The sequence below is a fragment of the Camponotus vicinus genome, unplaced genomic scaffold (genome assembly GCF_025532165.1).
Source record: "Camponotus vicinus isolate PSW18456_S1 unplaced genomic scaffold, iyCamVici1.0 SCAF_5, whole genome shotgun sequence".
In the NCBI taxonomy this organism is placed as follows: domain Eukaryota; kingdom Metazoa; phylum Arthropoda; class Insecta; order Hymenoptera; family Formicidae; genus Camponotus; species Camponotus vicinus.
The window spans coordinates 9,298,247-9,432,435 of NW_028141977.1; the positions used below are offsets into that span (position 1 = coordinate 9,298,247).

A 134,189-nucleotide genomic window follows, 5' to 3' on the forward strand; every position below is an offset into this window, starting at 1 on the left:
TAATATTATAAGACGCGTGGCATTTATCACATTTATACACTCTTTCCTGATGGCTCCCTGCAATATGTCTTCTCAAACTTTTCTCATGAGGGTAATGCTTTAAGCACAACGGACATATATTCTGCTCTTCTAATACTCGATCCACATTTTCTTCCTTCTTTTCGTTCTTTATAGTGTCTTCAGAGGATATTTCCGTTACAGACTTTATTTTTCCTTTATCTGATAAATTTTGATTTATTTCTATCAGTGTACCAAACTCTCTCCTTTTATTTTCTTCTTCCGTGCTTTGTCGCCATTTATTTTCTATGTACCTTTCTGTTGATCCATCGCGCTTTTTCACATTCTTTGCAGAAGTTGCCTCTGCTACGACGTTATTATACAGTACAATCACTTTTCGATACTTTTCACCATCCCACACTGTGGTCCATCGTCCCCTGAAACATCCATTAATGTCAATCAGTACAAATGCAGCACTTATCGCAATGTAAAAATTTAGAATCTTCAGTCACGAAGAATATTAATGAAATCAGTAATTGAGATTTGTTAAAATTCATAAAATTTTACAATTTTCGAAAAATTAACACAGATCAAATATCTATATAATTAAAAACATATTTCAAACTACAAATAAGATTATGGTAAGTTTCACTTTCACTTAATTTTTTCAATAATTTCCATATTATGTTTTATATAAACCTAACTGAGTAGTATATGAATATTCAATATGAATAAACTTTTTTATCTCTTCACTAATCTTCTAATTTGAATTCGTACCCATCTAATTTGACTTTTGGGTATTAAACTCAAGTCGACTGAGTAGCAACGGTGGCGGTGGTGGGTGACTGCCGGGATGTTTGCGACGATGCACCATCATGCTACTGCGTTGCGTGAAACTCTGGCCACAGAGATCGCATACATACGGTCTCTCGCCTGTATGCGTGAGCTTGTGCACCCTAAGAGCCGCAGATCTCGCGAAGGCTTTCGCACACAGCTTGCACTGATAGGGTCGCTCACCAGTGTGCATGCGAGTATGAAGATTCAGCGCGTGATTCGTCGCGAACTCTTTGCCGCACTGGGCGCAGAGGAACCTCTGAGAGTGTAAACTCGCGTGATTACGAAGACTGTACTCCGAGGCGAAGCTCTTGTTACAACGCTCGCACCGGTGCTGCTTCGGCGCGGTCTTCTGTATCCGGTGAATCACGCGCTTGTGCGCAACCAGGTACGATTTTTGCGAATAAGTGTTCCCACAGTACTCGCATACAAAGGTTTTGGCGTTCAAGTGGCTCGCCTTGTGATCCTGAAGATCGTAATTCGACATAAACCCCTTGCCGCATTGCTCGCAATGGTATCTAAAGTCGCGCCGATGCACTCGTCGAATGTGAGTCTTCAGAGAAACTTTATTCATCGTCGTGAAATCGCACGTTTCGCAGGCATACTTGACGCCGCTGTGGATTTGCATGTGGCTCATCACTTCTGATGAACGTTTAAAGGCTCGCTCGCAAACGGTACATTTGTACGGACGTACGTCACTGTGCTTCACCATGTGACGTTTGAACTCTCCTTGCCGAGTAAAGTACACTCTACACATAGAACATTCGTACGTCGTCCGTTCCTCTTTTCTTCTGAATTTTTTTCCCGTTGCGTTAATCGAAGTGTCCCTGATGTCGCTCTCGCGACATGTTCCTCCTTTTCGACGCATCACTTCAGAAGGTTTCTTTGACGTTGCTTCCTCTTCTTCATTTTTTCTGGTTACGTTCGGTATATCTTGTATCATTGAACTGGAATCTATTTCTAATCGCGCGTGGTTGTGCTTCTCGGATTCTTCTTCATCAACCTTGGTATCACGTCCTATCAACATTTGGACCTCGAGGATTCTGTAAGAAACAACAGTAAGTTTTCAGCATGTTATACGCAGTCACGTCACCATGTCGTTCGTTGATATCTTCTCTTGACCATCTGGAGTATCTTACGAAAGTAAATGATACAAGGATTAATTTCGCAATCTATATAATAGTGTTGGGAAGAAAATAATGCTCGTTCGCTTCAAGATTAAGGAACTAATTTAATCGATAAAACAGTTTCGTAGTCATACACCTTTGATGTACGAGATATTTTATTAAACGTATAATAACGAATACCGTCAATGATCATTAACATAAATTTATCGATGCTTTATCCATATTCGAACGAGCAAGCTTGGAGTGTTACTATCTCGCCTGTATAAAATTAAAAAAAAAGAAGAGAGAAAAATGATAAAACGAATTGTTTTTTGTTCAACAACATTGGCATTGTGTTCGACTTACAAGTTATTCTTACCTATCTACACTGAAAAAATAGAACAACAATATATTCGTAACGGAACACTTTGAGCACGGATAGTACAAATGTTTAATTCATAAAACCAAACGGATAAAATCGCGCGTAACTTTGTCTTTTGAGCACGCAAACATTATAACCAGTATACAAAAGATATCATAGAGATTTTGTATCGACAAGTATCGATTCAACATCGTTTCATTGACGTTGCTCAACATAGTCATAGTATATATATATAATCTATATAATAAAAAGTTCTTCCAGTCTCTTCTGTTGTCACGATACATAAGTAACAACGTAATAATCACGTATACTATCACGCTATTCTTATCGTTAAATGTGGTCGTCATAGTTTAATCGTCAACGCGGCACCAACAAGAGTTTTAAGCACAGAAAAAAAGGTTTGTCAAGGCTTAGACGCAGGTAGACTTCTGGTGGGCCGTCAAGTTACCCTGGCAAGAGAATCCACGGTTGCATATCTGACAAACGTAGGGTCGTTCTCCGGTGTGTCCGCGTCTGTGAATTGTCAATGTCGATCTCTGCGAAAACGCTTTCGGACATTGATCGCATTTGTATGGTTTCTCCCCTGTGTGCACCCTTCTATGCATCCTCAGATTCTCAGAATCGGTAAAACCTTTTCCGCAGATATCGCAGACGTATGGTTTCTCTCCCGTATGAATCCGTCGATGCTTTTTCAGGTGCTCAGCGCTACTGAGACTCTTGCCGCAATAATCGCAGAGATAGAGCTTCGTCGGATTGTGGCTCTCCTTGTGCCGGAAGAGCGATCTTTTCGTAGCGAGTACGCGGCCGCAGATATCGCAAGCGGTGCTGGTCACCTTGTTTGCTTTCAATTCGGGATGCGTGCGTCTACAGTGCGCGGAGAGCTGTCGTCTGAGATAGAAGGCGTTGTTGCAGAGTTGACAGACGAATGGTTTTTCGCCCGAGTGAATGTTATAATGCTCCTGAAGATCGAGCTTCTTCCGGAAACGCTTGTCACATTCGTTGCACTTAAATGGCAGATCCGCTTTGTCCATGTGTCGCGTCATATGAATGCTCAGAGCCGCTAGAACGGTGGTCTCGTAATCGCACTCCTTGCACATGTAACTCGGTAAGAAGTGCGTCTTCTCGTGCCTCGTTAGATCACGAAACAATCGAAATTTCTTAGGGCAGTGTTTACAGGGGAGGTCTCCTACGGTGTGACGTAACAAGTGCTTCTGATAGTTACTCTTGTGCCGAAAGACTTTATTACAGGTCTTGCAGACAAACTCCAGTTCGGATTTTTCTTTCTTCACCTTCTTCAAGGACGTGGTACGGCCAGCCACTGCTGAGGAGTTGCTTTTGCGACCGCTTTTACGTACCGAATGCATCTTCATGTGCTTGCGAAGGCTCACACCAGTTCTGAAGACCCGGCCGCATTGAGCGCATGTATTCTTCCGCTTACCTTTGTGCTCGACCTCATGGTTATCCAACAAGGATTGCGAGGCGAAGAAGACGCCGCAGAGCTTACAGTGATATGCCAAAGGTAGATCGTCGTCGTCGTCCTCGTCGTTCACCTCTTGTTTTATAACGCTTTGTTCAGGATTCGTTGAAGCCACGGCCTCGTCAGTCGTGTCCGTTGATTCCTGGCACTTCAACGTGGATTTGGCGCGCTCGTTATTCTTCTTCATCAAGTCGAGCTTAGAGAATATTTCCATCGGGTAAAATTCTTCGGAAAATGGTAGGCTGTACCTGGAATTGAAAAATTCAGGGGGATATCAGTATCGAATACCCTTTTTGCGTCGCGACGATCTTTGTTTCATTGCCTCGTTACCTAGCACATTATTTTATTCCTGTAAGTAAAATTGCCGACCAAACTTACAAGCTGTATCAATTATGTGTGTAATGTAAAAAGCAGATAATTCGGTAAAAACAACATCAGCATTATATTGCTATATTTAATCAAAACTGGTATACTAATTAATACTTAATAAATGTATTCACATAAGTTGTATATACATAAAAGTATAAAAATACTTGAAAGAGAAAGTGACATGATAAAATAGCTTCAGATAATTATGTAATTCTGAATAATACTTTTATTCATAATAATACATAATGCAGGAGTATATCTCATACTAATTTGAAAAAATAATTGCTATTCTTATTGTAATATTCCACATATACAATAAACACATTACGTGTCTTTTCTGTTACTTTTTTTCTAAAAAATGATTTTATTAACATTTAATACAAAGTTCTGTTTTGCACATTAAATCATTTTTTACATAAATTCACTAACATTTTATAACAATTTTTTTACTATACATTGAATACAACACAAAATGATATTTAATTTATGATGTAAAATCATAAAAAGTAAAAGAAAAAATGCAAATAAATTATCCAAAAATAACAAAATTTAAATTGATTCTTTAATTCTTGATACAGGCTCCTAATTTTTGTAATGCATAATGCAAAAATTTAAGCTATCCATTCAATATATTGTAGATAGTATTTCAGGAAAGAAAATTTCTGTAAAAAAGAAAACTTTAGTTCTTTTTTATAAATGATTAATTTATAAATATGACATTTATAAATATGTGTTAGTAATATTTTAATTCTCTAAAAAATATTTGATTGAAATTAAATATATAATCAATCACACACAAGCATGCATACACGCACACACACACACACATACACACACACCACACATTATTATAGTATCAAACTACAAGATGGCAGTATGCAATTACTAATTGCTTCTATTTTATATATATATATATATATATATATATATATATATATATATATATATATATATATATGTATGTATGTATATGTTCCTCTAATTTAAAATTTTCTTACGTTATTCTTTTATTATCCACATTTAATAAGAAAGAATAAAAAAGCACAAGTGAAAAACAAAGTACGTATATTTTCTTCTTGCGCATGTACCATTAAAATAATAGAGCACGAAGATTGAGAAAAAATCTTAGAAATGTTATAAAAAAAAAAATTCTCAATCCCGACGACTTTAGAATAGAGGAAATCAACTAATATCACTTCATTTTGTTTCACAAAATGTGTTTGAATCCATACAAGTCTGATAATATCACTATGCTATGGTATTTCTAACTCAAGACACTTGATATAGTGCAATAGAAATGAAGATTTAAACCGTAAGACTATGCTGGCTGCATAACCATCACATTAACCATATGTACTTTATTGTGAGCGTTTAGTAATCCTTTAGATACAAAAGATTTGCTACAATAACTACACTGATATGGTCTTTGACCCGTGTGATATCGTTTATGTATAACAAGGGTCGAGTGTTGCGTGAAGGATTTTCCACACGTATCGCACGAATAAGGCTTCTCGCCGGTGTGGGTTCTCTTGTGCACGACCAACGTTGTTCTCTTGTGAAAAGCCTTGCCGCATACATCGCAAATCAACGATTTTTCCCCGCCGTGAAGACGTAGATGATCTTGAAGAGATCCCTTAGATGACACGGATTTACCACACAAGTGACAATCGTATTTATTTTCACCAGTGTGTGACTTGACGTGCACCACCAGCGAGTTCTTGTAGGCAAATGTCTTGCCGCAGAATTCGCATTGATGTTTCACAGGTTTAAAGTTAGGATCGTGGATCTTCAAGTGACGCACCAAAGTGTGATTATTGGGAAATGACTTGTTGCAAGCGGTACATACGTGCTCCTTAGCGCCATGTTTCACATTCATGTGTCCGTGGAGCTCGGCATTTGTGAAAAATCCCTTGTTACAAATCTCGCAGTGCCTCGTGTACTTCTCGAAATGACGTTTGTGATGAGTGGCCAGCTGAGAGGCTTGCACGAACGCGCGACCGCACACATCGCACACAAAGTTTCTCTCGTGAGTGTGGATTCGTCTGTGCACCGCCAAAGTATTGGTCCTCTTGAAGGATTTGCCGCAAACATCGCATTGATAGGGTCGAGCGTCACTATGCGCCACTAAATGACCTTCAAAGAGATTCTTTGATCGAAAAAGCTTCGTACATACATTACACTCGTAAAACGTTTGGTTGGTAGATTGTTTCTTTAGATTCGAATCACTTTGGCGAGTAACTTCTTCATTTGTAGTTTCTTCAAATTCTTCTTGCGTTAATTGCGGATTTTGAATGTTCTCAGGAGAATTATGTTCCAAATTTACAACCTTGTATGGCAAATTATATTTTTCTTGCTCTATATTTTCTTCTTGTTTAATGGAAATGGAAACCAACGCAGAATCCATATATTCATCATGTATAGACAGTTCATTTTTTACACACGTCTCTGCTGGCTTTTCATTTCTGAAAAGAAAATGAAACAATAACTATACATATAATATTTAATTTAAATTACAAAATATTTTTTAATTGTAAAAAAGAATTTTTATTTATTTAAATTCATTTTTATATATTCTTTCCCCTCTTGAATACATTTGTGATATACCTTTCATTATATTTACGTTATTATAAACATTAAAAACAACTTTTTTTGTCCTCTTTCCATGAAAAAAGCAACATTTTTGGTATATGTAATATATGTTAAAATCATATATATGCAAAATCATTTAATGGATTATACACGTTGAAAGAAGCATATTTCGCTTCTGTTGTTTAATCTTATACGTATGTATATATAATTATTGCTAAATAATTGCTATATAATTAAATTTATTTTCGAAAGAATCTCAGTTTATAATTGTTTTTTGTAAAACAAATTTAAGTTTTAAATTGTACTTATAAGTTCTACATACAAAATTAAATATACATATGTATACTTTTTATAAAAAAATAAATAAATTATGTATATATATATATATATATATATATATATATATATATATATAATATATATATAAATTTCATACATATATATATATTTCATACATAAAATTTTAATTCCCCTTCACATTATATTTTTCTTTCATTTTAAAAAATGAAATGTGTAAATAAAGATAATACTAACATTAAATTTCCAACTTTGAAATACAAAATAATGCGTACCTTTGCAGTAAATCTTTATTATAACATTTGCAATCCAGGTGAAGTATTCTCATATTGGCGATCATTCCATCATCAGCATATGTCATTTATATATGAAGCCTTCACTATTTAATAGTCTTCAGTATTTAATGTCTAATATGAAATTTCAACAAACTGTCAGATAAATAGAAAATATTAAATAATAAAGCCGTAATTGCAAAAACAATCATATGTATGATGTGTATTTATTGTTCATTTTTTATTTCTAATGTAGATTAATAAAAATTACAGCAAAATACATATAGTATTGATAAAGAAAGAACAATATGATATGTAACATTGTATTAACAATTTTACAAAATTAAGAATAATAATAGTTTAATACATATTTATATATTATAGTGTTTAACATAATGTACTCTAATTTCATGATATTACTTATATCCAATTCCAAAATAAAAAATTTTATAGTATAAAATTACTATGAATTTTATTATATATTGAATTATAATACTATACTGTTAATAATTTTGTTCGTAACATATAAATATTGTTCGTAATATATAAATAAAATAGTGATTTACACTTATAAGTTTAGATTTAGTCTAGATATAATCTAGATCTATATATTAAAGTCATAAAGTAAAAAATTGTTCAACAATTTTCCTCAATAAATACGTACACGGTACACTTACATCTCGTGTGACTTTATGCGAGTATAAAAATAAAATTAAAAAATATCATAAAATATTGGATAAAAAATGTTTATTTGCAGATATGTATGTATGTATGACTTTATCTTTGTTCTATTATTTTTATACCAAAAATTATTATATTTTTACTCAGTAACAAATTAGAATTGCGAGTAATAAAACTGTTTCTAAATAACATATAGAGAGCGTATACTTTGTTAAATTATAAATTTATTAATATAATATATAAGATAAGTTTTCCACTAAATTCTTTATTATGTGCAGTTAATTCAACTACTGTAATAAATATCTTTTAAAGTAAAGAGAAAATTTACCCATATTTATAGTGTCATATTTTTTCTGATTGCAAAAAATTCTCTAACAAATTTAAAATTATTTCTCGAATATATATTTATCGATTTTATCTAATATCAATGTCAATATTCGAAACATATTTTACAAAATAAAAATATATAGAAATATATAATTGTGTATATATATAAAATAAGTTTTAAGTTTTAATGTTATATAATGCATCTACTTCTTTTTTTTATAATTATCAGTCTCACATCTCTAATGAAAAATTAATTTATTGTACGTGCACTTTGTTCGATAATTGTTTCCACAAATTGCACGAATTGAGTTTTTCATTTGGTAATCATATAGGACGGTATATAATTCAAATGATTTTCAATCATAAAAACATTCTAATATATATACAAATATAAAATTTACACTTATACTCCTTTAATGTCATAATTATCATCATATTTAATTTTCAGTTACATAATGATATTCAAGATGTATTAATCGTATCAGATAATTTAAATTAGAGAGCAGAAGCCCACGCTTAATTAAATAGTCGGGAAGTGTCCTATTCATTTACTTTCATTATGTGATTTTATATGCGAATTTAACGAACCCTGCTGTGTAAATCTTTTCTGACACACCTTACATTCGTAAGGTCTTTCGCCGGTATGCGTTCTCAGATGCACGATCAGGTACTTTCGTACACTAAACGCCTTGCCACACACCTCACAAACGTGCGGTTTCTCACCCGAGTGTATACGCATGTGAATTTGCAGATACGTTTTGCTGCTTACAGATTTGCCACATACTTCGCATGTGATCTGATTTTCGCCCGTGTGTATCTTAAGATGCACTTTCAATGCGGCCTTCCAATAACTCTCAAAATTGCAGATATTGCATTTGTGTTTTTCTCTCTCGCCGTGGGATTTCATATGCATATTGAGATAGGCTGCACTTGCATATGCAACGTTACATATTTTACAGATGAACGGTTTCTCGCCTGTATGCGTAAGCAAGTGACGCTCCAATGTCTGATTTGTATAAAAGCCCTTGCCGCACATGTCACAATGAGTCACGTATTCCTGATTGTGTTTTTTCTTATGCAGACGCAAATCATATCCAGAGACCTTTGAGATACCGCATATATCGCAGGTAAACCGTTTATTATGCTGCTTTAGATGGATCTTCAAGAATTCTTCGGTCTTGAAACACTTGCCGCATAAAACGCATTGAAATGGTTTCTCCTTCTGGTGCGCCTTTATTATATGTTTTCGTAGTTTTTCCTCATTCGTGAAAATCTTATCGCATTCTTCGCAACGATTCTCGGTCTTCGGATTCCTCTTGTGATCCTGTCTGTGTTTTAAAAACTGCAGCTTCTTGAGCATTTGCTTTCCACAAATTTCACACTCGTAAACCGTCGTGCACTTGCGACTCGACTCGTGTCCAGGAAGTTGTTTTATAATATCTATTTTATTCGATGAAGGATCTTCTAGTTTATCATTCGAATCATCGGCCGTATATTCGATCGTTTCTGTAATTATTTCTTGATGACCGATATGATACTCTTCCACTGTAGATACTTCGTCCTGATATCGCACTAATTGTATATCTTGCAACTCGTCGATCGGTTCCAGCTTTGTGTCTTCTATGCCGATCTCGACGCACCTGTAATAAATAATATTTGTCAACAACGCGTGAGGAAGTACGTATATAAAATAAATACAGCCCTTAATACATAATCGATTTACTTGATACTAATACAGACAAGACTCACATTCTTGATAAATTTTATAGAGAATGTACCTTATATACATTTCGAATTAATCGTGACTGTCATTTTGATTGTTAATGCTCGTTTTTTTATTTTTACATCCTAAATAGATCAATACTTCTTGAAATTATTTCTTGGAATGTTAAATATTGCAGCAATTGCTTTGAATTATTTTAGAAGATTTTAATCATGTATATCACGTACCTTTCTACAAGGCCATAAAATTTAAGTAAAATTTTTTTCTTTCAATTTATATCTCATATGTATTTATCACATACATATTTATATTCTTTTTATCAAAAGTATATTTGTTTAATTAATCCAAATAATAAACGATTCTTGTTGATGTGAATTTTCTTGAAAAGACACTGCTATTATATTTGAATATTCGGATGATTTATGCGTTAATTATTATACTAAATTATTATACTAAATAAAAACCTTGCTATTATTTGAAATTCTATTTTATTGTAAAGATATATTTTATTTTCCATCTTCCCCTATATATGTATATATAATCTATTTTACAAAATTACAATCTTTATTACACTTGAACAAACTCTAAAATAAATAAGCAAAGATAAAAGCAGAAAACATTATATATTAATTATAATGAATATAATATACGGAATAAAGTAGAGAACGCATTTTTATTGAAATATGTACGTAATATATACAGTATTGCATTATATAATATCCGCATTGAAAAAATGCGTTTTGATTGTGTAATCAATATTCTAGTTATACACAGAAAAAACAAATGTTTCTTAATTGCACATAATATTACATATAGTAATATATGTACGAAAGTTTTAAGCCTGAATCATCTACATAAACATTACATTTTATTTGAAAAATAATCAATAAAACAAATAAATGGATATATTAATAAAATTTATAATTTCCCTATGATTTATGAAATTAACTTTCCACTTAATTTATGAATTTAATTTTCCATGCTACTAAAAAGAATACGTTTTAAATTTTTGAAATATAATTCATAATAATTAAGTTCATATTCTTATGCAGTTTGTTCAGAAACACAGAATTTAGTTCTTGTATTATTATCACTTTATGTAATTATTATCATTTTATCGTACATGCTACATGGAGCATATTGAATGTTCATTTATTGAACAAACATTGCAATAATAAAATAAAATAATAGAAAGTATAATTATGGTATTAAAATAATATTTTTTTTCGTAGTGAATTAGTAATGTATATACATAAATGTATATATATAACATATAATATTATATAAAATGTTAATCAACTGTGCATAAATATGTACGTCGTGTAACAAATTTTTAAGAAAAAAAAGAAATAGAGGAAACAGAAAAAATCATTTAAGATTTTCATGTCTTCGGAGATGAGCACTAAGTGTGCCACGTTGAGTAAACCGTTTCTCACAGATTTTGCACTTGTAAGGTTTCTCGCCGGTATGTGTCCGCCGATGCTTAATCAGATATTTTCTGGCGCTAAACGCTTTACCACAAAATTCACAAATCTCCGGTTTTTCACCAGTATGTATTCTAATATGAGTCTTCATGTATTGTCGTCTAATTAGCTTGCCACATACTTCACACGCCACTTGACTCTCGCCAGTATGAGTCCACATGTGCTCTTTGTAACAGTAGCTATAAAATGTCTCGAAGTTGCATATCTCGCACTTGTATTTTTTCCTCATCTCAGGCAAACTGTGAATCTTCATGTGACTACGAAGATAAACTCGATTGCTGAAGGATTTATGACAAATCTCGCAAGTGCAGGGCTTCTCGTCGGTGTGCACACTCATATGAATCTTTAAGGTCGCCTTCAAATAGAAACCCTTATTACAAACCTTACAAAATTCCGTGAATTCCTTATTGTGTCGCCTGATGTGAATCTTTAGATAATATTCCGACGTCAGTTTCGCGCCGCACACATGGCAAATGTGGGGCGCACCGTGCAACGTTTTATGTACGTTCAAGTATCTCTTCTTCTTGAATATCTTATGACACTCGTCGCATTCAATGGGACCTGTTGATAATTCCTTACTCTCTTCTCGATTTCTCTTGATTCTCGTGATTGTACTTTTCCATTCCCGCTTCTTTTGCGTTTCTAAAGGATACTTGCATCGCATCTGACGATGCTTGATCAATTGTAGTTTTTTGGAAAATTTTTGCCCACAAATGTCGCACTTGTATTTTTTTTCTGCTTGACGTAACGCTTCCCGAGTTCTAAGTATCGACTGTTCCGTTCTATGTACTATCAAACTGGCTTCTGTATCGAAATCTTCGTTGCATGAATCACAATGATATGCAGCTACCTCTTGAACAAGAATAGTTTTGTTATCAATCTCTTGAAAAATAACGAAAGATGCACCTTGATCCTGGCTTTCTATAGCAATATTTCCCAGTTGATTTTTAGATCTCCAATTTTGAGTTCTGAAAAATACAAAAATATGGATTATAAATGTATAATCGAAAAACAACTTAAGTGCATTTTACTTTTATTTTAGACATTCCGCGCGATGCGTTAAATGACAGTTATTATTGCATTATTTTAAAAATATGGGATCATATAGGCAGGAGAAAAATTATAATTAATTATAATTATAATTAATAATATAATTAATCCGAAGTATTTCAAAAGAGACCAAATCGATAAAATTAATATTTAAATGAGAAAACATATCTTTATTTTATATCCATAAAATCTTCAAGTGCAGTAAAAAATTTTAAGCAAATTTGCTGATATAAAATATTAAAATCTTATTACTTACTGTATAATAATTTCAGAGCTGCGTTCAATAACACATTGTAATTAAAATATTTCATTCCATGAAATAATTATAACTAAAATTTGTGCAATGTAAAAAATATGCGCAAAAATCTAGGGCAAGTATTTTTTAATTTTATATGTTACTTAATCTAAGATTTTTTATTTTTAATTATATCATTTATATTTTCATAGTGTAACTGTTAAAAATTGTTGATTAACAAAACGTTTTACTCTTTTTTTCTACACCGCAGAAAAACACATGCTTATGAAAAATAATTCAATATATATATCTTAGCGCATTATTATACACTTATAAAAGCATCTTATATATTATAGTTTTTTAAAAAAATTAGGATAAATCTTCTCTTTTAAAGAATTACAATAAAGATTTATTAAGAATTACAAGATTTAAAAATTTTTGTTTGTACTTACACAAAAATAATACATAATAAAGTATAATAAAAAAATTATGCAAAAATGGAATGAATTTTTTGTTTTATGAATAATTTAAAAAAAAATATCATCTCAAATCTATTACTTACACAAAAATAATATTTAATAAAGTATCTCAAAAATAATATTTAATAAAGCATCTCAAATCTATTACTTACACAAAAATAATATTTAATAAAGTATAATATAAAATTATGTAAAAATGGAATGAATTTTTTGCTTTATGAATAATTTTTAACGAAAAATATTACATCTCAAATCTTATTGACTCATGACAATGCAGGCTAATAATTAAAAATTATTAATTTCGACAATTTTATAAATACAAGATATTTTTTGCAAATTTTATATGAAAACAAAGATTTTTTTAAGTATATATATATATATATATATATATATATATATATATATATATAGCTGCTATTAATAATTATTAAAAAAGTGCAAACAAGATTCATATAATAAGAATAGTACTATTTAATTAAACATTATTTATAAATTAATATTACTATTTTTATTTTATTGCTACTATTATTATTTTATTGCTATTACTATTACTTTTTATTTAATTTAATAATATTACTGTTCCTATAAATTAACAATAAAAAAATTATACTTCAACAAAATTGAATATTTGTAATATTTAATATATCAATACGACATAATCAATATAAAAATGTCTAGAATTAACTATTTTTCATCAGTAAATCACTAAAGAGATTTCATTTTTTTAAATAAAAGGAAATGAATTGAAATAGTTATTTATTGCCTATAAATAATTTCATGGAAGAGCATAATAAAATATATATCCTCATTATTATATAAAAATTATTACATTTTTTTAGTTATTATTATACATAACAGTCTGTAATATAACTTTATTTTTCGTAGTTTTTTTATAATCATGTATAATTTTTTTATTTAAATAATATGTATATAACAACTAAGGCACTAGAAATTGTAATTCCGAACTGTAAAGTTAAACATTATTAAATCGATGTTTGTGACAAGCAAGTATCACACTCTTTTTAAAAGTGTAAATAATTATTTACAGCACAATATATCATTATCGCGCGAATTATTAGGAGATAAAAAAAGCGTACAAAGCAAATATCGAATAATTAATAAATAATTATCGACCTATAAATTCACATTACTATTATATGTAAGAATAAAAAAACAAATATAAGTTTAAAAATACTGTCATATATAATACTAAAAAATTATGGACGGTTGATTGCGATCTGCAAAAGATCTCTTATTTATTTCTTTTTTTTTTTGGAGTTTTTGAACGTAATGAACAAATCTCAAAACGCGAACAGATTCACAAAAATTATTTATTTGCTGCTTTGTCAAATTTGTTCTCCATAAATTTCATTTTATATTTATTATTTATAATGGTATACTATTGCAATCTTTCACTGATAAAACTTTTACAAGACGCGATTTAATTAAATCTTACCAAATCAATTTTTAATGAAGATATTGCACATGCATAACTTGCAAGACATTTGTTTTTCAATAATTCTTTCATCTAATTCATTCGTAAATTGCAATAATTGGTATCATTTTATGATTTCTTCGAAGCAGAGATCTTATATGTAAATTGTTATAATATCATGTCAGACTTTTCAGAGGATAATGCGAAATAATTGTCCTAATTCGAGGTCTCTTTATATTTTAACCGATTAGTGTTCGCAAGCATTCGTTTAATTTAACATGGCTCATAAAGAATCGCTACAAAAGCTCTATTTTATAATTTGTATCAAATTTACAAAAGAGACTGTGATACACTTAAGGGTACTTTATTTTAATATTTATAGAATTATTATATTTTTCATGTTGCATAATTAAAAATTACATATGATAAATAAAAATTTACAAAAAATTAACACAGTTAAAAGAACTATATAGAAATATAAAGAACTACATAGAATGTGTTACAAAGCATCTAAATATTTTTTTAAAAACTTATTTAAATTGTAGAGTATATATATAATGTGTTAAACTATATTAATATAAAAATCTTTAAAGAATTCTAAAAATTTCTGAAGAAAAATCCAAAAATAAATTTTATAAAAAAATTATAAATGATATATACTATGTATATAATTATTCAGATTATAAATGATTAATAACTAAAAATGTAGCTTAAATACTTTCAATCTTAAACATTTATTATATCATTGAAAAAATAATTTGTTGCAAGATACAATATAACCCTAAGATATCATAGTCTCCCCTATATACTTTTAACATTCAAAGCTTACCCATATTATTTACTGCAAGCAGTCATTTCTTCAGCATATTTCATATAAGTATCATCTATATTAATTAAATGTAAAAAAAGACAAGTAAATATAAGAGAGCTTAATTATGTAAAAAAGGAGCTATTATGAGAACTATTATTGCCATTAATTCTAACTGGGCAACATTATAGTGACGTTATCAAGAGACAAAGGATCTTGTTGAGATTGCAGCTCGTGTTGCTGCTGCAAATTCTGCTGTTGTTGTTCCTGCTCTTGTTGTTGCCGCGCGTTTTGTTTTGCATGCGTCTTTAGATGCGAGTTCAGCATCGTTTTAGAAGCGAACGATTTGTGACAGCACGTGCAGGGATAGGGTCGATCGCCCGTATGACCCCGCAAGTGTACTACCAACGTAGTCCGTTGTGTGAATCTTTTGTTACAATGTGGGCAAAGATGCGGTTTCTCGCCAGTGTGCGTACGACGATGCACGCTCAGATAGTTTTGCGAAATGAAGCCCTTGCCGCAGACATCGCAAATGTGTGGCTTCTCGCCAGTGTGCTTGCGCAGATGCACCGCCAAATAAGTCTTGCTGGACACCGACTTGTCGCATATCGGGCATATGTATTCGCTCTGTGGACCGACGTTGCCGTGCGTCTTCATGTGCACCAGTAGCACTTGCTTCCGGGAGAAACGCTTGTTGCATAACTCGCAATGGTGTTTCCTTTGCGGCGGCACGTAATCTGGTTGATGCAGTTTCGCGTGCAGCCGTAGACCCTGACGATACCGAAAAGTGGCGTTGCATACATCGCATTGAAACGGCTTGTCTCGCACGTGCGATGACAGATGTACTTGACAGTTGCTCTTACTTTGGAAGTGCTCGCCACACACCTCGCATTGGTATTTGTACGCATCGGACGTGTGGCATCTTTGATGCTCGATCAGGCTCTCCCTATCCGATGTCACGTAGCCGCAATCATCGCAATTGTAACAGTCCTCGTGTTGTTCCTTTTGGTGCTCTCGCAATTCTGGCATCGTCGAGAAGCTGTAGCCACAATTCTCGCAAACTAATCGCTCGTCCTCTGACTGAGCTCGTTCTTCCGAACAAGACTCGTGCGTTTGTAGGTGTAAAGTAAAAGCCTGATCGGAGACGAAACTGTCGCCGCAGAACTCGCACTGCATAACACTTTCGTGAACGAGTACATCCGTCGTTTCCATCTTCGATATGCTTAATGAGTCCGCTATCAGTAACTGCGCGTCGCCCTGGATAAAGACGTGCTTGATTTCACCTGGTCCGCACTGCTGCCGTTCCTCGGGCAGCATCGTGAGTTTTGACACAAAATATCTGCAAAGAAGACAGACACAAACGGGAGTCAATCAAACGTGCTCGTTCTTCGCCGCCTTTTCGTTCTTTATCGTTGCCTTAACGAGGTAAGCGAGATATTTACAGGGACGATCTGCTGGACACTTGTGCTCGATTATATGGAAGTTGGGTAGTCAATAAAGCGCTTCTCACCAGTGACATTTCTAGCATTTTTTTATTATGTAGCCATCTCCTACGCTCTATCTTTTTTTTACCGATGTCTTATCGCTTAAACAATGCTTATTCGCGAGCGAACACCGTCGTTTACTGTTGCACTAATTGTTGTACTAGCAACTTTTATAGCATAATTTACGATAAAATATAACTAATTATATTCTATATTCGCTTAATACTATAGATTTATCGTGTTTATGTCGTATTAATTGATAAAACATCTTTACAATATTAATCTGTTAATAATAATCACGTACTATATCTTATAAGTGCACAATTTTATTTTATATTTATTGCTTATAGTATATATAGAATATATTACTTATCGTGTATATAAACTATAAATTTAAATTTTTACCTGTGATAATCTACATTCTGTTTTGTAGTAAGAGTTTGACGAGAAATATTTGTTGTAATTTTGTAATTTAGATTTAGTTAAAATCCTTGTAAGCATGATCCGAATCAAAATTTTATAAAATTAATTCGATTATAATTATGTGATATATCTTGATGTCCACTTGTTGACAAATTTAATTTAATCAACTCTGATTTTCAATTATTTATATCATCCATGATATTTAATATATAATTCACTTATTAATTTGACTATTAGCATGAAAAAACATGCGATAACATAAACATCCCATATAACACGATCGTATAAATAGCTTCGTTTCCTCTGCGTTTATTTTACACAATTTAATCAATAAATACTAATATAATAAATATGTTAATAATTCTCTATATATAATAAATGATAATTAATACTAATATACTTATCAATAATGATTATAATAAATTATGAGTGCTTATCTTTCTTTTTTATCTAGAGAAAGAAACAAAGAATCAATTAATTTTAATTAATATTAGTGGTAACGGCTTTCATGCGTAAAATGATTGTACTTTCTGATACACGTGTCTTTCATACCAATTAAATTATTAATAGTTCATAGAGCAATTATGACAATATAAATTATTAAGAGATTAAAAAATATCAAATTTAAATAAAATGGATTACTATAGATAATGAAATGAGATATCGACATTTATATCTCTCATCGATCGTAATTTCGTAATTTTATACAGATTACGTAAATATTTAAAAACTGATATATAAAGACGGAATAAAATTAAATATCTTAACTTTAATATATTATTTTCTCAAACTTTCTATAATTATCAAATTATATGAAAAGGAAAAAATAGATTATTTTTTAATTAAATATAAGATTTTTGTTACTAAGAATCCGATAAAAAAGCAGAAATTTACAAAATATGATAAATTGTAATTAAATATACACATTTGTTTGCAGGAGAAAATGTAGTTTACGGTAACATTACATTAACAGAAAAAATACATCTGTGAGACGAGTTGATGAGAATCTTTGCAAAAGACTATTAAATATTGCTATTTACTTTATCTGCAATTTTATTTTCGAATTACGAATTTCTACGATTAATTCTAAATATTAAAGCATCTTCATACTTACATTTCACATTTATATAATTAATATTACGAGTTCTCATTAATTCTACCCTGTCTTTTGTTCTATGTTAATCAAAGGCACCTGAATTCAGCGTTATGTTTACATTAAATAAAATATTAATTGCTGCATTTTACATATTAGCAAATTATCTACGATTTAACTAATATGATTAAAATTTTAATCTCATTTACAAAGTATAAAAATAATTAGTAATTGATTATTTTTTCAACAGATTATTTTACTTAATTTTATTAGTTTAGGTTCCCACATATAATAAAAAAAATTTAGCAAATTTATGACTTTTAGGCACTTTTTTTCATTTGATTATGGCGCAGGTACTTTGCTTATTTGAAACTAAATTATACACGTCAACTTTATATAGAAATTCCGCGTCACATTCATTAATATTAACATTATCCTAAATATTTTGTATAATATACAAACGATATCACAGTGATGACAACATTTATGATTAAAGAATATAACTGTTAACTTGTTTTTATCGTGACTCTAATTCAATTATTAAATATATTTTATCCGAAACTATATAAAGTTTAGATCATATTAGATGTGTTTATAAAAAATTAATTTACATATTTCAATGCACTCGTCATATGTTATATCTATTTATTTATTATACTGCGATAGTAACTTGAGTATTAGTAATTTTAGGCACTTAGACATCAACACTCTATAATAAAAAAAAACGATTAATTTCAAATTGATATCATTTTCATAGAAACATGTTTAATCTTACAAAACATTTATATTTTTAAAAATTGACATATAGTCCATTCAGTAGTCAATTTAGTAATTATTAGAATTTGTTCTAACGGGCAGAATTACACAAACATTATTTTACTTTACTTTTATATAAATTTTTTCTTTTTCAACAAATTTTTATCAGATTTGACATTAAATTTAATTTAATTAAAATTAATTAATATAAATTTTATAATATTCTCTTCTAGAATGTTGATGAAAAATTAAGCTTTGAGATCAAATAAGATTCTTGATATCATTTTCCTTTTTTAGAATATTTATACGATCAAAAGTAGCATCTCGAATTTAATTAGTGGTAAAAGATCTGGTTATCGATCAATTCAAAAAATCTCAGTGCTTCTTCATATGATTAAGCATAATTGTTCGCGTAACAAATCCTTTTCCGCACAAGGTGCAGGTATACGGACGTTCTCCCGTGTGATACCGACGATGTACAGTGAGCGTCGATGCCTGCGTAAACGATTTGCCGCACATGGCACAGAGATACGGCCTCTCGCCGGTATGGATGCGTTGATGCACCACGTAATACTTGCGATGCGTGAAGCCCTTGCCGCATACGTCGCAGACCAGCGGTCTCGACCTGTGCACCGCCTTATGCGTAGTTAGGGACTCGGCGGTAGTGAATTGCTTGGAGCACGAGTCGCAGGGATAAGAAGTCATGGACTTTGCGGGGATTACGGGACCGCCAAGATTGCCTATCACGGGATCGACGACGGGCGACACCGCGTTTGTACCGATGATCCTACCGTCGTTGTTGCCCGCTGGCAGCGGTCGATGCGTTTTCGCGTGATGATTGTACAAGTTGCGCGTCTCGAAGCGCATCAAGCATCTCGGGCAGGAGTAAGGTTTCTCCTGGCCGATCTCCTGATGCATCCTCCGATGACGTTCCAGCAGAGTGCGATATCGAAAACTGGCCTGACAAAGATCGCAGGCGAACGTTTTCTCCATATTATTACCGGATGACGCAAGATTGGCAGAGGTCGACGCGCACGAGGTCACGGGGGACGCGGAATGCGTGACCTCGTGCATTTTCAGATGGCTCAACGCAACGAAAGTCCGCGAGCAGACCGCGCAAGAGTACCTCGGCTGATTCTCGATATTGTGCTCGAACTCTGGACGCGCAACGTGACTCGTTCGCATGTGATAGTTGAGCTTGAGAGCGCTTCGAAACTCGAGACCGCACGTGGGACACGGATAGGACTCGGCGAGGATCTGTACCTGATCGAGCAGGGATTGGTCTGGGCACATGGACTGAAAATGCGGGGGGAGTAACGTCGATGGTAGCATCGACGATTGATTTGAGAATATGGAGTTGGTAGTCTGTAGAAGATTACAATTGACGGATATGCCGATCTCTCCGATCTCGGGCGAGGGCGAGAGGATCTGACGCAGCATCCCCGACAATCCACCGAAAGTCTCGCCTCCTTCCCTGAAATTGACAAAACCCAAGGACATTGCAACGGAGAACGACACCCATGGACGCACACACAGCTTTGTCTTTCGAGATTCTGCTTTTTGTGATTGTTACAATATATCTTGCATACAGGCAGTGATAAGAAAGAGAGAGAAAGAGAGAGCGAGAGAGAGAAAAAGAGAGACAGAACAGAAAAAGAGATCTTATGCTTATGTGAGTGCTGCAATGTGACCGGTGCAAGGTGCTTGGGCATTGCTGATATTCCTCGAGACATAACGATAATGATGTGTTTACAAGAGCGTACGTGCGAATCGAGAAAGTCGTCGTGATTTGTCGTCAAGTCAAACAGCTTTGGAAATTTCATCACACGTTATATAATATCCATCAAGCTTTCCGAATTTTTATAAGTCTTATATAATATTTAATTACGATTGTAGATGAATAATATATAGAGAATATAATATACTTGTAAGCCTATTATCTCTTACTAGTTTTATATTCATATTATATTTTTAATAATTAATATATTATTCGAATTATAAATAATTAGAGAAATAGTATATATGTACAACATAAAAACTGTATTAGATACTCCCTAACGATAGCAGAAGGAAAAAGTAAAGATTAAGCCATAAAACTTGGCAAAAGAGTTCGAGAAAAGCAAATTTTTACTTAAGAGATTCACTCTGAGACTGGAATAGAAAATATTAAAACGCAAAAATAAGTTAATTACAGAAAAATCTCACCTTTATAAATAATCCATTACGATGAGGCATCTTCTTCTCACTTGCACAGAATAAAACAAAATATGGCTTTTTACACACATACACACATATATACTTACATTCAATACATCGAGTGTTTAATATATCACGAAATGTCATATTATATGGTACAAATTAAAAATGCAGTTAAAAACTGCAAATAAAAGATGAGGAAGAAAATCAAATATATTATTCAGTACTTTACAGCAAAAAATGACATCTTGTAAAAGCTTGACATGATAAAAGTAAATGAAAAATGTTATGCAATGTCAAACTTTTATGTGTGTCAGATATTTACTATCCTCAGAACTGAATATTACGATTTTCTTCATTCACAAATGTTAAAAGATTCATTATATAAAATGACATTTAGAATATGTCCAGAAAATATCAAATACTGCAGCCGATTCGCGAGGCGCATAAAAATATTTAATAAAATATATAAAATTTTATTTCTCGAACGCAAAAACCGGCGCAACATACAGTGCAAGCCTGGTCATTATTCGCTAAAAAAAAAATCGTTCTCCGTGATTATAATCACGGTATAATTTTTGTTCGCACTTATGTGGAAGCGCGCGAAATAATACGCGCGATCCAAACAATGTGCGATAAAAATCTAGAATTTGTATAATAACGTTGCATCGAGATGCGCGAAAAAATTCGTTCGACACTAAAATGTCATCGCGAATCACAGTATAAATTCGCGTATCGATACTACTGTTACAAGTGCGCAATATTTCATTTTGCATATAAGAAACACACAGAAAATCTATGCATAAAATACAAAATGTAAAATGTACAAAAAGAATAATACTCGCCTTTGTATAAATCCTCTTGACTCGATGCAGTCTCTTAATGGATGATTTTTTTTCTTTCATTTCGCAGAATCTTCGAATTGAAAAACATATGATCCTTGATCTTCTTCAACATCGTTCATTCTCAACCGATTATCTTCTCGGTTATAACTACACTATTTCGCAATTACTTTATCGTTCGAGGATCGTATACCGGACACGCAAAATTTTACTAACGATCTCGTGGGATACGTATTGTTATATCGATTAAACGGTAACTCTTAAGATTACGCAACACTAATATAATAGTACAGAGTCCTGGCAATATCGTAAAGCGCAGGCATCGGAAAGCACGAAGATATAAATCAGAAACGGTAGGTAGGTAGGTATACGTTGCATCAATTAAAATATCTATCGTCTGTGATTTTTGAATTGGCCGAATATCGGTCATTTAGTGCGGCATTTAGTGCCATCACGTAAGCGTGGGAATATTAATATCGACAACATGTAAACATTTGATTTCTGAGTGGACAGAGAGATCAAACTGATTTTCCATAAATACTGATTGTTGTGAGGACAAGGAATTAATTTTTTTCACGACATATATATACATATATATGTACATATATATGTATATATATATATATGAAATAATCCAGAGAAATCCCTCTGTCCATTATATTGCACATTTATAAGTAATATTTAACACATAAAGTCCATTTCAAGTAAGACATAAAATTATATTAATTTTATCTATACGATTTTACGAAGAATATTTAAAGAATATTATGTAAAGAATATTAATGTTAAAATATTTTATCGAAATGCACTTTATATGTACATGCTACCACATGAAGAGTAACAAGATGCTTAGCAATTTGCACATTCTAATATTTAAATAATTCTATAATATATTCCTTCTTGAAAAAAAATATTGAATATTATTTTAAATATGCAAAGATATTACATAAAAAATATGTATATAAATTGCTAAACACCTAGGACCAAAGATGGTTGTGGGGTGTGTTTAAACTTACCTTGTGTTTATCTGCATTGTATTTTTATGATTAACACTAAAATGTCATTGTTGTACTATCTTATATATTGATTTTATTTTTATCTTATACAATCGATAGTTTTTCAAGATTTTAATCAATGTGTATAATTGCAAATACTTTGAAGTAATATATATTCTCAACTGTGTATTATATTAATTTTTTAACAGATGTATGCAATGCTATTAATAACTTATATTTTTAAATTTTCGAAATTAATTTTTTATAACAATTTATTGTAATGTACGATTAAACCTATTTCATTATAATTATTGATTTTACTTATAATTTTAAGTTCAAACTCAGGTTATCATAATAAAAAACAATAAATAAATAAAATTAAACACAATGTTTCGTGTTATTGTTCATGTTCACCACAACAAATGACATCTTTGGCCCTCAAGTAATAAATTAAAAACAGAAAACTCACCCAGTTTTCGCATCCACGTCTGATGTTTGTGACATTACCATCTCAGGCATATCAGCAATTTTTTGTTGTTGAAGCCCAGAAGGACCTGCCTCGTCGCACGCCAGAGAGACATTGACAAATGTTGTAGGCTCGACAGTTCTACTGTTATTAGGATCTTCTTCACTTTCTTCTTTTATAGGTAGGCCTTAAACAGAATTAAGTTTTCTTCTTTTCTACTCTTTTTTTTTTTTATTCCAAGCACAATTTATCCAATAATATATTAATTATATAAATTATATAGACAATATAACATGATATTTAATGCAAGTATATACCTTCATCTCCATCGCATTCATCATCCGAGTTTTCTTCTTCTTCACTACTCTCCTCTTCTTCTTCTTGCTGTGTAGATGTATTTGTTTGATTCTGCGTAATTTGGTCATGTGACGTTTGTGTACTTGGTCCAGCTACTGGTTGGACATTTTGTACAGAGCTACCACTGTTGTCTATAGGAACTGAGGTTATTTGTTGTTGGGTATTGCTCGACATCATCATAGGCATAGTCAAACCCATATTGTCCATCATACCCATAGTCATATTGTTCTGATGTTCGCTTACTTGTTGCATCACAGTACCATCTAACCTGTTCTCGTTGCTTTGATCTGGTTTCATTCCATTCTAAAATTAATAGAAAACAAAACATGATTTTTATATTTACAAGAATTAAAAATTTCAATAAATTAAATTGAGTAAAATAAAATATATATATTTCCAATATTTTATTCTTCAACTAGTCATCTTGTATAACCTTAGTCATTATATTCCATATAATATTTATATAATTAATTTTTTACACCAATAAATAATTAAACACAAAAAGATATATATTGCAATATATATATATATATGTGTAAATATTATATAAGATTTAAAAATATTTGAAAAAACTTACACATGTATAACATGCAAAATATTGAAACTACTAATTATCATTGCTATGGTAAACATAGACAAATGAAGACTTAGACATAAGACAATCTACGCACTTAAATAATTTTGTGTGTCTACTTTTGTATAATGCTAAGTTTCCGCTTTCCATAAATTTGTTGATAAATTGATTACAAAGAAATAAATAAATAGATACAGAAGAATAATTACCGGATTGAGAACAGTGCCAACGTAACCCTGTTTGTCTTCCATGTTTACTTCGCCTAGCCATTGTAGTAACTGTTTCTCTGCATTTGCTGTCGTATGCCAAAATTGGTAAATTAATTCTACTTTATACACACAGTCGTCACATATTTTCTTGGGTAATTTGTCTTCTCTGGCAACCTATAATTATAATAAACAAGAAAATTTATGCGAGACTCTTAACATAAAACATTATAAATCATATTTTATTAATATAAAAATTATTTCTTTAATATTATGAGTTTTCCTCTATCTGTTAATATCATCTATAATCAAATCATGATACAAGAATCGTGTCTATTTATGTATCAATAAATAAGAGACGCCGTTAAACTGTGAGCTAATAGCAAATTTATTAACGCTAATGACGTTAATTCTGATTTCTCCGTAATAAGAACGCATACGTAAATACACATGCAAATTAGTATTAATCGCACGATAATGTGCGTCAAAACAATGTTCCCACAATTAGAATTGAAGACAAAATGAGGAAATATTGATTTCGGAAATCGACACAAGTCAACGTCACGCGTCTCGTGAGCGTAGACAACAATGGCTGATGAATGAGATTACGTTAATTTCGAAATATAAAAATATTAACTCTGCCATTTTGATAAAAATCGTAGAATTATCGCTAATATTGACATGCCGCGTGAAACAAATTTTTCACCGACCACATCAGCACGCAAAAGCGCGGCAAAGATCCATCGAACAATTAGTGGCGTCGCAAAGCCAACGAGCAGAAATGGAGAATCTCGATAACGAGTGTAAACCGCGCGACGAAAAGTACCTCCAACGTGACACCTCAATTCGCATCTTTTCCGCGTCTCTCTCCCCCTCCTGCCCCTCGCGTCCACGGAACAATTAACGGAAAATGATCGAATGGACGAAGGCGAGATTCGCCGCCGAGGTGAGATCAAGGAGGCCCGAGGCAAAGGTTCGCAAGATGGCAGGTCGCCATAGTTGTACGCGATGGCGTAGTTGGCTTCTTACCTTGACCGGCAAGCAGGCGGTGATCTTTAGAAAGATCTGCCGCACGTCGCCTTCGCCTTCGAAGATCGGCACGGAAACGCGATCCTTCACGAGACACAGCCGACACAGGTCCAAATAATCGAGGGAGGACATTTTACCGCGTAAAACGCCAGCTCGGAGACGCAAAGCCGCGCCCGTGCACGCGAACGCCGTTTGCAACGAATCCGAAGAGGGAACCCGCGTTGTTCGCTACGCGTCGCTTGCTCACGGCTGGCTCCTCGGCCGCGCTCGGGACACCTCGGTCGCGCTCGGGGAGCCTCGGCCGCGCTCGGGGCGCCTCGGCGAGCGTCGCGACGACGTTCGCGTATCGATCGGCTTTTACCGAAGCCAACCGTCTTCTCACACGACAGTCCCGGATGACGATGCGAGGGCTCTCTTCTTGAAATGTATCGCAAATCGATGGCGGCGCGATTTTTTTCCCTCTCGAGACCGGACTCTCGAAAATCGATAATCTGACAGTTCTCGAAATATATTCGAAATGTTGACAGAGCGACGCGCGAAAGAAAAAATTGGCACCTGGCAAATTACTATTTTGGCGATTAATTGGAGCACGTAATGCGCGCGAAAGCGTGCGTGAAAATAGGAAGAGATCTTATAAGAGAGAGAATAAAGCTTCCTGGGACTCCGTAATTTCACTTTTCCGACACGTCGAATTGATTGATCGGGCAGATGGCTAGAAAAGGTCGTCCGAGTGCATGCTATGAAGTTTTCATGCTCAATTACTCCCACTTTAGTTAGATGTTCAACGACGCATGATCAAACCGTCTAACGTCTATCGGCGAACAACCGAGAGCGGTTGTGGAAAATGTTGACATGTTCATTGTTTCGCGTAGATCGCCTTATCTCCGCTTAATCTGCACTGAAAATTATGCATATTGTATTTATTGGAGCAATTTTTTTTCGCTTAACTGCTTTTCGGAGTCATTTAGACATTAAATTATAATAGATTAGAAAAAAATGAGCTCGCCGTAAATGTAGAATCTTAAGTGCAACAAATGTAGTTAATTTATTCATAAATTCAGAAAGTGAATCAATATATAATAATTTGCAAAAGATAGACTTTAATATTTTACGTCGAGGAGAAAGAGCTTTTTGTTCAATATCTTATTTTGAAGTAGAGATAAATTGAGATTTATGATACGGCACTGTATGAAATAAGAATAAAACGGATCAAGAGAAAGAGAAGAGACGTAATGTCGTATCCCTTTGTCTCGATGTTGCGACTTAAAGTACTTTCATACGAAACTCACATCGTCGTATCAGAAAATTGAATTATATTCTTTTGATAAACGATTTAAATACGAAAAAAGAGGGAAGGAAAGGAATGAATGATGAAAATAATTTTCACTTGGAAAAATTCAATTGTCTATAATTTGCCGCCTAGTTATGGTACAATTGTCATTCGATCATATGTGTGAAACCGACTTTACTCCATTGTAGAAAATGTCAATGATCTCTCATGTTTTTTCCTATCCTGCTTTGGCTGCGTTTTTAATAAAACTGTAAATAAAAACGTATTTGTTCTCTCTACTATATTAAAGTTTTTATTATTTTTCACTTTATTTAATTTTTATATTACTATATTTTATTTGAAAAGAAAATCATCTTTTTTTATCAATACATCTAAAAATTTTAACTTCTGTTTCTTTATACTTGTATATAATAATCTTTACTTAGAAAAAATTAAATATTAAACTAAAATATTTAAAATATCATTCAAATATTTAGTGCAACATCTCAATACACATCTCATAGACTACTGTACAAGTGATACAGTGAAACATTATCATCATTCTTGCATATCATAAGACAAACAAACAAATTGTCACATAAAATAGGAAAAGAAAGTACTACGGCTGTAGATAAAAAAAACTGCTTTATTGTGGCAGAGCACATGTATCATTATATATACCAGCATATATATATTTATATGTATAATAGGAAGAGTCCATAATAATTTACAAATTACGATCCATTTAAATGTCGTTACACATGGCGGTGTGTGCAGGCAGGGGATTTGAGAACCGATTCCGACCAATCTTTCGCGTCTTATCTTCAAAAAATTTCACCCTTGTTTTGTTCTTACTCTCCCTCAAACTTTGCGTCTCGAGCATGAGTGGCTTACTGAAGGCCCTTGAAGGATACGCTATTTATATACGTGAAAATAAGAGATATGTAGTCTCCTTTCTTTCAGTTATTTCATCGAAATTGTGGCCATAATTATTCGAGGAACATTGTGTATGAATCTTTCCTTGCACATCTTACAATATCGTTATTAATATCGCAAATCTTTCGTAATTTTCGCATGTATTGAAAGTCAGCTGTTTCCTTCTGTCAACACAACCTGATATTTCTTTTATTTTTGAAAAAAATAGACGATCAATTTTTCTACTTGTTGAATAATTTGATCAAATAAAATTTATTGAATGCAATCTTTTTCACGATAAAATTGTTTTACACTTCATCGTTATTATCGGAAGATAGCCGATGAATTATCGTAAATAGAATAATAGAAGCATAAATTGTTATAAATTTTGAAGATACAATGTCCGAATACCCTTCTTTATATGTACTTATTTTATAAACTTATTTTTTTCCGCGATTTAAAAACGCGCAATAAATCGATTAAGATCATGATAAAGTTGCATTATTTCGATGCTTTAATTAATTAATTAATCGACTAATTAGTTTGTTAAATTTGTAACTATATGTACTTATATCTTTTTACGCTATTATAATAATAGCAAAATTGCATGAATGTTTGAATCTTTTTTTTTTTTAATTCCATATCTTTGTGGTTATTTCGTAATGTAAATTTACACAGCTATTACAAGTATTATTGTTTATATTTGTGTAAGGTAACATTAATAGTAGACTCTTCGTGTCCGTTACCTACTTAATACAAAGTTAAAAATGCATAAAGTTTAAATCTTTCTTTAAATCTGCGAATGTATGTGTGTTCCGCTGAGTGTATGCACGTGTATATTTACATATACACATTACATGTACACAAAGCACATGATTGATTTACATCTGGCACTTGCCTGTGCTGTTGCTCCTCTCTGAATTTTCCGGAAACCGAAATTAAAAGAACGAATCAAGAACCTTATAATGTATTGATATAAATTATATATCGCATCTGTAAAACTTGCATGTTACGATGCAAAAATAGTAAAGCATATCAAACATATTCTCGATAAAATGATTATTACGATATTAATAACATTTTAATACTTTTTTTATATTTCTATATCTCTAATGCCTTACACCTGAGACGTTCTTTTAATTTTAGGTATCCTAGGATTTGGAAGGCCGCTGATGTATCGTTTCTAAAATTTTCAAACCAATTTTTAAACTAAGGACTATAGTCTATTTATTAGAATTAGTGGAATAAGCATCATGTCCAAAATAAACATTCCTGCATTTTTATTATTTAGAATAAAAGAATTTTTTAAATATATTACATATTTTGTACAATTATTCTTTTCACAATTACATGTAACAGCAATTCATGATGTTGTTTTACAATTTCTAAAATTAAAAATATTGGTGATGAAAAATAATATGCAAAAATTTTTCAGACATTATCTTTTATTATTTTTATTTCTAATTAAGTAGGCTATAGTCCAAAAATGATCTTATATCATCAATATTGGGATTAACTAAGTTAGCGTTGGTCGTAAAATCGTTGATAGTTTTAGCATATCTAGTACACTTCACGCTGTATTGATGAAACCCGTTTAGGAAGCTGAACGACAAAACATCAATTGGGAAAGGCATGGAAGTGAACGTAATCCTATAGCAATTTCAACAAAGCGTATGTCTCACTCTATATTGTACAATTTTCTCATATGTAAGAAGTGTCACGTATGCTTCGATCTACTTCGACAACGTTCCAGTCATTACTTAATTTTTTTCCATGTATAGGATGTGTCACTTAAAATATTGATAACAAAAAAAAACAATTTCTTTGTTATATAAAAGATTATATTACAGATGGAGAAAAATTATAATTATAATAATCCTAGTAAAACATTTGATATAATTACAAACTCCATTGTACAGGTGACTGCTATTAAATAATCGTCAAATTAGATACGAAGCAAAGCGCCCCAAGTATATTTTTTTAGACAGAAATGCTTTATATATATTACAATATTATTATACAGTTAATAAAAATTTTTTTTTGCAGCGAACAGCGTCGCGTTTTCACAATTTACAATTATTATCAATAGAAACTTCTCATAATCAGTTTTTTATGGCCATTTATACTATATATATATATAATAATGCACGAAATTATATATTTCTGCTTCATTCTTGGTACAATGCGTCAATCGAAAGTAATCTCTTCACAAAAATAGGGAAATTGCATATAAATGTACTATCCTACAAATTTGTGAACTATTTGCCATGTTGCTCTGTACTATTATTAATTGTTCGTCGATATTCAAGATTCTATGACAATCAAATTTTTCATTTAAAATAAAATTTGTATTAATATTTAAATATATTTTATTAGTATTTTTTTTCATACTTTCTTCTTAACAAAGTAATACAAGTAATAGCAATTTAAATATATGGAAGAAAATTATAGCATTGCAATATAATTACAGTGACATTATTTGGATATTATTTTCGAACGTTGCATTCTCATGTCAAACAATACATCATTTCATTCTGCATTTTAGCTAAATCGATGTGAACACAATCCATTTAATATTTATTATTTCGCGAAATGTGTTTAGATATATAGGCGAATATAAGAAATGTTCTCTTACAATTAGCAACAAAATCATATTTTTTAAGATATATCAAATTCTCGCAATAAGCATATCTTAAGGAGAGAGAAATAACTTTATAGATTATTAGAAGAGATACTAGCTCAATCACGTAAATATAGAATATAATAAATCAAATCATGCTATTATTACTAATTAAGTTATATTTTGACGATATATTATAACAATTTTATGTCACCTATTTAATAATTAAGATCAAAAGCAAACGAGAAATCGTCTTTTGTTCAGCTAATACTATAGCTTCGATTATTATAAGCTCAATTACTTGTTTTTATAGAATGTTACAATAAATATAAAATATTATATGAAAGTGTATATATAATCCTTGTATTATCTTAAGATGCTATATAATGTTTACCTGAGAATTAAAAAAATTGTATATACCCGATTATTCAAAATTTTATTACGTTACGTGAAGACTAGCGCAAAGTTTGATATAATAAACTACGAACAAATGACGAACGTGTTGATCGTTTCAAACTGTAAAATACCTATATGTTGTTTTAAAAAGATTTATGATCGTTACTGCTATTTAGCTTAAACGAGTTGAAATGATGCGTCAAGGAGGGCGAATCAAATAAAAGTTACATCGACCATCGATTAATACAAGATGCATGGCTAATTATGTGTTCACTTAATTTATTTTCGTTAAGTTAATTTTTTTTCTCTCTTATTACCCTCCTTATCTCATAAAAATCCTTTACGATCTACGTGATCGCATTATTTGTTACTACCTATAATATATTACAGACTTAATTCGCCGTAATTAATATTAATGAACGGGAGTAAGTTCTAGCGATTCTTTATCATCTTTTCTTTTTTTCTCGTAGAGTAAGATATTTATAAGTGAAATGGCGCAACCGCGATAAACGGTCAACAAGTACGGCTGTTTCATCGTAATTATGCTTGCTGTCAAAAGGAAAATAACATTATATAATAAATTGTAAACGAGTGTCTGATGTGTATATGTATATATAGATATATCATCGTATTGATTGATGATTGAATCCAAAAATTCATGCGAGAGAGATTGCGCATCGCAGCTTAATCTGATATAATCATATCCGTATAATATTATAAATTGCTTTTGGTCGTGATGTGTGAACATCAATGTTTTCAAATTGTCGATGTGCATGATCTAAATATTTGATTTCCTGAAAATCTTACATCTCATAATATACAATGTAAACACATGGCTCACGCGTTTGATTTGAATGACAAGACATTCCCACGAGAAAATTGCCGTACCCGTCGGCGTTTTCTTATAGACCATCGATTCGATAAAGAAACGTCTTCTATTTATGCTACTTATACATGTGCAATCCAGTATACGTCTTAAAAATATCCGAATAAGTTCTACTTTTCTCGATCAAAAGGCAAGAGAATTGTTCCGCTCGTGTTCATCCTATAGTATGATAACGCATCTATTGGGAATACGTACTTCTTGTTTCGATGGATTGACTCTTCGTAGGTAAACTGTAAACGATCATATCGGGGAAGCAAATTCGTCAATTTTTCTCGCGTACTCACCTCTGCGTCGTGTCATTGGCCGAGCGCTTGTGTTTGAGGAGATCTACAGCAGCTAAAATCTACAAAATCTATGTAGCTGTGGCCACTTTGACAATCTCAATCTGTACTTAAATAATAATAAATGGAGAGTCTTGAAATTTTTTTTTGGATATATATATCACGTATTTTGCGAACCCGCATGATAATAATGTGACGTATCTTACAAGTATGTATTATACACATTTCTCCGTAAGATTTCTCGGAACGCTTTGTGTGTATCGTATACCTAAAATCGTAGTTTTTCTCTATACTTTATATTATATACAAATTGTAAAATGTCTTCTCTTAATGGAAAAAGTCGTGTCGGTTTGTGTATATCTTCCTTTGGTGTGTATCTATTTATTATTTTTTTTTAATAATACTTCTCTCTCTCCCATGAGAACGAGAACGTAAGGTGTATATTTAGCGTTTGTATTGACGCATTCTTATATTTTTTTACACACAGACGCATTTCCACGTGCACACAAACTCGCACTCGCTCACGATTTCGCTCAACATGTGTGCCTTGCATTCACTCCCTTTCGTCCTTGCCATTCGTACTTTATTTTATCGTATCTTTCGGCTGCAAGATACACGATCACCTCCGCACATAGCCTTTTGTACGCGCACAACTTTTCAAGGTCTGCTCACTGCCTAATCGCATTTGCGACGTGATTCCACAATTCTCGTTCTACTGTATTTTAAAGAGACGACTAAATATACCGTGAAAATATTGGGAAACAAATGCAAGGATTGTATTGTGCTGAATATTTCAAATTATAATTAATTCTTAAAATGTGTGAGCTATAAGTATATTCAGCATAAACATTGTTTCAAAATGCAATCAGATTTTTAATAAGAAAGGATCAATATTTCAATTTGGAAAAGAAAATCGTAAGTAAAAAAGTATATAAGAAAACTTGCACTAAATTTTGCGATAAATACATTATTCCAATAAATATCTTATATATTCTTTCGCTTAAGAAAATTATTTTGATAATGGGTTAAAAATAATTTAATTATAAACTAATCTATTTGGCTATAAATTTATCACACGTATAGAATCTCATCGCATTTGATGATGTCAGCGAACGACACAGCCATTTTTTGCGAATATCAGAACGGAAAATTTCGTCTCAATCTCTCGAGGATCAATTCTCATTTCTTACTCATCGATTCTCATTCCTTACTCGGTAGCGCATACATGTTAGAAATTCATTATCGTTGAGTATTATCCTAATATCCTCGGTTATGCGAACGTGAATAAACTTGAACGACAACGGTGTAGATCGCGAGAGTGAAAGAATTATGCACCGCATATGTCGAATCGGGAACGACAGGCGTTTTCATCGAGGAGCATTCGGCGCCGTTTGCTACCCCCGGTAGCTCGATTCGGATTGAACAACTCGAGTTGAGTAGTCCCGGCGATCCAATTTCTAATCATAATCCAATCTCTTACCTAAACGAGACTCTACTCTCGTTCGACGAGAGCGGAACACAGACAGAGGAGAGAGAAAGAGATAGAGAGGAAAAAATTAAGGGAGAGAGAGAGAGAGAAAGAGAGAAAGATAGAAAGAGAAAGATAGAGCGAGAGAAAGAGAATTCGTGGCGGTGATGATAGCGTCTCGACGACGATTAAAATTCGTTGAAGTCGGCGGCCCTGCCGGGCAGAAACTCTCTCTCCTCAGACGGACACTCGCCGCGGCTGCTCGTGGTAGTAATGCTCTTGTTCCAAGAGTACCACGCTCCTCGCGGCGGAGCAACGTCAGATGCTGGCGCGATGTTGATAGAGCGGTGGCAATTCCAGCGGCGTGATCGACGGCGAATGCAGCTCGCCGCATTGCACGTTCAACGCCGACAACTGTTGCATTGGCAGCAAGTGCGAGATCTTGCCGGGCGAGCGACGCACCGTGAAACGCGGTCTCCGTCGCTTTCTCTGGAAGCCGCTGCAGCGGCAGCTGCACACCGACGCCTCATCGTCAAACGACATCACGTTACCGTGATTGCCGATCTGGCCGGATAATATCGAGCCATTCGCCGTTATCACGTCGCCCTCGAGACGTACCGCGCCCTGGGCCGCCTGCGGTGCGAGAATATTGGTGATGTGTACATACATTTCTCATAGAAAAAATAAAAATAATTAAGAAAAAAATGACTCAAATGTATACATCATATATGTTATATATATTAGGCTATCTTATATTAAAAAATATTATTTTAATTTCTACGTATTTGTTTGTGCGTATTGTTAAGGCAATGCGAAGGATTCATATATATATAAAGTAGTGTCAACAGTTTTAAGGAACGCTACCTTATAATTCAATTTATTGGTCTGATTAAGAGATCGACTAAAAATTAAAAATATAAATTAAACGTTTATTTATCAAGTATTAGATATGCAGCAAAAATATGAACCAATGTATCTTAGATAAAAATATAATTGTGTACCTGTAACGCTTCGGCTTCGTCTCGTCTTTCATCTTCCGTATTCATGGTCACGAATCTCAAAACCAGCAAATTAAGCGAAGCCGCTACGATCGCCAAACCGAAGAGAATAAATATTAGAGCGAACATCACGTATTCGGGTTTGTTGTTGAGCGCGTTGTCCTTTTGCAGCGCGACCATATCGCCGAAACCGATTGTCGTCAGAGTAATAAAGCAATAATAAATAGAATCGAAGTAGGACCATCCTTCGTATCTGGAGAATGCGGCGGCACCGCCAGCGATGGTCAAGCAAGACAACGTCGTTACCACGCAGATGAGATTTATCTCCGAGGCCTGTAATACCGCAAATTTATTTTTTAAAGGAAAATTATTATCAAGAAAGTGTTAGAAAATATAAAATATAACATTATAAATAAGTTAAAATGATCCAAGCACAATTTAATTTTCGGACTCAGGCAAAAAAATGTGTCTCGGGAAGAACTTACTAGATTTTATCATTTAAGCAATTTGAAATAAAAGAAACGAAAGAAATAAAAGATAAAAAAAATAAAAATAAGAAGAAGCATAAGGAATCATTATAGAATAATATTATGATAGTTTTAATTTAAAAAAAAAGTAAAAATATTTTATAGAGAAATCAAGTATATAGAGGATGATAAGACACATATATGTATTGCCACATGTTAAATATTAGATAATTATTCGATATCATATATAAAAATCACATATAAAAATTTGTATTGTTTTTATGAGATGCATTATTTTTACATTAAATACAAAGCATGTTTAAAGTAAAATGTAGTTATATATGATATATCTTAATATATATAAAAATTCAATATGTTTATGTTATAAATATTTACAAATTCGGAAATCTTTTCACGTGATAATCTGCTTAAAATTAACTAACAAGAAATGGCTTTCTATGACTGCTTCCAAAATACCTTGATTTTGCTATTTTGTTGTTTTAGAAACACCTACAACTATTTATTATTATTTTAAAAAAAATACATAATTTTCGTATACTATTATAATTAAATTTTAATTTCTGTAAATTCGTAAGTTTATACAAATTGTGTAAGTTTTCAACAATTTTAATCACTTATCTCCGGTCTAAAACAGAATGTACGTTCGTTTGCAGTTTCACGAATTCCGTTTGAATTGCACATGAAATGTTTGACGATGAGCGTGGTTCGACTAAGCTATTGTTACCTGGACGTCCTTACAGTTTAGAAGCTGCTTTACACTCCGTATCACGACAGATGAGAACTTATTCAAGCGTTCTCCTATGCTCTGGAACATTACGAGTCCTAATGGGATACCAATAATTGCATAGCACATTGTGAACAGTTTGCCGTATATAGTATTCGGCGTCGAGTGTCCGTAACCTGAAAAATGTAACATAAAATACTACTTAATACGACGAATTTTATTATCTTTATTTTTTAAAACAATTGAAGAGAATGATATTTCGAATTCAATTCAATGTTTCATAGAAAATTCCAAAATGTATACACATGTGCAAATATATTCTCTCTGTGTGATAAAATGGTTAAACCGATTAAAATTAAAATACTGTGGCTTAAATTTCTGTGACTAGTGAATATATCTCTGACAACCCATTTATGTTGCTTGAACAATTGATTAACGGCTTATTACCATTTTTGGTCTCAAAATCAGTCAATCAAAAATCATAAAATTAAAGTATCAAAAAACTCATAAAATCTAAAATTATTTCAATAATATTGAAATAATGTTAAAAGCTTTAAATGTTCTGTATGTTATATACACGCACGCATACAAAATAATTGTATAGAGTTTAAAAATTAACAAAAATTTAAAATATCGTAAAATAATATCAAATTATTTTTTGCAAACATGTCATATTCGAGGATCTCTCTAGTGGGAATATTAAATAAATTTGTGACGGATGGGAAATAATTCAGCAGTGGTTGAATACAGCAGTGGTAATAAATTTGGTTTGAGTAGCTGACAATATTCAACAATAAATTCGCGATATATACCTATCGTGGTGAGGACCGTTGTAGCGTAATAAAATGCGCCAGCGAACTTCCACTGTTGGCCAGCTTTGTGAGGTTCCGTCTTCAGCACCACTGTTTCCATGATCTTGAAGTCGTCCTCGCTTATATTATATTTTCGTATGACCATCTTTTCAATGGCTGCAATTACATAGAATAAAAGTGTAGCAATTAGAGATTGATGTATCTTGCAATCCATAGAACAAAGTATTAAGTTTGATAAAATAGAAATCGCGTACATGCTATTGTTATGTACATTATCAGTATTTCCAATTGTAAAAGACGAGTGAGAATATCATTCGTTAGTAAAGCTAAATAAAAAATGATTAATGACCTCTGAACTTTTCAAAGTATACTTTCATATTTAATGACAGATCCCCACATTGAAATAATGAAAATTTGATATCTTTAATGAAATTGTGCACAGTTTCCCTCGAACAAAAGCCAAGACTTGTCTTTGTAAAAAAAAAAAAAGAAAGAAGAAGAAATATAAGACGTGAGAATCACCACTCTACTCGGCTCCCTTCAGGATTTATAAGACTTACGGGAGACGTTTATTTATTAACGAGACAATACATAGTCGTTATATTGTAAAAAGATCGTTCCTCTTCAACACTAGTGCAATGACTTTCTTGAGGGCCTCTCCATATATATAGCTCATACAAATGCTAATCTTTCTATATAATTATATATTATATTTCTCTTAGTGTTATCTAATGTTACATATGTGTAACATTTTTTACCACATGGTTAAATAATCTACATGAATAATAGAAAATAAAAAGGTTGTTAGACAATACAAATAGTTGAAAATGTTGTAAGAACGTTCAAGAGACACTCTAATTTTTCTGACGTTCTCTAGAAGTTTTCAGATATTTTTTTGAATTTGTTTTAAAGTCTATTTACTCACAATTTATCAAAACAAGATTAAAAGAGAAAATATGAAAATTATATAGTATATATAGTAAATAAAAAACAAATCAAAATTAAGAACTTATATAAAGTATCTTCTTCTGAAATATTAGTTTAAAATTAATTATATTACATTATCCTTTTTTTTTTTCATTACTATTTTCTTCGATATTGAACATCATTAAAACAGTTATTTTTTATAAAAGCGATGTAAATCCAATTTTAAAATTATGCTGAAAACAATACTATTATTACAAATTATGCTGAATGCAATAATATGCAACATACTCCGAGATGTTTGTAAAATACAAGCAACTTAATTATTTACCATCTAATGCTTCCTTGCGTAATTTCTCCGTCTCGGACTCGAGCACGTCGAAGATTGCAGCACCGACGAGGAGATAGGTAAGCGTGAAGACGATTAATGATAAAGTCCGGACGTTTTGCTTCTTCATTCTCTAGTGAGCCACATGCTCACTAGCAGGGCCCCGGCCCTAATTACTTGCATCGCTCAATGAGGTACGATTTGTATCATCGGGTCCATGACGAACCCTCTCTTCCGCTCGGTGACGCTTGACGGGGGCCCCTCTATGCCCTATCTCTATGCTACAGACCTGGCACGCGATTCCTTTTCTTCAGGATATCTCCTTCCTTGCAGTAGCATTCATGCAATCGTTTCCGTTCATCTGAAACTTTCATGCCTATATATCTGACTAAAGTTTAAAACATAAAAAGATATGTAAAAGCATTGTAATATATAGCAATTTATTAATAAATTGAATTAAAAATAAATCTCTCTGATAAAATAAGAAGCAACCGAGATAGTAATTGGAGCATTGAATCGATTTTATGATATCCGAAAGAAAGCCAATGATACGAACGAAATTTACGAGTCCCCGTTGCAGCAATACGTTGCGTTATTTTTAAAGATATGGGTCGTTTAAGAAAGCCGCACGAAATCGATTTCATCCTATCTCTTCCTCATTTTCGGAATCTTTCTGCTACTTTGAAATTGAGATGTACGACACGAAAAGATATAATCCAACGACTAAGCGAGATGACCCGTTTTAAGATCCCCCTTTTTTCCCCGTCAATGAAAAGATGAAGCTATTTTGACGATGAGGATTAACTGAGCAAAAAATGTGCTGATTTAGATTTTAGGGCTCACCTGCAGTCTGTTCCGGGTTTTCCTTTAGGTACGACGAAGAGTTGAGCAGAATGATATGGCAGTGCTTTCGCTGCTCCCACTGCCACGTTCCCTCCATTCCTCAGCTTAGCACCCCACGTTTTCAGAGCCGACTAAACAAAAAAAAAGATAAAACTTTGGCGAATTGAGCGAAACACATTTTGCAGAAGTAGTAGTTTTTATAATATATTCGGAAAACAATGGTAGATAGAATTTATTTCATCGGCACCCAATATCGTTTTTCATTTAAAATAATCCGAATATGCTACATATCTGCCTATCAAAAAGTCGAAGCAATATATACACGATTCAACAATACAAATTATATTGATTAAATCAAATTTTTTTAATTTATACAAAAGCGATAAGAATATTCGAATAAAACGAAAGATATGTCATTTTTAAATTGCTATATATAATTTAAAAAAAAACCTGCAAAGAGAGAAATGTTATAATAATTGCTATCTAAAAGATAAAATTTTATTGTGTATCACTGTACAAATATATAGATACTTAGATACACATAAATGATAGTATTATATCTACAATGTATCTATTATCGTTTTCGCAACTTATTACATCTGATAATGAAAGTTTGTGTGAACATGAACAGATATAGCGCTCCATGTCGACTGTCGTGTTATACTTGTCAGTTGACGCGCACATTATACTTCGTAGTTTCACGTATCCTGGATACAATTAGTCACGATCATTAATGTAACTAAATTTCAAAATATCAAGTGGAATGAGTTCCATTTACAGATAATACATTGCCAAATGTTTGACAATAATTTAAGAAAATCAATTAAAAGATTATATCTTTCTTTGCTGATAATTTTAATTTTATGTACAAGTTTAATATAAAGATAATCTTCTCTTATTGTTTTTTCATATTTTATTTAGTGCATAAAAAAATATTACAATTAAAAATTATTATAATTAAACATAATAAAATGAAGAATTCTAGAAAAAATATAAAAAAATCATAACTATAAATAAGCTTTTATTAAAATTATTCATAAATCCTAGTTAAATGTTAAATTATTTATTGACTAGCTAGTTATCTTTAATTAAATGTTTAAGGAAGCGAAAATATTAAAGTACTTTAATATTTTCGCTTCCTTAAACTTAAATTTAATTAAAAATAACTAATAAAGAATATAAAAATAAATATTAAATCAAATATAAAATTATAAAAATCCAAGTTACGCTTAATAAATAGCAAGCAATATTTTTATACTGTGAAAATACTGATAATAATAGACTGCAAAATCTTTTTAGTCTATACTTCTTATCAGAAGTTGATGACTTCTCCATCTATGCGCCTTATTTACAGTTTTATTGCAATATATTGAATGTTAATTGTAAATGTATAAATTATTGATTTTCATATTAAAATACATTCTTTACCGTTATAGTATCGAGGATTAAATGAGCACACACATATATAGCAAAACAATTTAAACCGTGAATATGAGAAGTAACGTTTCCATCACAGATTACAATCGGTGAGCTGAAATATCAACGCATTTATTCAGGAAACTGGAAACGCAATCGACAAAAAAGATACGTATTTGTAGTATTCAAAATTAAACTCACTGAAATCATAACAATTTCAATCGCTGGTTCAATATCACCTATACATATAGCGTTATCCTATTAATTTTGGATAACTTTTCTTTCAGCGCATGATTTACGAAAATTCAGTTTATATATACATTAAAAAAAAAAGAAATAAGGAGATAAGCCATTTCATTATATTAAATAGCATATGTTAAATATGCATGCGTATGTGTGCTTACAAATGCGTACATATATCTTCATTATATTCATGTATAGCTTTATATGTATAGATGTGTGTTCGTATTTTATTGACAATCACATATAAAAATAATACAGTTTATCTTGTAATTTGCTTAATGCACTCATGCATTTAATTTCATTGGGAATTAAATTTTTTCTTTGATGGGACTTACATATTCAACAAATTGTTAATTAGCAACATGGTATCTTATCTCATAAAAATGTTGTAGTAACATATATAATTCGACTTTTAGAATTAAAGTATACTTTTTTTTACCTCTTTAATCGATGTTTATAGAAATAGGATAATTGCATATTATACATATTACATATCTTTTTATAAATTATACATATTATATATAATTTTTTATATTATATATATGTATAATTTGAATTTATAATTAATTATGAGAAAGAAAACATAATATATTCTGCATTTATCATCTATTAATTGAACGCATAAAATTTTCAAATTTGTACATAATTTTTAATTATCTTTAAACACAAAAAGACTATATTTAACTTAAAAATTAATACAATTAAGATATCACAATCTCTTAACTTATATAGATTCAAAGAGATTCTTAAAATAAAATTGATGGAAAAGTTACCATCAAAAAAATTTATATTTTTATACATAAATAATTCGTATATAATAAAAAATGGGAAAAAAACGAGGAAGACAAAAAAAGAAAAGAGAACAGAAAGAAAGATAAGAAGAAGCATGAAGAGAGAGCGAAAAGGAAATTTTGCAAGAGAATATTTGACAGGGAAATTCGAGGTTGTTCATCATCCAGCCAATTCCAGAAAAGCCCTGGCAATTCTGAAAGCAACGAGTTTAGCAACGTCGAGTTAAATCCTCTCAAATCCTCTCTCTCTCTCTCTCTCTCTCTCTCTCTTTCTCCCTATCTTTTGCTTTTCGTTTAAATTAAGATTTACGCGATAACCTGTTAGATTGCCATTAGATTGGATATGCCTGTGTTTTATTGAATTTATGATAAATTGCTTCCAAAATTTTTACTCGTGATGCGGATAATATTAAGGAACAAAAAAAGAAAAAGACATAGAAAACGATCTTCGTGCACTTAATCAGTGAAAGAGAGGCCACAGAAATCCCTTCGTAAATCAAGATAACGATCGCGATTAGAATCGCGGTGATTTCTTTCACAAGGGAGAGAATCTGCTGAATACATTTAAAAATGATGCTTCCGATATGCAATATTAGAGTTGGTAATGATCGATGAACATACAAATTCCATTATCATTCTGAAAAATGATCGACATTTATGTTCAATCCATATGAATATGTTATTTTTGTTGCAAAGGAAAAATTAAATTTATTTAGTCGAGTTAATTACATAAGTTATTCTTTGTAAAAGAATACAATTAATGCTAAATAATAATTTACGTAATGTTTCAACTAATGTTTGCTAAGTTGCATAATAATAATTCAAAGTTTAAAAATATTTAAATGATTTTTTCAAACATATTTAAAGAATTGCACATACACTTATGTAACTTATTTCTAACAATAAATATTTAAGAATCATAATAAACTGTGTAAAAATCATAATAAACTCCTAAGATTAAAAATTACATGTATAATAAACTTTGATTATTATATTTTCGAAATTCATTTCTCCATTGATATAAAATAGCAAAAAATAAAAAACTACGAAATAATTAAAATTGATAGTTTTAATTAAAAGTGAAAGAACTCCTTGCAGAATGTAAGATGCTCCCGAGATGTAAGCTGCCTCTAGAGATATGAGATATTATGATAGATGTTTTCAAGAGTGCAAAAATAATTGATAATTTCATGTCTGCACAACTGCTGCCATTTACGTGATGTAATAGAAAGATGAGTGTATTCATGATAATAAGAGTATATTTTGTATTCACAAATTGCTAACTTAGTCAAAAAGGTCAAGAACTGCAAACTTTCAAGAAAGATATGTTGCAATTCTGCGCTATCTATTCATAGTCTCATGATATCGGATCTTCATTGTAATATAACTTTGAATAGATCACGAGTTTAATAACACCAGTTAGCGCCGTTACTGTCCACGATATGAATACCGATTATTGTGCGCTCGATCCTAAAGAGTTGCAATAGTGACTTATTTGCTTCACTGAATTAGCAAGATAGTCATGGTGTTGTGTAAAGAACGATGCCTACACGGTTTACATCTTTTTTAAAGATAAACACTTTTTCCAAAAATATATTAGATATGAATAAATTCTTGAAGTATCATTAGGACTTCATAATTGCATTTTTAATATAAGATTGTAAAGTGTTTTTTCACAATAATAGAGAGAACTTCTTTCTAAGTAATTTTAATGTGAATTTTAAAATTGAATTGTATGTAATTAATTGATTACGAACGATCGAGTTATTTTTTTAACAATACAATATTATACCTATTAAAAATTATTCAAATATATATATATATATAAAATATCTTTGAAAGATTAAAATTATAATTGAAAAAAATTATATATTATATATTATATATTAATATTTTTATATTTTTATATTATATATTATATATTAATATTTTACCTTTGCATTTTTTATATGATTTTTATTTTTTTTTAATGTAAAAATATAAACTTTGTGCAATTAGTATATATAGACAAAATCTTTGAAAATAATAAATTATTGTACATACTAATTCTTACATATTTTCATGCATAAGTTTGCTCTCAGGTTTTCGCGAATAAAACCTAGAAAATCCAATAAGAATCAATATATAGATACGTGCTATGTTCCATGTAAATAATTATGAATCAAGATATACAGCGGATTATAAGGGTCAACCATATTTTACGTTACATAGCAGGGATTTAGGATAAAAGTCATCTTACTGCCATGAGTATCGTGGAATCTTTGGACATGTTTATGCCACGTGATTGCGACACATTTATCTTCATATGAAATCGTAAAGTTCACACGTGTGGTCATTTTCCACGAGTACTGTGTTAGCCAAGGTTGGAGGTGTCATTGATGGTATATCTTCTGCGATTTATCATCGATCATTTCATAAATCGAACTTTCATAAAACACAAAGCACACAACAAGCTTATGTTATTTGACTTTATGTTTACTTATAACAATATTTTTGTTTTAATAGAAGTGGAATTGACGATAATTTCTACATTTGTTATTACTTGTGTACTTAATATATAATATATTTAATATGATATGCATATTCTAAAATATACATATGTATATATAAATGTTCTTCCTTTTTGAACATCTCTTTGTCATTTCCCATACAAAAAAAATGCAACAAAATTTAAAATAAACAAGAATTTTATCTCTATTTCTAATATTTGAATTGTAAGACACACAAACATACACATACACATAAAGTTCTGTTAAAATAATGCATAACAGAAAAAATTTGATATAATGAAATAATAATAAATTTTAAAAGAAAATTACATATATATATGTACACATATACAGGATCCTCCCGGGTTAAATGGTTAAACTTGATATATGAATTTAGCACCTCAAAACAAAAAAAAATTTCTTTTGGAAGTATTCTCGCAAGCGCTTCGTTCATATATACAATTAAATTTACATACGCGATTTTTAGAAAAAAAATTTAAATTATGATTATTAACTAAAAGAAAATAAATAAGGTCGTATATTTTTTGTAAATATAAAAAATGTTTAACCGATAATCAACTTTATAAAATAATAAAAATTACTTATAGCTATATAATATATCTCTGATTCTAACAGATTCAAAATAAAAAATAGAACGTCTCATTGCTCATTTCATAAAAATTTGATTTAAATGATAAAAATATATTTTAAAAAAATTTTCAGCATTTAATATGATACTATCTTAAAATCCAGTCATATTTACAGAATCTTAAAATTCTCAAAAACCTCAAGGTACAAGTTATAGTTAAAAAAAAATAAAGATTTGTATATCTTGCGCAGAGATTTATAAGACTTGTATCTTGAAACGCGCTATAAAAACTGAAACAATCAACGTGATATGTAATATAATATAATAATATAATGATGTATACGATATTATTTGATAAGATTGCAGTGCGCGCAATCTTCGCATGTTTAATTCTATGCAATTTCTTGAATTTCAAGAAATACGGCAGAATTGCTCAACATAATCTCGAAATTGCAATGAGTGGCGACAATAAATTGCACAGAAATAGAATCCGCTAATAATTCGTACAATTCTTGCGAGCGCAACATCTGATTTTTCTAATACCTTTCGGAGATGTTACAAGTGAACGCCTTCAATATTCGAAAGAGTACATCGATTAAAGAATACATTGAAATTACATACATGCACAATTAATCAAAGTTTCTATTCTCTTTGAAATAAATATAATATAATACAGATAAATCAATACAGATATTAAATTCTTTTAAACTTATTACATTTTTTTCTATTAATTGCGTAGAAGAGAAAAAAATTCGTATACAAAAATTCGCAACATATATTCGTACAGATATATCGCAATGTAATGAGTTTTATCATTAAATCATTAATTATTCATTTTAGAAAACTATTACAGTTATGCAATAAGCATTCTAATTTTGATACTTAACTGTCATATAATTTAACGATAATTATACAATCTAATAAACATAAATATAATAATAATTTTAAATCATAAAATTTTCTAGACATTATCACAAAAAAAGCATCATTTTTCATATTTTAATAAAAATCTAAGGAAGTTTAATATATATATAATTACATATACATATAAACATGCATATGTATAATACAGTTTTTAAAATATTTAATATACATATTTAATATACATATTCTTATACGCTTTTTCACAAAATATGAAGATTTCAAAAAGAATATGTTATGATGCTTTTATTCGATTTTGCAGATACATTATAGATTTCATGATAACGAATGCAAAAGTCATTCCCTTGGGTCATGCACCACGAGTAATTTCGCGGGCTATTCCATCGATATCATCAGCGTCATGTTCCTCGACAGCTACAAAACTTTTGCGAAACTTCCGTAATGAAACGAGGTCGCGAAGAAGATGAAACTCACTCTTCGTCATGAATCCTCCTGCCTTTACCACTCAAGCTTTTCTCTCGCGCCTCGACGCTTTTCTAGGCATAATAGTACAACCGCTTGCGGACTCCTTTTCAATTCAATTACATTAAAGGACGTCAGGGATCTTTCTTTTTTCTTGGATACCGAAGCGATGTTTTTTACTTCACCTACGGCGATATAGCTGCTCACCTTTTTTCTCCCTTTTTTTTCTTTTCATACCTCGCTATCCTTTAAAGTGTCGCGTAAATTTACTATGAATTGCGTCAATAAGTCACAAAAATGAATACATTTTGTTACATGTATTTATTAGTACTTTTCAATTAAAAAATTTTTATTATTCGGAGCTTATATCTCTTTCCAAAAGAAAATACAGCTTCGATTGATTAAATGTCATAGGTTTCCAATTCACAATATTTAAATAATATCTTGTTACGAAGTCATATTTGCAAAATTTATATTTCTTTTGTTTAAATATTAAAACTATTAAAAATTTTAAATTTTATTAATTGTGTATATATATAACATGCAACTTCTTAATTCTCAAATTGTTTTTTAAATGGAATATCCGATAATATTTCCTAAATGGAAACAATGTCGGATTAATTTTATTTTCTACTACTGTTATTGATTACGCGAGACTGCGCGCAACAGTTTATTCGATTATTTTCCTATACTAATTCATTTTTGCAAAAACTATCATATTATTACATAATAGATAATTCTATAAAATAGATTAATTATTATTATAACTTATACTAGCTTTAACTAATGCAATAAAGTACATATGTTATTTATAAAAATGATATAACATTATAATTTCAATCAACTTCTTATACTGCGTACATATAACTCTTTTTTGTCCCGAGAGATATTCTTAGGACCTTAGATTCCCTCAAATACGCATGGTATTATCGATACAAAGAAGCAGACAGGGTTGAAGTAACCTCTGTAAACAGCCTGAATGAATACAAAAACCACATAGCGTTGCTTAAACGCTTGAAAATTCCATGCGTCATCCGATGTGAATTATACGTATATTTTTTTGTTATCACTAAAAAAAGCGAGCATAATTTCGGAGAAGGGGTTACTAACCCCTTGCTACAGTAGTGGGAGGCACTTTAATCCCTTCTAGGTCGAATGCTGGACCAGTCGAATGATTAATGAGCAAACACTGAAAAAAGAGCTTTCATCCATCTCTTGTCCCCTTATCCTGCCACATTGTCACCCTATCTCTCTATTTCTTTTCCTCTTTTCTCCCTCTACTGTTTCTCGTCTGATGCCTCACATTTGCCCAAGGTCGTATGGCCGTTGAAGAACAGCAAAGAACAAAAATGGCAAGGATAGACAGATTTATCGTGGGATATCATTTGCAGGGTGCGCTTGACAAATTTTGGATTCCCTTAACCGTTCAAGTTCATTCTCCCTTTTCCCTTCATTCCCTGCGACCGTCTCCACGATCGATGTTCATCCCTGTCGATGATGGATAGCAGTCGTGAGAAAATAAAAAAGTCGTTTTTGATTTATCGCCAACCGATCATCATGCTATCTTTGAAAGGAGCATATATCATGAACATGGCGGTTGAATAACGAAGTTCCAAAAAGTATCGTTTTCAAATTATCTTGCAAAGAAATAATATATAATCGCGTACAGTAATTATTATACAGCGCAGTTTAGAAATTGCTTGAATTATTTTTATCCTAAATATATTAATGAAACTATTAACGAAATTGCTAAAATAAAAATTTAAGATACGCAAAAAATTTGCATGAATGGTACTTTTGTTAAGCGTTAATTATTTAAAATATATATCACTATTTATTATTATCAAAATTTTAGTTATGAAATTGTAATTTTTTCCGAATAATCACTTCAAAGTAAAAATAATTAAAAAACAAAAGATTAAAATCCTTGCTTTGTTAAAAAAAATTATTGTATTAATTTAATGAAATAGTATTATTTTTTCAAATATAATAAATCTATATTTTTATATTACTATCTATTCTTTTACAATAAAATCCTTTAGAAAAATGTCAACATTAGAAGAAAATATATATTATATTATATATATATATATATATATATATATATATATATATATATATATATAAAGATATTTATATTTTACAAAATATAATTTTCATGTTATTAAATCATATGAAATTATTTTTATAAAATGACACCCAAAATTTTTTTTTGGGAACAATATAAGAAATTCTTAAGTAGATATGCAGATAAAATAATATTAGCAAAGGAAATTAAAGTAAATTATCCATCAATTGTTATAAATCGAAAACTAAATTATTGTATTAAATTTATTCTAATATATGAGTCCATGAGTTATGAATTTTGCTGCATTATTTTTTTATTGATCTATGTTCACTTTTAAAAAATCGTAATACATTTTTCTTGCCCATTTATTTACTCGTTATCTACAGTTTATAGTATTGACTTTTCATAATTTTTGCTACATCTATATATAAAGTAAATATATATTCACTTCGATTTTAGGTCTCTTTTCTTTAATAGTCCTATTTTGTTACTGACCGCTATTTTAACTGTTGAGCAACATGACCAATTGCATATCTGTATTGAAACGGTACAGCTACTTATTAATGGGAAGACTTGTTGCTCTCTCACAATGCTGTAGTTGCAGTTCCGTTGTAATTTGCATAGTTGTCCTCCTCTGAATTTAAAGAGGTACATATGTATTTCTCAGAAATATGCACTTTCTGACATTTCAGAGCTTCAGTTGAAATAAACACGCATAATTATTCGATAAAATTTCGATAAAATAAAAAAAATAGAATTGAAACTATAAGATATTTATGAAAATATATCAGAAATGTCTAAAGATCATATAAATAGTAATATATAGTAAATAAATAATAATAATTAATAAATAATAAAATAATTTAAAATATATTTATAAGTGTTAAAAGAAAGAACTCCTAAAAGTGTTATATAAATTTTGAAAAAATATTTCATTTTCTCATTACTATATTAAAATTTATTTTACACATTATATATTTTTGTCACATTCATTTTTGTCATACATTTTGTATAAAAAAATAATTAAAATTGGAATTTAATATTTAATAGTCTTAATTTTAAAGAGAAGGTTTCTTAAAGAAACGAACGAGAGTCATTCCTTTCAAGTATTATCACGACTAGAATTGTTTGCCGATGCCAGTATATTTTACGTATGTTGGCTGCAACAGAGCCCAATGTATTTTTCATGAAGCCGCAATAAAACTTGCAGCGACGAAAGCCAATAACAGTAAACCAGTGGCTCATGTAAGGTATATTCGTATACTCTCGCAAAGTAAACGATTCCGCCGCATCCTTTTCGTTACAACGCGCAAAACTAGCGCGTTGTAACAAACAATCTACATACTTTTAATTAATTTAATGATTAATGTATTTTCATTAACTGCAAAAGGACGCATTTTAGCTTTAATATGCAACAAGTTGCGTGCTTAAGTTGAGTTTAAAGGTGATTACATTAACGACGTGCTGTTTAGTTTTTTATTATCTTAAAATCATCGTACATTATGATTAATATCTCGTCGACTGTTATCTGCTTGATAATTCTGCTTAATGGACATCATTCATCAACAACTCTTAACGTAACATATACAAGTTACTATAAAAAGTATGAAAAACGATATAGTAATATCTGTAAAGAAGAGCTGAGATTCATTTCAATAAAAATTTAAATAATCATGATAATCATAAGGAAAGATCTTAACTTAGAAAAATCTTAAATTTTAATAGACTTAAACTATGCTTTACATTGTACATTTTAAAAATTAAAAAAAAAAGTATTTATATATATATATATATATATATATATATATATATACAGTATATATGTATACAGTATATATATATATATATATACAGGGTGAGTCATTTTAATTAACGCACGCAATTATTTCGGAAACAAAGCATTTTAGAGAAAAATGTTTCAGACAAAAGTTTTATGGTTTCGAGGGGGCCATAAGATGGTATCATTGGTTTGACACTGAAGAGTCATTTGAAGGTCACGTGAAGGTCACTTCAATTTTTTTAAATGGAACACCCTATATAGTTTTGCACACTCTTGTAGCTTATCTCGAGAGCTTTCCAAAACACTATAATTAAGTACCTTTTCGTTAAGTACTTTTTGAGTTATGAGGCTTGAAATAATTTCTTAATTTTACATAAACCGTAAAATATCTTGTAAAATATTCATTTTTCGATTATCTTACCTTAATACTTTTACGTACAAAATAATGAGAGGAATCAATTGGTCTAAAGAAAACACATAGTTGTTTTGAAGAAAAAATATGTAATTTGCAATTAACAATTCCATATTTTTTCTTAAAAACAACTATGTGTTTTCTTTACACCAATTGATTCCTCTCATTATTTTGTACGTAAAAGTATTAAGGTAAGATAATCGAAAAATGAATATTTTATAAGATATTTTACGGTTTATGTAAAATTAAGAAATTATTTCAAGCCTCATAACTCAAAAAATACTTAACGAAAAGGTACTTAATTATAGTGTTTTGGAAAGCTCTCGAGATAAGCTACAAGAGTGTGCAAAATATATAGGGTGCTCCATTTAAAAAAATTGAAGTGACGTTCACGTGACCTTCAAATGACTCTTCAGTGTCAAACCAATGATACCATCTTATGGCCCCCTCGAAACCATAAAACTTTTGTCTGAAACATTTTTCTCTAAAATGCTTTGTTTCCGAAATAATTGCGTGCGTTAATTAAAATGGCTCACCCTGTATATACAGGGTAGACCATTTTAATCAATACACGCGAATATCTCAGAAACACTGCATTAAATCGAAAAATGTTTCAGATATAAGTTGTATGGCTTGAAGGGGGATATAAGATGGTACCATTGGTTTGATCTTGGGTGGCGTTGTCAAGGTCAGGGCAAGGTCACTTTGGATTTTTTAAATAGAACTCCATATTTTTTATTACATATTCTTGTAGCTCATCTTGAGAGCTTTCCAAAACACTATAATTAAGTTAGTTTTCATTAAGTACTTTCCGAGTTATGAGGCTTGAAATCATTTCTTAATTTTACATAAACCGTAAAATATCTTGTAAAATATTCTTTTTTCGATTATCTTACCTTAATACTTTTATGTACAAAATAATGAGAGGAATCAATTGGTGTAAAGAAAACACATAATTGTTTCGAAAAAAAAAATGTAATTTGCGATTAACAATTGCATTTTTTTTCTTAAAAATAACTATGTGTTTTCTTTACACCAATTGATTCCTTTCATTATTTTGTACATAAAAGTATTAAGGTAAGATAATCGAAAAAAGAATATTTTACAAGATATTTTACGGTTTATGTAAAATTAAGAAATGATTTCAAGCCTCATAACTCGGAAAGTACTTAATAAAAACTAACTTAATTATAGTGTTTTGGAAAGCTCTCGAGATGAGCTACAAGAATATGTAATAAAAAATAGGGAGTTCCATTTAAAAAATCCAAAGTGACCTTACCCTGACCTTGACAACGCCACCCAAGGTCAAACCAATGGTACCCTCTTATGTCCCCTTCCAAGCCATACAACTTATATCTGAAACATTTTTCGATTTAATGCAGTGTTTCTGAGATATTCGCGTGTATTGATTAAAATGGTCTACCCTGTATATACAGGTTGTCCTAGACCACCCGCACATAATTGTTTCGAAAGAAAAAATGCAATTGTTAATCGCAAATTACATTTTTTTTTTCGAAACAATTATGTGTTTTCTTTACACCAATTGATTCCTCTCATTATTTTGTACATAAAAGTGTTAAGGTAAGATAATCGAAAAATGAATATTTTACAAGATATTTTACGGTTCATGTAAAATTAAGAAATGATTTCAAGCCTCATAACTCGGAAAGTACTTAATGTAAACTAACTTAATTATAGTGTTTTGGAAAGCTCTCGGGATGAGCTACAAGAATGTGCAAAAATATATAGGGTGTTCCATTTAAAAAAATTGAAGTGACGTTCACGTGACCTTCAAATGACTCTTCAAGGTCAAACCAATGGTACCATCTTATGGCCCCCTCGAAACCAAACAACTTTTGTCTGAAACATTTTTCTCTAAAATGCTTAGTTTTTGAAAGAAAAGGGGTGTACGGGTGGTCTAGGACACCCTGTATATACAGGGTGTATCAGACCACCCGTGCCAGCCAAATATCTCGAAAACCAAAAACGACAGACAAAAATATTTCAGACAAAAGTTGTAGGGTTTCAAGTAACGTATTATATAGTAATATTGGTACGATCTTGAATAGTGTTGTCAAGGTCACGTGAAGGTCATCTTAAATTTCTTAAATGGAACCCCCTATTTTTCATTACATATTCTTGTAGCTTATCTCGAGGGCTTTTCAAAACACTATAATAAAGTATTTTTTCACTGAGTACTTTTCGAGTTATGAGGCTTGAAATCATTTCTTAATTTTACATAAACCGTAAAATATCTTGTAAAATATTCATTTTTCGATTATCTTACCTTAATACTTTTATGTACAAAATAATGAGAGGAATCAATTGGTGTAAAGAAAACACAAAATTGTTTCGAAAAAAAAAATGTAATTGTTAATTGCAAATTACATTTTTTTTTCGAAACAATTATGTGTTTTCTTTACACCAATTGATTCCTCTCATTATTTTGTACATAAAAGTATTAAGGTAAGATAATCGAAAAATGAATATTTTACAAGATATTTTACGGTTTATGTAAAATTAAGAAATGATTTCAAGCCTCATAACTCGAAAAGTACTCAATGAAAAAATACTTTATTATAGTGTTTTGAAAAGCCCTCGAGATAAGCTACAAGAATATGTAATGAAAAATAAGGGGTTCCATTTAAGAAATTTAAGATGACCCTCACGTGACCTTGACAACACTATTCAAGGTTGTACCAATATTACTATATAATACGTTACTTGAAACCCTACAACTTTTGTCTGAAATATTTTTGTCTGTCGTTCTTGATTTTCGAGATATTTGGCTGGCACGGGTGGTCTGATACACCTTGTATGTATATATATATATATGTAAAATACAATTTAAAATAATAACTTTGTAACTATCTTAATATGATGTTTTATGATGTAGAAGAGACAAAAAACGAATGGAGGTAATTAGCAGTTCGAAACTTTTGCGAATGACAGAAGCAAGAAGATTTTTCGGGTACGAGAAGAAACAGCAAAGAGAGAAAGCGGAAAGTACGACTGCGGGATAATTGAAAATGATTTATCGACCGACCCAGCAGCGATGCGGCGTATTAATTTAAAATGGAACCGATCTGAATTATTTCCGTTCTATTACCGACGAGATAATTATGACTTGGCGAGACCGCTAGACGCGCAGACGGCGATTCAAACGAGCGGCCGTCGTTAATCTCATCATAATATGTCGCGAATCTATATCTGTTAACGAGATCTTTCAAAATTAATCTCGAATCTGCACGCTTTCGAGATTGATGAATGCTGCCCGGGAGATATAAAGAAAAATTCAAATAAGCCAATCCAGTTTCTGTTTTTATCCTGTAATAAAAATTCAAGCGAGATTTTTAATAAATACAGTAAAAAATAAGCGCAAGTTTATAACACAGATCTATCAATTTTAGATATTTATCAATCATATTATTATGTACCTCATTAGCACTTATAACGTAAACATAACTAACATTTGCTTCTAATATTATATTATATTTATATATCATTAACGATATCAAATATTTTAAAACTTGTATCTATCTAATTTTCATCGCATGTTTAATATTAAACGCATAATCTTATTTTTATCTTCTATTTCTATTAAAGGCTTTTTTTATTTTCATTAAAATATCAAATAAAATGTCAAACAGTCAATCAAACAGTCCAATTTAACATATGAGCTGAGATAATATGTATTTTATTAGCATGTTTTTTTCTTATCATTAAAAAAGCCCTCGTCGATAATAGATCATGTTTCGTCGGATGATCGTTACGTCGAAATGATAATAATGGCTTACGTTGCATAATCAGAAGAGTTTAACAGCAGCCGAGGCATGAGAACGAGACGATCGAGATGGCGGCATCAAGACGCCGTGAAAAGTGTATGCTTGGCTGAAAATATCGAAAATATTCTCGAGAATGGCAGGATTAGGATAGCTTTTCGCTCAATCTTTTTCTCCTTCACTGAGCAAATTCATCCTGAAATCATTATATATATATATATATATATATATATATATATATATATATATATATATATAGTATCATTATATATATATACATATATATATATAGTATATTTCAAATATAAATTCTCCGACGAATGTGCAATTGATTTTTGCTCAGCGAATATTTGGCAAATGACCTAATTATGAAGATATTTAACATCAAAAATTAGCTTTAAAGAAAAAATAAGTATTGGAAAAATTTAAAAAAAATATATATTGGAATATGTATCTCGAGAATGCTGATTTTTTTACAAGTAAAAAATTTATTTTATAGAAAGATTTTTGCGTGTAAAGATTTCAGTTTCTCATTTTTATATTAAACTTTTTAAGAAAAACTAAATAATAAAATAAAGATATAAAAGGTCATGTTAATTGAGAATTTAGATAAATATGCAACTTATCTAATTAAATAAAATTTTTTAATGTATATCTTCCTTCATCACCAATTCCTGAAAACACACCTACTCTTAATCATTTTGTAACTCTTCCAGAAAATATTGATATATCTTTATATTGAAACAATTATTATTTTTCTAAATTGATATTTTTGTCACATGATGTGATTTAGTTTGTAAACGCTATTTAAATATAAATAAATAAATAAATTATATATATATATATATATATATATATATATATATATATATATAATTCTTTTTTTCCTATAAATATAATATACACACATGTGTACACATATTGATATATATTCGATTAAAATAAAGGAATAAAAAGAGAGAGAGAGAAGCGGGCGCCATGGCGTCCTTACAACCTCTCCAGACAACAACGACCCCGAATATAACTCCGCCGATATGGAACTAATGAACCAATTATACGTAATAGGACCGCCGCCTTCGAGGAACGATTGTCTCGGCTTTCTCGGCTGCTTCAAGGACTCTCGCTATGCAAACAATGCCTATGATGGGAGACGTTGCAACGGCCTGCTCTCGATTAGTATCAAATCGCACTTTTAATTGGAGTTGAGCACCATTGTATGAGCACCATTACGTAGAGTAAAAAAAAGGTGGTTTCCTATGTACGAGGCACATTATATTATAAATTAATTAAGATAGAACGTTAAAGAGACTCAACGATGCCAAAGTATAATTGCAATTAATCCATATTAAAAAATTGGAATATCAGTTGGCTACTTCATATAATAAAGAATAGAAATTTTTCAAAGACTTAAAAATACATTTTTAGTTATAAAAGAAATTAAAAAAAGAAAAACTTTCATGCGCGTAGCAAGATAGCCATAAAATATGAATTATTTATTAAAGATGTAATTATATGGAGATACTTTTTTAAATTTCCCAAAAATACGCCAGTATCACGACTTTTAAATAAAATAAAACTATAAATTATTTTTGATCATAATATAAAATATAATAAAATTTTTAAAATACATAAAAATAGAAATAATAAAAAGCATTAAAATGATATTATAAAAAGTATTTCTAGTTTTGGTGTTATCGATATATCTAATCTTATTATATTTTTTCTCGTTAATATTTCTCTTTATCTCGTAATACTAAATTCGTACACATTTGTACATATAACTCTCTAAAATATAGTTTTAGTCGAATCTAAACTGCGTATCTATACATTTCTTTATTTGGCTGGAATTTGACTTGATACTGATTATAATAAATTATCCTACACATTGATATTGATTATAATAAATTATCCCGAACCTAAATTAATACCTACAAGAAACGGATTAATCTAAGAATATAGCAATCTTAATGCTCAGTAAATCGGATCTCGTAATGGAAAATTCGTGTTTCGACTATCCGTCGTCATTCGTCACTTACGTCCTTACGTTAATTGCTGACGGAGACTCTAATCTGAATTCTACGAGCTGAGCTTTTCGTAGGAAACCTCAATGTAGCTTTCACAATTCATGCAATTCGTTTTTATTTAAACTCGGTCATTACATCATAGCATTCATTGGTACTTATGCGAAGGTTGGGAAGAATCTATCGGCCAAGAGAGAAGAATTTTAAGAGCTTGTAGCAAGTAGGGCGAAAAATGAAATAAATTATATACAAGCAATACACACACAAAGATACAAAAAGTTCCAATGGATCTCTCCCTCACATGTACCTAAACACGAGAACGGATTCGTCGAAACATATATATCAATTTGACGCGCACAAATTCAAAACACGAGGGATTCAAGGGTGCGTCATTACTTTTTATGTCTATGACGTTTCAGAAAGCTTCTAGTAAAAAACGACATGCATGCCTGTACATCATTTCTAGGGATATCTGAGTGGATGAAATACATTAAAGTAAGATGTAAGACATACACTGATGACAATATAAGAGACTGTCACCGATCTTTATAGATATTAGTCTCATTAATCTCTCTCTCTCTCTCTCAGAACCCATGGATTTCATTCCATCCATTTTATAGGGTTTCAAAATTCTGATTAATATTAACAAAGAATTTTTTCAATTTTTATTGAAATTCGATTCTTTATTAGTTCCAACAATCTGCTTAAAAAACAAACATTGCTTAAAAAGAATTCTCTATGTACGTAATATGATTTGTTTAATAATAAAATAAATATAGTATTGTGTTTATCGATAGTAGTTTATTGATAGCCAGAGTTTATTGTCAAAATAAAAATGCAAGAAATGAACCATATTAGAAACAATTTAAAAAAATAGAAATTATAAAAAAAACAAATATCACATGTTTAAGAAATTTATTTAATAAATGTAATATGATGTAGAATCGATTTGTTTTCAAATTTATATTTTTTCAGATTATATTTAATATTTTTATCATTATCAAAAAAACTATTATTATTATTATGTATTTTTCATTTCATTTACACAAATTGTAAAAAATTTGTTTCTCGAATTTGCGAACACATTTTATCACATCTTCTCTTAAATTTACCAAGTACTTTAAAAGGCTTTAGCTTGAAAACGATACTTTCCAGATACATGTTTATTTAGACTTTAACGTTTTGGTGTGTAGAATTTACCCGGATATTATATTCGTTATACCAATTTTCAATGTTTTATCTATGTTTGTGAGAATAGCCTTTATCCTTTTATTAACGGCTGAATTTTGCGAGGAAACTTTCATGGTTATATATAGAGTGCTTAAACCAATATATTCACCGCAAACTTTAATTTCCCCCGTCATGTAACAAGAAATAACTTCCTATCATTAGTGCACCTTTTAATAGGGAATTATCACTATCATAATATTTATTCTACGATAATGTTAGTCTTACTGATCACTTATAAGCCTTACACATATACATTTAAAATGCAAGTTACTTTGAAAACTTATATATATAATATCTAATAATAGTAAAAACAGTTTTTCAATTTTTATTTTAAGAAGTAAAATCAAAATATTTATAATATAATTCCAGTGAATTTATTTTCGTTTTCAAAAATGATAAAACACCACAAATTGCAAAGACAAATATTAATTGAAGATAGAACTCAATATAATTAAATGATCAAGAGTGAATGATCTGACAAAGATGAAAATCAAAAGCAAAACATAAACAATTATGTTTATATTACTAAAATATCAGTGTTATCATTTTTTCTGTCATTACCAATTTTTACAGTGAGATCATGTTGATGTTCGATATTTACATGCCAGAGTGGGATCATCCACTCTGTTTAATGAGGTTTTGGAATTATCTCCATTGAGGATGGTGAGTCAATCGAGGTCTTAAACGCTCCTTCATGTAGTCCTATGGAAGGGTGGATATATTTAGGATATTGCCTCGTGACCACGCGGGCTGCAGCTACTCTCCGAAATTAGTAATCAAGTTCCATTTCGATAAAACATTTAAGCTCGGCTTATTCTGTGTGATGCTTCGTGCTCCTCGGATATGCGCTGTACAGGATTTTGACACTTTATCTCATTGAAAGTCTACATAACCATGTATCAGATGATGCGAACGATAATACTTCTTTTAACAATTAGAATAGTCGAAGATGTCAATATTTATATTTATAGCAAATTATAATAATTCAAATTGTATGCAATATTTAATGTTTTATGATGTTTTTAGATAAAAAATCGACAAATACAATTTGACATATTCGTACCCTTATTTGTAAAGAAATTTCTAGTACAATAAATATGGAATGATAAAGTAAAATGTATTCACTAAATGTAAGAAAATAAAATATAATAATATAATGCTATATATTATTTTAATGACTAATTTATATCAATATCCTGCATTTTTACCAATAAATATGACAATTTAATTCTCAATTCGAAGTAATATTATCCGAGATTTTTATTTAAAGTAAATATAAAATGCAAAATCACATCACATTTAATAAATCTAGGACATAGATACATATCAGTATCACATTTTACATTTTTATTTAATTATTCTTTTCTTGTAATGTATAATATCGGAGAATACAACATTCAACATAAATGAAAATATTAATTAAGAAATCGTTAATATATAAAAGTGTTAAAGTACTGCTAAAACATGTATCGAAATATACGATACACTAAACTAATAAATCATATAATACATCGTATGTGTAATTGATGTAATAATCGTGTTATCTTCTCATTGTATTTAAAATACAGCATTAAATGAATATTAATTCTGTATAAATAATACGTGATAATACATCATTTCTTCTTTTAAAAAAAATGTGTTATTACCGAAATATTTTATGTTCTCGATATGATGTGTACACAATTTGTGAAATTAATATCTTGAGATAATAATAACTCGCGGAAAAGTAAATAATAGTATTTCATCATTGGCAGTGCATTAAGACTGTGCACTATGTTCTTATACTAAAATAATATCGTCCTCGTTTTACTGATTTATGTAACTTTGCGCCAAAAGATCGACTACGAAGTTTATACTAAATAATTCCACTGAGTGTTGATTTAATTCAATCCCCGTCGCGTACCGCTTAAGTACATTCGTTGGAAACATATATACGTAAATATACACACGCGTACATATACATCCACGCATACATAATCGTATGTATGTACACATGCATATACACGGTACTCGATGTCCCATGGCGCGGCGTTTTAGGATCCTGTGGAGCGTACCAGGACGAAGGATGACAAGGCGTCGCGGGGTAGTTGGAAGAGGGTGGCTCAGGAGGCCGTGGCCCATTTTCACGCAATGACGTCAAGCCGTATCCCCGCGTACGTCACCGCATTCGGTAAATGTAGTTTTACCAACCTATGGGGCACCGCGTCCACTGCACCCGAAGTTTATACTGCATGCGCACATTTCTGGTATATAGATATATATAAGCACTGGATATCTTCTGAATACATGATTTTATATATGTCTACAGATGTGTGCATAAATTATCTTTCAAAAAGAAAAACATATCATCAAAATCTTCAATTATTGCTTATTTATATTAAAACAATTATTTACTTTAGAACCATTAATTATTTCTTTTAAACTATCGTTAATTTTAATACATATATATACATATATAATATAATATAACATTATATATAAATATATTAATTATAAACATCCCATTTTCTGTATAAAATTAAGAGCATTTAAAAAATTAACTTGTGTTTCAAACTAAGAAATTAGATCAATATCATATATATATTTAAGATTAAGTTTCTTAATCCTCAAAAGATTTAAGCTCTTTGAATTTCTAAAGACGAATAGGATAATAGTTAATATCTGACAGATAAATATATAATATCAGAGTAATATTTTTTAATATTTAATAAAAAATTGAATTTAACATTCAGTTTTCGCTAATCCACTATATTGTATTTACTTTCTACGTATAATCTAATCGCACGAATACATCGGCGATCGAAAACAGGTGCAGTGGCCGCTGCGGAAATGTTCGAAGAGTTTTCTCGGCGAAAGAAGTAGTATAGATAGATGTTTATTGAGATTCCGAGATAGTGTCCTGTCAAGCGTTAAACGCAAGTTTAGTAACAGGAAACGAAAAACTAAAAACTATCGTGCAAGATGCAATAATCTGCGTAAGAAAAAAATAATGAAAAAAAAAGGAAAAAAAATGTTATCAAAGAAAACGTCACTAGTATCATATTAGAGAGCTTAGCAAAAAATAATAAAATTGACTATGAATGATTATGAATACTATCCGCATTTTAATATATATTTATTTTTCGAGAGCGAGATCTTATTCCTCAAGTGTACGATGAAATTATTGAAATTTTTGAACATTTGCTAAATTTAATCGAATTTACAGTATAATTTTCCAACAAAACTGGTGTCCCGATATTAGCTGCAAATGTGTGTATGATATAATGTTTGTAGTTTTTAAATTATGAATATTAAACATATTGCAAAATATTTCTTTCTTAGATTAATTTTAAATCCATGCAATTGAATATATGATATTTTTTTTTATTTTAATCTGAAAAATAAACCTTATTTCTATGATATAAGTGTTTATGACAAAAATTGTAATCATATTTCCCAATCAATGATTAATTTTATATTATCTAAAATCCTTAATAAGCGAATATCTTCAATTGTAAATAGAATTCTTGCGATGACCCCGTTGATATTGATCGCATTATTTTCAATACTCAACAATCTACTCGATTACGATTCTCCCTCTAAGATTTTAGAAATGATCTACAAAAGAGATAATAAATAATAATAAAAATAAATTTACAATGCGATACATGTTGTGTGTGTATGTGCGTAATTGTCTTTCTTTTAAATATAAATTATTTTTCATATACACACATGTATATACACACAATATAAATATACATATATAAGATGTGCAATCATTTTTTTGAATAATATTCGAATGAAAAATTCATATCATATAAGATTTTTTATTTCTTTCATCTTTATATCATAACTCTTACAGCTTTCTAATTTTTATGTAATTTTCAACATTCCTATTCTTTTCAATTGTTATATAATTTTATTTTTTACAATAATGCAAAACATTCATGTAAGACACACAATTAACATTATTTAGATATATATTTTGGAATAATAAAACATACTAAGAAGAAAATATATTCGTTTCAATATATGTTCAAAATTAGATAGATATATTTATATTACATACATAATGTGCATGGATGATAATTAAGATTTTGAACGAATAGAGTACTTATATGAGATCTTTAAACATAAAAAAAATTACTATAAAAACACGTCAAAAATATATAATATGTATAAAAACCTTTGTCATAAATTTCTGTTGAATTATCAATCATTAATTATGTTTGAACAAGTTAAATAATGCGAATAAATAATGTGTGTGCAACTATAAGATAAACACACCGTCCACGGTGCATCGATAATTTATGACTCGAACAATATTGAAATCACGCTTTTCTACATTCGAAAACATATGTTGGTTATAGGGCCAATGTGGTTCGATAGCGATAAGCGAATTGTCTGCTGAATTTTAATTAAAACGCAACACATCCCGTAATAACATTAGCGTTTAGCGTGCAGTCAGTTTTGATATACAGCGTATATAAATTGAGTTTACGCAGTACTACTCAGCGATAGATACATTTTGTACACAATGCAATATTTTTTTTCGAAAATTGAAACAAATTTTTTTTTAGAAAAATATCAAAATGTTAATCACTTTCAAGAGACTAATAAAAAAAACAAATTTTCTTCAATACACACATACATTACAAAATAATTTTTTTATTAATTTCAAATACATACATACATGTGTATATACATAGTATTTAGTACTGCTTCAATAAACTACCAAAAAAAATCCGAATTATTAATTACTAATTAATTTTTGATAAAAATATTTCACAGTTTCTAAAGAAAAATATCACTCAGTTCAACGAATATGTTTAATATTTCAATACGTTTAATACATTAATAATATATTTTACGTGACGTACACCTACAGCACTCTCTATGAAAATTGTTATAAAATGACTGCACAAATTGCGTAGCTGTTGTAAATAAATAAATTCAACGAACGAAGCGCGGATTGATTGCTTGAAAAAAAGTAGATCGCGCTGATTGCAGTCATGTCGCAGTTTCGCACAGTATCGCGAACAAATTCAATGGAGAGGCGTTTATATGTAACTAGGACAGAGAATTTTATGATCGAGTCTTTATATTCTTTCTTATCAATGCATTTGTATGTTTTATGATGAATGTTAATAAGAACTTTGTGAGAAACTGATTCTCTCACTATGCATCAGATTCATTAATCTATATAATATATATCTGTATAAATATATAATATTGAACGTGATTTGTGTGTACAATTTAAAAGTTTGAAATAAATATCACAATTCTAATAACACATTTTTTATAAAATAATATGTTAATGTTTACTAATATAAAATTTGAAATAAATATCATAATTCTAATACATATTTTACAAAATAATATGTTAATGTTTACTGATATAATATTATCTAAATTTTGTCACTTATCTAAATTTTAATTTTTATTTCAACATATATGTAAAAATAACTAATGCTTATTCAATTATTTTAATTCTCTTTCTTTGTAATCGTAAGTTGCTAGATGTAAAAAGGTAATTCTATTTCACTGCAGATATATATATTCTAGTATTAGAAAACAATACAATTTGTTTTAGTTTGCTGTGACTTTTCTATGCGAAGATGCATCGAGTGCGGCAGCTAAGAAACTAAGGTCGTTGAAAAGTCCATTGTCGAGCTTGTACAACAAATGCCGTGATGCACAACAAATAAAAAATTGAATCATGCTCCATAGTAATACGTACGAGTATACTATAATTTATAGAGAAACCTATTTGAATTATGAATGAGTTCCTCGCCGAAAACTTTAGGACATTATAACTTGGCAAAGAATTAATATAGCAATATAAAATAAGAACATTTAAGATTAGTGAAGTAATCGAAAAGCTATTAGATGATTCAAATTATTACACAAAAATTTTGTGTTATTTATTAACATCAATTAATCAAATTAAAACTTTGTATCTTTCACAGACACGGAAAAAAATGATGAAAAGACAAAAGTATCATCTTAAATAGACACGAATTAAATAATATAAATATTTATTTAGTAAAACAAATAATTACTCTTCCAATTAATCGTTAACCATAATTTTCTATATGCACTTCATTAGAAATATAAATTTTTATTATGTATATAAAATCAGAATTATATAAATTCTTTATTTAGAATTTATTTAACATGATTATTAAAAAATTAAAATTCCCTACTTTCTTAATCTTCTTCTTTTAATTAAAAAGTTAATAACATAATCATGTTTAAAATTATCATATTCTTAATTTTGTTAATTAATTTGCTTTTCGACAACTTGAATTTCAAAGGATATTCCTGACATCTCTATATTCTGTTATTACTGTAATTGCAACTGCTATTACCGGCTGCAACATCGAGACTAGGGAAGCCTCGGGGCAAAACTAATGAGGCGCGTAGAAAATGGAAACGATTTTTAGGATCTAATTCGGCTGTTGATGATTGCCGCAGTAACATATAAAAATGAGAAGGTATACGTAGGAGATGAGGTTCGATGGTGTGATAACGTAGCCGCATTGCGGCACACGACCACCATGCTTCGAGCTGGCTACATCGCCGAAGCGGCCGTATAGACCTCCCGTGCTCGAGTCTTCCCCAGTCGTACTAATACTACTACAATCGCCGCACGCTGATACATCTCTGCACATCTGCCTCGAGATCTACTCTGTATGTACGAAACATACCGCAATCACTAAGGTAGGATTGATATTTCGCGTTAAAAATGCATTTTGCAAGATGCATCTCTCGATGGTGAAATCTCGTTTATTTACGGCTACCAGGAGCCAATTCCATGAAAGATATGTATATAACATAGACTTTATACAGGAGAATTTAGAGAATATTTTAGAGAACTATTTAGATGGAGCAATTTTTATTATATATTATTCTAATTATTGTACAACGCATAACATGTTTTAAGCATTACATGAGCTTTAATGTATCGATAACTGTATTTTCCAATATCGATAAAAAAATTTGAAAAAGATGTATGTATAAGAGATATTTCTTTTTTTATAATAATATAATTTTAAAATAGAAATTAGTAAATGAAAAACACTATTATTGTATCAGAATTAATATGTTGTAGATTTTTAATTGCATTTTTTATTTAAAAAAAATACATTTACGCTTATTAAAGATAAAAGTAAAATATGTATAGTTTACATTTTTAAATTTGAATATCTCTTACACTTTATTGATTCATTTGTGTTAAATTCATACAACGAAATATTTTAACAATCACAAGCCATACAAGTATGTATTACATATTGTAAGTTTAAATATAGTATATCACATGAGTTTCACTGATTAAAATTTTGTTTTCTAATAAAATAAAAAGGGTAGTTCTCTTAAAAATAACAGTATAATAACAGAATAATTATCATAATTAACTTCATATTAATATTTAAAAGTCACACAATGTGTAATCTATATAAAATTATTTCAAGGTATCATTTGATGATGACGATGATCCTATAAAAAATCTCTCTCTCTGTCTCTCTCTCTCTTTCTCTTTCTGCGACGGTTCTATCATTACATCTGATTTCTTGTAGTTCCTGCTGATTAATGGAGGTACACATGTTGACATATGTATTACCCGGCATACTGTTGTTCATCGCACATGTAACGCGAGTGTACTTGTTAGTTGTTTCAAAATGTCCGTGAGCTCTTCAACCCAGATATATTCATTAAATACCCAAACTATTTTGTCGAGACAAATGAGACGAGAAATTGCATGAAAAAAAATAAAAACCAAACACATCATTTTATTTAGATTTCTTCAATTAGAATATTTATTTAATAAGGATAATGAAAAATACACAAAGAATTTTTTCGAATATGAGAAATCGACTTATATAGATTAAGTAATAATAATATGGATCGAGTACATAAATCAATAGTAATATAGATCAATTACACGTTATGTATTACGTGATTTTATATAATAATTTTCTATATAACTAGCGCTTTATTATATCGATAACTGCATTTTTCAATATCGATAAAAAAATTTGAAAAAGATGTATGTATAAGATATTTTCTTCATAATAATATAATTTTAAAATAGAGATTAGTAAATGAAAACGCTATAATTTTTGCAGAATTAATATGTTCCACATTTAAAAAATATTCAAATATTACTAATCAATATAGCTCACAATATATGAACTAACTCAATAATATTCACGCACCACACTTGACTCAGATCATCCATCATCAATCAGACATACATTTTTTAATATATTTTAAATATATTAAATTAATAAATTACATAAATATTGATATATTATATTATTATTAACTCTGTTCACGATCTACGAAGTGTCAAACTATCCTCTAACTGAATATGTTAACATTCATATCAGACACATAACAAAATATAATAATTGTATTAAATTAATAAATTCACAAATAAATATCAACTATAATTATTACTAATCTCGCACGATGTACGAAGTGTCACCGAATTCTCATCCAACTGTCATTGAATTCAATAACATTCACATTGTCGTCCGCCAATCGGACAAATGGCAATAATAATATATGCGATTAATGCGATTTAAAACAAAACATTTCAGGCGTTTCACGGATTTTTTATTATGGGCCATTCACACATAATATGCTTAAATAATAATAACAATAATATGTTTAACAAGATACAAAGAGAAAAATATAAAGAAGACAATTTCTATATTACATATAGATGACCTATTATCTTAATAAATAATAAAAAAGCAAATAAATCCTATTAACTGTGAATCAAAACAGCTTATCCTGTTTGACTTGAACATTTGATATTAATCCATTTTTCAGAAAGAGAAAGAAAGAACTTAATTTTTTCGTAGTCTTTTTTATTATTGATTGATTGCAATCAGATGCGCTATGAGCATATCTAATTTATTTAAATGTTAACGAATGTAAACAAATACTAATAAAGACTATGAAAAAATTAAGTTCTTTCTCTCTTCCTCCCTCCCTCCTTTCCCTCTCTCTCTCTCTTTCTGAGAGAGAAAGTTTTCTACTAAAATGTATTAAAACGCAGTAGAGAATTAATAACGGTTGTTGTAATTGCGGTAAACCTACTGCAAAATATAAGAAAAATATAGAAGTATAATATTTTTTGAGTTATTATCGTGAGAGCTTAAATGATTAATGTCTATCCTCCTACTGTGACAATCGAAATACCGATACATAATATATTAACCAGTTTTCTCGCCACCTACAACTCCGCCTTTCTCAACTCCCACGCGTTTTCCAACAGTTTTCCTTTCACGTGACAGATGCACAATCGTTTACATGACAACCGTAGAACAGATCGGAAAACTCGTACTGATCTGAATAGCTTCACGTTTTCTACAGAGATGAGAGCTAGTTTTCTCTATCTATTTTAAAATCAAAAATATTTTAAAACAGTTTTTTCCGTCTTATATATTTCAGATGCAGATACTATTTGTAAATGATTATGATTAAAGTGCATTAATTAAAAGAATTAAATGTAATTAATATATATATTTATATAAAATCACAAAGGACAGATTTTTTTTGCAGTAATTTTATAAATACGATTAGAAATAATTCATAAAAAATGCTTCCATTTATCAAATAAGATCAAAATTTAAAAGTAAAATCTTTCCACTCTAACGGAACACAAAAGTTTAAATAAACAATTAATATCTGCCTATTGCAAATGAATAACAAAATGCGAGAGCGTAATTCGATCGAGGCGATCAGCAATGAATTGAATCTTCACATGTATGTACACATGAGCAGACTTCCTCCAGGCTCAAATAGGACAGAATAGGTAAATAGCAGTCGATGAATGAAACGAGACAAGTAAAGAGGAGGGCATATAGAGGACGATGTTATTATCTCTCGTAATTAAACGGACTCAAATTCGCTATCGATCGTGTCTCGTCGAATTAATTCTCGCTCCACATCGATATGTTTGCATGCATATATATGTGTGTGTGTAGTATTCTCTCGATGTATTGTTATCCCCAGTAACAAAATTTTATTCAAATTATAGGCAGATTATAAGAAATGAAGAAGATCAATACACGATGTTTAAATAATTATTAAGCAATTTTTAAAAAAGAATTGCAACACATACATAGTCTTATAATAATACATTATGATATATTATAGATAATTATGTATTATATAACTAATGTAAAGCTCAAAGTAATAAACTTCTATAAAGAAAAGTTACATTAAAATAAATAATAAAATGATTATATCATTAAATTACATAACGTTATAATCTATAACTATAAAATTAAATCTTTAAAAAGACGAAAAGTGGGAAAATTCTTTAAAAACTGAGTGTTCCGAGAAGATAGCAATTTTTCAAATATTGTTAAAAATTATATTCTCAATAATTATATACACAATGTATAGTATATGGATGCAATATGTGTTATATTTTTCACGTTCTTATAAAACGGATAAAAATGCAACCGAGAAGCGCGATACATAAACGAAATCACCACGTCGCGACCTGAAAAAAGGTCGTTGATTTGTATATTGAGCAAAACGGGAAAAACACGATAAAAAAGATAATGTGTTAGATGCAATTTAATCCGATTTATCGAGGCGAGATAGCGTGCCGACGAAAACGAAGATGACCGAAATATACAAGTCGATCGCGTCGTCCAATTAATCGCGGCGGCGATGCATATGCATGCCCGCGTACGACCCTGGAATAACGTCCGTCCTGGCTATTTCGCACTAGTTATGTATTTAAGCAATGACATTTATACATACGTTTGCATACGTTTCTCTCTACGTACGTTTAGCGATTCCCACGCATGAGAGAAAACATTGTCCCGGAGCCTTCGTCGCGTCGAACGCGCACTGCGAAAATTCGCACCGAAAAGTTTTAGGTCGGCGAAAAAAACACGCGAGGTATAATTATATTGCGTCGCAGGAGAACAAATTTGCACGCGTTGAAAACGGGCAAGGAAAATACATTAAACGTATTAGCATATTTTCGTATTTTCTCTCATTACTATTCTTTCAAGGGAATATGATGCATAGATATCGCGTGTAATTAATTGCCCCGCATTTTCCGTTTCTGTTTCAGAGACATTATTATTCTCAAACATTATCATTAGTGTAACCTAACCGCAATCGTCTGACTCGCAACTGATCGCGTCGACGGGAACGATAATTTACCGTGATATTTGCCGCAAAATGTTACAGATTTCCTTGGGGAATCGAACTATTACATCCGTTCTCGTGCAAGATATTGAAGGAGCTTTAAGGCCAGGTCGTCAACCAATCTACAAACACACACCTTATATTTTTTCTTTTTTTACCGAATAGATACTAATTATCTGAAAATTATAGGAAATTATGAAATAAGTGATCGAATGAAATTTTTACATTACATAAAAAAATGTCAACTATATACATAAAATATAATAAAAAAATTTAAAATAACTGATGTCATGAAGTTCTCTTAATCCAAATCGTCTAAAGGTGATTTAAAAAATAATTATGAAATTCACAGATTACGAAATTCAATCTCATGTAGAATATCATGGTATTGAAATTTTATATAAGTTATTGTCTTTTTCATACGGGCAAATATAAAAAAAAATCGTAAAAAAACAGAAAATTAATTACTATCTTGCTATTTGTCAATGGAATTGCTCTTACAATTGTCGCATGACCCAGATTAATTGCATTTCAAAATAACTGCACGCGCAAGATTGCGTGTATCAACTGAAAGTGATTGCGCTGCGTTAAAACGGCGCCAACGATTTCAAGATGATCTAAAAGCAATTCGTTTTGGCGCTGAAAGTAATCATGTTTCCTGGAATTATATTATGAAGAAAATTACTCCAAATGCGACGATATCATAGCAAAATGAGGAATAAATCGCTGTGTAAATCGTATTCGCGGTTCATCTAACGACTGCTTTCTTTCGTGCCCACCCGTACGTCTACGTATACACAATAATTTGGCCGTAAGATAGTTATAAGAATATATTACACAGAGAAGGAGTATAATTGCCGTTTAGAATCTGTAACATAAAAATGTTATCCAAAAAGAGAGTCACAGGTACAAAAGAATCCATTCCCTCGTTCTTTTTTTCATATTAAATCAGATACATAATACAGCTTGTTTCAATATTATTATTCTTATTAATAAATTAAATAAATTAAATATTACTCTCATTATTATATAAGTTGCTCTTATTAATAAATTAAATATTACTTTTATTAATAAGTTAAATCATACTATTCATATTTAATAATTTAAGTATTATAAATATATTTCTTCTTTATAGAGAGAATATCTATCATTTTATTATAATAATATAATAGTAGTAATTAATTAACTAAGTATACGAAAATATAAAATTACAGTACATCATCTTAAAAAAATTAAAGAATGATATAATACTTGTTAATAATTAATAAACAGTTCAATTTCGCATAAGATTATTTTTAATCGAACCTCATCGATAGCCAATATTAATAAACTCTTGAAATAGCAATTTATCTTTCCTTGTTTCTCATTTATTAAAATTCATGATAAATTATAATGCCATAATACATAAAACTAATTATTCTGACGTAGTTTTAAGTTTCATTTTACTTCCCTACAACTGGTCTTACGTCTATGGCTATTTGTCTACAGGCGTGCATCAGCGTAACATTGTTATCCGTTGTCTAAACTAATGAACGATATCGTACCGTAACTAATCTCCCACTAAGATATGCACTGCGTAATGCAAGCTGAATGAAAGATAAGATGATATACACCGGCAAGAACCGCGGCACGATTTATAGCACATGTGGTACGACATAATTAACATGTGACGTGCTTACCACACATACTTTTCACACGGTCAGATAATCCATCGTGCAGAAAGATTTTCCTAACATGTAGAGAGACACTTCTTTTTTCCGAGCATTAAAATCTTTCACAACACACAAGCGCGATGAAGAACTTTATATCTAGCGAACAATCGATATGATCGCGGGATTTATTAAATTCACAAATTGATGAAGTTCATGATATAATTATCTGCAATTTTACAAAACTCGTACATAAAATTCGCGCGAGAACCGTGAAATAATCACTTAAATCTATCTTATTTGGTGGAGGGTTTATTGTAGTATTAAAACGATGTCATTTTCCGAGCGGATATTAAGCCTACTTCATCGGCTTAACGATAGCCGTTAAAAATGTTTTACGGACATCTACATTCCGCGCTCACACTTTATACGCATCTTTTATAACGTCCGTAAGTCGCGATTGGTATTTACGACCAACAAGAACGTACGCGAAGAGATGCGTCGAGTAATAAAAATATATTTTCGTATCTTAACGCGTCCGGATAATGGCTCGATTGCGAAATGCTCGTGACAGTTACGGATACGTAGTTTCATTTTACGTAGATACATCCTAGGAACACTTAAGAATTCTTCAATTATTGTAGCACGTGGTATGATACGTTGTATCTGGAGGCGTTATCGGCGTTCTCACACGTGTTTTAACTCGATAAAGGACGCTTGGATATAAGTAGCAGGGAAGTTTCTTGCAAATGGGGGGAAGTACTTAATATAAGACATCTTTTTTAAGAGCTCAAGTATAAAGCGGAAAATGGAAAAGGAGAGGGAGAGTCTTTTTATATCTTATTCCCAATAATATTTATTCATGCGTATCTATAAAACACTGTAATTTAAAATAAAACAGATAAAAATATAATTAAAATATATAAAGGAATAAAAGTGTACGTGTATGCGTGTGTATATGTATGTGTGAGAAAGAGAGAGGAATTAAACAAGATAAATGTAACACGTAATTATTTTTTACTGTTAAAATTATTAATCATTTTATAAAATAATCAATAAGTGAAATAAGTGAAATATAAAAGAGAAAATTAAATAACTACAAATATGATTCTGTAGACTAACAACTTTCTGTATTTTCTACTTTTTATCACATATATAGCTATGTTTTATAATAGAAATTGTTATTAACGTGCGCTTTACAGCTTCTTTTATCGTAGCTTCGTGCAGAATTAAAAGGGGGACAAAGAGGCACCTACGTAATCGAAACAAGGAATGTCCTGCGCAAGAGAGACCGAACAGAATTTCTCTTTTTCTCTGTAAAATCTGAAGTCGATTTTCGGGAGGGATATCCAAATCAACATCGACGGACAACGGAAACGCCGCAGCGGAAAAGTCGCATCGCCGTCAGTCCTCGCGCGCACAAACGTGCCTCGAGAACCGGGAGAGCTGAATGGGGGATGCATTTCTACGTAAGAGAAGTCTCGCGCGCGCTGCGCGCGCGGAGGGGATGGTGTGGCCTGGTTTCATTGAACCTGCCTGCACCGCGTACAACACCACGGTGCCATACGTCGGTCCCGCACCCCCGCGGACACCCCCGCGCATCCACGAACGTTCCCACTCGCGAATATTCGCAGTGCGGAGCGGTGCGCTCGCGACGTGGGGGTCGGCGGTCGACGCAGAGATTGGGGAGAGGGAGCCAAGGGGGTGACTGGGCCGGGGTGAGTTGAAGCTATGCATAGCCCGCGACGGGCTATATATAGGTCGCCGTTTCTATAAATAGAACCTCGGTCGTCCCCCCACCAATACCTATCGCCACCGTGGAGCCCCGTATAAGCTGCGGCGGTCACGAGGGGCGGTCGGTGTACCACCCCGGTGTATAAAAGTTTACAGCTAAATATACAACCACCCCCGCCCGCTCTCGCGACCCAGCCGTCGCCGTTTCTGCTGCGGATCGACGCGCTGCTACTCTGAAAATACTTCTTACCCCCGGCAGCTGCCAAGATGGTGTTGCTGCTGCTGCTTGCTATTCGGACACGAATCATTTACTTCGAAATTTAAAGCATACTGAGAAGATACGTTCAATTAACTGAACATCAGACAAAAATGGGAAAATAAGATATATATTGTTAAGATATTCTCTATATTCTATTAAGATATTCTCTCTTATTGTTTTGCTTAATTTTTTTACTATTATATATATAAAGAGAGATTTAATAAATAAATTCGTCATACAATATAGAATAAATCTGCAACCTCCAAGCAATAAGAAAGCCAAATAAGAAAATAGAAACTATCTAGAAACACTTTTACATTTATACAGTACATGTGAAGGAATATATTTACAATAAAATATTTGAAAAATATCCTCTATAAGAAATTTTTCTATAATTTCTCTATAAGAAATATCAACATGATGCATGCTGAGTCATATTATTCGTTTAAACCCCAATAAATTCATTACCAAAATAAGATTTAGAGATTTGACATTTTAGATAATAATTCTTAGAAAGCTTTCAGAAATACTTTTTAGACTTCGTAGTTGTAATCATATATTGTCGTTATTATTATCAGTAAATAGAATGTGATTCGAGCTATATCAGCTATAAGATCAGGTTTTTTCAACATCCGACTTTCGCAAGCGTAGTTTGTGTAATACAGCGCACTTCCGTTCTTGCGAGCACAAAAGATGTCATATGAATTCATTATGTAAAAACTGGCTTATAATAAATGGAAATATTCCTAGAATTTCATAACACGACTTTCTGACATCTATTTTTTCAAAACTATCGCTACATTATTCTTATATACATTTCTATTTTCTTCATATAAGCAATACTTTATTTTCTATAAGTTTATAGGGAATCTTTTTTGGAAATATTAACCATATATATTAATCTTAAAGCAATGTCTTTTTACGGTTGAAGTTTAGAGCGATTGCATTTTCATTTCGTGCAATCTGAAAAAAAATTTTTTAACTGCCATGTCTCGAATTCCATACCATTTTTAATAGTGGCATTTTAAATTTTTAAATACTTGAATTTAATGTGACACAATTTATGGCGATTTGTATAGAATATTTGTACAGAATATTTTAAATTTAATATGCAAACCGAATCTAACAAGCATTATCTTAAAAACATATCACATCGTTGACATTGACATTAACAACAATCATTAATCAATTCAGCAAGCAAAGAGATATGATGTAGGTGTAATGTTGTTTGTGTATGTGTGTGCAGAGTTCTCATAAACATATATGTCTTTATATATTAGAAGTTTTTTGTTTGTATTTATAAGCATATGATATTTAATTGTGTAATTGTGTGAACTTGATCTTTTTAAACGTTCGAATGATCGTGAATCTTAATCGAAAGTTAAAAAGAGACTTGACATATTAATCGCATCGCGGGAATATAATATTGAATATATATCCTACATAAGAAATCATAAATATTAGCTATTTTGAAGAATGTTGGAAAATCATATTTATGTTCTTAACTAACTTAATTAACTTAATTTTCTTTCGCAATCAGTCTATGAAATTTATATTTTTCTTTTAACAACAATTTAAATAAATGCGCAGTTTTTTTTTAAATTATTTCATGCTTACTATTTTTTTAAATTAACATCCTGCTTCAGTACATTTGTAACAATTTAAACGAAGAACAAGATCTTTCATATTTTAAATAATCTTATATAAGAGCGTGAAAATGCGAGTTTCTATCCTATATAAATTTTAATTAGATAGATGCTATTTTCACAATTTACAGATTCGTTATGTAAATGGATTCATCTTGTTAAAACTATCCCTATTTTTATACTCTCGTTTATATACAGTACACATAACACGAAGCTAATAACATGAAGCTAATGATAATTGAAATTAACAGAGAACACCATTTTATATCACGCTAGCGTCTAAATATAAGTTAAACACGGCTGGGATCAAATACAAATATAGCCTAACGTGACATAATTTATAGCGATATATAACGTAATTTATATTTAACTTGATTCTCTCCTCTCATTCTTATATTATAGAAAAAGTGAAATAATAAAGAAAGAAATGCATTGCTTCGAAATTTTAAAATGACAGACATAAAGACGAAAGGATATATACATTGTGTGTTGTAATTTTAATTATCATCGAATTACAATTTTCATTTTATAAGTCGGTAAATAATTTTCTCCGTAATTAATTTCCTTTTTACTATACTTTATACTTTTAAGTTATTATTAATTAATTGGGATTGATTAATTTGTTTGAACAGTTATTTGGAATCTTACTTGTTTAATGTATAGAATGCAACATTCTCATGGGGGAGATATCGGATATATTTAGCAATAAATCACGGATCGCAAATCGTCTCCCTTTCTTTTAAATAGAGACACCTGTTTTAGGTTGAGACACCAAGATAGTCTTCCTAAAATATCTACGTTTGGAAATAATGGAAAAAAACGAGCATTTACTTACGATTAGCAAATAGATAACTAAGCAACCCTTTATGCTAACAATAAGACCAAGTTTAGATCTTTTATTCTTGGATAATATACGACAAAAAAGATATGTAAAAGAAAGAAATAGGATGAACATAATGCTATGCTATCTAGAAAAACGTAGCTAGGTCAATCCTTATAGCGCCCGTGTAAAAGTCTTTATGAGCAATTAACCAAAATTCTTTCCGGCTCAAATAAGACTCGATGGCGGTATCCTAACATTTAATGTATTGATCAACCGAGGAGCAATAAATAGAGATAGAGCGAGGGGCGTCGTGAGCCTGATTAAACTTCATTCTCCGCTAATGGTTTATAAATAGGCAACTTTTTTTTCTTTGCCTTCCACGCGGTCACGACGGACGGGAGAAGTGTTCCTGGAACGAGCGTCCTTCCATTCCGCTGTCCTGCCTCCTCGCCTACACCGCCTGCCGACCTCGTCGACATTTTCCGATATTTCTCCGCCGATTTTCCCGACATGTGGCGCCGGCGTCGGCGACGTGTTTTCGCAGGAAATTGCGTATCGACACTTTTAATGGCGGCTGTTATTTGATGCTCTCGAATGCAGATGCCATGTGCCCGATTCTTGAAATCAAGGCGATGACCGGATTGCCATATCAAGCGCGCATTAATTTAAGCGATTGGAAAAAATGGATGTATAATAGTTATATTTTTGCAGTTGCCTCATAATCGTCTTTACAAAGTATACTCTCAAATTATAGAAAATTATTTTTCTTATTTTTGCCATGTAAATCATTCGCAAAATAATACACGCAAATTATGCAAATGTATCAAAAATAGGCGTATCATGTGAAATAAGTTTCGAATATTTTCTTGCAGAAAATTATTTTCCTTTGAAAACACTGGAACATATAATATGTTATTTTATTAAAATATTTAAAATATCGCCAATTCAATATCTTAAATTCAAAGGGCTATTAAATAATGTATTATTGTAATGTAAAAATGTATGTATCTATCAATATACTTTAAAGTAAATATGTATTATTTGAAAAATCTATCTTATTATTCGATGTCGGAAAAAAGTTGGTATTATTCGTCAGCACTTCTATAATGAACTATGAACTTTGAAATGTCACGGAGCAGTGCACACGTGCATATAGAGATTCTTCTTTTCCGTCCCGCACGCGGGCCCCGCAAATAGCCGTGCATAGGGGCGTAGGTCGGATCGATCGCGGGGTAAAAGTGAAAGGACACCCCAAGGGGCGGCTGAGAGGACTATCAAATCGTGCATCGAGTCAGCCGACTCGAGAGAGGCTCGAGATCGTCTGTTGGAGAATAAGCCGGGTGTCAAAATCGAGATTTGTCCCGAAAGGCTGATCCATATCGAGAATATCGCCTCAAGGATAAAATGGACATTTTATTTCCCAAATATAAAATCGAAAAATCCCCTAAATCTAACTGAGAAAAGATTTTAATCCAGGTATTATCTACTTAAAATATTATATGTAATAGTGTGTGTGTCAATAAATCTATTTGATCTTATCATAGAAATATATATCTCAATTTTGTGTATATCATATGGTTGAAAATATTTGTAAAATCAAATTTGAACTGTAAAACTTATAAAAGCAAGATAAAACATCGAGTAAAACATATATCATATAGTTATATTTCATAATTTTTTAAATTTAAAGATAAATGGCATTGTTGTACATATAAAATAATAAAATATCGAGAGATCTAAAAATAGTACATTTTTCACTGCACTAATGCATTGATTTATACGTACACATTTTACATTACACCTGTCTGTATTTAATATACTTGTTTCGTATAATTAAATGCATATTAAGTAAGAAAAAACGTATTTGAATTAAAATATTCACAGAATATAATTTTTTGTAGTAATTTACTTATTTTTTTGTTTTTGCTATCATATATTTAATTTTAATAAGCAACAAAATTATTATATTGAATTTATAATTAAATTTTATTATTATAATTAATTGGCAATGGAAATACATATTTATTTATTTTTAAAAATTCCATCAAATATTATTCATAATATTGCAAAAGCATATCTTATATAAAAGAGATTTATAGAGGGTATATAGAAGAGGCGAGAAAAAATTTTTTCATGATATTATATGCGGTTCGCATCAATCTAGTGGATCTGGATGGCAAAGGATGAACTTTATACGCCTCAACTATGTCATTTCAAATTTGGCAGTAAATTTAATAGATAATATCGAGGTATATATAAGAGAAACATACGGAAAAGACCATTTTAAAGGCTATTTTAAAAAAGGGAAAAAATATTATTTTAACGTACACACACAGATTTTCGATTTAATAACGAGTAAATTTTTTTTTGTCTCTAACTTTTAGTTATTTCAGTGTATAAATAAACATGTAATGTTACAAATCTAAAATTGCGTTTGATAGAAAAAGGTAAATGACAATAAAATCTTATAGAGATATGGAAAATAATATATCCTGCATTTTAATAAATTTTGCCTGAGAATATAAACATATCTTCTAAATATATACATATCTAAATCCAATCCACGTGCTTATTAAAGTAATAATGATAAAAAAGATTTTTTTATAAAATATAATTTTTTTTATTATTATATTGTATTTTACATAATTATAAACGATTTAAATGATTAATATGATGAACCTAATATTCATGTTCCTCTGTTATTTAAATAGGGCATAAACATTTGCATATTGATAGAATAATATAATATTTCATTTTGATGAGAATTTTCAAAAGAGTTGTACGGGCATTTTCAAAATCGGAAGTGATACTTGCTACAATTGCAAATTGCTCAACTAAGTCAGCTTTAATTTTTTGACATATATATGGAATATAATCCGTTTAATTATTTGATTAATATGGAAAGTACACATAATATTTTTAAATCTTCACATGAAGTATAGAAATTCACAGTATATAATCTTTCAAATTCCGAAGATATTTACCTGTTACTCTTTTCATGATTTTGGATATAAATGAACAAGAAACACACGCATGTATGCGTACTTGAGTAAAACTATGTTTATGCTGTGCGTTTTGCTCTAAAGAAATATATTATGTATATTCTATTATATCATAGTTACATGTGCTCTATATCATTGGAATTCATTCTGTAATCGAAGTGCATTATTCATCTCATGACTCAAAGATTGACAAATTTGTTTTAAATCGAAATATAGATAACACATTTTAATGCATTGATTAAAAAAAATTATGTAAATTAATCCTTACGGATTTAAATGATAAAACAGAATTAAATAAAATTGAAGTGAAATCTGGCGATAAAAAAATAGAAAATAAAGACAGTTTTTAAAAGTATTAAGGTTAAATTAAAAGCTTTAATTATGACGACAAACGAATAAATGTCAAGAGCTGAAATCTTCATATAATATGAAAACGGCCAACTTAACCCCAGTTTCAATCTGTTTTACGTCAACATGTAAATGAGATGAATCAGCATTTTCTCCCCTTAATAATAATTATTCGACACGAAATTCATTATTCATCAATAGTATATAAAAACAAATTTCGTTAAATTATTTTCCTTCGATAGCACACACATAAGATAAGATATTTATGGTGATACAATGGTAATACAAAAATTTCCTGGCGCGAATCTTATTGGGCAGCTCCTAAAACAAATCACGGAACCATTGTCAAAGTTTACAGTGAAGCACGTGAAGAAACGACCGTTCATAAAAAAATATGTGCTAATTAAACTGGGACATTTATATTATTGGTACGAAGACAAGGTAGTATTGCAAAGAATTCCAGCAAAAAAAAAGCGTGTTGATGACATTCGCACGATGGAGCTAGGAGCGAAATTATTAATCGAGGTAATAATAACAATCATGAAATTTTTGCGCGTTACACACACACACACACATTAATTTTATAATTAATTTGTTAACATTTTTCGCGAAATAAAACTCAGATATTAAACTCAATTTTTAAGATATTAGTCTTTGGGCTTTTGTGGGGCGTAATCATATACGAGACACGTAAAGCTGTAGAAAGATCGCGCATCGTTGAACAGCTAAGAATTCAAGAATTCAAGGATTTAGAAGTAGAAAAGAATCAGCTGATGCGGCGAGTCGAAGATCAAGTGATCCTAACGAAACGGCTCAAAGATATCATCGTAGAGTATTCGAGACAAGTCGGATGTACGTTACCGTATGATCCAGAAAAAGACGAATAAAATGCTTCGTTTGATTTGAAACGCACAAAGAATTGTAAAAAAATCTCAGTTATGAAAAAATATTAAAGCACATATCCATGTGTCACCTTGTTAAAATATCGCATTTCCAACACGAGTCACAATCGGAGAAAGAATTATCTTCCTTCACCAATATAATCCCCTTTTCCGAATAAATTGACCGCGTTACGTTCTCGGTGAACCACAAATTGACGAGCAGCCCGCGCATCTCATGAAGCGCAGACTCCGCCAACCTGGGACGGTTTAAATTTTGCGCGGATATTCTTCCGTTACCGCCTGTCCATCACATTCTGATTAACATTAGCATTCGTTTGCATAACGTTATTTCCGCGCGCGTCCCACTGTATCTGACTCGCTGCGACGGATTTCACAGTTTACGCATAAGAGCGAAATCCAGGCTTTCGGCGTCAAAATCAGCAACGAAGGAAAAAATGTCATTAAAGATAGATGGTATCGAAAGTGTGCACGAATCAATACTGATTCGACAAGCGAAAAACAGATTATCATACATTTAATTTTTTCGCGTTCATATCGGAGTAATAATTGAAATATATGAATAATTGAGATTCTATAACTATGAGAGAATACACATTTCTTAATTAATTAAAAATAAAAATTAAATAATAAAAATATGATATAACATGATTACATGATACATGATTATAAATAATCATGTAGATTAAATCTTCATTGAAAATAAATTAACCATAAATTTATTCAGAAATCCAATTAAAAGCAAGATTTATAACTTTCTATAAACAAGCAAAGTCGTAAATAATTTGTAGCATAAAGTAGCAAAAGCATAACCGACGACGATCCGCGGAGGAAAGTTTCCGACAAAATATTTTCCGATTAAGAATATTTCGCACACGAGGGAATATTTCCTCCCCCAACAGATTCAGTTCTTGATCGAAATGGAAAGGTCTTTTCTCAGAACATTATCATATAGTATAATATGAATACATGTTTGCAGAATCTATATTTGAAAAAAAAAACGCGCGTGATGTTCATCCCTTTTAATTTTCCACTCTCTAAAAGTGAATCAGTGTATTATCACTGTAATCAGTGCTGTACTTATAACTGTTTGTAATCAGTGAGTATTTACTGTTTCTCAGTGATAATACACTGATTCACTCTAGTGAAAATATAGTAGTATATATACTACTTTCACTAGACTGAATCAGTGTATTATCACTGAAAAACAGTAAATACTCACTGATTACAAACAGTTATAAGTACAGCACTGATTACAGTGATAATACACTGATTCACTTTTAGAGAGTACACTTCTACATGGGAATTATATATTTATATTTGGCTCATAGATATTTGTATCATTCATTGTAAATAAATGTGGCGAATTCTTATGAAAGATATCCACATAATTTTCTTTTTTAAAGAAAATGAAAAAAATTATATTTGTATCATACTTGTATATATTGACATAAATAATAACAAAGCAAAATGAAATTATTGTTCTTTAATTCTCGTTATCAAAATTATTTCAGAAATATTTGCGATATAAAATGAGAATTGCTTCTTTTTTATAAACATCGACTTTAGAGAGATTTTTCAGAAATTTTTTTTATCTTCATATATCGAATATTAGAAAAAACAGAATACATGTCATGCACGACGCAAGAATCTTTAGATACCGACACCCGTAGGAGCGATCGTATTTCCGAAACCCCCAAGTATTCGTGAAACTCAAGAGAACATTTCGAATTAGGTTTGAAACAGACGTGAAACTCGATATTGATGTCTCTGTGACATCGCGACCGAGAAAACCCTTACGAGCAACTGGCTTCTCGTGCCATATACACCATTTCAAATCGGGTAACAAGAGAGCGACGATGCATCGTGTATGTACTCAATTGGTGTACGATGAATAAAAATATTGACAGGACCCCTGAGAGATAAACTCGCACAATACTTTCCCGTAGCTTCGTGATAAAATGTACAAGAAGACATATTTTATGTATAGTTATCTCTTTTCAAATTTTTATAATCATAATCATATTTTTATATAATTATTTGCATAATGTAAAGCTCATTTTTTTAATTAATCTATAATTCGTGATAAAATTTAAGGCAAAATTTTACAATAGTTGCTTAGTAATTAATTCTGTAATTAATTTCCACTCGATAATGATTTTTATAAAACTGAATAATTGTCTGGACAGAATAAGTAATTATGTTAAGATAAAGAAAAGAATAAACTTCTTATTTATTTTCTTATTCACAAGGAAAAAATAGTATTACGGTTATTTCAAACGTGCGTGCTAAATCACAATCAGATAATTCTTTGATACACTTCCTAAGGTGAGAATTTAGCGATAAGACCAATCATCTACTTTAGATATCAAAATGTGACTATCACGTTAATTTCTTACAAAATTATTTTCGTTATCTCTTTTGCTAAACCGTTGTAAGAAGCATAAAAAGCAAATTCCGTTGTAAGAAGCATAAAAAGCAATTTCAAATTGACAACTAACATTTTAACAACTCACATTTTACTTCATAAAAGTTTTTTTTTTTTATGTATAAATTATTTCAAAAAATATCGGTTTTATATTTAAATAATTTTTTTAGTAATTACAAAGCAATTAAAATTAGATATAGTAGATATACATTTATTTATAATGATTATATTTCAATGTGCTAGTTTGTAATTTTAGTCCATTAAAATTCAAAAAGTTTAGAAACAAGAAACGGTAAAAAATTTCTTTAGAAAATTATGATATATTGTCACGTCTATCATATAATACAATATAATATAGTTTCAAAATATTAAATTATATTATAAGTTATTTCTCTACAACATAGCATAAAATTCGACGTCGACACATACATCAGTTTGCCACCAATTTATGTTCCAATGCTTTCAACGTAATTCACAAAAGTATTTTACAAAAATCTTTCCAATTGCTTCATTCTACATGCAATGACTTAACAGAAACAAAAATCATTTCAGTTTACAACAAATTTTAAATGCAATTTTCCAACAAATAAATGGGAAAGACAATACTGGAACAAGATATATACTTTACATAAAAATCTTAACATGATTTATAAAATTACACGATATAAAACAAGTGAAATATAAATAGAAGCGATTCTGATAAAGAAGGATTAAATCTATTTCGTCTAAAAGTCGAATTAGTATGGATCACAAAGCTTTCGTTAACTTGATTTTCACGAGACAATAATTCCTTTTAGTTTACTTTAATCGCATCCGATCTTAAGAACGGCTTCCGCTCAAGTTCTGATGATTAGACCCTTAAGGATTGGTAAGTCGACCAATCAAGTCCTTTTCAGGTTTATACAGCCAGCATTCTTAAGGCTTTTGAATGCCCTTTTTCGGTCAATAAGCAACGATGTCTGAAATTGGGTCAAAGCTAGAATTAACAATATCTGCGTTGATATTCTCTGTGTCTAGATTGTATTAATATTATAAATATTGTATATAACAGAATCAATATAATTGAAAATAAATAATATTTAATTTTTATTAAAAATCGTTTAAATAATAAAATATTATTAAAATGTATAATGTGTATGTTAAATAAATTTAGATAAAGATCATATTAATTAAAATGATTTTAAAATATATAATATTTTTTTTACTTTAATTAAATTCTGCAAAAATTTCATTATCCGCCTTTCCATTTTTATCATAATTTTTTTACAATTTTTATTAAAAATTGTAAAAAATTTCAATTTTTAGATATATTTATAATTAAACAGTTATTATTTCGATAATGAAACAACATTCTTTGATCACAACTTTCATTTTTGTATCTTTTCAACTTGATACGTATAGACAATACGATTAATCATAATATCAATATGTTGCTATTAATGATAGAAATGTAATATATTATGCAATATAAGAAGTAATATAACTTTTTTTGCAACAAAGCTATCTTTTCTTAAAGAGAGTGTGATCTCTACATAGATCGATTACTATTAACCTATCGACGACTATTAACCTTCGATTAGTTTTCGGGGTCTAACAACAAATTTTCAAATAAGATCGATTTCTCCTTTTTCTGCGCGGAACATCTTGAATTAGGCCAAAGCCATTCGGGTCAATAAATTGCCTCTCTTCCGACGTCATCGCGGACGAAACTTAATCTGCTCTCTATATAGAAATATGTAGCACACCTCTTTTTTATATTAAAATGATATTTTATATAATTTTTAATCCATCTTAAAAAAATAATATAAAAAGATTTTATTTTATCCCGTATTTCTTAGATTTGAATTTATGAATAATAGAATATAAATTTTCATATACACATACATATATATACGTATAATTAATATATATTAAATAATTAGACTGAATTTCGAATTTCAATAGCAAAAATTTTATATTAATATCATTAACATTTGCTAAAAAAATTTAAAATTTCATACTTCTTGTACTAAAAAGTATAAATTAAAAGAAAAATAGTATTAAATAATGATTTTAATAATGCTATTTTCTTGTTCATTTAATAACACAAAATTAAAAATTTTATATTTTTTTAAATTAGGAATCATATGAAAAGCTGGTCACATCTCGAAAAAATATTTCGAATCTTCACTTGATTACACTTTGTTATTTTTTTAAGAAAGAAAGTAATTTTTCAATGGATAATTTAAAAATTTAAAAATATTTGCTGTGTATTATTTGCATGTGTAACTTATTTTTTTAATAATATATATAATATATAGAACTCTAATTCATTTCGAGTCGTTCATGACACGTTACAATTGTCTCAATTTAAAGGAAAGAAGACGGAGATTATGATGACTAACAATACTTGGCGATTATTTTAACCTTTGACCTTCCTGGTACCGTTCTATGGTCGGGTGAACAAACGGCAAGATTTATGTGCGGTGAAAAGCATTGAGTGCAAAACCGGTCCTTTGATCGTGGCACTGCCCTTGGACTAAGCAGTATTCAAACTACAAAAGCATCGCGTTAGCATGATGTTAATGTAATTTATAATGAGCCGCGGTAATATACCATGCGTGTTTGCATGATAAAATGACTTCCTTTTTCCATCATTACATTATACAATTACAATTGTGATTCGCAGAAAACTTTAATTATCGATTTTTAAAGAACTAGATGGTTCAATTAATTACACTCGCAGTGCAAAAATAATATTACAAGCTTAATTAGTAGAATAGAAAAAATAAAAAAAGAACATTATCAATCAAGAGAGATAAGCAAAAATACTTTACAAGAGAAAAATAAAAAAATTAAAAAAATTATTAGATATAACCATATATAAAATATATCTTGTTATCATATACATATAAACATATTATAAAATATTATCCTCTCTCGAATAAATATAATTCAATATACTTCAATATACTGTATTTTACCACTTACATAATTTTTTAAAATATATTTTACCGAATAAATTGCAGCGTTCTTTATCGCAAATACAGCACATATGACATTAACTGACACTGAATTATTAACAATATTTTTAATAATATATTTAATAATGATAATAAATTACATTTCTTTAGTATTTTATTTGTCCTAAACATTTGTCCCAGGAAAATTGTTCCATAAAACCAAAACTAAAAGAAGAAAAGATATTCAAGGTTCATTTTAACATCGCATTTAGCGTATTCATCTAATTTTGTGTTCTATTTATGTGACATAAAATATGTTTATTGTCAACACGAAATGAGAATAAAACAGCTACATTTAGCGCTAAATTCAAAATACGGATAAAAAGGCGGAAATGAAAGTATGAGAATAAGAAAAGATGGTTATTTGTTAGCCGAATAATTCGTTGAATTTGTAACATAGTCGACAAGAAAGGGCATGGATGGACATAATACAGGATATAACTGAAAGAATTGACCTTTTGCCTTTCCGGCGTTGGAAAAGTATCATAATTTTAGATTTTGTCAGAATGTTATCAAGCCATTCGTAAAGTTAACCACCCTTCATTCAAAAAAATTCGGTTCATTTAAATTATGCAATTACGAAATCAAAATTGAATATAATTATGTTCTATTTTTTTGCTATCAATAAGATTAAACAGATTTATTTATAAACATGATACATGTGTTATATTTTAAATCGAAAAAAACGTAAGACAAGCTCGTTGAATCAAAATTATTAATATTTTTCAAAAAGCAATAATATTTCTTTTTCTTTTATAATTAAAATTATAATCACTAATTATACTATTTATGATCTATATAATATTTACATATTTAATATTCAATTGTACAGCTGTAAAACGCAAAAAAATACACAATAATAAATATAATAAATTATTATTAAATCATTCTTTCTTATTTTAACTTTTTACTCCTCAAACATTTTTTCCTTTATCATATTTTTTTGTGTAATTAATTTAATTATCTTTAAAAATATCAACCTCGATACTGATAAAATGATTTCTCGTTTATTTCGTACATATATATTATATATTAAACAAGAACACTGAGAAATATTTCATGGCTCTCTTACGCGTAATAAACAGCTATTATTAAATGATAAATGAAAAATATGATACAGTAGTGTGCATTAGTACATTTGTGATCATTTTTTTATTAGTTGCTGAGTGCAATATTTATCAGAGTTGGCAGGATTTCCGGCTTTATGAATAAATAAAAAGATCACATCAATTATATTATAGTTAAATATACAACTATATATATATATATATATATATATATATATATATATATATATATATATACATATATACATATATACTATATATAAACTCTAATATAAATAAATTCTTTTATTCTCATATTGAAAATTATTATTTTTTAAATTATATGAGAAATTAAACGTAAATGAAATATATTGTAACTTATTAAAATATGTCATAATTTAAAATATTAAATTAAAAATATTGTCCAATCTTGAGATAACGAAAACAGTAAAAAGCGAAGAATAAACAGGAAATTAGTAAAATATATCTTTGATCAGATATGACAGACTCTTCTCGATCTCTTGATGCAAAAAAGAATCTTTAATCAACATGGCATTACGTCACCGGAAATATAATACATTTACATCGAAGGTTCACCTTACTAGCAAGGGAAAAAAGTGCGATAGTATTGTATCATTAAAATTCTCTTCATTTTCACTTTTTATTAAACATTATTCAATTTTAGTATTTCGCATGTATATTTGTATGTTATACTGTTGTGTATTTGTCTGTTATATTGTTCTATAGATTGCTATCATATTTCTGATCGCATATACAATTAAATCTACTATTTATAAAAGCCAATATAAATTAAAAATCTCTCTCTTTTATGCATGTATTGTATATTTTATAATTAAAAAAAAACTTTCTATTTTATATTTCTCTAAGATAAATTATTATTTGTATAATTCATTAAGAAAAATCGTTGATTATATCATTCCGACAATAAAAAGCATTCTTTTATTTTAATTTTACGTTACTAATTCTTAATGAGATATAGAAATATAAAAAATGAGATATAGAAATATAAAAAATATGTATATAAAAAATGAATTAAAAAGAGTTTATAGAAACTACTTTTGTAACTAATATTATTCATTCGTTTGTATTTTTGTACGATGTTTTACTGCTAACATAATTCAAGGAAGATTGACAATGTTTGAGATTACAGATATGTTTTATGTTATATGTTTGGTCATATTTCAATTCATAAATAATAATCGCGCTGCGCTTGAACAAAAATTATCGCTCTAATCGATGTATTCGCACATGCAAATAATGATAGTGATGGTATTGCCAATGTCGAAGCTCGTGTGCCAGATTGCAAAGAATCGCTCATGCATAATTCAGGAAAATTAATTTGTCGCTCGTGTCGACTGCGCCAATGATTTTGCAACCACATTATTACCCGTCTCTTTACCACCACTAATGATAAGTTTCCCACCATATTTCCTTCACCACAGATGCAATTTAATTTCATTAATAGTGGGCGTTTCTAACATAACCATTTTATTCACTTAAAGGCTGTTCCCTTAAAGGCTACTGTTTACATCGTACTATTTTTAGGTGATATATTATAAGAGATCGGATTAAACCCATATATAAAATATGAGTTTAAACTCTACAGTCTACATTATATCATATTATGATAGACAAAAATCTACCTGAATATTGATATCGTAATAGAAAGAAATAAAATATGGCATAAAATATTTATATAGAAGAAGAATCTGAAATGTAAAATAGATATATATAAAATATATATATAAAATTAATACTTGATTATATAATTGCAAATAATTGATTCCTTCAATCATTTGACATATTGACACTAATGAATCTGATTGCCAAAAAATGTGTTTATTTCTTATAGTTCTACATAATAAGTAACTTCAAATTGCATTAAAATTGTAGAGAAAATTAAAGTTAAGTGAAAGAATTAAAGTTAATCATAAAAAGGTGAAAAACAATAAAGTTAAAAAATAGAAATTATTTATATTGTTATTTTTTTAATCACCTATACAAATTTAAGAAATTAATTAATTATTAATTATTAAAAATATTTATTTAGAAGAAGGATATGAAGCATAAAATAAATAAATATATATATATATATATATATATATATATATATAAAATTAGTACTTGATTACATAACTGTAAATTTAAATAATTGATTCCTTCAATCATATAATCAATTTTTAATATTGACAAATACGTTTTTTTCTTATATCATGAGAATATCTTGAGATTGTTTGACAACAACAAAATATTATTTCTATTAATTATTATTTCTATTGTTATTGTATGCATCTATTATGTTTCTACTGTTATTAACAACGAATTTAAAAAAATTACTCCGCGCCTTTTTATTAAAAAAACTTCAATGAATACTCCACTTCTACTTCTTACAAGAAAATATTATATTTAATAAGCAAATGCTGTAAAATATTCATTAACCAAATATTTACTTATATTTTAATTATCACAAATTATTTTCTAAATATTTACTGAATATGTTATAATCAATGCTATATACTTTCTGAAACTTTTGCATAATTATTTTAATTCACGTAAATGTGACGTTAATTATTTTATGTTACTTTATCATTATAAGAATCAGCAAAATTCGTTCACTTGCTCTTTATCTTCCTCTCTTTTTCTCCCTCTCCATTTCGATGACAGCACATATGAAAACTATTATAGAGAACTACTATCGAGCAATTAAATGACATAATTACACATTACGTTGAAATTCATTTGTTCCCAATTGCTATTCTCTTGCATACTTCGTAGCATCTATGTTTATGCATAGTACTGTCGCTATGAAAAAAAGTCCGGCGTGAAGAAATTCGCACGAATAACGTATCCAATCGATCGAATCCCCGATCTTCTCCCGGATTAGATGTATGTTCTCATAGAGCACTTTCACAGTAACGATAACAGTTACTGCGATTTCATTGCGGTAACATTTTTTCTGTGCCACATACATATGTAGTAGGAAACTCGCGTATCTTTCTCTTTCTCTCTCGCAATGATACGCTCGAATGGAACGTACAATCGTTTTATCGCTTATTTCATCGACACTTCGACGGCTTCGTTTGTCTTTCCGCTTTATCTCTTTGTAACCATTAGTTGAAGAGCGAAATTATTTTACTAGAGCATCGTACTATCGTTTTTCACTGAAAAATGCGTTACTTTATGTTCACAAAATATAAAGCACGCGATAATCGATAATTCTGTTATCATAAGTAATTCTATATTCTAAAGCGTAAAGCTTTGCTACCGTATCCTTTGAACCTGCCGATTAGATCTGATTATTTCGTACAATTAGGGCAAAACGAATAATCAATGTCATTCTATTTAGCCTAATTATTTAAACAGCCTTATTATTAATTCATAAATCATCTATAATTTAGTAATATTATAGATGAAGATGAACTTTTTGTTTCTTCTCCATACAACAAACATTATCTTGCGATAATTAAAATTTTTACAATTACTGCAATTATATATGAGACATACAGTTATAAATAAAAAATAAGGAATGTATTTTCTAATAAGTAAATAATTTCGAACAACTATTCCCGTTTACACGGTCGATCCTTCTAAACTTGCCTCTGAATTAACTAAAATACTAAATAAATGCGTTTGTTTGCACATCATCTGTGAACGCGCAATCCCTTTCTCAATACTAGTTATACCAGTTTCATTTGTTTGATTCCTCGTCGTTCTCATCATCCATACTTTCCACGCGTGCGTCAAAACCGTTATATACGACGAGTTGCAGCATCGACCACGCGGATTCCTTTTGTATGCATGAGAACGGAGTGGCCGGCGTGAAGAGGATTGGATGACATTGTCGAGAGCAAACTGGGAGTGTTCGACATGGGGAGAGTTAACGCAGCGAATAGTTGAAGAGGGATGCTGCAGTAGGGGCACAAACAGGAAGAAGATTGTGCTTTGGGACGAAAATTTTTAGTCAATGATTTCAGTTTATGAACCAATACGATTCGTAAGACACGCACACACGTTCTGTCCTTACCTCTACTTTCAAACTATCAGATTCGTTTTTATAACGGTTATATTGTTGCTAATTTTGACCAAGACGACACAGCTTAAAAAGGAAATTCAGAAATTCTTCAAAAAGAGATAATTTGTCAAGAATAAAAAAATTTTTATCTGTATTTTTTTCTATGTTTATACTCAAAGAAAGCAAAATAATTCAATTTTATGTACTACAAAAAATATTTTAATAGAAAGCGATCTATATTTAAAACTTTGCGTATTATATAAGAGTCGCTTGAGTTCGATTGAAGTCGCCTGTCAGATTAGCGCTACAATCTATTTATATGTGTAGGTTTACGCACATCCTACGCGATTAATTAAAGATAAAATAAAATATAAACAAAAATACTCCTATTAAGTAATATATAAAATTTATGAATTAAATAAATAAAAATAAGAAAGGAATGATTTTTATGTATGTTTTCATTCATCATATGTTTAAATATTTGTTTTAACAACAATATCCATTTATAGTTGAAACAACTAATTCATTTATAGTTGAAACAATTAATTGTAAAAATAATTACGAATAGAATTTCAAATGATTAGGTTGCAGCCTCTTCATTAATTAAAATCTTGCATAACCGGAATTCATTTCTGTTCATACCATCGAGATTTGATCTTTTTCACATCGTCAAAAAGTACATCTTCATGCTTCATTATACGTAAACTTCGCTTCTTTCATCAGCATATCACAAGACGCCAAAAGAAATTCAAAAGTGAGATTCATTAAGGATTTGTTGTTTTATCCACAGAATGCGAAAACACAGAACGAATTTATCGTCCCAACTAAAAGCTTTTAACCAGCAAAAAAATTTCCACATTGTTGCTTTCACTAACTAGACTGTACGCGATCTCATATTAGCCAAAATTTATGATGAACTCTCACAGGACCTACTGCTCCTATGTGATAAAAGCTTTTCCAGACATGTTCATTGCCACAATGTACAAGAAATTCAAGAGTAGCATTTATATAATAGTAATAAATATTTATTTTTAAAAAATTGTAGGTAATATTGAAAAATTTAATTCTTTTTTACAATTCTCAAGGAAATATTTCTATTATATATATATATATATATATATATATATATATATATATATATATATATAGATTATATAATAAATTTGCAAAATATACTTTTCATTAATAAACACTTGGCGCATGGTTATTGTCACAAATTTCTAATGTTTTATATTGCAATATCTTAACATAGGATTACAGCTTATATTAATGTTATATTATAAAGTAAAAAATATCTGATTATAAAATTAACTGAAAAACAAACCTGTTATTTAATTGTACTTTTGAAGTTTAATTAGCCATAATTATATAATTCTCAAAATTAAATAACTCTATAACTAAGTGATATATCAACATTAAAAATAATTGCTTTTTAAGCTTGTTGCATTTTTCATTAAAACTTTGGAATCCGATTAAAAAGATATTTCACGTGACTTACACTTGTTATGATATTTCGCGATAAAAATATCAGTTAATAACAAAACTTTTCCTGTTTAAAATAATACGTAAAACTATACAATTAAAAAATATATCAATGAAGACAAACTATCCTGAGAAATGTTGCAAAAAATTCTGTTTTATTTTTAAATCACTCATAAAATACTTTTCTGGCGGACGAATAAAAATTACGAGTCGTGCGAGATTTACGAGCGTAGCGTCATGTTTGTTTGCGGACGATCGTAACCGCGACCTTAGTTTTTCTTTAGCATCGGCCGGTTGTAACCGGGTCGATATCGGCCCACCGAGGAAGAGCCCAGCATCCACTCGAGTGCTGTTCGGCCTTTACATCTCGCTGTACTCTTCCACCACTTTGTTATATCCCTTTGCCATCCTTTTACTATCCTAATCTATCAAATCTGACAATGACGATCTATCTCACTGTGAGATAAATTCAATTATACACACACATATCTCATTATAATATAATATAGCATTAATTCAAATGTCAGATATTTGATCAATTAATTTTACATATAAGTAAAAAAAAAAAAATTACATTAAGTTATACATATAATTTAGATTAGATTGAAGTAATTCTTTAAATAATATAAAAATATTGTAAGAATAATAGATGTGTATATGTGTTTTTGTTATGTAAAATAAAATATTAATATTAATATCTTATTAAAATTTGACAAACTTCTACCTGTTATCTGTTTCCTCTAGATTAATTAATTAATACAATACAAAAAATTAAAATGCACGAATGCAACCTATATGCGACTTTCGATTATTTGCTTTACGAAATGTCGGGATATTTTCAAAACAGATTGTCCACCATTTGCTGTTTCAATCATACAATATAAACAGTATAATATTTAAGCGGTATCTTATGGAAAAAAATATCGTCCTTGATATCATAGTCTCTTTTTTCCATTTATAGTTTACATTAAATTTAAAAGGAATACGTATGTCAATATGCATATGTATTTTTTTTTATATTTAAATCTCTCATTGTAATGAGGAAATAAAGCTACTTGTATAGTCCGCGCAATAATGTAAAGATTTAATTTAAAAGTAGATATATGTGAGAAGCTCACATTATATGAACACGTGAAGAATTCAATTTTCCGGATCGATGTTAACCACGTACCTAATTATTTATCTGCCAGACAACCTTGCTATAACATAGATAGGGGTGTGGTTTTGTTGGCGAATGACCACACCCCCGAATCTATCTTTTATAAATCATCCCTCTTTTATGCATATGAACATGCAGGTGACCTACAAAAATAGAATAGAAAATAAATATATTCAACGTTCAAAATATCGAAGATAAACATATAAGAAAGATCATTCGCTGCTATTACAGTTTTAGCCCTCGAAACGCTCGAATAAAGAGGAACTGTGTAAAATTTTAATCAAGTTTATTTTTCCTTCATTTACATGTCTGTCTCTTATGCTTAATAGTTTACCATTTTATAAAACATTAAAAATTTAACGCGAAAATACAAATTCGTTTTCGATCTAATCAATTGCATTTATCAATTCTTGAGAGCACGATCAGAAGAGATTAGAGGAACACGTCATGTACAACGGCGAAAAATAGAAGAATAATCTTTTAAGAGAGAAGTTATTATTATGTAAAACACAAAAAAAATTAAAAAATAACGGCAAATTAACAATAACAAATATATAGTCCATTCTTCCTTGCTTTAATTGCTGTTCCTCAATTTAGAACACTTGTTTTTTCTGAGTGAGTGCTATTTATCATGGCAACCCGTAAACAGCCGCAATTTATTATGTTCTGATCATTAAGCACTTTTCTGAGTTTCTTATCAAATAATAATTTATGGAAAATATAAAGAAATTTAACGAGAAGAATTAACGAAAGATTTATATATATAAATAATGTTTTCAACTCTAAAATAAAATTTCCAAAACTTCTGAAAATACATGATCGACTATGAATTAATTATTTATTCATTTCAATTAATTTCAATTAATTTGGTTATCTTTAATTAACTAATTTAATACTAAATTTATTAAAAATCCAGTTAATTTCAATTTCCAAAAAATAAATTAAAACTTGCGAAACATATGTTGAAAAGGCAGTATGTCTATTTTTGACTTTAAATGGTTTATCGATGTAATTTGTCAAATATGTCTACCGATATTCCTTAAGAAAGGCGCGCCATGTCGAGGATTTGGTGGATATAGAGCAAACGATGGAACTGCAATATATCGTCGATTTATACTCGCTCCTTGCATATATATACACATATATATATTTTCTATTCGTGTAACTTCACATCTGAGACATGTTATAAACGTGTTACAGACATATGCTTGGTTTCTCGTATTCCCAGCAGATCATCCACGCACAAAGAACAAACCAAACTTGTCCATGCCAAATTCCATTGAATAAAATAAGAGATAGAATAATCAATCAATACGTAAAGTTTGACTACTAACATATTTGTATTCAACATATAAAAATTTATATATTGATTAAAATCATTTGTAAAAAAACTCTCGTAAAAATAAACTTAAAAATTTAATTCGCAAGAAATATATTTAAGAATAAATATATGTTTAAAAAAAATATTAGAAAAAATACTGTTCAATAAAATTTTTGCCTATAAGTCAGCTTTAATTCTCAAATTTCACAAATTCTAATTTAATCAATTTTAAGTCAATCAAATAATTTATAGGTGAATGGAATAACGAAAAAGTATTACAGTCATAATACTTCGTACATCCTTATATTTTTATTTTTGAATAAATGGTTAACCTGTTTTATTTCATTGATTAAAGAAAATTATTCAATTATTTTAAATTATTAAATTTTGTAGCTTTAAAAGATTAATAAACATTTGTGAAAAAAAAGTATTAAAATTGACAACTAAGCGAAGATTATTCCATTTTCGTTAAAATCACGTATAAACCTGAGAGCATCTCTATAACTGAATTACACTGATATCTGGATTAACTAATTCTGGATTAGCGACACGTTATCTCTGTCGAGATTAATGGAGAGAGTGACGAGAGAAATGTAGTTAACTAAGTTTACCGCTAACTTGTGTTGGTACGACTCGTTTGGCTTCAAATGCAATTTTGTGCAACATTATTTCTGAACGTTATGAATAATATATATCACTTTCGATACATTGTATAGTATTTATTAGAATATCTTAATCTTTATAAAGAACATTGTAATTTCTTTGATACACTTGTTTTCGGTCTTATGTTATTATATTAATTGATTTCATTTACACGTATTCCAATACAGAATTGTTTTTATTTCTATTTTCAATACCACCCATTTCAAATCTTTTCTACTTTTGATTTTCGGACTTTTTCCCGAGGAAACTTTTAATCAGCATCATCTAAACTACAACATATTTCAATTTCAACCAATTTAACCGAAACCACTTTTTTCATATAGATGTGTAAGGTCTTTTAATTTCTCACACATACTTCGATTTCACTTTAATTAATTAATTAAACTTTTAAAAATATATTTGCGATAAATAAAAAAATAAAAAAAATAAACCTTTTGCACGATATTGTTTTCCTAAGACAAAAATCATCAACAAAGAGATTTATTATAGGAAAAAAATAGGCATAAAGGGAGGGAGGGATAAAGTAATCTAGGCAAATCACCGATAAATCTTTATCACATTTCGACAGGCCGTAGAATAATAAATAAATTGGATAAAAAAGAGATATATATCTATCAGTTATGCATATAACCTATAGTATAGACTCATAAATTTTTTCTCATGGTCGAGATATGATATTCAAAGCGAATATCCTTTTCTTTTTAACACTTGAATGAACAAATAACGCTATAACTGAATTGTACATACACTATTTTTCGAATACATTCTCTAAATTGTGATGTGTTCTTTTTCAATTTCCGGCCATTTCAAAAAAGTCATCGTAAACTATAATAATTCGATATTCGTTCCATTAAATTTTCATTTAATCTCAACGCATCTTTTCGTAACTAATTTTTTCGATCTTAATCAAAAGTCCGAGATTAATCAATTCAGTATATCAAATAATGCGTATATGTGCAAACACATCAAGATTAAAATCAAGATTAAAATCGATGCTTATCTTCTAATTTCTCTTCGCATTACACGTTGTTAACAAAATAATGCAAACACTCGAGATAATAATGCTCGATAATCAACACTCATGCTTGATGACCAACTTTATTTCACGGTGAACTATTCACAGCAGAGCAGAAGGAGAAAAAGAGAAGGGAGAGGGGAGAGAAAAAAAGAAAAAAGACCGGTTTGATAGGTCGAGTGGCAACCGACACCTGAAGTTGCCAATATCGTTGTGAAAAGTTGAATGCTCTGAAGAGTACTTTGTAAGGATATCGACACGGTGATCAAGCATCGTCGGGTTTACGAGTTTACGGAGGCGACGACTATCTCGTGGTAGATTAACAAGAAGTTTCGGCGAGGGAGGCGTAAGATCTAGTGAAAGACAGATCTCCCAACGGGAATCAATAAACAGCTCATCTCTAATGCAATTGATTTACGTCCAATTGCGAACTAAATGGATTTAATACTGTTGCTCGTTTATCGTTTCCTAGATAAAAAATAAATAATCGATGTTGCGACGGTCGATTATTACAAATTTAGCTGATTAAAGAGAATTACGAAATCGATAGCGAATGTAAATATAGAATCTTCAACCGAAATGATGAAAACCGAGTCAAATCAATTTTCGGCAACAATTCAATATAAACAAAAATATACAAGAGATGTCTACTTCTACACTAAACTATCAAATGCCAAAGTTTTGAATGTAAAATTAAATCTTAAATAAAGTGACATGACCTATCTTATCGCATGTAACTAATGCATACGATATTAATAAACTTATAAATCAAGACTCTGTTCATGTGGCAGGTAGAAATAAGCAATAACCGCTAGCCCTTTCCTCGGCGGTGCGAGAGGTTGTTGCTTAACCTTCGAACTTTAACATTAGCGGAGCAATGCTCGCGTCAGGTAGAAGCGTTAACGGGTCTCTAATCAAACAAACTCGCGGTTAGAGGCTCAGAAGCTGGAGCAAGGCAAAGCCTTGAACAGTGTTTGCACCACCGGGCGAGGCCTGTTGACATTCGTCCACTCCCTGCTCACTGATAGATAGACAAAGGATATTCCCGGCCAAGTTGTCAAATAAAACGTCTGCTTGACAACAACAAAAAGTCGATTAATAAGAGTGCAGGATTAGCGATCTTTGCATAAAATTGATTTTAAATTAAGCATCGCATAAAAAGTAATCCATCTCAAAATTTTTATTCCAGCACGCGAAAGAAATATTAATATGAACGATATCGTTACACGTGAAACAATGCAGAATACTATTCATAGCAGTTAACAAGAATGAAGTATATAAGATGATCTATGTAAAATATCAGGCTTTATTTGGAAATTATTAGAGATAATGACAAAAATTCTTTTTGTTTGGAAAGATTTATTAAAATCTTTTATAAAACAAATGCTCTAATGCTTTTTCCAACAGAACAGAAAGATACTCCGTTTTTTATATAAATGTTTTTTTCTTATATTATCGATTCTCATCATTATTCTGTATAATTAAAATAAGTTCATCAAAAAGTGCATTCTAAAAAATATTATACATATGTTATGTATATACACACATATCAATTTTTACGTAAAATATAAAATATTTCATAAATATTCAACTTCCAGTAACTTTTGATTTAACACTTAACAGTATGTCGAATAATGAAAGTAAAAATCAATTTTTAACACATTAAATTGACAATTTAAATTAACAATTAACAAAAAATAAGTTAAAGTAAGTTAAAAGTAAATTAATTGACAAATAAAATAAAAAAATAAAGATTTGATACATATATATCAATTGTACATAAAATGAAATATTTTCACTTGTCCCTTTTTTTCTCTCCTACACTTGTACGACTCTAAAAGAATCGTTCCATTGGAAAGAAGAAGGGAGTTTGTTACTTTGCCTCTCTAGAGAATCAGTTAACGGTAACTTATTTGTCCTCTAAAAGATCCCAATAAACCCAAAAATACTAAAAGAATTTTCTCACTCTTCTAATATTATTCGAGAAAACAGCTTATAACATTTTACGTACTATCTTAAAAAAAATTACATATCAATATATTACTTTAAAAAATTAAAAAAGAAGAAAACAAGTCTTAAAATAATCTTAAAAATAAATAGTTATATATTTAAACAAAAAAAGATAAAAAATTCCTTTTCTTCTTAATAAGCATATAATTAAACCATATAATTACTAATTTAAAGATTGATAAAAACTGCATGATTAAGAATTGATTAGATTATCTTAATGTTGCATATATGTATGTCATAAACTTTGATGTAATTTTTACAAAAAGCATAAGTTTTTATAAAATGCCAGTCTACAAAAATTTGGTCTTTTATAAAAAGATTAAATCTAATTTTACAAAAAGTTGCGCGCGGCAAAATATTTCATAACTTTTAATTTTAATAATAGCTCTTATAGAAAAATTTAAAAAGTTAATATCTTAAAAAAAATTCTGAGGAAAATTTACTACAGTTTTACAATATTAAATATAAAATTAAATTTCGAGTAAAAATACTAGAAGTTCTGAAACTAAACTAAGATTGGTGGAATAGTTAAAGGATTAAAGAAAAGAGATTTTATTAATTAATTATAAAAAAAACCTATAGTTGTAAGAAAAATTTATTTTGAAACATCTGTAATTGATAAATTGCGAGACTTTGCTGACATTTTAATCTACATGTGATATTACATTGATCATAGAATTTATTATTAAAAGTAAAATTAAAAAATTCTAGAATCACTTATATATTTGTTAAATCGCAACACTAAATAGTAAATATATCATTAGTTATTATAATATCATTATCATATTTTAATTATAAATAATTTAAAAAAAATGATAATGACTAATATTAATATATCCATTGCACTTATCAAGCACCTTATGAACCTAATTTTCTTATAATAAAATATTATCATAAAATACTAGATAATACAAAGAATACAAAACGCATGGAAAAAGCATTGGAGATACAAGATACGAGAACGAATGAAAAGCAGAGATTTCTATTGAAGTCTATCTGTGTAGATTGCAAACGACAAAACGCATCATGGTTGATCTTATGCAAAGTAGTAGGGAAATAAGAAAAATATTAACATCGAAATCACAGAAAAGCACTACTATCATAAATAGAAATGCATAAATAGAAAGTTTTTCTTCAAATATCAAAGCGAAATATTTAATCTTGAAGTAATCTCCATATTAATCTCAATATTAATCTCAGGTAAAAAGAAGAAATAAATTCAGAAATATCCTTCCATATTACAATTATAACAATCAATAATCTACAACGTTTTACATTATGTAATTATATTACACTTAAAATTATACGAAAGATGATAAGATAAAAAATTTGTTAAGCATAGATATAATATTAAAAAATAATACAAAAAAAGTTATTAAAAGATGATCAGTATAAAAATATTAGTGTTTATAAAAGCAAGAAGAATCATACAAAATATTGACATCAAAAAATAATTTATGGAGATATTATAATTTATGGAAATATTATGAAAACATTATACCACAGAAAATATAAAACCGAATATTTAGCATAAAGAGTAATAATGTGAAGTAAAAATAGATTTATATTTATTTTTTAATAGCAAAAAGAGAGAAAAAAGAGAGAGAGAAAATTTTGGTAAAACAATGTAAAATAAAAAATATAAATAATCAAAATTTTTATCATGTTTCCAACAGTAAGTGTACACAATAATAATGTTAGAACCATATTTAGGCAATATTTAAAAAAATTAGAAAAATAAAAAAAATAACGAAACCTTTAGAAAACTTTCTAGAATTCAAAAATGAACGAAATTATCCCTCCGAATTACAGAAAAAATCTTAAAAATTATATTTTAGTAGATTAAATCGAATCGCAAGATATAATTAAACGTAGAATGAAATTTTGTACGATTCGGCGCCATTCACATTCTTTCAAACTTTCGGAATAGTAAGCTCGCGTCGAGAATTTATAGCGAAATGAGTTGTCATACGAAACTTAATTCAAACATTATATCTTATATTCTCGTTTGCGTAACTTTACTAACAGTGTTTCTCGACGCTTCGAGAGGCAAACTCGTTGACCTCTCGCGATCCACCTCAGCTCGACATTAAATGCGAACAAGAGTTCCATTTGTGTCGTAGGAACTTCCTAATTGTTAGGGTATAATCCGCGTCGTCGGCGTATTTAGCACAAGTTTATCGACCAGGTCCAACTTCTCTGAGATACATCTGCCTTTTATCCGCCTTTGTTTAGCCAACTTAACACGCGGTCTTTGGCAGAAGTTACCGTCGAAAACGACATTGTTGTCGGAACTTCATCGTATTCCGCGAATTTCATGTCTAACGTAAACCACTAACAATAAGATTTATTAACGCAAAGTTTTTTATGAGAAAAGATTTCTATCTCCAGAAATTATAACTGTTTACATGACTATAAATCCATAATATATAATATGATCTGTGGTATATTATAATCTTAATTTCTTAGATATATATTAGATTTTACAACAAAATATGAATTTTGTTTTATATTTTATTTTAAGCTTATTATACGTCGCGACGCAGTTTGTCTATTCTTATTGATCGTTATATATCATAGTTGAAAAAAGAATTAAGTATAGAATATGAAAAAACAATAAATATAAAGTAAAAAATTAATAATAATATACATATATCTTTAAACTGAAATGTTGATAACTTGAAGATCAGAAAAAATTCCATTCATAGATAAAAAATTTTAGCTGACTGAAATGAAATATTAAAATCGGAAAAAGAAAAAAAACTACTTTTATTAAAAGAATTTAACCTAGTTCTAAAATATCTAACACTAACATAGAATTTAGAATCATCAAATATTTTTGAAGCATTAAAAATATTATCTTAATAAAAAATTATAGAAGTTAACAAAATAATTAAAAACATATAATATTAGCATTATTAATTTGATCATAGTAATTTATATAAATAAAATATATACAATTTCATGTTCGCGACAGAAAAAAAGAGAAAATTTCTCTCAATCTATTGATTTTTCCTTTTTCTTATTGGTTATTGAAGGCAAGCTCGATAATCTCAATTACCGTTTTACTTGGCGAGCGCCTATCATCGCGATTTGAAATCAGGAAACTCCTTCGTTTCCTATCGCGTTTGTGATAATAATTGCTAGCCGGTTAATAGAAACGATTCTCAGAGATTTTTCTTACAGTTCAACGATCATCCTTCCCGCAGCAAGATTTACGATTTTTATAAAACGAAAGAATATATAAATTCACATCATTTATACATAAAATATACATATATTTGTTTCTTAGCGTACTTTGTGTAAGAAACTCTTAACGAAAACTATTTTTACTCTTTGAGAATGTAACATTAAATATTTCAGTAATTATATGAGTTTTATAAAACTAAAAAATTTAGCTTTATAAAACTAAAAAATTTAATCTATAAAATTAAACTAAAACTATAAAATTAAATCATGATTTCATATTAATGAAAAGTGCAGTGAAAGTCAACTCTACTTTTAACATAAGATTTTATTATTAAATGCTGAAACTTAATTCATTGTAGTGTTATCTTAATTACTAATTTATAATATTACGTACATACTTATTTTTTATATATGCGTTTAATTATCTCAATTCAAATCTATATCGGTATAACAAACATTGCATGCTGCTGAGTTTTCCTTTCGTACGCTTCATAAATTAAAACGGTTAGGTTATCGGGCGCGAACACCTGCGGTTAATGAGCGCCATCCTTATTGCAATAGTTAACGGTCATAAAAAATATCTAAGGTAACAGACTAAAATATCAGTGACCATAAACTGAGTCAAATATCAGACGAAATTAATTACTTTTATATATGTTTCACAATAAAATACTATATAACGAAAGAGATTCATCACATATGAATCCTTTACATATGTGCTTTTTTCTCTTTCTATCTCAAATAAAATATTTGTTATTCTAATATAACATGTACTAATATTACTTGTTCGTATATTAACTTATTAAAAAAAATATATTTTGGTTCTCTTTTTATTATAATTATATATTATATTACATTATATTTCACATATTTCCTTCTTATTATGATTATATTTTATATTATATGATCTCCATATATTTTTAACATATTCAAAAGAAATAATTTAATATATTTTATAAAAATCGTTTAGCAATTTTTCTCAAAGAATGTTCAATCTGACATTTAAGTATAATTCTGCTATGTATCATTTTGTTCCTATTTACAAAATAAAATTCCATCTCTATAAAAATATTAAAAGCTAAACCTAATTGTCATTTATTCATCAATTCAATTATTTCCATTTTTTAATATAAAATTTAATATAAAGTAGCTGTAATTTATTTCTAAATTGACGTTGCACATTAGCATACATTTTCTCTATTTGTTAATCAAACGAAAATAAAATGCAAAATCGAATCAACATTTGATTCAAACAAACATTTGCAAAATTAAACCATCAATTTCTGCATAACATGATCATCTTTGTAAAAAATATCTCTTACAAGGAATATAGGATATTTGAAAAAAAAAGATCATCCCTCAAATATCCATCGAGGCGGCTTTAAAAGGAATTCGCTCCCGCATCGTGTGAACAGCAATCAGATATATAGAGGAAAAAAACATTTCGCGCCAGCAAAGACAGGAAAAAAAACAAGACACATTCGACATCATGCTTGTGCGTGTCAACGCGTATCATGCCACACATTGACGCACGCGGATATGCAGATATCGAGGAATGATATCCCAAAACTACCCTTCGCAGCCGCGGTGGTACGTTGATGACGTCACGGACAACGCGCACGCGCGAATCACAGTTACATGTTGATCGTTACCCACCTTGTGCCAGCAGCCAGAGCAGGCTGCTAAAGACGTACGCGTTTACATGTACACTGAATCGAGTAAAGATTATGACGTCTTAGATAACGTAAATAGGCGAGGAAAAAGCAATATAACATCAGGGATTTAAAAAGTAAGGAGATGCGAAGTGGATTAAGTCTATATACAAGATTAATTGACCTACTAAGGTGTAATTGAAAATGTAACTAAAAAATCCAATTATTAATAAAAAATTCATATTTATGCTATTTCTAAAGATTTTTGCATACAAGTAATTAAAAGCAAGAGTGTAAAACAAATATTAGAGCATATTGCAAGATAAGCACAGATCTTTAATTTCTCAAGATCATAATTCTTTAGTTAACAAAGTTGTGCTGCTTTCAACTGTTTTCAAGGAAAAGCCTAAAACCACAAGAGAAGTGAGTTATAAATTAGGTATATATTTATTAAGTGCTGATGGATACTCATCCAATTCCTTGAAATAACGATTATGATCAGTTTACAAATGTTTTAAATTGCGAAAAATGATATGATGTAAAAAATTTCACGATTATTTCTTAAAAAGAACGGAAAAAAGATAACAAATAAAGCATAGTCGAATAATAAAATTGTTTTTAAAATTTGCATCAATTAGAAAATAACGCGTAAAAATAGAATGGTTAAAATAAATGATAATTACGCCGTGCTTAGATTTGTTTACATGTTTACGGCGTCATAATAGTGATTTATTACGAATAAAGGATGTAAGAGAAACAGCGTTATACACAAGGTTGATTTAATTATCTTTTCTAATATTTATCCTTAAGCTATATTCAACATTTCATTGTTTTTCATTATGATTAAGAAAGTTACATAATTTTGGACATACCTTAATAATTTCAAAAATTGCATTGAGAAGAGCATGATTAATAAATTTTTAAAAATTGAAATTTTGGAAGATACACATATCTATTATTTTACGAAATAAGTCATTCAATTAGACAAACAATAATAAAAAAGATACCGGTTACATTTAATTTTTATGTTAATAATATATAATCATATATTCTCTAGTAGAAAGTAATTAATTTTATCCATATACGTAATTTGTGTGTACACATATACATAATGTGTATACATATAATTTTGTAATAAAAATTAATTCGTATATATAATATAATAATTAAACTAAAAATAGGAATTTAAAATTATGTAAAAAGTTTTAAAAATTTATTCTTTATTTTACTATTTAAAGAAAAAGGGAGCTTATAAATGTTGCTTAGAGCTTTATTGCTTAAGTTAAATTGTGCTTGGTAACTCGTGGAATATTGATTAGCAGTTTATTTATTATAGTATTATCAACTAATACGTAGTGTATCTGTTAATAGCAATATCCAATACTATTATTATACCAGTATTTTATACTACTCGAATAATAGATATATAACTGACATTTGTATCATATTCTAAACATAAAAAATTGTAATTGTCCGATATCGTACATCGAGAAATAACACCTTTACCGAATTGTGACAGTTAAGGCAGATGCTTAAGGACATCGTGGATCGGATCGCTCTGTCGTTTGGAAATTTCCGCGGAAAATTTTGTCGACTCCCCCCAAAGGTATGCTCGTCGACGCTCGGCTGAATTCCGACTTCGAGCAAAGGGGGCGAAAGCGCCATTGCTGCAGTTAAATTTGCATCCCGTATACATTATGTAAATCATTGGCCGCTTATGGCGAATATCTTTGGGGCGTATTTTAGCTTCTCCGGCTTAATCTCGAGTCTCGCAATTTTTTGCAATCGGTCAACAATAAACATCTTGAAACAGAAATCATCATATTTAAAAAATTAAAATCTACGAAAATTCAATCTACAAAATTGAAGATTGAAACAAAAATCATATTTAAAAAATTAAAATCTACGAAAATTCAATCTATAAAATTGAAGATTATTCTGCTCGCCTTAGAAGTCTATTAATAATATCGGTAACCATTGCAAAGTAATGTTAATTGGATGTCGATATTCCCATCCGAATGCAAATAATGACGGCACGCTTGCAGCGCGCACGCGCGTCACATTAACTTCATATATTCATGCAAATATAAGCGTAATTTATATTACGGGATGCAAATCAATATTATTGATGGAGTAAAAAAGTCAATGTTCTTCTATCTCTACTATTTTAGGATATGATTAATGAATCGCACACGGCAATTATAGTCCCATTTGCTCGAACAATCACGGCGTGTCATACGGATCTCCAAAAGCTAAACTTATTCCCTAGAGGCAATTGTGACGTTTCGTCGACTCGCCATTTGTTCCACTAAATGACGACGGTTAGTTTAGTCAAGTTGAGTCACAGCAAGAGACAAGGAAAAATATAAATGGAAAAGAAGATGTTCGAAGGAAGAGAATTGCCTTCTCTCAATGATAATGGCTCGCAATTTGTCAAGGATTATCATGTTGCCAACCACGCATCCTACAAATTCATTGTACCCTTCCATCCATTTTGCATGGATTGATTATTTTGGTAAAGATCACATCAAAATAAGTAATTTTGTATATCGAACTGTCATATAATGTCATGATTTATATATAATAAACCATTTGTTCTTCCTTGCAAGTTCGCGAATATACATTATTTATTTTACTGCGGTAAACACAAGTAATCCAGGTAATCCAATCAGAAGATAGAAGAAAATTAGCACTTAAAAACACGTGTTTTACTTTAAAAAAACATGTTTACACAATATGATAACATTTTTAGAAAAGTAATTTTCCAACAAATTTACACAAACATACACAACGATTTCTCGTTTACAAACAAAACATTTTTTCTTAAAAAAATCATTATATTGGATCAAAAATCAAAACGTATATAAAAGCGTAAAATCAAATAAAACCTTGTACATATATATATCTATATAAAAATCTTATATTTTGATAAATAAGTTTTTTTATTAAACGATTTCAAACACCGATTAATATTTCATGGGAAAAATTGATTATATTTTAAGATATAATAAAACATAGAATCAATTTTCTCCAATCAACCCGATATTGCAAAAGTTATTTCAATTTTTGTTATATATAATAATAGTAATATAAAACTTTAATCATATATAAATTTTTATCAATAGGTATTACAAAGAATTCAATATGTGTCGAATTAGAAATAATATTTAAAATATTGAATGTCTTTTTCAGTCCTTAATTCTTCATCTTAAATGTAATTTATCTCTACGAAAAATTTAATAGAATTTAAATATCATTATTTATTCAATATTCAATTCTAAATATTCGGATAATTAAATCTTTAATACAATTTCTGTTAATTTATAATCTGCTTGAAATAAATTTAAAAAAATTAATTTTGTAAGAAAATTTATTCTATCTGTTTAGCTTTAGAATTTGGAATTTAAAATATTTCTTATCAATTAATTTTCTTTGTAAATATATATTAAATTGATATAAAATGCAAATATAAATATATATATATTTAATATTTCGATACTTTGAAATATTCATTTTTTCACAATTGAAAGGATATTTAATAAATTGGAAAACTTTCGTATATAATATATATAAATTGTATACGTCGATTTAAAAAAATTATGTGTATGTAATTTTCAGCTTCCGTTAACGCATTGATTTTTCTGGCTTCCATGAAAAAATTATGATCCCACATCGACGCACACGTGTACACATAATGGCATCGATTTATTTCTTATCCTTCGAGAAGATTTCCGGTTGCGCACCCTCGCGGTTCCCCAGATAAATCCCCTCGTAAAGCTTGATAGCAAATAGTAATCGCTTGCTGTACGAAAATTCTTGCAAAAGATATATATATATATATATAGTCGACTGACATCATCAGAATTTAGATTAACTCATACATAATGTTACATTTCTTTGTAAAAATTAATTTCTAAACGCGAAAAATATTTATTTAACATGCTTATCATTCTTTTATTGTTTTAAACATTTATTTTTTCGCATTGTACGAATTTGTAGACGATATATATAATAGAAAGAAAAATTCTTACTATATATTAAAAATATTTATAACTTTATTTTTATAGAGAAAAATATTTCTATATTTTTGTATAAAATATTTCTATATTCTTATATAAAATATCCTTTTAGGTTTTAGTTTATGTAAATTACAATATAAAATCAAGGTTCCTTCTTTTTTGATTACGATAATAAAAGAGAAATAAATCTTTATCTTGTTTATCTAACAAATGGATAAAGAGAAAGAAGAAGAATGTAAAAGGTTAAAGTTCTGAATCACTACAGCCATAGCGGATTATGACGTCAAAAGGAAGAAAGCATACGTAATATTTTCTTGCGATATAGGTCGAATAGTATATTTTTTGGGCCTTTTATTATTTACGTTCGATAAAATTATAAAATGTCATAAATTCATTTTTTGATCTTTTATGAATAAACAGATGTATAATCTATATTACAAATATTCTTTGTGTGTTTTAGATTACAATTGATTAAATTTTACAACAATTTATGAATTAACATACCAAAATAGAATTGCAGAAAAAGAAAACAGAATTTGCGTGTGATTTTTCGCCTCTGACGTCATAATCCAATACAACTGCGAAAGCTGGTCCAGAGTTTTAATCGAAGCGCATCAAAGATAGATTTCATTACCTAATGTAAACTCAGTCCCTCCTTGCACACTCTTTCACCGTCCAGCATTATATTAAATTTCATTTCACCATTTTTATCAGATCGAATCACCGCTATTACTGGCAAGCTACCAAGTCTTTCAAACATAGCGATTCATCTTTCAACATGAAATAGTTAAGAAAAGTCAGAAAATGGAAAGATAAAATTATTAGATAATACGAAAGAAAAATTTACAATCAGATACGATGTACTTATGGAATCATAAATTTCGCAAAATTTTTTGTTGCATTAATAAAATAAAATTTCTATGCGTTGAAAAAAGTTAAATATTTTTCGACATGAAAAACGATATATAATATATGCTTACAAAATATCTCAAGATTTCCAAATATTCATCAAACATTAAAATAATAATAAAATTGCATAAATCTTACACATCCTAAATTTGTAAATTACATTAAGAAATGGCTTTAATGATAAAAATAGTTTTATTAAAAATAATTTTAAACAGCATTATTTATCATCTCTTTTTTTAATATTATCATCATTCATCTTAATATTAAAATCACATTATCCATTTTTATAGTCCACGTGCCTTATAGACTTATTTTAATTATATATATTTTAAACAGATAGAAAACAGGATAATGTTACTTTGAGAAAATGTAACTTTGCATCATACTGGTGAATAAAGAAGAACAATTTCTTTTGCATCGATCTGTAGATGAGTTATGATGTCAAGCGCATACTACAAGAAAATGCACTCAGAAGGCAAGTGGTCGGAAAATCATTGGATATGGAAAGTTGGCCTAAGCTGTTTGATGTTAATAAGATAGACATCTTCACTTGTGATGATTATTTTTATGAATAGCAAAAATTTTCAAAACTATAGCAACTTAGTAAATTTAAAATTTATTTAGCAGTATATTTTTAATCCATTTATTTTTAAATATTGTATTTCTAAGACTATTTTTTTTTAATTATAGCAGATTATATATAATAAATTATCAAAACCGATGTGAATGCAGTACATAAACACGAATATTTGTTTGCTCATAATATGAAAAAAATGATTCACTGTAAAAATGTATTTTCTATTATTATTAACAATTTTCATTACGTGAATAATGATATGAAGAAAAACTTGAGTGTTGAAAAAAAACAGACGTATATTAAAATGTCAGTCTCATTTATACCATAGTTTAAGGTTAATATAAAGTAATGATTATTAATAAAGTTTAATTTTTGCTCAATCTTATATTGATCTCAACGATGATGTGATGTTAAATTGTTCCGGTATGCAATAAATGGATCTGACAAAAGTAAATATTAGCGAGAAAATGAACAGTTAAGAATGTAAATCTACAATGATCATGAAAATTGCATCAAGCACAGAAAAGGCTTTGTTCATACGGCAAATGGATGCACGAATTTACTAAAGACTATTTCGCGTGCTATTTCAAGACCGTCAATTTTTCACTCAACTCAATTGTTCGCGATTATACAGATATAACCAACTCATCAAACGCCGACGTTTTGATAGAAGAAAAATAATCTATCATTTAAATAAATATACAAATAAATAAATAAATATATTTTAAATATATTATATATATATATATATATTATATATATATATATATATATATATATATATATATATATATCTTTTCTATATACAAGTCTTATAAAAATATCAAAATTAAGTATTTTTCATGAATATCATAATATTAATAATAATAGTAGTAATAATAATAATAATAAGCTATATGTTTGCTATCGCCATATAAGTTATTGAGATTATTAAACATTGTTTTTATTTTACATGAAAATATCGCATTTTAAAAAGTATAACGTCGGATTATACCACGTTATTTTTGTATTTATAAATCTTACCATTCTCATTACAGCATATTATTTTTCCTATTTACCATGCAAAGCTTCAAGCTGAAAAGATTTAATTCACAAAGTGCGAACTTTTAATCGTTTCAGATTATTATGTGCATCGTTATCGTTCGCAATTTATAAAAACTTTCATGCGATGTAACATCGCATAATAATAATATGTTCGGCCTGCTATAAAATGAACATAATCCGCGTTCAACAGTCGAATAAATTCGATACACATATTTATGTATTTCTTAATTCATTTACAGTGATAATAATATAAATATTACTATTAAAATATTAATAAAAATTATTCGTGATTGTATAATTAAATCTACATAGTGTATCTATATTTCTCGTCTATTCAAATATTCATAATCAAGATAATTAAAATCTATAATGTGAATACGTGCGCGCAGTAACCATATAAATTGCAATCAAATTAAAAAAAAACTAGTGAAATATATTTCCCAAAAGTATTTGTCTTGATAATAACGTGATTATAGTGACATGTTCATATATCACATCAAAACAGCCACAAATACTCATTATTCAATGTCACAATACCGCAACGACGAGTAGATTTTACGTTCGTCAATTGTATCAGAGTTGTGTTGATTCCTAACCTAGAATTATATTGCAATAATTTATCAAATGATTGTGTATTGTACTGTGTATTTATTCGTCTTTATTAAGACTATCATATACAACTTGAAATGCACAAATTTATGTGTATGGGAGACATTTTTTATATCAATTATGTATCCATTATTTAATCAAAATTAAAGTCCTTAATAAATTATATATGATATAAAATTGTATAAGTTATTTTGATAAGCATATTTACAAAATAAGATTAAATTTCATAAGTCTCCTCCTGATTGATAATAAGAAAAAAAATCATAATTAGCGATATTGAAATAATATATAAAGTGAGACAATAAAACCGATGTTATTGATTTAAATAAAATTTATTATATATATTTAAAATGCTGTATTATAAACTTAATGTCCATTCGTGCACAAAGTATTCAAAAGAAAGATAAAGAGAGTCTGTAATTATATATATTGAAAGATTCTCTCTCTCTCTTTCTCTCTCTAATTATTATTAATTATTATGACTAACTATTATTAATTATTATTATGATTAATTTATTATTAGGATTAATGATATATAGGTATACTAAATTTATTATATCATGGCTTATGTATGGCATACAATAGAGTTTTTATCATTAATAATTAGTAATATATTTGTACACATATGTATTGCTAATAAATCTATCTCCTTATCCATAATCTAATTATTCTATATTATGTGCCCCAGATTATATATGCAATTATATTTCTTATATAGCAAAAGTAAATAGAGAAAATGATATACCGTGCAATCTTTTAATCCTATATAAATATTTAAGTTTAAAAGGAGAAAATTTCTCTATATGTGTTTTAGAATAATATCAGAAATATAAATAAAATAAACATTTGGGTATTACACTCAATTATAAAAGGGAACTATTAGAAATTATTAAAATATTGAAATAACATCTAATCAAGTTTTATATATGTATATTATAATAAAAAGAATTATGTAAACATATTTTGTTTTCTTTGATAAATGATTATAAATATACGACATAGATTTTTCATTGATAACAATTAAGAAAAAGAATGCTTATAATAAGAAAACACATAAAGAAATAAAAATGATTTTTAACGCGATTATGTTGATTATATATAAACTCTCTCAGTCGCTTGCACAGAAATGAGTGAAGGACGGGGTCAGGAACGTATATAAAATAACAGTATTTAAAGGACTACTCACACATTTCAGTTGTTTTTGGCGATACATAAAAATAGAAATAAACCCGTTTATTTGACAAGGTCCATCAATAAATGTGATAATTCCGTTTCATAATTCAGTACAACGCCCAAATATATCGAAGTTTCATATATCAAAGAATCGATAAAAGATGCTTGTCGATCTAAAGTATCAGAAATTTAATTTTATCTTTTCGACCTTTTCGACTATGGTACAGCGGATAGAAGACATTGCTGAAGCATCTCTACATTATATTAGATGAATTTAAAATTGAAATTGTTAACTTTACAATAACATCTTTTAATAGTTAATAATATTTTACATTGACGTATTTTTTATTCATCGCATTTTCGAGTCATAACTCAACAAAAAATATTGCTCTCACGATCTTGTTTTGAACCAATTTTTCCCCTAACGAAATAAGTTTTAGGAAACTCCCAAAGGAAATTGTAGAAATAAGCAATTTCGCCATTTCTGTTCATTTATAATTTAACAAAAAATAAGTTTTTATACTGAGGATATTAGGATCTTATGTTTTATAAAAGATTTTCTTGAAAGTCTTTTAGTGTATTTCATAATTTACAATATAAGTTTAGAAGAAAACGATTGATCGATAATGGTATCTAGTGAATCAGATTCCCAAAACTTACTACATAATTTATGTAAATGTATAATTCGATATTTAATCTAATTTGAGAGAAATAAGAATAAAGTGATTACAAAGATGTATAATTATTGCAATATAATTAATATAAAATTACATTTTATTATCAATCTTAATATAAAAAAGCAATTAGAAATTTAATTAAAAGTTAATTTTATTTTTTAACATAAATTGGATCTATAATCTTATAATTTAAATCTTGTTTTTATTTATATATAAAATAATAAAATAATAAAAATATTAATTTTAATGCAATTTTTCTATTTTATGTATTCTTAAATAGCTTAAATAATAAAAGCAACATTATGTATAAAAAGTTTATAAAAATCTAAAGAAAAAAATCTGAGAGATTTATAATTACCAAGTGTCAATTTTTTCTACATTATTAATAAAAATATAATTTTTTTAAATTTATTATTGTATAGAATATTATAATTTTGTCAAATCTCATCACTTACAGATATTAAAAAGCAAATAATAAAAAAAAATAATAATGAAGAATATATTTCAATATCAAAACAGTATTTAGTACATCAAAATAATGTTATGCCATCATCTGATATAAATTAATAACTCTATGGAAATTATTTTTTTAATTTACTCAGATGAGATTCGTCTACCTATAAAAATATATTTATTACATTTGGGTTTATGACCGTCATACTTTATTAAGCATTCGTTGAATTCAGAAAGGAGCAATTGAAGCGCGAATGCTGTGTACGTGTACACAGAGCTTCGTAATGCGAGCTTAAATTCCGGCAGAACGAGCGCCTGATTCCGGTTTTGGTGCAACAACGTATGCTTGACACGCGTTATCAACGTCGCTGACAAGGCACTGAGCGAGTGACGATAACGTGGTTAAAGGGCGACATGCAAGAGTATGTAGACGGTTTAGGGCGGCCGCAAATGCGACCGAGTATCGTTTAGCCGGCATTCAACTCCCGACGCGACGGAATTAACTGCACACCAGATCGCGAATGGAATATGTTTCGCGGTGCTCTATCCCGGAAAAGTACTGACGACGATACGATTCGCAATTTTCCATTGCATCGCCGGACAGACGCGGGGCGCCGTCTGGACGCCCATAACTCGGCATCTGTGCTTTTTCGCGGCGAACCTCACGCATGAATGCGCCTGAATGCACAGTGTGCAGCTTAGCTGCGAATTCATAAATCGTGCATTGCGAGAGAGCTTTACGTAACTATACATAACATATACGAGATCTCGCAAAGAAATCGGTGCACAGCGGCACAAAATTTTTCGCGTAATTTGTGCTTGGTTTCCCGTTATAATTTAATTTCGAGATTTAATTATGAGATTTATGTAATTCTGAAGAGATACAGGATTAAGCAGGATAAGTAAATAAAATATATGTGTGCAGTATATGTAAATTGCATGCATCCATTTCTTTCTTAGTATCAAGTTAATTCGGAATTAACACGAGTAACGTTGCAAATGAGATGTATCTATTAGGACGAATGAAAATTTGAGTTTCAATTTCAGATGATTTACTCCTGGTGATATCTCAGTAAACGCAATTTACTTTCAATTAGCTTTCATAACGGAATAGTGCAGATTAAAATCAGTGATTCAGGCCAATCTAAGAGATATGATGAATATCATAAAATTCAAGGATAAAATTGTGAGGCAGGATAAAACAAAATTATGTGGTCGTTCTACTATACGATTAGCTGCATCAAATCTCTGTTTTCTTGATTTAATGTCACACAACGATAAAGAAGCTCTAAAGCGTTACGAGCGGCGCGTATGCTATAGAAATAGTAATATCCAATAACTGCACGGAATTTAATATACGAAGCAAAAATTGAATTGTAATCCCTATCATTCTTCTATATCTCAGCTAACTTATATAAATCATGTGATAAAAAATAACGATAGTGCTAATAAACCAAACAAACTAAAATATTTTATTCTAGGATCTTCAAAATGTATTCAATACTATTAATGATAATTTTTTTAGAATTATCGAATTTAATTTTGAAAGTTTTCATTAAAAAATCCATGAAATATAAATATTATAAATTAAATTAAATTCAAACTTCGTTTTTTTCATACTATCATATATACTTCTCATCTAAAATGCAATCTAATTAAAAAATTTAAAATTAATTAACTTTTAAATATTTAATGACATTTGTAAAATTGCTTAATTTTGTGATATTTTCGTAATAATGTCATCTTTTCATAACAATAATTTAATAATTTAATGAAATTGACCATAAATAAAATATTATATAATTTATCTCATCAAACATGATGTCTGCTGTATCATAAATAGATATAAGAGAGAAGCTAGAGTAAACTAGAGTAGATTAACTACACTTAAATTCAAAGTTGAATTACGCTGGATAATGTTATTATGTGTACAAAGAGGATATTATTATATAGAACAAATGTTAAATTATATTCTTATAAATATATACTTATAAATTATAATCTTCATCAAATTATATTCTTATATTCTGATAAACTTAAATTACATAGCAAAAAAATATAAAATTCTAAAAAAAAACTTTATTCATAAATATTCAAATTTTATCTGTATCTATCATTTGATTTGTTATTTATTAAAGACTAAATAAATCTTTTTACTATTCAAGAAACTTTCATATATTAACGTTGAAAAATTGTGTATATTACATTAGCATTAAATATAAATTAATTCATAAAATAGATACTAATAAATAAAATAATGTTTAATGTATTCATAATTCTCAGTGTTTGTCTTTTTGAAGTTGCAATATAAAAAATAATACACAATTTTATTTAAGAAAAAAATGAACGCTTAAAAATCTTTGCATGCCTTCACCAATAAAATAATATATTATGTTACATAATATATTATTCTTAAAATCTTTCAATTTTGCATGTCATATTTACATAGACTGATTAAAATGGGAGACTATATATAATGGACCGAATATAAAGAAATTTATTATCATCAAGATGTCGAAACAAAGAAAATCAATATCAAATTTAAAAGAAAAAGGATTTCAACATGATTATTATTTCTATTCTTTTAAATAAAAAATAACAAAACTTTTGTACAAATAAAAAATAAATATGCTACAGAATTTAATAAAATTTTCTTCTTCTAAAGAATATGGACAATTGCTCAAAATTTTTCCAACTCGAGATTGGACTTTATTTTTAAAATCAAGTTTATGACGCGTAGATTACGAATATGCAACTTTTTAGATGGACCAAGTTACCGTTACGGAAAAAATGGTCGGTAAAATAAGTATTTCTTATAAGAGTAAAAATTTTTATAAAGACGAAAATTGAACAGAACTTGGTCCATCCGGAAATTTGCATATTCGTAATCTACGTGTCATAAACTTTATTTTAAGCCAAAAATGGAGTCTAATCTCGAGTTGGAAAAATTTTGGGCTTATGGGCAGTTGTTCGTATTTTTTATATTAATTTTATATTAATTAATTTTTATATTCATTTGGTCAGGTTATTGTGGTTATATTATTAAAGAATACCATAAATATTATTAAATAGATATAAATTTTAATTATTAATTACTAAAGATATTATTCTTATAATTCTTAATTACTAAAGATATTATTCTTATAATAAAATATACCGTTATTTTTTTAATATACAAAACGACAAAATTACGACATGACCTAATCTTTTGATTTTTCATTAATGTTGATCACGCGTAAAATCAGCTGCAAAATAACGATGCGAATAAATATTCCTAAACTCAATCTCCTTCATATCATATGATAAAACAGTGTGCTTAGTGTATAACAGAGACAAGATTTCAGATTCATAAAAAAGATTGGACTCGAAAGGGATATCGATCGGCGTCACGTGCGATCTTCGCTTACTATACACCACGTTTACACCAAAGTATTCTCGCTTATTGAGTCTCGGCCCTTTCCTCTCAGCCCTACCAACCCCTCGTCAAGATAAATAAGTTCTTTCCTCATAAATAATGTGGTAACAAAGCGCATTTCTTTTTTTTATCGCTGCCTTTTGCGGCAAAGCTTGGCAGAAAAGGTGAAATTCATTGAGTATTCGGGAGTCAGTCATAAATTTTATCCGCGAAATTAAACATTTTCTTAGAAAAAAATATAGTCAAGCATTTATATTTTAGTGGAATTATTCATAATTTCTTTATTAGATTCTCTATTAGATCATGCAGCAAGAAAAGAGCCTTCCCTTTAACATTATGCCTGTTATATTTAAGAGTCGAAAGGTACGACATATACGTGACTCTATAGAGTGTCACAAATTTATTCGTATGATAATAAATATTGTTATGTCGTAATTTTATAATTCAATATATGTTTTACAAACGGGAAAAAACTAAATATATAAAATATAACTTGTTAATTTGTACTCCTTAATATTATGTAAATTAAAGACAAAGTATATTCAATGGTTTAATTCGATACGTTAACTTTCATCAAAAATTAAATGATGTTAATTTTTCATAACGACGGGAAACGAAATTAACTATACAATGCAAAAAATTATGTTACTAAAGAAATTATTAGAATTAAATTATATATTGGAATTGAATAATTAATATTTAAATAGCGATAATCGTCAACAAGTGTAATAATTTATGTCAATGTGATATTTCTATTATCATTCGTGAAAAATACTTCGTTTGACTATTTATCATCCCTAAATTCATATTCATGATGAAGATAACAACTAAAAATAAAATGGAAAATACAATAATGTAATTTTCCCTCGCAAAATGGCAACCAAAAATACCCAATCCCGCATTTGAAGCCCCAATTTCGATAAATCCTTCGTCAACATCACTGGAAGTTTAGCACCGGAGCAAGCGCTCGGAGCTGTCAGTGGTAACGGCACGCGTCGCGTCAGACGCGACGCGCACGCGACAAGACGCACCGCGCGGCACGGCATCGCGCCGGTCGAACAATGGACAATTATCGCTCCGAATTTCGCGAATTGGAGCCATTAGATGCGATCGGACATGAAACTACATGATTTTTCGACGATCTCCGAACGACGCGACGAAAAAGAATGAAACCAGATAGAGAGTAGGGACAAGTGCGTAAGACGGCGCTCTCTTACCTTGCTACGTCACGGCGAGATACACGCGAAATCCGTCCACGCCATTCTCTATCTCGAGCACAGCACCGCACTGCACCATACACAGAGCACTACTTGAGCAACACCTCCCTCACAGTCGGTCTGTCTTTATCTTTCTCTATATTCCTCGCGTTTCCTCCATCTACCTCTCTCCGCTTTTCTTCAGCCACCTGTCCATTTTTCTCTCTCTTTCCCTCTATCTCTCTCACACACACACCCACACACACACACACACACTCTCTCTCTCCTTCTCCCCTCTTTCTCTCTTTCTCCCACTCTCGTTCTGTCTCTCTCTTTCTATCACTCTTGCTTTATCTCTCTCTCTTCCTGTCAGTCTCGCTCTGTCTCTCTTTCTGTCACTCTCGCTTTGTCTCTCTCTTCCTGTCAGTCTCCTCTGTCTCTCTCTTTCTGTCACTCTCGCTTTGTCTCTCTCTTCCTGTCACTTTCGCTCTATCTCTCTCTTTCTGTCACTCTCTCTCCGTCTCTCTCTCTCTCCCTCTCTCTCGCTCGGTCTATTTCTATCTGTCTGCCTGCCTGTCTCTCTCTCTCTCTCTCCTCCTCCCCCTTTGTCACGCCGGCAGGAGAAATCCTTCGTCGTCGGCCTCCCTTTTCTCCGGCACCTTCTCCTTGCTCTCGGGGACGACGATCGGGTCGTGTCAACGAGCGCGACGCTGCGATCGAGAATGATCGCCAACGGCGGCGACGATAACGGTGACGACGACACCGGCGACGTCGTCGACGGCGAGGGCGACGAGAGACGTGATTAGGAGGAAGAGGAAGAAGAAAAGGAAGCGCCTCCCTGCGGCACGCGCGCGCGCGAGAGAGAGAGACGATCCAGCATCCAGCTACGCCCGTGACAGCGTCTGGGCAACTACTGAGGAGAGGATCTGCGCGGTTCCGGCGCAAGCTTTCGTTCCCGTTTTGACCAGACACGGCGCCACCGTGGACCACCCGTTTCTCTGAGGGAAAAAACGAAGGATCGGGGTGGAGATAAAGACACCCGGTACGGGTGATACGGACTGGAGGTGACCAATGATATTATCGCGATATTAGAAAATATAGATCTCTCTCTCTCGCATTTTCTTCGACATTTACTTGCCGATACTATATGTGATATCGATATTTAATAGGAATCATAACTAGCAACATCCTATGCCAAGATATACAATTTTCTTTTATCTTTTATAAGTCATTTAAAAGTAACCATGCCTCCTTTCCTTTCGTAAGCTGCACATATAATTTGTAATCAACTTTTTTCCATTATAGTCGTCGAAACTTATATGTTTTACTTATATGTAACAATCTAACCGAATTATTTTTTATTTTTAATCTTCGTTATCAATTATCTTCTATTTCTCTCTATTCAATCTGTCATGTTTAAAAATTAGGTACCGATAACAGTATTTCACAAATGATCATCCTTAAATGCTTAAATTACGTTTGTTATATAAATGTTTCATCTTATGCCCTTGGATTTACATTTTTAATATATATAATTATGTCTAAATTTATAATTTTTTATATTATGGAAAGAAGAGAATAACATATTAGTTGATTTATGAAAATATTCATTTATATTAATTCCAAATGATTATCTCTTTTGAATATAATTTATTTAAAGAGTTTTAAAGCAAAATAAAAATAAAAATATTTTTTCTAAAACGTAAATTCATCATGTCATACTAGTATTATAAACTTAAGCTACCTCGGATAAGAAAAAGAGAGAGAGAAAGCACATAATCTCTTTTTACTGTCTTAAAATTTGAATTCATATTGCAATCATATATATTACATCGGTAAAGATATGAAACAAACTATTCATTTGTATTAATTTTAAGTGATCATCATTTTTGAATAGTTCACTTAAAGATTTTTAAAAAGAAAAGACAGATTAAATAAGTATATTTTTCTAAAAGATAAATTCAATATGTCATACTAGTATTATACACTAAATTTAAGCTGTCGAGAAAAAATAGAGCGAAAGCACGTAATCTCTTTTTACTATCTTAAAATTTGAATGTACACTGCTAACCATACGAGCTGCATCGACAAAGATAACGAAATGTATGTATCAGCATTGACTTAAAATTTCATTTAATTAAAATTTATCGAGAAAAATTCGCTACGCTTCTAGATACAATGCCGATCAAGACCGTGAAAATTACAAGGACGAGATACGATATTTTGGAGATGAATTTTACACAGTCGATACCACGTTACAATCGAAGGCGATATATTGACGGATTAATATCGTATGTTGTTAAAAAGGCGAGAAAAAGGCCGCGTTTTACCGGCACAATCCTCAGTAAATTCAATAAACTACGTGACGGAGCTTCGTTATACAATTTATGACTGAGAATCAACGTGTAAATAGAAATGACCAGATGATTTTCGCGAAACAAAGTTGTGATCAGAATCATGAACTAATCCGAAAGTGTTTCTCTCTCTCATCTTTCTTACATAATAATATAATTTACTACCTATTGTGTTCTCTTTAATACATTTATGTATTTAAAATGTGAAAGACGCGATTGCAAATTGCAAGCAATTTTACTTCATTTTCTGTGATAATAAAACGAAATTAAGTAATAAAAGGGCATTGTTATCTGTTTTCAGAAACATTCTACTTTGGGTATGTTAACTTATTTTTTATTACTACACCTATATGAAAAGGGCAGGGAAATATCATGTCTAATAATATAATTAATTATTGGATATGCATGTCAAGTTAAAAAAGTTGTAAATAATATCAAATTATTTATAATAATATCAAATTATTTATAAAGATAAATGTCTACGAATTACAAAACTTAATAACTTGCATAAAAATTGCGTAAAAAGAAACTTTTGGATATAAATATATCAGAAACAAATACATAAATATATCTGAAAACACACGTATCAGAAAAGATATCTGAAATATTAAATTTATAAAGATACATATAAAAATTTCATTAAATATATAACAATAGAAAAATATCAGTTTGAATAAAGAATATAAAAATGTTAATTTCACATACTTGCATCGCAATTGTAAATGCAAGTCTATGTGTATATGTAAAATTATATAATAAATAAAAATTCGCGACGCGACGCACAAAATATAAAATTGTTAATTTGACAATGCATATGATTGTTCTTATTTTTAATATTAGAGAGAAATCAGTGCGATTACTACAAAATATTACTACTATGTATTAGTACGCAATTACTATATATGATATAATCTGTTTTTTATATACACTTTGCACTATATATATTGCATATCTACTTCTTATAAATTTATATACAAATAAAAAATTAAATTATATGAAATATAATTTTAATATATGCACAATTTTCTAAAATTTATACGTTTATATAGATTTGTTGTAAATATGTAAACTTATATTTATATATTTTCGTAGATAAGCTTCATATTTAATATTATATCTAATTTTTTTATTCTTACTAAAAAAATTGCAAAGAATACTTATTTAAATTATTTTCATAATTACTATAATTAATATTTATTTCCTAATCGTAATATTTAATTATATGAAATAATATATTAACTATAATACAAAGTTCAAAAAGTGTAATTAGAAAACAGATTAATGGTAAAATTATAAATTATTAATGGTAAAATTAAACTCATCATTTCGCGTCCCTCGATGTCCAGCGATACATCTTCCGCCGCACTCGGAAATGGTGCAGTGTATATGCAGTCTCCAAATATCCAGAGTCCGGTCTATATGTAGTCTCCATAGTCCGTTGTCGATAGTCCATAATCGATGTCACACAATACACTCGTGACGCGAATAGTTAATTAAATTGTCATTTTAACGAATTTAATAATTTAATAATTTGAATATGTGCTAATCAACAAATATTTATGGTAAAATAAAATTTGCAGATTTGATTAAAGGATTTTATATGTCTCTATTGTACACTGTAGTTTTTACATTACATTCAAAGTTTTCATTTCACTCATAGTACACTTCATATAGTACATTGGCGACGCAAAATGAGTTAATTTGCGAATCTTTTTAATCATGACCTGTATTGCAAAATATTTATAAATCAAATTTAAGTCATATTTATCGCGTCACGTGAAATAAAATTTATAAATTTGTTTATGATATTTAAATTTTTAGTTTATATATTCATTTATATGTATACACATACACACACCCACACACACTGGTTTTGCGAAGATCACTTCGCTTCGTAATATCTTCACGAAGATTGTTTCAATATACCTTTGATGCTAAGCTTAATTTTACAATTTCTCTGCAAATATCTTTTAATAAAAACTAAAACATTAAAATATCCATAAAAAAATCGGAATTTAGTATTGATAACAATATATTGCATAAAATTGCAAGTTGCCGAATGATAACAAATTTTTAACACAAAATTTTATCGCAAAATTTTTATAGTTTCTGCGAAAATCCGATGATATATGTGCTATTTATTTGATGAATTTTATCGCGAATATATGAATAATAAGATGAAAATGAAAGATCGCGCATCACACACAATCAATAGCAGAAGGCTAAAGAAAAGCTAAATTCTACTAAATCGCGAAAAGAGAATCTATATCAATATATTTATAATAATTTTAATTTTCGCGAAATTCTTTAATTGACATAAATTAAATTATACAAAATTCATGATTCTTTCGTGTAATACAAATTACCTACATAGAAAATGAAAAATTGGAAATACGCAAAAAAAATTCGCGAAATCTAACAAGCATAAAATAATCGCGATTTCTAATTCGCATTACGATTGTATCATAATTTATAAAACTTAGTTGTCAATGTTGAAGTTCAGATAAAAAGTTCACAAAAATGAAAGTTGAATTATCAAGAGCAAATAAGTGGTATAAGTCAGTAATAAAATATTCATTCATTTTATAAAAAAAATCAAATTATAAGAATAAATGCTCAATTGTTCAATGTTAAAATATGTTTCAATTATATGTTCAATTATGTTAAAATATATATTATGTTAAAATATTATAATTAATTAAGCTAGATATATAAAATTTTTGATTATGTTTTATTTGCAATGTTTTCTATACAATTTTGTATATAATATAACATAATATTATAAAAAAATATGTATAGCTAAAAAAATTGAATAAAATTTATAAATAAGGCGATATTGCATTTCTTTGTCAAATTATGAAAGTTACTATCACAATTATTTAATTCATTAAAAAATTATTTTGTTATATAGAATGTTTCTGAAATGACTAAACATTAACAACATGTATTCTATTAATCATTCTAATGAAAAAGTATCATATCAAAACAATGCAGTTACTTTCCAATCGAATGATGCTATATTTGTCTAATCAACTCTTTAATTCTCAAATACACATAGAATTTTAACAGAAGTTAAATATATTTTATCTCGTATGAATTCACAAAATAATAAATAAAAAATAATAAATAATATGAATTCAAAATACTAAATTATTGAGATGTCAAGATTAACAAATATAAAAAAAAAACATTTATTACGCTCATTTATACTATATTTTTCATCTTTAAAATTCATAGAATACATTGGTGTGTAAAGTTTAACACAACATACTAAAATATCTCTATATGTGCCAAAGAACTTGTAAAAATTATTAAAATAATTAAAAAAATAAGAACTCATAAAAAAAACCATTATGTTACTAAATTATTATATATGCGATATTACTACTGATTTATTGTAAAATATAAAAAACGCACTCTATATATAATCATTGCAATTTAATTATAGAAATAAAACTTTGATACATCATAAAATTTATAGAAATTGTTCAATTCTTTCATAATAGTAAACGGAAAACATGTGTAAAAGAACAATTGTGTAAAAAACTACTAAATTTATTTTCAAAAACGATATTTTGTTATAAATTAAATTAAAAAATTAAAATATAGTAAAATGTTGTTATCTTAAGTTATTTTGAGTTATCTTTAATTTATAGAAGGAGAAAAATATGATTTATACCACTTTTCTACGTAGAAAAACGCATGCAAAATTCTACAAGCAAAATAAATCGCACTGATTTCATAGATAATCGGCGGAAAACACATCATCATGTATACTTTAAATACTACTCACCGATATTGCCGATTTAGAACCGATCATGTCTCGTAACCAGATCTGTAATAAAAGTATATCATTATTTATATATATGTGTGTGTATGTGTGTGTGTATGTGTATGATTTAATTTAAATTAAATAAAGTTATCAAATAAACATAAATTTTTCTCGATAATAATCAAAATAAATTTTGATATTTGTAAAGAATACAAATAAATATATCAAATAAGAAAAATAAGAATACAAATAAATATATTATTAATGCGAAAAAATATTATCGATAAAAATGTTACCAATAAATTGATTTTTAAGTTTTAATTTTAAGTAAATAGTAATTTTTTAAATAAAAATTATAAATTATAAATTATTTTTAGAAAACATTAATTAAAAATCGTTAATTAAAACATTAATTAAAAACCAAGAAATATCATTGATTTAACAAAGATATTGCAACAAATTAATAAAGTATTTACTGTAATATTATTAAATTATTAATATCGTATTTTCTAATATGTTGAAAAAAAAAAAAATATATATATATATATATATATATATATATATATATAAAATCTATATATATTAAAATATAAAAATTACTAAATACTATATATAAACAAAAAGAAAAACGAAAAGAAATTGCAAGGAATAATAAATAAGAAATTATTTTATTTTATTAAATTACTAAATATATATTGTAATTATTTAAGTTATATAAATATTAATTGTATAAATGTTGTTTTAAATTGTATAAATATTAATTAATATAATCTAAATATTAACTGATAAAGAAAAGATGCTATAATAATCGGCCAAAAAATTGCCAAATAAATTAAACACGGCGATTTAATTATAAAGAAACAATTTGAGATATATATAATGTATCGTATAAACTTTTCTAAAGCTTCTTGATACACTTGTAATATTAAATATACAATCATTAATAATTCTCTCTAAAAAAAATTATAGCTTCTGTCTAAAAAACATTATAACCTGAAATTAAATATCGAATATAATTTATTAAAATAAATATGATATATCTACCTTTGAATAGATCCTACTTGGCCCGAATCGGATCCTCCGATGCCGCAGTCAGATAACGAAATAGAAACGTTACAACTGAATGTAATGCTATTTTAACTAAAAAATTACTTTATTCGATGCACTAAAATATTATCCCGGTATAAATATTGTGCTTATTACTATTACTAATCGGGCGGTTGTACTCGTTTACTTCGCGTAACATACGATGCCTTTGACCTTCGCGTAACTTTGTCGAACATGCGTGCCAGCGAAGAGCGTCCTATCCGAATACTAGACCGAATCGGAGTGAATACACGGCTGACAAGTGAGAGAGAAAGAGAGACTGTATTTATCTTCTCTAGACGACTCCACACTCTCTACAACACAAAAGACGTGAAGTAAATGTATATGTTTGAAATGTTTCTAACAATTATACATAAATATTATACATAAATGTAAAAAGCATATTCTGTCTTGTTAAATCTAACTCAATGTATGTATTAAAATCGTGAGAAATATATACTTTTTACAATTACATATATTACATTTTAAAAAATATTTTATTTTATTCATTATTATATATTAGATTAATTAATATAATCGTAACTATATAATTCATCAAAAAAAATAAAATGTATGTTATAAAATTTATAAGAATTATTGAATATGTATGAACATATTACTTTGAAAGATTATGTACAGAACAATCAATACGAAATTATTGCATTTTACTATATTAATTTATCATATCCTATTATATATGTGATTAATTGGAATTTATATAGTTTAGAATTATAATAATATAATGATAATCATGTATGTATTTCTCTTAATTGATAAATATTCAATTTAAATTTCTTCTTGTTTATTACGTATTAAAGATAACCAAGAAAGTTCTTACTTTTCTCTGCGTTTTCTATCAAAAACGAATTTTTTTGGTTATCTGATCTACGTACGTATATATTCACAAACTGTTTTCACTTTCGTTAAAAGAATGTGTACTTGAAAAAATCAATTCATACTAAAAATCAATATATACTCGCTGTAGATTAATTCTATTATATATTATTTGCAAAAGATGCAAACATAAAGTGATCGAATTCTTACTCTTTCACAAGGCATACTAAATTCTACAATATTATGAACATCTTAAAGTTTTCTTTCATTTCTTCATCGATTAATCATACGTACTTCAGATATTATTTCGTCCAGAAAGCATATTTATTCGATTTAAGAAATTGTAATTACCTTTTCCGTGAAAAACTGCTAGCGAACGTACGAAGGAAGATTAGTCGACGCCATATTGCGCGGGAGATCGTGATACACATGACGTCATCGCATCATTTCGTTCCATCAGATATTGAAGAACCAAGTTGTCGATAAATTCATATATATATACTCATAATAATAATATTATATTCAGTTATTAAATTTACTCAGTTATTATATTATATATATGTATGTAACAATTACATTGACTTGGTTTTGATTTCTTTTTATTCGAAATGAATAAGAATGCATTTATTCTCACTCAATGCTCATTGCCCAATAATTTACTCATATTAATAAAAAAATAATAAAATATTAATAAAACATTTCAATAAGATTTTCAAAAAATATGGAATATTAAATATATGCATATAAATAATATTAATACATATAGATATCAATAATAATTATTAAATTGATAATGGATAAAATCTTCACCATTTGATTTCGAGTATTTACATAATTACATTATTTAAAATTTAAAAAATTTCATATTTACTATATTGTTACAAAATATAAAATTTTCAAATTACATCAGCATTCTTTGGAATACAAATTGATTCTTTTTTGAAGAAACACTGCAGCAGTATTAGAATGCTTTACTTAAAAATGAAAATTTACAGCATAAAAAAGTCATAATTCAATATCTATTAAAGTCTTGCTATTGCAAATCACTTTTGTGAATGAAAAAATCTCAGATATATTACATTAAGTAGAATATGTTGAACTTAAGATTATTTTAACGTCATCAGTATTTCTGAAGATATATTTCAAGACTGCTGCAACTATAAATAGAATTAATTTATTCGATATTTATTTTCGGTAGTTATTTTCAAAAATACAATAATTGTTTAGTTTTCTTCCTAAAATTCTATGCAATAAAATATCTAAATGATAAGAATTTTAAGATTATTTTTTTCTCGACTTGAGATTTTTTTAAAATCTAAATTTTTAAAAATCTGAGAATTTAAATTATTTAAAATTTATAAATAGAATAAAAAATATACAATATATAAGTTTAAATAACTTCTTGCTAAAGTTTATTAATTTAAGTAAATTAATCAATAAAACATGAATGATATTTCAAGATGTGTCGACACTAGTTGCAAATATGTTTAGCAATTTTGTTTGGAATAAAATAATCAATAATTTACCTAACAAATTATTCTTTTTTCTTTACATAATTATTCACATCACATTATTATAGAAAATAATCATGAAATTATCCCAGTGGCATAATAATATTCTCCATAGATTATTTCCTTTGATCTCACACTTCATATTTGCGAACAACTTATTATATTTGCTGCAAAATTTTAATTGATATATAAATCACATCAAATATAATTACACAAAAGATATACAGTTTTGTATATCGCACTTACCTTTTACATATTTTAATAAAAAACACATCCTAAAATGCTGACCGTATCTTCTTTATCTTTATGAAATTATAATTTTTGTACCTTGATGATAGAAATTATAAATCAAGTATATTAGAGAAAACATTTTCTTCTTTATTTCCGAAATTTAATAATGATATATAATAATTTCAACTAGTAATTAATCTTAGCTAGGACATCGTAGAGAATCCCCTAATGATTTCATCCTACTACAGTTATGGAACCATTAGAAACTATTATAGAGTCTAGGAAAAATATAATAAATTGGAAAAAGTCAATAATGAACATCCAACTAAATATACATATATATATATATATATATATATATATATATATATATATATATATGCGTGTATGTGTTTGTATGTGTGCACGTGTATATTCGAAACTGTATTATACATATATATAACTAAATGTACTGTGTATATTTAATAATAGTAAACATTTATAAATTATCAGAATATATAGAAGTATAAAATACACAAATATATATATATATATATATATATATATATATATATATATATACATATATACATATTGAAAAAACTAACATGTGGCAGAGATTGTTTCTAAAATAAATTAGACCAAATTACCAAATTTCACTTATAATTATATAATCTTCTCTCATGAGTAGAATATCAAAACTTATCAAACTTTGGTGTTATATCTCAATGAGTAAAAAGAACACATATAAAGAAACTAAAACTAAATAATATTAATCAAATATTAATATATTATACTAAACTGCTATGCTTAACTTGTGTACTTTGAATTTCTTATAAAATTTCTTATAAGATACGAAGAAAGCACTTTCCGTCTTTTATTAATGATAATTTATCATTGCTATATTTTTCTTTAGTTGCTTATTCTTTGAGAGATCTAAAATGATTTTTTGATATTAAATATTTTTAATTTTAGCTTTCAACCAAAATTTTATTAAAATGGGACTTAAATTGAAATTAATTAAATAATAAGAGCCACTGTTATATATTTATATACTTAAAACTTTAGTTCAGCAAAGAATTTGCGATGTACAAGAAATAAAAAAGCACGCTATAATATATAAACTTTATAAACAAAAAAGATTATATTGCTAAGAAAATATAAACAAAGAACATTTCCGAATAACTAAAAATTAATAACATAAAAAATAAAAAAATTAAATATTAATATAAAACATATTTATCAAATGTAAAATTATTATTATAAAATTTTGAATTACTGTAAATATTTAAAGTAAATAATTATGTTTCTGTATGTATTTTTGTGATGTTAGAGAGAACAATGTTCATAACTTATGTAAATTGCATTAATCTGCAAATATCATATCGAAAACTAATTATTGTTAATGTTTTATTGTATTTACTAATCATCATGAAGAAGTATGTGTTTTTGAAAAGCACGAAATCTAACATATGATTTTAAACACTTGTTACAAGTATAGTACTTCTCATAAGGACCATCTAATATATGATGCACAATCCTCAGATGCTGAGCTAATGATGATTTATGTCTGTAAATGTGTTATAATAAATATGTGCTATCAAAATAGCAAGTAATCTTTCATTGTTTATCTATAATCTTACCTATATATTTTATTGCAGATATGACATTTAAAATCCTCTTTGTAAAAGTCACAGTGAGTAAAATGTTTCCTAAACTGATGTTTTTCATGAAATATTCTTTCACATTGAGCACATTGAATAAAATATAAATCTGAAACAAAAAATTATTTGTTTTCATTTACTAAATATTCACTTTGCTATATGTATATTTATATACATAATAAGATTGAAATATATATAGAAAAATAGAAAAAGATATATAATAGGGAAAAATTAAATAATTTATTACAATTATATATATTCCTATTCTTCATTCTCTTTTATTTACCTTGCTTGTTTGCTTGTGATATTTCCTTGGATTTGAACAGAGGTACATCAGCTGAGATTGTAGTTTGAATGAATGATTTATCTTGAGAAACTATTTTGTTTTCTTTTATTAAACTGTTTTCTAAATTCAGGTAATTCATTTCATTAAAAATATTTATATTTTCTGAAGAATTAAAAAAATTTATTGGTCCATTAGGTTGCGTAACAATTTCTGTAGAACATGATTCTACATTATTATTATTTTGTGCTTTATCAATATGATAAGATTGCAAATTTTGTGATTTAGCTTGTTCCATCAATGATATATTTGCATTGTTTTCAACTAATTTTGTTATGCTATCGTTACTAGTACATAAATTTTTCTCTATAATATGCGTCTCTTCAAACTTTTCATGATAAAGATTTTTATTGTCTAATTCTTCTAACCAATTATCACCAAGTATATCACCATAATAATCACCAGTATTAAAGTCATATGTAAAAAGTTCTGTTTCCATATTTTTATTTATAGAAGTTGAAACTTGCTCTTCATAAAATATAATATCTTTATCTTGTAACATACAATTTGCACAAGTACAAGTATATAATACTTTAGGTTTCAATAAAAAATTTGAAGTAATGTCTTTATTTATCAATTCTTTTTCGAAGTCATTTGTCATTATTGGAAATTCGTAATTTGTAAGATTTTCTCCAAAAACATTTTTATTCTGCATTAACTCTTTTGAGTTACCAGAAATAATAGGATTGTAATTTATGTCATACTTTTTCTCAAATTTATAATTTTCATTGTTACAATGGAAAACATTAGATGATTCCACTGATTTTGCTCCAATATCATTTAAATCGTTTATATAGTTTGAAGTATTTGGTTCATAGATAGATTCAGTAAGTATGTTACTGGAAATATCATTAACATCTTGCATTGAAACGTTTTCTTCCATATTTACTTGTGAAATGGTTAATTCAGTATCAAAGTCTAATTTTTCATAAGACTTTTTATAAAATTTGTTTCTCGTTTTGCAATTAGACTTATGACCTGTTAATCTTCTTGGTTTCTTGTTACACAAATTTCCTTTCTGCTTATTATATTTTAATCTCTTCAATGATGTATTCTTTTTATAACTTGAAATATGCAATGGATTTAATTGATTAACTTTACGCAACATGTTTTTATCTTTATTATTATTCCTATCAGGCATATCATACGATAAGTCCAATGGATTATGTACTTGTTTTCTTTGATGGTGTGATTTTGGTGATGTAATTTTACTATAACTGGCTTCCATTTCTAAATCAATGTTAGATAATATTGTATTTAGCTCAAAAGAAGTATTTAAATCTTCTGATATAAAGGAAGTATCGATTTTATCTAACATAAGTGTTTTATTACTTTTATATATTCTTGTATTATTATTTCTCAAGATATTAGGCAAATTCCGTATAGGTTGTGTACTGTGCAATGTAGTTTGGTTTGCAAGAATTTCTTCTTCAAATATATTTAAATCATCAACAAAAATGGGTTTAGAAGATTCCATAAGAAGCAAAGATATTTCAGTATCCTTCATACTTCTTTCAATGTTACAATTCTGTGTCTGCATACTCTGCTTCGATATGCATAAACCTCTAGTCAATAAAGAAAATAATTGGTGCAAACATTTCTAAATACATGCCTACATCAATTAAATTATGTCACAATATAAAAGATAATGTCATGATAGAAGATAAAGTTGTATACAGTTGTATACAGTAAAGTTGTATAATTATTTATTAATTATTAAATCTATAATTATATCGCATAATTAAAGTAATGAAATCAAGCATTCAATTGGCATTTCAAAGAACATTACTACATATTTTCACTTCCATTTAGTTAAATAAACTCTTTATAAAATTAGCTTCTTTATCTTATCTAAAATAGTAGTGTCAATAATATAATAAAACACATAGACATGTCACATGTCTTAACATAATATTAATTGTCTATGCATATATAAATAATAATGATGCTTATACAAAGATAATCTTAAACTATTTTATACATATACACACAATAAAAATATGTAGATTCATGAAATCTATGTGCTTATCAGGAAATTTAAATATTTAGGTTTTGATATATTTCTATATTTTGAATTTTATAACTGAACCATCAACGCATACTATTTAAATATTAACTTTATTTAAATATTAACTAAAAAATCCCCTTTAATTCTATTTTATATCTCTTTTCATTTCTAAAATAAAATGCAAACAAGTACATATAAAATAAATTTAATCATTTGTTCTTTTTTCAAATTTAGGAAAAATATGAGAAATCAATCATAATAAAGTTAAATTATTGTTAAAAATTATTGTTATGAAGAAATCAAGCCTCATTCAAACCCTGTGAAGTTTTTTTAATTAAAGATTTGTTACAAATCTCTCACAAAAGATAAGTGCGCGCAATAAAATTCCGACTGCTATGACTGAAAAAATTATCTATGACTTTAAATATTAAATAATAAACAAACAAAACAAACATGACATAATCGCCGTCTTTTCTTCTGTTTTTCGGGATTCACTATACTCTATCATTACTATACTCATTATTATACATTATTATATTATATATGTCAATTATAGAATGAATACCGATTAAATACTAAGTGAAAATATATAGTAAATAAAATTAATCTTTATAAATCTCTCATTCTAAGAAACTCTGCACACATATATTATCATCGATTAATAATTTTTACACAGATGTCAGTTTAATTATTAGAAAAAAATATTAATATAGACTCACATTTCATGGACACAGAGAGAACTATCTTTTACGTCTTATTGTTCAAGAGATTCGCCAAAATTCTGGCATGAGTATAACTATCACAATGCAGATATACGTACAATGAATTAGTCGCTTACTCTCGCAAGACCAGAGACTAAACTAAGGCAAGCGGCGATTCAACGCGTCTTTCTTGATGGCTAAACAGAAAAAGAAACCTGAGAAGTCCTTGAGAGCGATAATCGCATAGAAAAAAAGATATCCTACGGGCGCCTACTGTAAACACTGTCGCCCGACAGGCGATTCTTTTTCTAAACATTCGATATCCCAGGCTAGTAACTTGCGTCGATATGTTAAAATAATGTACGTCTCCAATCGGATTCCTATGTGGTATGTGTACATAAAAGAGTCTTTATATATAAAAAAATATAGAAGGTCTATTGCGAAGGAACCTCAGAAATTGTTTTCCACTTGCGTCTGAAGTGTAACGCATTAGATCAGGGGTTCGCAAACTTCTTATCTTCTTTCGAAGGTTGTTGACATTTAATATATTCCTTCTCCCTTTGATAATAACTCGTTGTCAGTACAGAATAAATGAGACACTTTATAACATGAGTGTTAATTTTTAAATACATTACTAATTATCCTTTTTTTCCTATATAAATTATGTACAGCTTTCCGCGATTTGAGAACCAACATACTATGTGAATAAACCAAGTCAGAATTAACCAATCGTAACACTTTATAATATAAACAAAGAGAGAAAGAGTTTGATTGGCAAAATAATATGAAACTAGACAATTTTGTCAAAATTTGAATTTAAAACAATGATTAAGATTGTTTTATATACATATTTTTTGCTACTTTTATATTAAGAGATATGGCTGAATTGTGAAAATATTTTAGTTTGTTGGTTCTAGAAAATAATAAATAATAATGTTAGTATGATACAATTTTTAATTTTTAAAATTAAATTGTATATATTAAATAAATAATTTTAAAAAATATTGTATCTGTTAAATAAATTAATTTCTTTTAAATGGTTCAGGAAAATTAAGCATGTATAAAGTGAGATATATAACATGATAATAAAATATTTTATTAAAATAAATGACAGAAAATTGTGGTATAGCAGTTTTGAAAACTTTTACAAATATTGAATTCATTTATATGTTACAGTAAATGTGAAATAAATAAAATATGATATATAATAAAATAATATATCTGATAATACTTATTATATATTATATATAATTACTTGTGCCAATCTCATAATATAAAATTACCAATCGTTATCATCCTCAGAATCACCATTTTGATTCTTCAAGCTGGAAAATAAGACATCCCTGACTTTAGGTCGAGGATCATCCTTAATCTTTGTTGGTACAGCCTCTTCTTGTCCCAACATCCATTCCAATTCTATAGAATAATAAATAGAGACTTAAAATCATTCTAATACGAGTATTATTTTTTCTAGAATACTTTAGATATATCACCTGCTTCGGATAAATTCATGCCACGGAATTCAAGTGGTCCAATAATTTGTTTCATCATATTTCCATTATGATAAATAAATATTGTAGGAAGATTGCTGTCAGGCCAATTGGGAATACATGTAGTAGAGATGCTTTTCAAAAATTTTGTGGTAGGAAATTTTCTTGCTAAATTAGCAAGGTACTGATTAACTAAAGTACAAAGTGGAATTCTGTATGAAAAGCATATACTCTATTAATATTCTGGCCATAATATTTATTGCAAAAATTTATTGTTCTTGCATACCCAGATTTATATAAATGTAAAACAACCCATACATCCTCTTCAGCTTTATTGATTTCTCGAACATAATCTTCCGCGGATATTTCTCGTACTTCTCCATATTTCGATTTATTTGCTAATTCCTTCATTTCTGCTATCCTCTTTTGCCGATATTCCTCCAAAATCCGTTGATCCTCTTCATCTTCCAGTTCGTCTAACTCATCCAAAGTCTTTTCTTCTAAATTGTTAGAAACTGTAACCGAATAATAATATAAAAACTATTTAAAAGGTAATATAACTTATTTCTAAATTAAAAAACAATTACCACGTCCTGTTTTTTCATCTATAGTACTCTCCAAGAGATTTACTATTTGATCTTCAGTAACTTCTTGCTCTTTTTTCTTTTCAGGTATGATACCTTTCCTTCTTAGAATATCATTCCATTCGGTATCCTCATTTGGATCTTGCTAAAATAGAAAAATAAATCTAAGGCTATCTCTAACAAGTAATATAAAATATATCTAAATTTGTTTCCTGCCTTGTGACATTATTATTAAAAAAATCTAAATAAAAATGAAGCGTTTTTCCATTTGCATAATCATATTACCATATAAGGAGTCACGCGTGACTAATCTTTGCTTAACCTAAAACTCCGATTTTTGCTAATACTTACCATTTTGAAAAATCGATATTAAATGCTTTTATCAACGTGCTTGATTATGTTTTGTATTTATTATAGATAAATTCTTTTAATGTAGACAAAGAAATAATTATTACAACACAGGAAACGATGCGAAAGTGATGGGACAGAAACGACAGCTGATCTGTTTTTTACTCCAATAGCCACATGTGACACGTGCACATGTATGTACAATTGTACAATAGTGTTATTGATATATAAATAAAATTTAATTATTTAATCACATATTATTTCCAAATTTTTTTATACAAGTATGCTACAATGAGAGAAATATATACTAAATATTAATATGAAAATAAATTTGTTTATTAAAATTTCTTAAATATTATATTATTTATGTAAAATAGCATGTTATTCTCTTCTTTTTTTCTCTTCACTTACATCTTGATTATTGAATAACTGTTTACTATTTTAACCATTATCTAATTTTAAATTTTCTTATAATTATAAAAAAATTATTTGAACATTACCAATGAGGAATTATATCCAGGATTATTTTATTTTACATACATCATTAACTAATGCATGCAAAATATAAAATATATACTACATTTTGAGAATCATAAAATAACTTTATTTATTGTATTTGTCACAAGTTATAAAAATTGATATTAAATTTTTATACACAAAAGATATCTTTCTTTTAAAACATTGGAAAAATATTCCATCTTTTTCAGTTGCTTATAATCTTTATCTTGAAAATAAGATTATGTATATGGATAAATTAAAAGAGCAATATATGATTATCTTATGATCAATCCTTTTGGCACTTTTTTTGAAAGTTACAATATCAGTCTTTGTATATTTTGCAATCTATGACATCTATCTGATTGGTGTATGCTCTTAGATTGTCAAAATTAAGAGCATACACCAATCAGGCTCACGAATTTTACAATAGTTGCAAAGCAGCTTTTTCTGTTGAACGCAGCCTATGACATATTAACATTCTAATCACAAACCTTTGCAACTAAAAATTTTTTTGTTAACATTATACACTATAATAAATAGATAAAATATATATTGTATATAACTTATAATAAAAATATGCCCGTTTAATTAAATAATAGATGTGAATATATTAATAATTGTGTTTGCATATTCGATCAAACATGAATGCAACTAAAATACATGTATGTGTATGTGAGTTCTTAATCAAAAATTGTATATAATGTGATTGTTATATATTGTAAAATGTGTAAAAAGTATAAGTGTCCTAAATAACATGTGCAATAAAACAAATTTCGGTCAATTTACTAAAGTACGTTATAAAAATTGTCTATTTATTTTCTTGACATGCTTCATTTGATTGTTGATTTTTTGTTTCTACGGGAAGCGCAAGTGTAGCAATAGCAGCGCACAATGCGGTTGCCGCATAAATGGCCATAGCTCCTGTGATGGACCATTGTAGAAATACTTGTGCTATATAAGGAGTGACCATAGCACCGATTCGTGCCATAGCGCTGCATGCACTTACACCTATGCTTCGTAAATGCGTGGGATATACTTCCGGTGTGTATACATATGCGGCTTGAAATACACCGGCGATTAAACCTCTGGCTAAAAATATGGCAA

The 134,189-nt window shown here is 29.0% G+C and overlaps 8 protein-coding genes and 2 long non-coding RNA genes across 19 annotated transcripts in view; 2 read left to right on the forward strand and 8 right to left on the reverse strand.

Annotated features, from left to right (window-relative positions):
• Window positions 1-26,227, reverse strand: part of LOC145972389 (uncharacterized) — a 53,220-nt gene extending 26,993 nt beyond the window's left edge. Inside the window, exons 1-4 of the mRNA XM_083100952.1 lie at window positions 25,967-26,227; window positions 24,941-25,114; window positions 24,118-24,460; window positions 23,804-23,987 (exon numbers count right to left, since the gene is read on the reverse strand). Of these exons, the coding sequence (XP_082957078.1) occupies window positions 23,804-23,987; window positions 24,118-24,460; window positions 24,941-25,114; window positions 25,967-26,098 (833 nt within the window). The 5' untranslated portion in view covers window positions 26,099-26,227. The remainder of the gene's footprint in view (window positions 1-23,803; window positions 23,988-24,117; window positions 24,461-24,940; window positions 25,115-25,966) is intronic.
• On the reverse strand, window positions 4,753-8,872 carry LOC145972058 (uncharacterized). The gene is made up of 2 exons (XM_083100275.1): window positions 7,327-8,872; window positions 4,753-6,627 (listed from the first exon to the last, which is right to left on the reverse strand). Exons 1-2 carry the CDS (start codon window positions 7,410-7,412, stop codon window positions 5,484-5,486), a joined length of 1,230 nt encoding a protein of 409 aa, XP_082956401.1. The 5' UTR covers window positions 7,413-8,872; the 3' UTR covers window positions 4,753-5,483.
• LOC145972059 (uncharacterized) lies at window positions 17,059-23,796 on the reverse strand. Its single transcript, XM_083100277.1, has one exon. The coding sequence runs from the start codon at window positions 20,799-20,801 to the stop codon at window positions 19,677-19,679; it is 1,125 nt and encodes a 374-aa protein (XP_082956403.1). The 5' UTR covers window positions 20,802-23,796; the 3' UTR covers window positions 17,059-19,676.
• A 1,635-nt stretch (window positions 26,228-27,862) lies between the features above and the next one.
• Task6 (TWIK-related acid-sensitive K[+] channel 6) lies at window positions 27,863-116,583 on the reverse strand. Of its 3 annotated transcripts, none has more exons than XM_083099582.1 (7): window positions 115,704-116,583; window positions 38,920-39,050; window positions 38,080-38,437; window positions 36,825-36,980; window positions 36,013-36,188; window positions 34,804-35,133; window positions 27,863-34,435 (listed from the first exon to the last, which is right to left on the reverse strand). In XM_083099582.1, exons 3-7 carry the CDS (start codon window positions 38,204-38,206, stop codon window positions 34,121-34,123), a joined length of 1,104 nt encoding a protein of 367 aa, XP_082955708.1. In that variant the 5' UTR covers window positions 38,207-38,437; window positions 38,920-39,050; window positions 115,704-116,583; the 3' UTR covers window positions 27,863-34,120. The 3 variants fall into 3 exon arrangements, with proteins under 3 accessions (XP_082955708.1, XP_082955709.1, XP_082955710.1); XM_083099583.1 differs by having other exon boundaries at window positions 38,080-38,443; XM_083099584.1 differs by lacking the exons at window positions 38,080-38,437; window positions 38,920-39,050; window positions 115,704-116,583 and adding an exon at window positions 37,079-37,267.
• LOC145971899 (putative OPA3-like protein CG13603) lies at window positions 77,831-79,209 on the forward strand. Of its 2 annotated transcripts, XM_083099993.1 has the most exons (3): window positions 77,831-77,990; window positions 78,063-78,236; window positions 78,356-79,209. In XM_083099993.1, the coding sequence occupies exons 1-3, from the start codon at window positions 77,988-77,990 to the stop codon at window positions 78,596-78,598; spliced, it is 420 nt and encodes a 139-aa protein (XP_082956119.1). In that variant the 5' UTR covers window positions 77,831-77,987; the 3' UTR covers window positions 78,599-79,209. The 2 variants fall into 2 exon arrangements, with proteins under 2 accessions (XP_082956119.1, XP_082956118.1); XM_083099992.1 differs by having other exon boundaries at window positions 77,831-78,236.
• Window positions 81,793-83,566, reverse strand: LOC145971523 (uncharacterized). Its single transcript, XR_014438894.1, has 3 exons — window positions 83,445-83,566; window positions 82,609-82,760; window positions 81,793-81,997 (listed from the first exon to the last, which is right to left on the reverse strand). It is a non-coding gene; the product is annotated as an uncharacterized LOC145971523 (long non-coding RNA).
• Window positions 101,527-103,216, forward strand: LOC145972509 (uncharacterized). Its single transcript, XR_014439186.1, has 3 exons — window positions 101,527-101,747; window positions 101,872-102,033; window positions 103,130-103,216. It is a non-coding gene; the product is annotated as an uncharacterized LOC145972509 (long non-coding RNA).
• Window positions 116,584-126,569: 9,986 nt separating the features above from the next.
• LOC145971556 (uncharacterized) lies at window positions 126,570-131,118 on the reverse strand. 4 transcript variants are annotated; one of them, XM_083099338.1, is made up of 5 exons: window positions 130,440-131,118; window positions 130,184-130,362; window positions 127,400-129,021; window positions 127,093-127,222; window positions 126,570-127,019 (listed from the first exon to the last, which is right to left on the reverse strand). In XM_083099338.1, exons 3-5 carry the CDS (start codon window positions 128,994-128,996, stop codon window positions 126,872-126,874), a joined length of 1,875 nt encoding a protein of 624 aa, XP_082955464.1. In that variant the 5' UTR covers window positions 128,997-129,021; window positions 130,184-130,362; window positions 130,440-131,118; the 3' UTR covers window positions 126,570-126,871. The 4 variants fall into 4 exon arrangements, with proteins under 4 accessions (XP_082955464.1, XP_082955463.1, XP_082955465.1 ...); XM_083099337.1 differs by having other exon boundaries at window positions 130,430-131,118; XM_083099339.1 differs by having other exon boundaries at window positions 127,400-128,686; window positions 128,789-129,021; window positions 130,184-131,118.
• A 122-nt stretch (window positions 131,119-131,240) lies between these two features.
• Window positions 131,241-132,793, reverse strand: Viaf (viral IAP-associated factor). 2 transcript variants are annotated; one of them, XM_083099832.1, is made up of 5 exons: window positions 132,591-132,793; window positions 132,243-132,384; window positions 131,942-132,195; window positions 131,659-131,867; window positions 131,241-131,581 (listed from the first exon to the last, which is right to left on the reverse strand). In XM_083099832.1, exons 2-5 carry the CDS (start codon window positions 132,258-132,260, stop codon window positions 131,445-131,447), a joined length of 618 nt encoding a protein of 205 aa, XP_082955958.1. In that variant the 5' UTR covers window positions 132,261-132,384; window positions 132,591-132,793; the 3' UTR covers window positions 131,241-131,444. The 2 variants fall into 2 exon arrangements, with proteins under 2 accessions (XP_082955958.1, XP_082955957.1); XM_083099831.1 differs by having other exon boundaries at window positions 131,942-132,170; window positions 132,591-132,790.
• Window positions 132,794-133,876: 1,083 nt separating this feature from the next.
• Window positions 133,877-134,189, reverse strand: part of LOC145971782 (synaptic vesicle 2-related protein) — a 2,830-nt gene continuing 2,517 nt past the window's right edge. For all 3 annotated transcript variants that reach the window (XM_083099828.1, XM_083099827.1, XM_083099829.1), the window contains one exon: window positions 133,877-134,189. This exon is cut by the window's right edge and continues 314 nt beyond it. In XM_083099828.1, coding sequence (XP_082955954.1) covers window positions 133,894-134,189 — 296 coding nt within the window. In that variant the 3' untranslated portion in view covers window positions 133,877-133,893.

Coding starts and splice junctions, on each gene's coding strand:
- Viaf (XM_083099831.1), bottom strand. Junction 132,171..132,242: donor AGATGAAAAAACAGGACGTG/GTAATTGTTTTT, acceptor ATTCGGTTACAG/TTTCTAACAATTTAGAAGAA. Junction 131,868..131,941: donor TTACATTTATATAAATCTGG/GTATGCAAGAAC, acceptor CTTTTCATACAG/AATTCCACTTTGTACTTTAG.
- LOC145972058 (XM_083100275.1), bottom strand. CDS start 7,412: ATGACATATGCTGATGATGGAATGATCGCCAATATGAGAATACTTCAC. Junction 6,628..7,326: donor AATAAAGATTTACTGCAAAG/GTACGCATTATT, acceptor TTTTCTTTTCAG/AAATGAAAAGCCAGCAGAGA.
- LOC145972059 (XM_083100277.1), bottom strand. CDS start 20,801: ATGTCCTTGGGTTTTGTCAATTTCAGGGAAGGAGGCGAGACTTTCGGT.
- Task6 (XM_083099582.1), bottom strand. CDS start 38,206: ATGAAGAAGCAAAACGTCCGGACTTTATCATTAATCGTCTTCACGCTT. Junction 36,189..36,824: donor AACGGTCCTCACCACGATAG/GTATATATCGCG, acceptor TACATTTTTCAG/GTTACGGACACTCGACGCCG. Junction 35,134..36,012: donor TAAACTGTAAGGACGTCCAG/GTAACAATAGCT, acceptor GCGGTATTACAG/GCCTCGGAGATAAATCTCAT.
- LOC145971556 (XM_083099338.1), bottom strand. CDS start 128,996: ATGCAGACACAGAATTGTAACATTGAAAGAAGTATGAAGGATACTGAA. Junction 127,223..127,399: donor ATCACAAGCAAACAAGCAAG/GTAAATAAAAGA, acceptor TTTTTGTTTCAG/ATTTATATTTTATTCAATGT. Junction 127,020..127,092: donor ATCTGCAATAAAATATATAG/GTAAGATTATAG, acceptor ACACATTTACAG/ACATAAATCATCATTAGCTC.
- LOC145971899 (XM_083099992.1), top strand. CDS start 77,988: ATGGTAATACAAAAATTTCCTGGCGCGAATCTTATTGGGCAGCTCCTA. Junction 78,237..78,355: donor GAGCGAAATTATTAATCGAG/GTAATAATAACA, acceptor TCAATTTTTAAG/ATATTAGTCTTTGGGCTTTT.